Source organism: Oryzias latipes, chromosome 22 (assembly GCF_053564925.1).
Source record: "Oryzias latipes strain Hd-rR chromosome 22, Olatipes_Hd-rR_3.1".
NCBI lineage: Eukaryota > Metazoa > Chordata > Actinopteri > Beloniformes > Adrianichthyidae > Oryzias > Oryzias latipes.
The window spans coordinates 29,544,332-29,655,652 of NC_136258.1; the positions used below are offsets into that span (position 1 = coordinate 29,544,332).

General features: G+C 45.7%; 8 protein-coding genes, 1 long non-coding RNA gene and 1 other non-coding gene across 24 annotated transcripts in view; 5 read left to right on the forward strand and 5 right to left on the reverse strand.

Moving 5' to 3' along the window:
- The window catches only part of trim9 (tripartite motif containing 9), a 23,895-nt gene extending 18,789 nt beyond the window's left edge, over nucleotides 1–5,106 (reverse strand). For both annotated transcript variants that reach the window (XM_023951647.2, XM_023951645.2), the window contains exon 1: nucleotides 4,170–5,106. In XM_023951647.2, the coding sequence (XP_023807415.1) occupies nucleotides 4,170–5,000 (831 nt within the window). In that variant the 5' untranslated portion in view covers nucleotides 5,001–5,106. The remainder of the gene's footprint in view (nucleotides 1–4,169) is intronic.
- A 9,017-nt stretch (nucleotides 5,107–14,123) lies between these two features.
- Nucleotides 14,124–22,997, forward strand: tmx1 (thioredoxin-related transmembrane protein 1). 2 transcript variants are annotated; one of them, XM_023951700.2, is made up of 9 exons: nucleotides 14,124–14,188; nucleotides 15,950–16,126; nucleotides 18,631–18,746; nucleotides 19,662–19,707; nucleotides 19,922–20,050; nucleotides 20,136–20,181; nucleotides 21,777–21,878; nucleotides 21,950–22,013; nucleotides 22,083–22,997. In XM_023951700.2, exons 3-9 carry the CDS (start codon nucleotides 18,704–18,706, stop codon nucleotides 22,283–22,285), a joined length of 633 nt encoding a protein of 210 aa, XP_023807468.1. In that variant the 5' UTR covers nucleotides 14,124–14,188; nucleotides 15,950–16,126; nucleotides 18,631–18,703; the 3' UTR covers nucleotides 22,286–22,997. The 2 variants fall into 2 exon arrangements, with proteins under 2 accessions (XP_023807468.1, XP_023807467.1); XM_023951699.2 differs by lacking the exons at nucleotides 14,124–14,188; nucleotides 15,950–16,126 and adding an exon at nucleotides 18,226–18,448.
- A 16,844-nt stretch (nucleotides 22,998–39,841) lies between these two features.
- On the forward strand, nucleotides 39,842–66,911 carry frmd6 (FERM domain containing 6). 7 transcript variants are annotated; one of them, XM_078941236.1, is made up of 15 exons: nucleotides 39,906–40,354; nucleotides 40,851–41,017; nucleotides 52,670–52,952; nucleotides 53,402–53,492; nucleotides 56,563–56,642; nucleotides 57,182–57,258; nucleotides 57,331–57,517; nucleotides 58,608–58,763; nucleotides 58,836–58,901; nucleotides 59,939–60,007; nucleotides 62,623–62,797; nucleotides 63,020–63,328; nucleotides 63,394–63,528; nucleotides 63,603–63,694; nucleotides 63,762–64,242. In XM_078941236.1, exons 3-15 carry the CDS (start codon nucleotides 52,854–52,856, stop codon nucleotides 64,035–64,037), a joined length of 1,812 nt encoding a protein of 603 aa, XP_078797362.1. In that variant the 5' UTR covers nucleotides 39,906–40,354; nucleotides 40,851–41,017; nucleotides 52,670–52,853; the 3' UTR covers nucleotides 64,038–64,242. The 7 variants fall into 7 exon arrangements, with proteins under 7 accessions (XP_023807426.1, XP_023807427.1, XP_078797362.1 ...); XM_078941237.1 differs by having other exon boundaries at nucleotides 40,851–40,927; XM_078941235.1 differs by lacking the exon at nucleotides 40,851–41,017 and adding an exon at nucleotides 51,415–51,559.
- LOC144989143 (uncharacterized) lies at nucleotides 64,301–65,600 on the forward strand. Of its 2 annotated transcripts, XM_078941242.1 has the most exons (3): nucleotides 64,301–64,743; nucleotides 64,801–65,020; nucleotides 65,097–65,600. In XM_078941242.1, exons 1-3 carry the CDS (start codon nucleotides 64,301–64,303, stop codon nucleotides 65,598–65,600), a joined length of 1,167 nt encoding a protein of 388 aa, XP_078797368.1. The 2 variants fall into 2 exon arrangements, with proteins under 2 accessions (XP_078797368.1, XP_078797367.1); XM_078941241.1 differs by having other exon boundaries at nucleotides 64,301–65,020.
- A 3,631-nt stretch (nucleotides 66,912–70,542) lies between the features above and the next one.
- LOC101157742 (guanine nucleotide-binding protein G(I)/G(S)/G(O) subunit gamma-2) lies at nucleotides 70,543–84,957 on the forward strand. Of its 3 annotated transcripts, none has more exons than XM_078941243.1 (4): nucleotides 70,543–70,699; nucleotides 72,845–72,916; nucleotides 75,624–75,742; nucleotides 84,247–84,957. In XM_078941243.1, the coding sequence occupies exons 3-4, from the start codon at nucleotides 75,656–75,658 to the stop codon at nucleotides 84,373–84,375; spliced, it is 216 nt and encodes a 71-aa protein (XP_078797369.1). In that variant the 5' UTR covers nucleotides 70,543–70,699; nucleotides 72,845–72,916; nucleotides 75,624–75,655; the 3' UTR covers nucleotides 84,376–84,957. The 3 variants fall into 3 exon arrangements, with proteins under 3 accessions (XP_078797369.1, XP_023807480.1, XP_023807481.1); XM_023951712.2 differs by lacking the exon at nucleotides 70,543–70,699 and adding an exon at nucleotides 70,881–71,078; XM_023951713.2 differs by lacking the exons at nucleotides 70,543–70,699; nucleotides 72,845–72,916 and adding an exon at nucleotides 70,894–71,078.
- On the reverse strand, nucleotides 77,897–81,833 carry LOC144989144 (uncharacterized). Of its 3 annotated transcripts, none has more exons than XR_013653294.1 (5): nucleotides 81,486–81,833; nucleotides 80,107–80,183; nucleotides 79,652–79,763; nucleotides 79,284–79,543; nucleotides 77,897–78,333 (listed from the first exon to the last, which is right to left on the reverse strand). It is a non-coding gene; the product is annotated as an uncharacterized LOC144989144 (long non-coding RNA). The 3 variants fall into 3 exon arrangements; XR_013653293.1 differs by having other exon boundaries at nucleotides 80,107–80,198; XR_013653295.1 differs by having other exon boundaries at nucleotides 80,107–80,198; nucleotides 80,558–81,825.
- Nucleotides 84,958–86,176: 1,219 nt separating the features above from the next.
- dusp23b (dual specificity phosphatase 23b) lies at nucleotides 86,177–88,679 on the forward strand. Of its 2 annotated transcripts, none has more exons than XM_004082063.4 (3): nucleotides 86,177–86,921; nucleotides 87,573–87,942; nucleotides 88,092–88,679. In XM_004082063.4, the coding sequence occupies exons 2-3, from the start codon at nucleotides 87,673–87,675 to the stop codon at nucleotides 88,275–88,277; spliced, it is 456 nt and encodes a 151-aa protein (XP_004082111.1). In that variant the 5' UTR covers nucleotides 86,177–86,921; nucleotides 87,573–87,672; the 3' UTR covers nucleotides 88,278–88,679. The 2 variants fall into 2 exon arrangements, with proteins under 2 accessions (XP_004082111.1, XP_078797371.1); XM_078941245.1 differs by lacking the exon at nucleotides 86,177–86,921 and adding an exon at nucleotides 86,984–87,103.
- Nucleotides 86,541–86,623, reverse strand: trnal-cag (transfer RNA leucine (anticodon CAG)). Its single transcript has one exon. It is a non-coding gene; the product is annotated as a tRNA-Leu (tRNA).
- Nucleotides 87,108–99,070, reverse strand: afdnb (afadin, adherens junction formation factor b). Its single transcript, XM_078941372.1, has 21 exons — nucleotides 98,882–99,070; nucleotides 97,025–97,217; nucleotides 96,360–96,466; nucleotides 96,167–96,267; nucleotides 95,967–96,094; nucleotides 95,641–95,834; nucleotides 95,089–95,261; nucleotides 94,559–94,653; nucleotides 94,204–94,475; nucleotides 93,950–94,093; nucleotides 92,583–92,781; nucleotides 92,414–92,505; nucleotides 92,253–92,339; nucleotides 92,098–92,163; nucleotides 91,955–92,028; nucleotides 91,241–91,359; nucleotides 91,067–91,168; nucleotides 90,904–90,992; nucleotides 89,813–89,941; nucleotides 88,963–89,739; nucleotides 87,108–88,754 (listed from the first exon to the last, which is right to left on the reverse strand). The coding sequence occupies exons 1-21, from the start codon at nucleotides 98,975–98,977 to the stop codon at nucleotides 88,563–88,565; spliced, it is 3,429 nt and encodes a 1,142-aa protein (XP_078797498.1). The 5' UTR covers nucleotides 98,978–99,070; the 3' UTR covers nucleotides 87,108–88,562.
- Nucleotides 99,071–101,686: 2,616 nt separating this feature from the next.
- txlnbb (taxilin beta b) lies at nucleotides 101,687–109,062 on the reverse strand. Its single transcript, XM_004082062.4, has 11 exons — nucleotides 108,812–109,062; nucleotides 107,115–107,162; nucleotides 105,925–106,198; nucleotides 104,490–104,581; nucleotides 104,252–104,422; nucleotides 103,078–103,272; nucleotides 102,882–103,001; nucleotides 102,728–102,802; nucleotides 102,564–102,656; nucleotides 102,334–102,429; nucleotides 101,687–102,243 (listed from the first exon to the last, which is right to left on the reverse strand). Exons 1-11 carry the CDS (start codon nucleotides 109,007–109,009, stop codon nucleotides 101,755–101,757), a joined length of 1,851 nt encoding a protein of 616 aa, XP_004082110.2. The 5' UTR covers nucleotides 109,010–109,062; the 3' UTR covers nucleotides 101,687–101,754.
- Nucleotides 109,063–111,321: the final 2,259 nt, after the last annotated feature.

Genomic DNA, 111,321 nt, shown 5'->3' on the forward strand with positions numbered 1-111,321 from the left:
CCGTTGAGAAAGCAGCGAAGAGCTACGCGGGGTCAGATCCCCCCCCACGCTCAGCGGGATTCTGGGTAAAACCGTCAGATGGAGGCTAAAGTCTGACCTCTGAAAGTTCTCCTCACCAGAAACTCTGATTTTATAGTGTTTTCCTCCTGAACCATCCCAGAGGAACCCGCTTTCTCTGTGCGCTTTAGGTCCTGAACAGAACCGGCTGAAGCCAAAACGGCACCAAAATCGGGTCCAGATGTGATCGTTTGATCAGGATGTTTCAGTGGTTTAATCAGCGGCTCAACGGTAGGAAGTCACAAAGAAATTCAGAGAATCCTTCAGATGAAGGGAACAGCTGTTCATTTTGGCTTCTTGGAGCCACTTCCTGTTTGGATCGCCCAGGGGGCGGGGCCACTCAGTCCTGTTCTCTCATATAGTCATCGGTTCTGATGGGTTTGTTTGTTAGCTAACTTTAATCTTACAATAAGGCTGAAATGAACAGCAGATGATTTCGTTTCTAGCATTTCTGCTAACATTGTTCACCACAGCTTTGCTAACTGGTGTCTGCAGTCTCAGCAGGTCAAAGGTCACATCCTGCCGTCAGCACATGACTCCTGAGAGCTCTTCATCCCTCAGACTGATCTGCTGTGGAGGGATATTTCTGTCACCATTTTGCAAACAAAACTTTCTAAGTTGCAAATCAAAATATTAAATATTTGCTTTCAATTTCATTTTACTTTTGCTTTATAAAGATTTTTTTGCTGTCAAAAAATATTTTTGCGTTTGCAACACAAGTTTTTTTAAATGCGTTGTGTCTCTGAAAATATTGGTAAAAGTTTGATTTTCTTTTAGATCAGTTTGGAAAAGAAAAGAGAGAAAAGATTTAAAGCACAGAACTTTTTGTCCTGCAGAAATGTTTTGAATTAGCAAAAATAAAAATTAGAAAGCAAGTGGTGGCATAGATATCACTCCATAATCAGCTGTTAACAGGATCGGTCTGAGGGGGGAGACAAGCCGCAAGCCGCCCCCCAGCAGGTTCTCTGTTGAAGGGGGGAGGAATCGAACGCACGCTGGCCCTGGGAACCAAACTGCAAAACCTCTTAAGGATGATTCTTTGGATGATTTAAGGTCCAACGATACAGACGTTTAGCACTGCCCCCCCACCCCCCATGCTGGGCTATAAAGAGACCGTCACCTCAGACACAAACAGGCACTGAGGCTAAACATGAAGATTTCTGCTTTTCTGTTCCGTGCGATTTACGGAAGAGGTCGGACGCTCCACCAAAGGACATGAAGGTCAAATGCTGAAAAGGAGAAAATAGAGCAGACTGACAGGAGAGGAGGAGGAGGAGGAGGAGGAGGACAATGTGGGGTCCAGGTTCTCAAAGACCTCCACTGCACATCCACAGGGATTCGGTTGCCATGGCAGCAGGTGTTCACGGCTGTCCTCATAAACAGGGAGACTGTCATAGCGAGAGGGAGAGAACACGGACCCGAAACCCTCAGGGCGCTTTAACGGATCCGGACCTGAAGATGTTCTGCAGGATGAGGAAGAACCACAAATCCACAACCACTGAGGTTCTGACACAGATTTACCAGAAAAGGTTTTTTCTGGGGCATCAGACTCATCTCACCCCCCTCCCTCTCAATGTACCTGTAGGAAAAGGTAAAAAAGCTGTGCTGCTATTCACAAATGACCTCCTGCGTGAGCAGCTGGGCGTCAGCCTGCAGAACCTCTACAAGCCATCAGTGAAACACAATCTGCTGAGCTGCCACACTATGATTCTGGTCTAGAAAATCCTTCAGGGTCTGGCTCCTCCCCCACAAAAAGACTAAACAGAAGCACCAGAGCAGGTTCAAGAGGTGACGGCATGATTCCTTCCAGGAACTTTTCTCCTGTCCAGCCTCTCAAACCTGGAACACAATCCCAGAAAGATCTGGACAGTTTTCCACACTTCCATCCTTCTCACAACAATAAAGATCACGGCTGCTGGAAAACTAAACTTTCACTCACAACTAATACTAGAAATGCTATAAAACTGTTTCCTAAACTAAAGTCAAAGTAAAACATGGGGGGGGGGGGGTGAAAAAAGAGGTCATAGTTGTTTGTAGTATTGTTCTAAAAAAGTCCTAAAATTTGATCCGCATTTGCAGAAAATCATTTTTTCCTCATCAAAAACAGAAAAGATCCGGCATGAAGACATGACAGGTGGAACAGGTTCTTCTGGAGGAGACCTGGACTCGTAAAGAACCAAGTCTCACACAGACACTCGCAAATGTGAAGACCTGACTTTAGAACAACAATAAATGGAAAAAAAAATCAAAGCCATTGTGTTATTGGATGAATCTGGAGCATTTCTAAATTCTAGTTTAAATAGGAAAACCAGAATCTTCTGTGAGAAAATTCACCACAAAATCCAGACTTTTATTTATAAAATCAAATCTATCAAAGACTGAAATGAAAATTTCAAAAGAGATTTAATGTGAACTGATGCACCTGTGGAAACGCGTCTTTTTGTTTAAAGGGTCTATCTATGTTGTTTTTCTGACGATCATGTGTCGTCTCTTTTTTTTTTTTTTTTTTTCAAACTTTCCAAAACCCTCATGAGTTTCTTCAAGGTTGATTTTTTCCCTGAGGGACATCAACCCATTGGTGCAACTGGCACTAAAATGAGAAAAAAGGCCACAAATTCTCAGATGAAAACTCAAAAATCTTCTGTTTTTAAAGATACATATTATTTTCAAGCAAATGTTATTGTGCTTTAGTCCAGATTCAGAGTTATTCCTTTCTCTTATAAGATGAATGACAAAAACACTCGTGCATTTGCTGCTGGTCCGGCCCTTCTGTTAGAGGTTAGAACCCCCTTTGTGCCCCACGAGGCCAAACGTTGCCCCCCCTCTGGCCAAAATCATCAGAAATCAACATTTTGAGCTTTAAAGTGTTTTGTAATGTTCAATTCTCACAAAAAAAAACACAGTGGTACTTTGATCACAAATTGAGGAACCGCCCCTTCCAGGAAGAGTCTGTGCTGCCAGCTCCGCCCCCAGGCTAACAGACACACCCACCTCCTCCAGGGTGGTGATCAGCTAAACGTTTTCCTTTTTTATGAATATGAACATCCATCTTTGCTAAAGTTTGGATGTTTGTTTGCTTCTGCAGAGGCCGACTCTAGGATGATGTCATGAAATGGGCGGCACCCACAAGGAGAGAAAGGCGGAGCGGTGGTCACATTTCAGAAAAAGACTGAGCCAAAATGGCAGCTTTGGCGACGATGACGACAGCTTGAACATCAGGTCAGCTCAGACCGGCTCCTCCTTTTTTATGTGGGACCATCAGACTTCATCTCTGTGCTTGCGAGAGGAAGATGGAAACCACGGCAACCGTTACATGGTTACCAGTTTTCTATGGCTACAAAAAGCTGTCCATCCATCCATTTTCTTTAATCCCTATCAGTGTCACCATGTTACTGGAGCCTATCCCTGTCACTGTCAGGGTAAACCCCAAACTATTTTTATAGTTTTCCATGGTGACCTGTGGTTACAGGTGTCTGACTCACACGGTTACCATGGAGACTCAGAGTTTATGAGGAGCCCATTTAGAGTTTTCAGCGTCACTTTACCCGTCAGATCAGGATCCTTGTTGGAGTCGTGTGATGGTTTTTAAAGGCTCTCCTGATTATCCTGAATGTGTTTAGGATGCTGCATTTTTCACACAAGACGGCGTCCCCATCAAAGGTCAGAGGTCATGTGAGCTGTCTTCATAGCTTAATGGGACAAATGTGAGGCTGTGAGGATGCTGTGCTGTTGCTATGGCGATGCTGGTCAGAGCCAGCCAGATTATGTGTGTGTGTGTGTGTGTGTGTGGGGGGGGTGAGCAAATCCGTTGTTTTTATCTCAGAGAAATGAAGTAAATATAGACTTTCATTCTCTTTAAAGTTGAAAACATTTCTTTGGCGTTGTCTTACTCTTCTAGTTCCGTGAAAACTCGGGGGGGGGGGGCTGACGTGGTGGGGCCCCGGTCCAGGCTGCTCTGTTGTGAGGCCCTGCATCAGCGTGTTTGGGCCTCTTTAGGAGTTCTGAAACAGTGATGGATGGCGTCTCCATGGCAACGCCAGAACATCCCACAGCTTTCCTGGTCTGAAGGAAGCTGACACAATCCCCCCCCCCACACCCCCACCCCCCCTTACCTTGTGCAGCTTCCACATGGCCCCCAGAGCTTTGACCTCGTGGGGGCCGTGCTTGCCCTCCTCCAGACACTGGTAGCACACCGGCGTCTTGCACTGCACGCAGTACATGCTGAGGTTCTCCAGCTCGTGCTCCGTGCACGTGGAGATCTTGCGCGGGCTCGCGCGGCGGCTGATGCGGCCCTGCGCCGGCGGGACCAGGCGGTGCTTGGCCAGCGGCCCCCGGGGGGGGTGGCAGCGCAGGCGGCAGGGGTCGCAGTAGAAGACGTCGCACTGCTCGCACATCACCGTGGCCTCCCGCGGGCTCTTCTCGCACAGCTGGCACTTGAGCGCGGCCGCCTTGCTCTGCTGGTACCGGTCCACCACCCCCTCCAGGACCCGGTTCTTGGGGAAGCCGCGCAGCCCCCGCTCGTCCAGGATGAGGCTGCGGTGGCACTGCGGGCAGGTGATGCAGGAGTTGCGGGGGATCGGCGGGAAGGAGCCCGGCGGCTGCAGGAGGTGCTGCTGCGGGGGGGGCTGGGGGACGGCCGGGGGGAAAACCCGGACCCCGTTGGGGGACTTCTGGCAGGGGGTGGTGGGCGCGCTCACGAAGCCCCCGTACGAGCCGTAGCCGCTGTCCGCCTCGCTGTACAGACTCATCTTGTCCAGGTCCAGATAGTCGTAGTCGGCGGAACCGGAGGCTCGGCTGCTCTGCGGGGACTCCGCCTCGGGGGTCTGCACGAGGATGTTCCGCGCGCACGCCAGGCAGATGTTGTGGGAGCACGGCAGGATGATGGGCTCCCGGTAGAACGAGCCGCACACCGGACACTTCAGCTCTTCCTCCATCTCATCCATGGCTCCGGTCCGGGTGGGGAGGGGGGGTCCAGCGGCGGCGCGTCCTGCTGCGGCTCCTGCCAGCGCAACCTTGAAGACGGGAGACCGGAGCGGAGCGGAGGCATCCGCGATGAGGAGGCGGAACCCCCCCGCACCAATCAGCTCGCGCTCAGAGCGGCCTCCTATTGGCTGAGCTGCAGACTTCAGGCAGAAACGCAGTTTGAACAAATAGAGTTGATCAGATTCATCAAGAAGAGATTCATGTTTGATGGAAGAATCTGCTGCAGGAAGAAGATTTCAGAGAATTTCCTCTATGAGAGATGAAAACAGTTTCAGTTAAAGATTCTATTCAATGCACGAGTTGGATTTTTAGTCATTTTTTCTTAGTTTGATTCAACTTCTGTTCTGAGTGGTTCTTTCAGGTTCTAGTTAATTATCCACAAAGTAATGAGCAGTGGTGGGCGTGGCCTCCGCATGCCCGTATGTCTTTCTTGCTATGGAGCCCCAAATTATTCATAATAAAAAAAAGTATGACACTCATTCTGCTGGAAAAGCTCATTCTGAAATAAATAAGTATTTCTGAAAAACAGCAATGTGAAACAAAAACAAAGCTACTTTGGAAAATATTGAAATCTGAGGTTCTGAAAAAAGCTATAGAATTATAATACAATTCAACACAATTAAAAATGAATATTTTAAAAATCTGTTAGAAAAAAACAGATTTTTAAATGAAACATATTTAACGATATAATGGCTAATTTAAAATCTGTGCCAGTTTTTCACAATTTCGTAGTTATTTTTTTTAATTAGGAACAATTTGGGCTCCATACCCTGCAACACCTGGCTGTGCTTCTGATGAGGAGGCGCATGGTCTCTTGGGATCTCCTCCCACACCTGGACCAAGGCATCCAGAAACTCCTGCACCGCCTGTGGGACAACCTGACATCGGTGGATGGACCGAGACATGATGGCCCGTGCTCAAATGGACTCAGGTCTGGGGAACGGGCGGGCCGGTCCATCACACCAATACCTTTGTCCAGCTGCTGACACACTCTGATCACGTGAGGTCGACCGTTGTCTGTATTTGGAGGAACCCTGTGTGTTCTCATCTGGGTACCTAAAGGCAGTCGGGCCACCTCTGGTGAGCACATGGAGAGCTGTGCGGCCCTTCAAAGAAAGGCCACCCGAACCAATTCTGACCCACTGCCAAACTGGTCCTGCAGGGCGACGGCGCAGCAGCAAGACGTTCTCCTTAGCGTCTGCTTTCATCTATGAGGACCACAGGGCGCCAATGGGCAATTAGCCATTTTGGTGTTCTTCAGCAAACGTCTTGTTGGGCTGTAAGCACAACTCCCATGTGGACGTGGGGCCGTCACACCTCCTCGTGGAGTCTGGATCTCACAGTTTGAGCAGACACGTGCACCTTTGTGGCCTGCTGGAGGTCATTCTGCAGGGCTCTGGCAGTGCTCCTCCTTTCTTCTTGCCCCACTACGGCCTCCTCCACATCTCCTGATGTTCTGGCCTGCGTCCTGGTAGCGCCTCCGTGCTCTGGACACGCCGCTGACAGATACCCCAAACCTTCTTGCCACTGCTCTCACTGACGTGCCGTCCTGGATGAGTTGGACTGCCTGGGCCACCTGTGTGGGTCGTAGACGCCGTCTTACGGTACCGCTGGAGTGACAACACTGTCGGCGTTCAAAGGTCACCAAGACATCAGGACGGAGAAGTTGTTCGTGGTCACCACTTGCAGAACCAATTGGAGGTGTTTGCTTACTGCCGATTATTTCCACCCGTGTCAGTTCCACTTCCACAAAAAACAGGTGATTGTCAGTCAGTGCTGCTTCCCGTTTGATTCCACAGATTGACTTGGATCCACATTGACGTTATTCAGCTGTTCCCCTTCATATAGAAAGCCTGAAAACTTGGAACCTGGTTGAAGCAGATGAAGCATTCAGAGAACTGAGACGTCTGAAGTGAACCTCAGCTGCTGCTTCAGGGAAGAGGAGGAGTTCATGTTTAGAGGAAAGCTTGTTGTTGGCTCATGTGAGGCTCCTCACTGATTACATTTACATGTTTTCTTAGTGAAATCTGTATTTAATATTGTGATTCAGTCCCTGCTGAACTAAACCTAAAACATTTCTTCTAAACTTTTGGAGACTCAAATTGTTTTTCTTAAATAGTTTTTCTCGTTTTTCTTTAGGATTTAGGAAAAATCCCAACAAAAGGTGAGTTGATCCATCTGAACACATTTCTGGATTACAGCAAATTCCATGTTGACTCAAACGCCCCGCAGTTATTTTTGGACGTGAGCTGGCTGACGGCTGCAGCTTAATGTCATTGTTTGCTGTGTAATCGTCGCTGCAGCTTTCTGCTCCGCGTCGCAGAGAAAACCTGGACAGATTAAACCCCGACTCGTCTGTTCAGAGGCACGGCTGTCCTGCTGCCGGACACAAACTGCCCCTTCCGGCTGCTTTCAAGGAAAAACTGCACATTTAATTGCCCCACAGCAAAACAACAACACTCCTTTAGGGGAACGTGAACCCACCGGAGAAACCTTCATTCAAATAAGGATAATTTCTTTGGTCTGGTTTATGTCCCAAGAACAGGCAGCAGGTTCATTAGTCCACAGAGCTAAATCAGGGTCAGGCAGGCGGGGGTCAACAACAGGCATGAGAGGAGAGATGTGGGCAGTTAAGACCCAGACGAGAATCGCGGCAGGCAAAATGAGTCAGAAACAGAAGATCAGGGCCAGATCTAACGCTCGGTAAGGAAGGCAGAGTGGCACAAACATGACTTCACACTGAGTGAGGCTCAGTGCAGAGCTTAGGCAGACTGTGGTTGATGAGTGAATGAGAGTCAGGTGTGCGGCATCCAGGAAGTGCACGCTGGGGTTGCTGGGAGATGGAGTGCTTTCAGTTCTCTGGACACTGATCCCGCCGGTGACCAGAGGGGGAGACAGAGCTCTGACTTCTGACAGTTTAAAGACAGCCAATATTTATTTTCTACAAGCAGATTTTCAATCAATTTTATTAAAGGCGCATTTTCTAAAAATGTTTTATTCTATTTCAAAGAGTTGTGTTGAGTCACTGCGTCTTATGAACTGAATGTCCTCAGTTGAGGTTTGGAGTTTTGGTGATGCAGGATTGTTTATTTTTTTTATTTTGTCCTTTTTTTTCCTTTGAAGCAAAAGTCCGAAATAAAAAATGACCCTCTTCATCCTGGTTCTGCAGAACATGAGGTTTCATGGACGGATAAAGAGTCTCCTTCACAAGAAGTAGAATTTTAGTTTGCAAGAATTCCTGGTTCCATCAGTTATTATGGAGCAGCGCCACACCATCACACTACCACCACCCTGTTTAAGAGTTTCTGGTTTTCCCCCCAAAAGTCTGTTAGTTTGAGTCCAGATGTTTGGGGAGGAATTCCATCCAGAAAGTTCTTCAAAATATGCCTAAAGGTTGTGGTGCTGATCCAGACGTTTCTGTCAGAACCACGTCTTCTGATTAAAAATGTAATCATCTTAAATGACTTTTTAGTAACAGATGTGACTTCTGTGTGACGGGTTGGATCGGAGGTCCTGACATTTCACCTCCCCGTCTGCTGGGACCATCCTGAAAGGACACAGTGGGGGGCGGAGTCTGACTTCCTGACATTGCAGCAGCTTCGTGTTTATGGATGCAGAGCCATCTGCAGCTCCTCAAAGTGACCGGAAAACGCATTTTCTCATGCAATGTTTGCAAATGAGGCGTTCAGGGAGAAACAGATGAATCCATAAGCAGCTGTGCCAGGAAATCAAACCGGAGAGTTTTCCGGTTAAAATGTGGTTTCAGGTCTGAGCAGAGAGTGAGGAACATCGTAGGAGCGTCGGCACAACCCGAGATTCCTGATTTAAGCTAAAAAAGTCAAACGGTTTTGTTTGTTTGGCTCAGAGCTCATCCTCCAACTGTTCTGATGTGATAAAAGGCAAACAGCTCGCAGGCTCGTCTGCTCTCTCTTTGGCTCTCTGCAAACGTTCCTGCAGGGGAGGAAGCTGCATTTTGTCTGGTTTGGCTCGGCTCACTGCCCTGCTGTCAAATGAAGGGGCTGCAGAGACTTCAGGCTCGTCTCCAGCGGTTCTTGGGAGAAGTGATGGAGATCCAGAAGCTGTGTGGGCGGCCTGCAGAACCACGGGGGGCACTGAAAGGTGCCAAACTGAGGATTCGTTCTCCTCCTCCTGGACCTTAATGCTCTGAAAAACCCACATGTGTGCAGGAAATGAGGATGGATGGAGTTCTGCTCCATGGAATTCATCTCCACCCAGAGGGACGCCTGCATCCAACAGTGAAGGAGGAGGACTCCTCTGCGTGCCTCACGTTTGCTGATGAAGCTGCACGTCAGAGGAGCTCCTCCTCCATCTGCAGGCGAAGCTAAGGTTTTTAACAACAAGAAAACCTGACGGAGGTTGATGGAAGAATCACCTGATGAGGAACAATGTGGGCCTGGAGGCTGAGAACATCTGTGGTGTCACCATGTGGTCACGTTCTCCTGAACAACAATCCCATGAGCCTCCAGAGAGGTCAAGGAAAAATGCTCTGGATCAGAGGCCGTGCTTTCTCTCTGACATCCCATAATCTCAGGTTGGCCACACCCAGTTCATCTCTTTGTTTGATTTAGGAGGTCAGGAGGAGGTCATCTGCTCAGCACCAGAGCGCTGCAGGCCAAACAAGCAAAGGCGGAGCAGCAGAAAGAACCTCCACTCTCAACATCTGGATGATTGGGTCTGAGCTCAGGAGCTGAAGGTTCTGCTGGGAAACTCGACACCAACACGTTCAGATAAAACCCTACAGGAGGATCCTTTCATTCATTTAAAGGTAAAAACATGTTTTCGTGGGAAAAACTGGTTAAAAATGCTGCTAATTGTTCATGAATCTATAATTTAAATCAACTCAAAGGACACAGAAGTTTCTCCACATCGTTTCATTGTTCAGTCTTTCCTGCTGTTTGCCTTTTTTCATGTATTTGTTTTTTCATATCGTAATATTAGATTTTCTTTCTTATTGCCATGGTTACAGTTTTTGACTTACATTTTGAAGCCCCGCTTTGATAAAAATTGTGTTTTTAACGTGTTCTTGTGGCATTTTTCTGATGATTCATAATAAAATTAATCTTAAAATGTAACTTCTGAGGATTTCTTTATCATATCACTGTGAATCAGGTGTAAATGAAAAAATCACGTTTGAGAAACATCGTGTTTGTGACGTAGAAAATACGCTGGGTGGGGCCAAAGCCTCCCAGCTCCGCCCCTTTCTGATGCATCCACCTGCAGAAAATTACATCCATGAACGTCTTGTTTTCCTCGTCTGAGCTGGAATCTGGATCAGAACTGGATGGATTTACTGCTTCAGAATTGCTCTTTGATTTTGTTGTACCGCTAATGTTAGGTTTGGGGGTGTGGGAGGCTGTAAGCTAGCAGGAGAGAATGTAAAATGATGGATGATGGTAAGCAGGGGCGGGCTTACTCTGCACCAACAGTCCCACCCAAAAGGTGAATCTCTAATGAACTCCTGCCGCTCTGCAGAAACTATGTTCTAAAAAATGACACTGGTTTGTTGATTTTGGCTTAAAATGACATCATCACACAGTACAGACCAAAAGTTTGGACACACCTTCTCATTCAAAGAGTTTTCTTTATTTTCATGACTATGAAAATTGTAGATTCACATTGAAGGCATCAAAACTATGAATTAACACGTGAAATTATAGACATAACAAAAACGTGTGAAACAACTGAAAACATGTCATATTCTAGGTTCTTCATGGTAGCCACCTTTTGCTTTGATTACTGCTTTGTACACTCTTGACATTCTCTTGATGAGCTTCCAGAGGTAGTCACCTGAAATGGTCTTCCAACAGTCTTGAAGGAGTTCCCATAATGCTTAGCACTAGGGGCGGCTGTGGTGCAGCGGTAGGGCGGTCGACCCATGATCGTAATATTGCAGGTTCGATTCCCGCTTTGCATGCCCATGAGTCGAAGTGTCCTTGGGCAAGACACTGAACCCCATCTTGCTTCTGGTGGTAGGCAGGCGCCGGTGTTTGGCAGTGGAGCCGCCACCAGTGTGTGAATGTGTGTGTGACTGTAAAGCGCTTTGTCCTTGTAGGAAGAAAGGCGCTATATAAGTACACGCCATTTACCATTTACCAGATGTTGGCCCTTTTGCCTTCACTCTGCGGTCCAGCTCACCCCAAACCATCTTGATTGGGTTCAGGTCCGGTGACTGTGGAGGCCAGGTCATCTGGTGCAGCCCCCCATCACCCTCCTTCTAGGTCAAATAGCCCTTCCACAGCCTGGAGGTGTGTTTGGGGTCATTGTCCTGTTGAAAAAGAAATGATGGTCCAACTAAACCCAAACTGGATGGAACAGCATGACTATGATGCAAGATGCTGTGGTAGCCATGCTGGTTCAGTCTGCCTTCAATTTGGAATAAATCCCCAACAGTGTCACCAGCAAAGCCCCCCCCACACCATCACACCTCCTCCTTCATGCTTCACGGTGGGAACCAGGCATGTAGAGTCCATCCGTTCACCTTTTCTGCGTCACACAAAGACACGGTGGTTGGAACCAAAAATCTCCCATTTGGACTCATCAGACCAAAGCCCAGATTTCCATGGTCTGATCATTCCTTGTGTTCTTTAGTCCAAACAAGTCTCTTCTGCTTGTTGCCTTTCTTTAGCAGTGGTTTCCTAGCAGATATTCTAGCATGAAGGCCTGATTAAAAAAATGTGTTCTGTGAACAGTTGTTGTAGAGATGTGTCTGCTGCTAGAACTCTGTGTGCCATTGACCTGCTCTCTAATCTGAGCTGCTGTTAAGCTGCCATTTCTGAGGCTGCTGACTCGGATGAACTTATCCTCTGCAGCAGAGGTGACTCTTGGTCTTCCTTTCCTGGGGGGGTCCAGATGTGAGCCAGTTTCTTTGTAGAGCTTGATGGTTTTTGTGACTGCACTTGGGGACACTTTCAAAGTTTTCCCAATTTTTGGGACTGACTGACCTTCATTTCTTAAAGTAATGATGGCCACTTGTTTTTCTGTACTTAGCGGCTTTTTTCTTGCCATAATCTAAATTCTAACAGTGTATTCTAGTAGGACTATCAGCTGTGGATTCTCCTGACTTCTGCACAACACAACTGATGGTCCCAACCCCATTTATAAGGCAAGAGATCCCACTTATTAAACCTGACAGGACACACCTGTGAAGTGAAACACATTTCAGGTGACTGTCTGGAAGCTCATCAAGAGAATGCCAAGAGTGTCTAAAGTAGTAATCAAAAGGTGGCTACTATGAAGAACCTACAATATTAAATATTTTCAGTTGTTTCACACTTTTTGGTCATGTATAAAATTCCACATGTGTTCATTCATAGTTTTGATGCCTTCAGTGTGAATCTACAATTTTCATAGTCATGAAAATAAAGAAAACTCTTTGAATGAGAAGGTGTGTCCAAACTTTTGGTCTGTACTGTAATTAAAAGACGCTTTGAACGTAGATCAGATGATCGACGTGGGACTGTAGTGCCCTTCCCTGCAGGACCACTAGAGTCAAGCTTCTAAACCTGCTTTAGTCCCGCTTGGGGTCACGGGGTCGCTGGAAGCCACTTGTAGCTGGTCTGATAGACCCACAGTATGAAAAACATGAAGCAGGCCAGAACCAGAACTGTTCTGGATCTCAGAGGAAGTGCCGTCCTCAATGAAAACAAAGATTTGAGATACAGAGAGTTAAAATAGATTTACGTTAAAAAACAGAATATCAGTGACCAGTCCATCACAGGAGTGATTCATCTTCCATTGAAACGTTCAGAATCCATGAGTTCCACGTGAGCCAAAGTCCAATCAGGAGTCCACAAAACCAGTCTGCGGAGGGGTGGGTGGCTTTTACCGACAGGTCGATGGCTCCCAAGGAAACACTTGAGCTGTAGGTCAAGGCCCAGAACATCGTCATCTTTAGGAACCTGTCCAGATCCCTGCTGCGCTCACAGCTACTGCTCGCCCTGCGTCCAAACTCAGAGGTCACCGCACATGCTCACAGATGCCAAATCCCACGGTAGCTCCCTAACAGAGCAGTGGCCTCAGCAAAAGCAGAAATCACACACTAGACACACCAACGGACCTCTGATGCACCTGCATGGACTGTGGGAGGAAGCCAGAGAAACCTTAAGGAGTGATCTGATCTAAAGGAGTGTCAGAAGGTTCTCCATCGCTCTGCACATGTTCTCTCAGGATTCTGCTTTGCAGACCAGCTGGACTTCACGTAGAAGACATTCTCTGATCATCTGAGATTCTTTCCAACATCTGATGGAGAACTCTGCGCCTTTATGAGCTTCAGCTTCAGAGGTGGAGTTGAAAGTTCAGGAAGAAGAAGCGGCTGAACGTCTTCCAGAGGAACCCTGGAGTCCAGCTGGTTGGACAAAGACCATCACAAACGAAGGAATCGCTAGTTTGTTTAAAAAAGGTGAAGTCAGGAAGCAAACGTGGGGGTTTTGAGATGATGGAGAAAAAGAGAAAAGAAGCGAGAAGGTTCGAGGCCGGAGGAGGAAAACCTCCAGATCATCCAACGCCGACGCCAGCGTCCTCATTTAGCTTCCTGACATAACAGTACGTCACTCAGAGCGGCATCAGGATCTATTTTTGCAGCAAAACTCTGCTGCAGGCGAGAAGTTCGTGACGTAAACGGCTTTTAGCAGCTTCACTGAGCCTCTGTGGGCGTCTGTCTGTGAATGAAGGCGAAGGCCTCCCACAGCTTCCGTAGATCGTCCTCGTTCTGCCACTCCACCAGAGTCCTGCAGGAGCATCATCGCTCTCTGAGTCACCAGGACTTCACTCACATGGACTCCTGCCAACGAGGAGATCCAGGAGAACCAAGGACTGTCTCAGCTGAGGCGTGTTCTCCTCCTGCTGCTCGCCTCCTCTCAACTGGGGAAAGTTCACCCCTCATAAAGGCTTAGCCCCTCCCACAGGCCGATTAACCAAACAATTCCTTAAAACAACTTACTGGAAGAATTATTAGCAGAACTCCAAAATACAGAAATAGGTTTGAAACAAAATCAATTAGACAGAAAGGGGAACAAAGTGAAAAAAAAAAACAATTCTGACATGTGACATCACTTCCTGTTTCCTGTGGCTATAAATGCTGATGTGTCCATTGCTCTGGTTTGGCTGTTGGTGGAGGAAAACTTTGATGGTGAGTGAGATTCTGTTTAAAAGCAAGTGTGCAACCACAACAACAACATGAAATGTGAACGATTTGAGTCCCACAAAACTATCAACTGTTACTGGGCTGGGAGAAAAAGAAAAAAAAAACACTTTAGGCTCCTGTTCAGGACTTCAGGCTCTGTCCTGCAACCTGTGATGCTGCTTCATCACACAGCATCACATTTGTGCTGCAAATCCTCTCCTTTCTTTCCCTGAAGCCTGGTTTGTGTGTAACCACACAAACCTGTGTCTGATTTTCAGGATGAGTGGCTGTGAGCTCAGCGAGGATCTGTGGGCGGACGTGAGCTCATGGCGTTCTGGAAAAGGTTTTTTCATTTTCTGATCAACTGTGGTGACACTGTGGAAACTCGTCGTCGTTCTTTGATGTTTTCTTTTATTTTAAGGAATTTAAAAATGAGTTTGCTTGCTTTTTCTAATGCTCATCCATGTGAACCATGCATGCCGTCCGGAACATTCCTCATTCAACACGTCCACAAGTGGAAAATGGTTGAATCATGTTTTCTTCTGAAATCAGCGATGATGATCAGCTGCTGGTTCAGACACATCAGGCAGGAGGAGGTGACTCGTTTGACACTGTCAAAGAAAAAAACTGCGGTTTGTCACTGTGGAGCAGAGATTTGGACGCTTGACGCTCACATTTGATCTCATTTTGGCAGAGCTGCCGTGCAGAAGTCTGCGGTTTCTGGTGATCGCTGCTGATGGAGAAACTGACGAAAATCCCGAAGGACAGTTTGGAAAAGAACTAAAACTTATATTTGAGCCGTAGACGGTGACCCATGCAAAGGTCAAAGGTCGTGTTCTTAGTCAGGTTTGAGATGGAAAACACTTGCAGGGATGTTTCTGGTTTTTGTTTTCAGATGAAATGACAGATGAACATTTTCCTCCTTTTAGTCTGGTCAGACGTTCCTTCAGCTTCCTCATCCTATCAGGGAAGATGTCAGAGAGCGGTCAGCCTGTTCTCCGGTTGTCATCTGTTCGGTGGGCGAAGCACCAGGCGCCTCTCCAGAGCGCTAAGATACTTTATCATCCCCGAAAATGCCTCATCGGTTCATTTTCTCTAACTGTTGCTGCAGATCTCATAGCTTTATACGTGACAGGATCAATGTGGGTGAAGTGTGACGGACGTCTGATGTGAGCGGTGGAGGCTCCACCTGAGAGGCTGGAAGCTGCTGTTGTGAGGCTCTGCAGCCGCACCTCCCTCCCACGCTCTGCCACTTCGCTCTCATCGCTCTGGAAACCAGCAGCTGACGGAGATCTGAGCAAACACAAGCTGGTTTCCACAGAAAGGTCCTTTCCTTACCTCACTGTCCATGACGGCGCACGCCGCTGCTCCGCTCAGGTGTGAGGCTCGCTGCAGAGGGAGAGCGCCACCCACAGGGCGTGTCAGGTCCTAAAGAAACGGCCGGATCACTGTTGTTCTGAATCATTTTCATCACAATGATCAGTGAAAACGTTGAAAAGGGTTTTATATTATAAACTGCAGTGTTGTCTAAACGAAACCGCTGGTTGTTGTAGTTTGTGGAGCTGAACTGTTACCAAGAAACACATTCTATCAAAAAATGTGTTTCAAATTAAACAAATTTAAGAAACCAAGATTTTTCAGCTGAATCTTTGTTGCTTTTCTTCAAGTTCAGTTTTCGTCTTTAGCTTTTGTTCCTTGAATTTCTCTCTCAGTAGTTTTTATTTGGTAAATACATGATTTTCTCGCCTGTCTGCGGATTCTCTTCAGATCAAATGTGTCCGACCCCGGGGTTCCTTCACGGAGGCAGTTTGTCGCCTGCAGTTGCAGCTCTGTGGGATGAAAGCTGACGCTGGTTCAACCACTTCATCGCCGAACATCAGATGGTGGCGTTCTGAAACGTGCGCTTAGAGCCGCGTCGTGTTTGCAAGAAACAAAACCCTTCAGGTAGAAAAGAGGAACAAACGTGAAGGTTTGAAGGACAGAGGCAGCCTCTGCTGTCAATCAAACACACTTTTTATTTGACATTCATCTGAATCCACAAAATCCGCACAAATATTCAGACACACAAAAACATGAAAGGAATGAAACAAATAAAACCAGAAGGAGCTGCATATCCAGGAGAAAATGCAGCATTGAATGCTAAATCGCTGAATGACTGGTTGAAGGATTTATAGCATTCAACCCATAACTCTGATGAATTCATCGTAATGCAGACGCCACATTTTCACTGTTTAGGGTGTGAATGAGAGATGATGAATCCTTCAAACATCAAAGTAAAAATGTTCCTGCTGAAAAATACAGAGGTAATGTAGATGTTGCCGTGGAAACAATCATCATATGGCTGTCAATTAAAAGCATCCAAACGTAGCATCAGGGGGATTGTGTTTTTAACCACCACGACCCAAAACGTCTCCTCACAAAGAATCTTCTGGGTCCTATTACAGGAATCCGGGTCAGAACGACCCCTCCAGCCTACCGCTCATTTTCCTCTCCGTCTCACAAAGTTAAAGCAGAGACGAGCACGAATGCTGAGGCTCACGCTGTGCTGTAAGTGGAGCAAAGCGGCTGGTTGTGGAGCAGGTCGGGTGGAGGACGGCGTCCAGAGGGTATTTTCAGTGCGCCAGCTTCTGCCTGCAGGTTCCTGGACAAAAACCCGCTTCCTGGTTCTGAAGGAGGCGGGATCCCGTTCAGAACAGACGAAGGCCCGTAGGAAGTCCATGACTCACAGCTGCAGGGAGGAAGAACAGAAATATTTTCAGCTCCAAAAACGGAGGATTTTGAATTATTATTAAACTTCTTAGTATAGTAAATCCAACTTTGAGGTTTTTTAATGACTCCTCACATTATGGATTTTTATGACAAAGTCAAAAGTTAAAGTTGTTACCCTGAAAATGCATCAAAATACTTTTTCATCTGCTTTTTTAATTATTTATGATTAGAGTCTCAGAAGATTTAATCTGTTTTGGTGAAAACAAATTTAATTAATACTAATCTTAAACTCGTTTTGTGAAGATAAAAGGTTTTACGTAGAAGGCTCTAAACAACAAACAAATGACCCTGGAATTGGACTTCTGCTTGTTTTCTTTGGTTTACGAACAACAGCACCACCTGTCGGTAATACGACGAAAACAGATTCATTTATTTTCCTGTAAAAACTTTTTTAACCCGGTGAGGCCAAGAACAACTTTCCTCTGGGCTTTTAGAGAAAATTTGACAATTGGATTTTTGTCTGTTGACTTGGGTCAGCAGTGATTAATTACAATAAAGATAAAAATATTGAAAATAAAAATAATTAAATAAAATAGAAAACACAAGTAAAAATAAATTAACTGTGGCCAAATTTGACCCCATGGGGTTAAAAAAACCCTTTTACAGGAAACAAGAAGAAACCATTATTTTCTTTATTCAGGTAAATATGAAATATTTAAGTCTGTTTTAGATAAAGCCTCTGAGGACTGTCAGCAAGAGGACATTGATCCAGTGAAAGGAAGTGATTCCGTTGATCATATCAGGTGATTTCTTAAAGAAAAAAATGGGGTCAAGGTGAAAATATGTTCATCTTGTTTTCAATTAAACAGAACGTTCAGTTCAGCTAAAAACACAAAATGTAAATTTTTATTTCTGCATGTGACTTGTTTTGTGGTAAAGTGGGAGTTTTTAATCAATAAACATGTAAATGACGCCTCCTTAAACATAATAAATCCAATATATTTTAGTCTCCCTTTCAATTAAATACCGTTAAATACCGTAGCAATATTTCGTTTATTTTGTTTTTTATGACATGAAAACAGTGGTAACAACACAACGAGCCTCCTGTTTTTAAGTATTTTGAAAAACTACAAACGCCCAGTTAGAGCGCGTGCGTGTTATACGAGGCGGAAGTTCATGAATGTTTTCATGAACTTTACTCATTTCATTTTCTATTTGATGAAACTGCAAAAAGAAAAAAAATCAATATAATCCCCCCCCCTCGCTTTATTTTTTTACAATTACTCATAAAACATTTTTCATTAATGTAAAAGATAATCGGGGTAACGTCCCACCACTGACGTAAGCACGCAGACCGGAAGTGGACATGGCGCGTATGCTAGCTGCAGCTAGCAGCATGATGTCCTCCTCCTGTCAGAAGCTCGGACCCGGGCTTTGGCTCGTCGTTTTTGGGCTATTGGCGGCGGCGTCGCCTGCTTGGAGCAAACCGGACAGTTTGAAGGAGGTGACGGACGCGAACTGGGACAGAATCCTGGCGGGAGAGTGGATGATTGAATTGTGAGTGTCCCGCTAACGCTCGGTGCTAAACTCTTTCTCACAGTCTGTGTTTTCATCATAACTGTGAAAAAGCTCTGAAGCGTCCATGACGGACAGCAAATCCTCCTCTGAGCCTCCGGAGCTTTAGCCCAGCCGGTTGGCAGGTTTAATGTCAGCCCGGGTTGTTTGCTGTCGTCCCGCAGCTACGCCCCGTGGTGTCCGGCGTGCCAGCAGCTGCAGCCGGTGTGGAAGGACTTTGCGGACTGGGGGGACGACATGGGCGTCAATGTGGCCAAGGTGGACGTGACGGAGCAACCAGGTGGGTGTGAACACTCCGCGCGGCCGAGGATGCACGCAGGACAACAGGAAGTGGGCTTGATCTGATGACCCACCTTTCTTACAAAATAAAATCCTCAGTTTTCCCTTAACAAGAATCGGAACCAGACTATAAATCACAGATAATATGTTCTAAACTGAGGGTTCGTTCCCTCTCTGAGATTAAAAAAAGATCCTTTATTTGGCCACTTCACTGTCCTTCTCAATATAAAAGCTGATTCGAGCTAAAAGGTTTTTGGATCCCTCCAGAACCCGGTCTGGGTGCAGGCTAAGCCCAATCTGGTTTTACCTGAAAAGGACGGGCCGGTCCGCCCAGGGAGAGAGTTCATAAGGACGGATAAACAGGGAGGCAGTTTGTTCTGAATATCCCAACAGTATACATTTTATTTACAAATGTTTGATGACAGTTTTATGAATAAACTCCCCTCTGGAATTGGACGTGAACGTCTGGATGATACTGCAACTCTAAATCCACATCTTAAGCCCAAAAGTCTGTAAATACCGTAAAACAAATCCAGTCATTTTCCTGCAGGCTGTTGTGAGGAACAGTTGAAGCATCGTGCCGGCCGTCGGCAGACTGGAATGAGGCAAACATGTTATCCAGATTATTCACCGTTCAGAGTTAATCTTTCCTCAGAACACCTGAAGTCTCTAATTTACTGATTAAAGGCTTTGGCAGAGATGCTGCTGCTGTTTTCTTTGCCGTTTCACTCAATTGACCCCCTCTGCATCTTTTTGGGCCATTTTTTTCTTCTGTAAGGAACATGAAAAACAGGAAGCAAATAAACCTGAGAGCAGGATTTCAAAGTAAAAGTCCAAAGGTTGCTGTTTTTCAGGTTAGCGTTCTGCAGAGGAGAGTAGAAAAACTGAAGTAACAAGTCGATTTTTCTTCTGACAGGTCTGAGCGGCAGATTCATCATAACTTCACTTCCCACCATTTATCAGTAAGTCCTTCGGTGTTGACATCACTTCCTGTTTGGGGTTTTTGTTGCCAACAGAAACGGCTAAAGTGAGTCATTTCCATCTTGAGTGGTTTAGTGGGTTTGTGTGTGTGAGGGGCTAAAAGAACTGAAGACAGACACATTGAGGAATCATTCGTCCTGGTTTTGGTTGCATCTTTCCTCACATCCTGTTCAACCAAAACTGGAACCGTTTCAGTTGTAAGGACGGCGTCTTCCGGAAGTACCAGGGCCCTCGGACTAAAGAAGACTTCCTCAGCTTCGTTGATGACCAGAAATGGAAAACTGTGGAGCCGATCTCCTCGTGGTTCGGCCCGTCGTCATTTCTGTGAGTCCGTCTACGTTTTGAGGAGTGTTTTTTACTCACGCATGATGTGGAGAAACGCGTAATGGATGACTTCTTCTGTCTGCAGGATGAACTTGATGTCGGCTCTGTTCAAACTCTCCATGTTCATACGGGTGAGTGGCTCTACACCAGTGTTTTTCAACCTTTTTGAGCCACGGCACTTTTTCTCCTTGACCAAAATCCTGCGGCTCACCAGCATCCAAAAAATTAATAAAGGAAAAACTCTATAATCTGTATTGATGTTCAGCCCCTCCATGATCTCACATGCATTTGGGTGATAATTGAAGCAGAAAAAGCTGGAAGCTGCAGCTGTTTTTTCTAAAAAGAGGTAATAAAAGTGAAGTTTTGTTCTCAGTAATAATTTTCAACTAAATGATTTGACATTTTACTCTGGTAGTTGTTTTTCCCTTCAGTTTATTAACATGCAGTTTTATGTAACCTCACAAAAAAACAAAAAAATCTCTCCAAATTGTGATTTATTTATTTATTTTTTAAAGTTGGTGCAAAGGCAGCTATACTGTTTGAACAATTATATGATCACAATATGTTTGATGCATTTTACACAAAAAGACCAACACATTTATGGTTTCTGTAGCTACACAAAAAGTGAAGATGTTGAAGTTTTATTCGTTTTTATTTTGTCTTAATCAAAGATGAAGTCTTTGAAAACTTTAACAAAAATGTTTTATTTCTTTTTAGATGATTAAATTGTTTCAATTTAGTTTAATTGTCTGTTTCACCTTCATCCTGTTTCTTAAATGTTGTTCTTACTTCTTCTTAAGTTTAACATCTAAAATAATCCAGACGTTAGAAAAGTGTTTCAGTTAGAAAGATGACTTGGACCAAACTCTGGGATGTTTGGCTGATAAGAAACACAAACCTGGAAGGAGAACTAAACTGTTGACCTCTGACCTCTGATTTCATCAAGAAGATTGAAAAACTGTCTGATGTGTGTTTGTTGTGGTTTAAGACGTCAAAGGAAGACTCTTTGTGGAGCAGAGATGCAGTCACTTTAACCCGATGCATCATGGGAGATGTAGTGCAGAGTAGTACTAAGAAGGTGTTATTTACCGAGTCTTAAAAGTTTTTGAAGGTAACTAAAGATGTCTTACACTGCCCATAGAAATGTATGTAAATAAGCAAATTCATTTACGCCACAGCTCATCATGTCACATGACCTCAGGAAACGGCATTTGACCTTTTTAAATGAAACTCCATTCTTGGTTTCTCCTTTGATTGAAGGATTTCTGACATTTCACTACGTAGGTGAAACGCGGTTTGTCACTCAGGTCCTTCATCATTCAGTTACTCTGCAAGCAAATGTGAGACACAGTGAAACGTAGAACAGTTCCTATAGTTTACTGTAGGAATACTTTATTGTTGGCTTTAAAGGGCTGATTGGCATTGAATGACCTGTGACAGTTGGAGCTTCTTGAATTTCTGTCCTCACACGATTATTTTGTATTTTTTTGTAAACGTTGAATAATAGGAAAGAGATTTTTATTTTCCGTGTTTTCATGGTTATTGTTCTTCCTGCTGATTTTAGATATAAATATTATTTATTGATTTATTTCTCCTTAAATTCCCGTCTCCGTGGTCATGCAGGGAAATGGTTTGATGGTTTTTGAGCGAAGGGCGGAGTCCGAACAGGAAGTGGTGTGAGTGGAGGGAGGAGGCGTGGCTTGTGAACCTTCTGTCTGTTCTGCAGCGTTGCCATAACTACATGACGGACAGCCTGGGCATCCCGGTGTGGGGCTCCTACGTGATCTTCGGGCTGGTCACCCTGTTCCTGGGCCTGGCTCTGGGCCTGGTGAGTCACACGCCGGTTCTTGGAAACCAGATGCTCCTGAAAAAACCTCTAAAATGACTTCTTCCCAACAGTTGCTCGTCTTCATCGCAGACTTCGTCTTCCCCTCCAGACGGTTTTCTTCCGATTATCACCAGAGTGAGTTTGGAACGCGCCGAAGCGGCGGCTCGGGAACGCCGACTCATGTCCGTGTGTCTGGTTCTGCAGAGTTTCGGAGCATCCCGACCATCCCTCTGCAGGACGAAGGCCAGGAAGCAGATGGAGAGGAAGACGACGAGGACGACGAAGATGACGAGGCCTGGAGAAGAGGGAGGGGCTCCTCTGAGGTGCGGATGAAGCAGATTTTCCCTGAGGAACCTGTGAGGAAGAGGGTGGTGGGAAACCGCCAGGAGGAGGTGGAAGACACTTAGAGGGCGGAGCTCCTGACCGAGGCGCCGTTCAGTGGAAGGAGTCACCCCCTCCCTACCCTTCCCCCCGCCCGCCCCCTCTCCCGCCGGAGCGCTCAGACTCTCTCCCTTCCAGGAACAGCAGGCGCTCCGGTTTTCCCTGCGGAAGCGGCCGGACGCGGCGCCGCTCTGAGTTTGCTGTTCGGTCTATGCATCGTTTTTTAACACGTAGTGTGGATTTTATTTGTGACGTTTACTCTTCCAGTCGCTCTTATTTTGCATTTTTGACCCAGAAGTTCCTGCAGACGTCGCTTGGAGCTGCTTTCCCTGAAGAGGCGGAGCCGTTCTCCAGCCGCTGCGGTCTCGCCATCATCCTTCGTGGAGGACCGGCGCCGCAGGAACTCGCCCGTTTGTTCGTCCAGAACGAAGGCGGGTTGAACGTTTTTCTCATGAGCGCGTTGGACCTGCCGGTTCTGCCTTCATGCTGTGAGGCAGTTAAAGCTCAAATGTTCCCGCTCCAGAACCATTTCCTGACCCACTCCAGAACCGTTGCTGATCTTAGAGAACTGGACAGTATTTGCAGAGGCGCTCATCTTAGTCTTCATCTTCCTTTGAAGGTCGTTTTATTGAACTGTTTTCTTTCTAGCGTATTTATGGCTGCTAGCATCCATCCTCACTCTGCTCTGAGCCGCCTGCGTCTCTCAGCGTTCTCTAAATAAAGATTTACTTCTGGAAACCGGACCTCTGCCTGACTTTCAGCCGTCGCATCAACACAAACCTCTGCAAAAATCTAAAATATTAAAACTTCTCCTGTGGAATAAATCAGAATCAGCTTTGTTGGCCGAGAACGGCGCATGTGGGAATTGGTCTTTGGTGTCTTGTGCTCTCGTCCAAACCAGCAAGGTATAAAAAAGTGTGAGGGGGTAAGACAGAAAAAGGATAAATAAAATAAAGTAATATAAGGTAGATGCAGGAATAAATAAACAGAACTAAGTAAATTGCAGCAGGAGTTCTGGTGTGACAGTTTCTGTGGTTCTGCAGTCAGGAGGTCATCAGACTGACAGTTCGGGGGAAGAAGTTGTCTTTGTGGCGAGTGGTTTTGGTGACATTGTCCTAAAGCGCTGCCCTGACGGGAGGGGGCTGAAAAGGCAGTGTCTGGGATGAGAGGGGTCTTTAACGATTCTGCCAGCCCACCTCCTGAATCTGGACCGGTCCAGGTCCTGAATGGAGGGAAGCCTGGAGCCAATAATCCTCTCAGCAGATCTGATGATTCTCTGCAGTCTGTTCCTGTCGGGTCCGGATGCTGATCCAAACCAGACGGACAACCAGATGGATGTGGTCAGGACAGACTGGATTATTGCTGTTCCGGATGAGCCCGATGACTGTGGTGTCGTCTGCAAACTTCAAGAGTTTCACGGGGGGGGGGGGCCTGATCTGCAGTCACTGGTGTGGAGGGAGAAGAGCAGAGGGGAGAGAACACAGCCCTGGGGGGCGCCAGTGTTCAGGATGCGGGTGCTGGATGAGGAGCGTCCCAGTTTCACCTGCTGCCTCCTGTCGGTGAGGAAACTGGTGATCCACGGACGGGGGGGCACGGTGAGCTGGGACAGTTAATGGTGGAGGAGCTCTGGGACGATGGAGTTAAATGCGGAGCTAAAGTCCACAATTAGGACCCGTGCGTAGGTGTCCAGGAGGGGCAGGATGTAGTGGAGAGCCATGTTGATGCCTCATCCTCTGACCTGTTCGCTCTGTGGGAAAACCCCGGGGGTCAAGCAGAGGGTCAGTGATGACCTTCAGGTGGTAAAATGTAAAGATTTGTCATTTATCATCTTTCTCTATTATTTTATGAATCAGGCACACTTTTTCACTTATAAACGAACTTATTTCGACTTTAAAATGATCTAATGGACATAAACGTGATGAACAGTTATTTAAAAATCTTAAGTTTGTTTCAGAAATATTTTAGGATAAAAACCAATAAGCGAACTTTTCCACAACGAGCATTTTTCAAAGTAAAAGCTGAAATTTTCTGTTGCAGCGTGTCCTTGTTGCCAGCAGAGGTCACTGTTGTCCTTGTTTTGAGATGTGCGCGCGCCCAGAACGCTGCAGAAGTTTAAATCAGAACTGGACTGAGTGGTTCCGCCCCCTGGCGTTCCAAACAGGAAGTGGCTCCCAGAAGCCAAAAGCCCATAGCCATAGAAATGAACAGCAGTTACTCTGTAATTCTATTGGTCAGAATAAACATTCTGAGTCTGATACCTTTCTTAACATCTTGATATTCTGTCTGTAGTTCAAGTTATAAACTGACCAATCAGATGCCTCAATAAAATAGGAGGAGCCACCTATTTTCCACCAACGTTCAAAACATTTGATTGGCAGATTTTGTGTTGCCCGCTTTCAAGTGGTAGGGGTGTGGCCCTCCAACAAGCTCACTCCTGATTGGTCGGAGTGGTTGCCATGGAAACGATGACTCGGACCTGTCGCTGCTTATTGACTACGTCTGGCTTCAACATGGCGGCGTTTGAATCCCAAAAAAGATGGTGGGTGTGTCACCCGGGGGTGTCACACTCCCTCAGTCCAGGACTCTGATCCAGTGGATGGATCCGACCTTCACCTCGCAACATTTTCCTGCCCCCCCCTCTGCAGCTGGAAGTGCTGGGGGGGGTTGATGGGACCCCCCCTGCAGAGCAGCGGGTGGGGGCAGCAGAATCCTGATAATGATGCCGCAGATGGCTGTTCCCGCTCATTTGACGGCTTCAGTCCATTTGGTCCTCGATTGTCCTTAAATCTCACTTTTAGGAAAAGACGCTCCAAACTTCCAAACATGGAGGCAAAGGAAGAGCTTTTAAAGTTTTTATTGTAGTTCCAAAACGTAACAGATAAACGTTCCAATAACTGTTATCGAAGAGGAAAAGTCTGTTCTCTGTGCTTCAGAGCTGCTAATCACCAAGAAATAAAACATTTATCAGGAAAAATCCAAACGAGCATTTTCATTTTGAACAGATCAGGTTTTACTGGAACTTTCTTCACTTTAGAGATTTTTAATGAAACAGTGGAACAAACAGTTCAAATAACCTCATTTAAAAATAGTTTAAACCTTCAAACGTGTGGCATTTTGAAAAAAATATTGTTTGAATGTTTCTAAAAACAACGACTCAGAAATGAACTCCAGACTAAATGATTGTTATTTAATTTGTTAGACGGAGAAAATGAAAATGGTCACAAAGAAAATTCCTAAAAACCAGTGAGAGTGAAGTTCATGCCACCGAAGATGAAGATTTGAAGAAAGTCCCTCATCATCATCATCAAAGAAAAAACAATAGCAGAACAACATATAGAATGGAATCAGTTCGTTTTTGAACAGTGATCCCCCTCCAGTCAGAGACGTCAGACGGTCGCTCCTCATTGGTCTCTTCCAGTATTTTGAGGCTCCGCCTCCTGCAGTGCCTGTATTGGTCCGGCCTGACAGGTGAGTCCAGAGAAAAGCATTCAGGGACAACAAACTGAAAAATATCTGAAGAAAAACAGTTTTAAATCTGTGATTTTGTTGGAGAAGAAGTGAAACTTACAAAAACGTTTCTGCTTCTGTTTCAGAAGAAACTTTTTGGTTTTTTGTTTATTTTTGCTATTTCTTCCTTAACTGAAAGAAGAAAACAACTAAAAGTCTTCATCCTTTAATTGAAAATGTAAAAAAGCTGCAGCTGGTTTCTTCTTTTTCCTGCGTTCACAACAAACGGACGTCCACATGTTCCTCCACTGTGGTCACGCTGACCCCAGTGACTCCGCCCACTCCAGCCCAGCATGGGCTGCAGGCGCCACTTCCTCCAGACCTGATAATTACATGGAAGCTTAAGGAGAAAACAAAGCTTTTCTGTTGAGTCTCCACTTCAGTCTGGAGCAGGTATATTTTCAGAAGAATGTGGTCATGGCGCCGAGAAGCCCCGCCCCTCCTCCACCAAAACAGAATGAACAGCAGAAGACTTGAGCTTTAAAACCTCCTTACGGCGGTTTCCTTCGATTTTATGTGTGTAGATTTGACTGCAAAGTCCTAAAAACATCCAAACTGGAGAGAATGAGAACGAGGAATCTAGGAGAGGAAAAACGATCGACTTCAGTGAACAAAACCAAATCCCTGCATGAAAACATGGAACCACAAATCCATAAAGCAGGAAGAAGTCATCAACCTTTGTGTCAGGAAAAGAAGAGACGTTGCAAAAAGAGAAGATTCCTGACTGATGTCAGCATAGAAATCAGATTATCCTAATCCCAGTGATGTGAGGATTAACACGCCACGCCAACAAAAGCGCTTATTTGTTGGGATTTCTGTGGAGATCAGCTAAAAACGATTCTGCGAGAGAGAACAGACACTAACGGGTGTTTCCAGGAGGATTTGGTCCGATCAGATCACGGCAGTGGAGAACAGAGAAGGACGGGTCAGGAGGCCGTGGAAAGGCTCTGGACTCATGGAGACGGCGCTGTTTTCTGCTTCAGGGCGATGAAGATGATGAAGACGGACGGAGGAGACGACTGTCCACTAGAGGAGGGACAAATCTGTCATTGAAACAAGAGAAAGCAGGAAGACGATGATAGAAACATCACTTTGGGAGCACCAAACGGATCTATTTAAATCTACTCCTCCCAGGATTTTAGTGGACATGGACAGAAATGTCCACATTGCACTTTTATCAGCAGGAAATCTGTGAAATGTTGAGGATCTGGTGTTTTCTCCATCGCCGATCATCTTCTGATCTACTGTAAAGTGTTCCCAGTGCTCTTTTCTTGATGATGACGTAGTTTTTAGCTAAAATCATAGACGTAGTTTCTGCAGAGCGGCAGGAGTTCATCAGAAATTCACCAGTGAGTTTTGGGCGGGACTGTTGGTGCAGAGCAAGCCCGCCCCCTTTCCCTTCCCTGTTGCTGGGAGCTTGTGACCTGCCGGCATGTTTTCCATCTTAAATATCTGTTCTTTTTCAAACGGCATTTTTGTCGTCTGCTCCTGATTCACAAAGATTTGAATAAAGAAATCTTCGGAAATGCAGTTTAATCGGAATTTGTTACACATGTTCATCAGAAAAATGACCGTTAAAACCCGTTAAATCTCTGTGAATCCTCAGTAAACTCAACAGTCTTTTGTCGCTGGAGGTTTTCTCTAAACCGTCACACTGAGAGCTAATCAGAACCAGACGTTTGGACCTGGAACAAACGGCTTTAAAGCTGGAGCGGCTCTTCCCTCCCGTCGTCTGCTGGGACCCAAACGGCAGGAGAAGGAGCGTGACCTCCGTGTTTTTCTGCAGCTGCTGGGAGGAGACGCGGGCTATTTTCTGCGTCTCCCCGCCCGCCCCGCAGGGCCACGCCTCCACACTGGTGGGGTAATTACACGGTTTGGATGGTTTGGACTGAACTCTGTCAGCACAGACGGAGCTCTGCTAATTGCAGCCTCTGCTGTTTGTCAACATATATTTTCAGGAGGAGACTCAGGAATAATGGAGGGGTTCATGAAGGTCCAAAGATGTTTAGGTTGTGGTCCTTAAGGACAGAAAACTGGAGGCTTTTCCCTCGTTTGTTTATTCACTTTAATTATGAAACTCAGAACTGAGGCTCCAAGTCACATAAAAGCAAAAGTTCCCATCCGGCTTGTTAGTTCAGATTATTCTAACCAGATTCAGTCCAAAGCTTCTAACCGGGTGGAGGCTCTTCAGCTTCCTCCTCTAAAACAGAATCAGAGACTTGAAATCCTTTTTGGTCCTCCAGGCTGAAAACAGGTTCAGTAATTTACTAAGATGATTCTTCCATCCAAGCTGCACCGTGGTGTGATGTTAGTGTGGCTCCTTAACCGTGTGAAGTTCTGACCGTCTCTCATATGTGTACATGCGTGTGCATGTGTCCACGGTGCATCAGCCTTTGTCCTGGAGCAGCAGGGATAGGCTCCGCCCCTCCATGACCTTTCTTCAGGGCACAGCAGACAAATGAAACGGGTGGAGGTCATTTACACCTTCAGTTGTTTCTGCTTGTTCAGCAGTTATCTGAGGATTTGATGAAGCAGAGCAGCGTTGATCAGCTGTTGATCTGAGACTCACAAGTTTCTCCTTTATTTAGGAAAAGGGTTCTGCACCCTGAGCTGAAAGAGATGCACGTTTTACCCCTCACTTGTGGCTTTGGTCAAAGAAAACTAAACATTTTTATTTTTTAAAAGTAACTGAAGTTTAAAGTAATTATTAAAGTGAAAAAAGTAAAAAACCTAAAGCTCCATGAAGTCCGTCACAGAGGGTAGTAGAACGTTCCATGGCTCTGCGAGGTCATTAGCCATAATTCTCCAACAATCCATCATGACTAAGTCATACGAAAACGTTGTGACTGTTTTCTGAGCGCCGTGTACCAAAAGTAATTGATCTGAGGTCAGGGGTCATCAGAATTCGTACTTAAGATGAGGGTGACTTCATTATTTCTCTGCTCAGATCCCTGAGTTTCTGGCTGAGCTGCAAAACAACCTCTGCTGCCGTCACACAACCTGCTGCAGGGAGATGATCCCGGCTGTTTTTTATTTTGAAAGGACGTGACATGAAAGGAGAACAGATTCCCGTCCAGATCCGGGAATTTCACATGTGCTGGGATTCCTGAATTCCCATGAGGACCTCCGTCTGGACGCTGACATCATATATGTATATGTGTGTGTGGGTGTGTGTGTGTGTGTGTGTATAAGGCTGGTCAGGCGGCAGCTGTTCTCCTCCGTTTGAAGCTGATGTTTCTTCTCCGGGTCACGCTTCGGGCGCACAGATTACATTTCCAGGGTTTCAGACGCGTTCCTGCGTGACACCTCCCATCCAGCCTGTGAATGCAGGACAGGCCGGAACCTGTTCTGCTGCCTCCTCCCCTCAGAACCAGCTTTGTTCCACACATCAGCCTGCAGTGTGCAGAACTGTTCTTCAGGGATTCCAGCAGGTCAGCCTTGACTTAAAGACAGTCGACTCCTTTCCCGCCTGTTTGGGGCATGGATGACAGATGTTCCCCGGCTCGTTTGGGCCCTGCAGGTGCAGAAGTCTCCAGAACCTCAGCGTGAGGCGGGAATGTGTTTCCTGGTTTGTGCTGTTCTGCGGTTAGTGGAGCGATGTTCTGGGAGGATCTGGGCTGCAGCTGAACGCGGCGGGAATCCTGAGGCTAATTATTTACAATCACATTTGCATTTTGGCAAAGTGGCTCCAAGCTGCTAACAGACAATAAACCAAATGGAGGTTCCTCACAGGATGAAGATGGAGGAGGACGAGTGGAGAGACCCGCTACTGTTCATCTCAGACATTTATTATGGGGTTTTTAACTGAAAAAATCTTTTTCCTGCTTGTTTTTTCTCCTGATTGAAATTTTATTATTATTATTGTTAAAGTTTTATTGTTTTACGTTTGATCATAAACATTTATTTCCATAAAAAACAACCTTAATTCCACTGGATTTAGAGAGTTTTTAGACTTCAGGTTAGCAGCAGCAACACATCAGAACTGAATTCATTTTGTGAGCAAATGTGTCAAATTTCACAGACTTGAACTTCTTTGTCAGATTGTTCTGTATGAGGCTCTGACCAAAAGGAAATCAATGCAAAATTGTCAATTGTCAGCGGCTGCAGGTACGCAGATGCAGCGGCTGCAGAGGCCGCAGGTACGCAGCTGCAGCAGCTGCAGAGGCCGCAGGTACGCAGCTGCAGCAGCTGCAGGTACGCAGCTGCAGCAGCTGCAGAGGCTGCAGAGGCCGCAGGTACGCAGCTGCAGCGGCTGCAGAGGCCGCAGGTACGCAGCTGCAGATGTTTACGCAGAAACCACACAACAGCTTTGACTGATTATCTGAGGATCTCAACCGTTGAGTAACAGTAAACCCAGAGCCTCACAGTTTGGGGGTGAAGGACGTGTTTTAACGAAATTGGAGGGCGGATCCCGTCATTGACGCTGTTTTAAAACTTCTCTCAGTGAGAGGAAACAACTCCCCCTTGGGAGAACGCTTTGGATCACCTAATAATCGAACGCCTGGAGCCATAAATTCTTGTCGGCTGAAAACACGAAGCAGTGGAATGTGGAAATCTGCTGTGAAAACACAGGAGTGGGAGTGGGACTAATCTCCATAAGTTGTTTTTTTTTTAAACGTTCCAGTTTTAAGTTTCAACAAAACGTCTGTTCGCCAGGAAAACCATGGCGGTTCTCAGCTCAGGATTCAGCCTCCGCCGTGTTAACTGCAGGACGTGGAAGGAGGAACTTACTGGAGCCAGTAGCTTCATGATCTGTTCCTCTGACCTTTGACCCCCCCCCCCCCCCCCCCATCCTGCTGCTCTGCCGGCAGAGGACTGAATGGAGAGGATGACTGCTGTTAGGCTCTTCCTCACCTGTCTCCACAGCTCAGAACCTGCTCAGATTTTCTTCTCTGGTTTGTTGGCGAGCTGCGTTTCCAGGTTTTTCAGTTCTCAGACCGTCATCTGAGGACTCAGACTCTTGAAGAACGTCCACTCCAGTCTGTACCCATGACCTCATGACCTCAGGGTCCTGTGACCCACAGATGCTGACTTTGTGTCTGATTTTGATGTGACTGATGAAACATTGAGACTTTTTTTCACAACCAGGAGTCTGGATGGTGAACTTCTGAGAGGATCAGAGTTTCTGTCAGACCAGCTCTTCAGAAAAACACGTGCAGTGATGTGCATGTTTGCATTCATGTTTGCATGTTTGCATTCATGTATGCATGTTTACATGCATACATGAATGCATGTTTACATGCATTCATGTATGCATTCATGTTTGCATTCATGTATGCATGTTTACATGCATACATGTTTCTCCAGTGAAAGGAAAAAGGTTCTTCTGGGACTCCCAGAAAAAGATCTGGAGCTGCTTTAGCTGCCGTGGAGCAGCTCCCAGCACACACGTGTGTCTGTTTACGCCTCCCTTTCATTCCACGTGTCGTTCCGGTTCCTGAGCCCCTGAACATGCTTAGCCTCCAGACAGACCCGCCCCTGTTCCCGTCATCCTCAGCCCGAGCCTCACTTTGGTTGGGTTTAATCTTCCTTATCACATGTTTTCTGATAAGAATGTGTCACAGCACAGACTTATCCGAAGGCCAAGTGTGTCTCTGGGGGGGGTCCCACATGTGAAGAAGAGAAAAAAAACCTCAGAAAAGACGAAAATGTTGTGAAACGAGTCTGTTTTCTCCTTGAAAAGACTGAAGATGAAACACGGACTCCACTGTCATTCCCACTCCAACCCCCCAACACGCACACCCACACACACAGACGCACCTACACGCACAACAAACACACACACCCACATACACGCACACCCACACACACACACGCACAACACACACACACCCACACACACCCACACACACGCACAAACACACACACTCCCAGCCTGCTTTGCCTCCAGCTTCATTCAACACCTTCTGTCCACCGGTTTCCTGGGCGTCTCACGGCTTCCACACTGATCGGCGTGACAATCAGCAGGAAGTGGATGACCTCAGGAGGAACACAAAGACCTGTTTCTCACAGAGGAGCTTCCAACCAGCGGGCATGGAGGTCGGGACGCTCCAGACGGAGTTGAGAGCAGCCAGAAGAACAAAGTTGTGCACCACCAGCAGATGTTGAAGGTGACCTTCCCAACGGTTCCTCAGTGGAACCCTCAGAGACTGACAGGAATGAAATCAGTCGATGAATCTGAAAGAAGTTCTTCCAGATTTAGAGCTTCGTTTGCAGAAACAACAGGTTCGGGTTTTATGAAGGAGAACTTTTATTTTCTAAAAACTAAAAACTAAAAATAGATTAAAGTGGATAAATGGGACCTGGGTTCTCCAGAGTTATCCCCCCCCAAAAATAACAAAACAAAAAACAAGTTCCCATGTCACTTTGGATGTGTTCACACCTCCATCTTGACCTCTGACCTTCCCTCTGGTTTCCCCCCAAAAACAGTTTTTACAAACAAACATTACCCACAGTCCAACACAATGAAAGAACCCAGCTCACCCCCCCCACACACTTCCTGGTTCCTGATGACATCATCCCTGACATCATCTCCTTTGTAAATACAGGAAGTGAGTCCTTTGACATTACAGGCTCCGTTTCCAAACGATGAGGGAGCAGGAATGGGTTTGTACTGTTTATGTTCACATCTTCATCGTCTCACACCGGGATGATGTTCATTTGTTTGTGCTACAGATTAACAAAAAGCTCCCAAACGCCCTGAGGCTGTCCGTCCCCGCTGCTATTTCCAGCTGCCTTCTGGGTAAAGTGCAGCGTTTTCAAAAGCATGTTTGAGATTCAAACCCTGAGCCTTTGTGCAACACAACAGCACAGCCTCGCTCCTCAGTGCTGCTCGGAGGTGGGGGGTGCTTCCTCTCCTACAGTATGGTCCTTTTCCTGTCCACAGAGGACATCCCATAATAACTGAGAAAAGAAAGAAGGATGTAAACCTCATTTTAATGAGGGCACAGCTGGTAAATGCCGCAAACTTGTGTCATGCAAGGCTCTAGCCAGAGCATCAGCAGGGATGTGGGACTCCCAATGTTTTTTTGAATCATTTCTGTCAAACTTAGACGCCAAAAAGCCCATACCATGATGACACCTAGCCTGTCAACAGTGAGTGTTGCGTTTAGAATAATGACACAGAAATTACTCCACAGTTTGTTGAATCAAATCAACCGAAACCTTTATAAAATCATTTCAAAATGAAATCAATGGATGTTGAAAAAACACTATTTGGATTGAAGGTTCAATTAACTATAAAAACGATTAAGTGCGTCACAGCAGACACACATGATGCAGCAAAAACGGATCTGTAGCGACTTCAAAAACCAAAGAGTCGCTGAGAGGCTGATTGGCTGCATGCTTGAATGAGGCGCTTAAACCAGGAAGCATAACTAAGTTCCTGATTTGAACTTTTTATCAGTGAAAAAAAAAGATAATCAAATCCACTTACAGTATGATTTCGGGATCAAAAAGAGAAAATGCAAAAATCAAAAAAAGCATAAAAGCGGTCAACAAAAAATGCTGCAACCCAGCTCACCCCCCCTCCCCCCACACACACGTTTTCCACAGGGAAAAACCACAGGTGAGTTCAAATCACTTAATGTCTCTGCCTACAAACATGTGACCCACCAGCTGATTACCTATTCAATGACCAACAATAATACTAGATTCAAAAAAACAAAAAAGGAAAATGAATCCATGAATTCAGTCTAATAAAATCATCATTCTGTGTGGAGACACTTTGAATTCACCAAAGGCATTTCACAATTTGTCTCTTTTAAAACTTTCTTTTACTTTGGTACCCTAAAGGACTTGTACAGTGCTTTATAAATAAAGTTTCACTTATTGCTTGTTTCTACTGTCACAGTTTCTGTGTAAAATAAAAAGTAAAAAATTCTTCTTCTGAACGTCAGGAGGGTCCTGGTGGAACGATTGTCTCAGCTGCGGTTCTGGATGTTGACGGAAAAGTCTCCAACATAGAAATAAAATGATAAAGTTAGATAATTAAGTGTAAGGAGAGCGGGGGGGGCCTAACTATTTCCACAGGAAGTCCCGTTTGTGATACGTTGATCTGGAACCACAGGTCTGCAGATGAAATGGCTTCTATCAGGATTTCTCTGTCTAAACCCCCCACCCCACCCCCCCACCCCCCACGCCACAGGCCCCTCCTGGCTCTAATCCTGCACCCCCACCCCAGCCGCTATAGACACAACACTCTTGGGGGGGTGAGAATAACACATTTTTTGTCAGTAGAACCAACCGGATTTCAAACCCACGTTGTCCTGGAGACAAAAATAAATCCAAGGTCAAACGGCGCCCGCGGAGCCCGACCCCTGACTTCATGCTCTGGTTTCACTTTGGAGGGGTGGGGGGCTGGAGGGGGGGTTGGACTTTAAACCAGCAGCTCGAAACCCAAACAGTGCTCAGTCCGGGCAAATATTTGCTCTTTTATTTCCCTTTCCTCACTTGGCGTGAAGCTCCGCCCCTCCTTCCTTTTGTCTTCCTTCATTGGCTCTTCGTTCTTCCTAACGTCTGCTCAAACGTTCTGACTTGGTTTCTTCTGACAGGAAAACATGGAAAACATGGAAAACTCCATTTTTGACCTTTGTGACGAGGTCACTGTTGACACAAGGAGGAGGAGCAGAGTTTTCACGTCAGCCGTCGTTAAGCTTTTCGTTAAGCTACGCGGTTGTTGGAGGTTTTCTGGTGGTCAGAAGGGCCTGGAGACGTTATGCAGTTCCAACAGCTGCATGTGTGGGGCGCTGTTGCCAAAAGGAGCGAAGACTCGGAAAACGGAAAAAGCTCAAAGAAGAAAACCAGCTGCTCATCCCGTCCTGATCTCCTCGCGTCACCATGGTGACGCCGCAGCCATTTCTAAGCGTTATGTTAGTCTTTTTTTCCATATGTGCGTTGAGTCAAAATCCTCCTGGCAATCAGAAAAATGTTTTCCAGTCACATTTTTTTAAATCCACCAAAACTACAAATCCCAGAGCTCTTCACATTTAGTATCACTGAAAAGCCCCAAGTATCCTCTGTAGGAGGTCATTCAGTACTCTGCAGGGGTATTTAGGGTCAGACCGGTTCCGAACGACACGAACCGGTCAACCGTCTGACCGCTTTCCGTCGGTCGGTTCATGCTTCCACGTTGTGCTTTCATTCTGATAATGCACACTCTGAAGGCCATTATCCCTTACTTATACCCAGGTCCAGGTGAATACTCCATTCTGATTGGCTGCTGGGTGTACATTAAAAAGTGATAAACTACAGTGATAACCGCACGGTGAAAAACGAAGTTCTGGTCACCTAGCTTAAATGTTTCGAGTCACTGCGCCGGCTTCTTTAAAAAAAACTTTTGCTTCATTGTTTGGACAAAAACAAGCGGTAATGTCATGGTGCCTCTGTCAGCTCACCTCCCCCTCCCCCTCTCTGCTTGGCTCCTGATGCGACACAGCTGTTACCACTCACCTCATCACCTGCCTGCCTACTTAAGAAGATCCTGGACCAGCATTCTTTGCCAGTTCGTTGCCCCTGATGGTGCACTGTTTGGTCACTATTTATCTTGTCATAGTACTTTTGCCTTTGCCTTTTGCCTAAAGGCCCGTACACACCGGGACGAATATTCGCCAGCGTTTTTCGCCATGTTTTTTGTGTTCACACCCAGGCTATTTTCGCTGACAATGAGCCGAGCGAACATGCAATTTCATTCCCTGACATTAGATGGCGCTTAATGTAAATCAGAAATACTCCTGTACACAAGGTGGCGCTGCACAACTTTTAAATTCTTAAAGTCGCTTTTCACTCAGAAGAAGAGAGCAAGTATTTACGCGCTTGTCAGAATCAAACAAAGAAAACATGAATATTTCCAGCACCAGTAGCTCCAGCTCCAGTTTCAGCGATGAAGAAATTATTGTTCTGTTGAATGATGAAAGACGCGGAAAAGACGTCGATTTTGGGTACATCCCATAGTTACGAGAAGGGAAGAACATGGGGACTTTATCGACTGGTACAAGAGCTGAAAATGTATCATGAGCGTTTACTCTTGGCGTCTATCTTCTTCCCCGTGACGTATGTGTGCTCAGCAAGACAGTTTTGTGTTTGAGCGCCCCCAAGTTGTGTTTTACTGTAACTTCAGAAGCTCCAGACACATGTGCAAAAGCGCAATTCTCATTGGTCGTATAGTTTTTGACGCGGAGCGTCAAACCAAAAAAACAAACCCGAGGCGTTTTTTAAAAAGTGATGCTTTTACGTGTGGCGTTTTTCGCGTCGGTGTGCACACTCACATTGGTGCCCTTTGTTTAATCAAGAGGGGTTGAACGTCGGTGAATATCGCACGCGAAATTCATCCCGGTGTACGCGCCTTAAGTCTTGCTCTCTGTCTCATGCTCAGGCATTCATTCCCACGAGTGGTCACCTGTGTCCTCTATTCTCACGGATCCAAGACTCAACCTACCTCCACGGACAAACCTCCAGTCATGCCACGAGTCATCATCCGATCTCCCCCAACGCCAACTATCACTCTGGACCAAGAAAAATAAAACATTATTACTCACCCACCTACTCACCTGTGTTTTCCTTCCGGGTTCCAGGGTCTGGGTCTGTCTCGTCAAGCTAGCCACGAAAGGTAAGAGGTGAACTTTCTCTCTGAACTGATGCTTTATTCAACCCATCGGAAAGATCAGCACAGATTTATCACAGAATCTTGACTGCAGCGGTGGTGTGACACGACGCGTAACAAATAGTCCGCTTTTGTGAGAAAAGCGATCCGAATCGGGAAAAAAACAAGAATTAAGGACTAAAAACTGGTTAATATATATTTCTTTTGTAAGTGACCATGGTATAAGCGGGTTAATGGCCTTCGAAGTGTGCGTTATTACTTTTTAACGCACACCGTGGAAGCCTGAACCGTCCGCCGCGAAGCAGAAGATGGTTACTTCTGCGAAGTTGGCCATCAACCCTTACTTAATGCACACCCAGCCAATGTTTAACTGTCACTGTTATGGGTTCCAAGAAAGGCGCCAAATAAATCAAATGTATTATTATGATGATGAGAAGTGTTTCCTGCATTTGTCGATGTGTGCAGACGTCCGTCGAGGGTTTCGACCGACACGTCTTTACGTGAATTTGGTTTAGGTTGTTCTAAATTTTGGTTTGGTTGAGAATTACGCAGTTTTTGCGTATTTTACGTCGTTTATACGCAATTATCATGTAAACAATTGCGTGCGCACACAGAAAAAAAGCTGACAAAGCTTTCTTTTCATGTGGACGTGAAACGCCACAGCGAAGCTCCGCGCCGCCGCTCTGCTGGCAGGTCCCGGCTCACGTCATCTCCATGAATGGACCCAGTGTCGAGTTTCCATTGTGTCGTCGCTCTGCGCCGTACCATCTGGTGACCTCATCCTCCACTCTGCTGCCCCGGGCAGAAAGATGCAACAGAAATAGATGTTTAGGATAAAGCCGACAAACGTGAGTCCTGTAGAAGAACACGCCGATGATGTTCTCCCGTTTGTTAAGACTTTCCCCCAAAAATAATGTGGTTATTTAGGGAAACAACAGCAGAATGTGTAAAAATGTCAGTTTGTGTGAGACTCACAGACCTTTCCGGCGTGTTGTCCTCTAAAATGCTGACTCTGCATTTTCAAATTTAGAAATGCCTCAAAGCCAGCATCAGTTCTGAAATATAGCCGGCCACGTGAGCGCGCTCGTTACATCATCTCGTGTCTTCACCTGCTGACGACCAGCAATGCACACGCGTCCCCTGAGGACGGCCCCCAACCACTGCAGGCTGCTGAATGAGATGGTGTTTAAGTTTAAGGTGTTTAATGTTTCACCCGAAGGGAATTTCTGGCAGAAGTTTGGGAGCCGATCCAGTTTCTAAACAGTTTACAGAGCGTCACCTTTCAGATGAACGTGTCCTGCAGCTCACCAAGCTTTAAAAATGGAGCAGAAGATCCAGCAGGAATGACGTGACTATGACTGCCACGCAGGAGAGTCTAAACATCTGATAACACCAGAGGGACTCTCAAGGCTGTAAGCCTTTTGCTCCGCCTGAAGTTCTTCTCTGAGTTGGCTTCACTGAAGACGGAACAAAACCCTGAAGGGGGCAATTGTTTCTTTCATGATATAATCATAATAATAATAATAATAGATACTTTATTTATCCCACATTGGGGAAATTCTTCACCACATTTTGACCCATCCCATGGGGGGAGCGGTGAGCTGCAGACTAGCTGCACTCGGGGGGGCGACAGCAGGCTGGGGAGAGCGGGGATCGATCCGCCAACCCTTCGGTTCTTGGATGACCGCTCCACCGCCTGAGCTAAACTTACACCATATGAAATTAATGTTAAAACTGCATGCGTGAACATCTCTACATTGATTGGTTGAATGCTATAAATCCTTCAATCATTGTTTTCCTGTTTTCTTTCTTTATTCTAGAATCTTCCTCCATTATTGCCGCTTAGCTCCTCCTACAATTTTTCATCTATTTCAACCATTCAACTATTCAAATGTTCAGCTCTTTCAGTTTTTTCCAGCTTTGACTTCTGGTCCTTCAAATCCTTGAACTTTTCCAGGATTTCCAGGATTTTTGCCTCCATTGAAATACATGGGGGATCCTTGGTGCAGAAGATCGCGGGTTCGATACCCGGCTCTGGCCTTTTTTCACAAAAATATCTCTTTGGTTATTGTGCTGTTTTCACTTTATTTATGGTCAACTTTGATCATTTCTTTCTTTATTTTTTCGTGCCAATTATTCCCCTTTAAGTTTCCTTTTCATTCAGCAGTACAGCATCAACCCTGCAGGTTTCTTCTGGAAATGCAGCTCCTTCTAGTTTTTACTGAATGAAAAGTCATTACAACACTTAAAAAATGGTAGAAAAGTACAAGAAATGGGAAAAAAATACAGAATATAATAAGGTGAACAGTTTCCAAAAAGGGGTCCGAAAGGGCTGTAAAAGCTGCACATGTGTGTCCTTTTGAAGGTCACACAAAAAACAACAAAAGAGCCAAATGTGCTCCCAGGTCTTCATGCACATTTTGCAGGAAGGATTTTTACGACCTAGGAGCCTCTGATCTGTGCTGCTGTCCCCTCACAGAGACAGAAACACTTTCCTTCAATTAAGCAGAACCCCCACAACAAAACCCACAAACTGCCCCCCTCCAGCCTGACCAGAGACAGCTAATCAAATCCCAGCAGGGACGCAGGAAGACAAAAGGCTGGAGGAACACTGTGGTTCAGGAGGGAAGTGGGGGGAGCCTGTTAGGAATGTCAGCGTTTGGATCCAGTCATGATCCTCTGATCTGGGACACGTCTGACCCACACGGAGGGTTTCATGAAAACACACTGCAGGAAGCATTAGGTTTTCTTCTAGCGTCACTTCAAAGTTCAGCCCTGATCCATCCATCGCACTCCTGTCCCCTTCAGGGAACGAGCGCCAGTGTCCCGATCACCAATTACAGGACGCCGTGTCAACCATGGAGCCTGCAACGTATGCTTGAGTTAGAAACGTTTAGGAACCCGGCTTCAAATATAACTTCATTTGGGTAAAAACCTAAAAGACGAAAAATAATATTTATGATTCATAGCTTTTCTTTAAGCTGTAAGTCAGTTAAGAACAAATTCAAACATAACTATCAAAATGCAAAGAAAACACACAACCAGCAGGAGTGCTAGTCATTTTGTTTTTGTTTGTTTTGAAGTTTTCTCGATTAACTTGATCCCAAATGGATGTTTTATTTATGAAAATAGATAAAAGAGGAGCTGATCTGAGTAAGATTCATGTGTTTGGACTTTTGTTGACCATGTTTCCATGCACTTTCTGTTTTCTTCTCACATTGTATACACTATGTAATAGTCTTAGATGTATCTATGAAGGTGTTGAGGTATATCCAATATTTTTTATTACAATGAGTCGGCAGCAAATGTTTTTTAACCACACAGACTCGTCTGTTTGTCTTCAAGTTGTCATTTAAATCATAACATCTTGAAAATGTAAAGTTTGTTTAGCACTTTTTGCATGTGGTCGCTGAGAAACTGCATGCTAGCTACAGGAAGTTGCGTCTGGCTGACGGTCCGGGAGTAAAATTAGACTTCTCTGGCTCTTTTAGCGGCTGGCTGCCCCATAACTCACCATTTTCCCGGCTGCGGCGCAGCTCCGGTGTGCAGAGAGGAATGGAATGAGAGGCAGCCACGGGCGATACCAACTCCTGGAACTTTCAGAGGGGGAAAACTGGGATCTCTGTGAGATTTTCCGCAGGAATGATCACGAAAACCATCACAAATCAAGTTTTTAATTTTCATTATTGTTTAAAACTTTCTTCCAACGGCATAATCCAAGTATAACAGCCACTGAAATACACAGAGGCGATTGCCGGTGATCCCGGTTTTCCCCGTTTCCCGCGTCCACTCTCCGGGTCTGGATCCCTATCTGGGCTGGAGCGCAGGCGGCTGCAGAGCGGTTGTCAGCGGAGGCGGCGGGGAGTCATGTTTCCCCCCCAAAATCCTTGAAGTTTCATTTAAGTTCAGCTTTCCTTCCTCTCTTCTCGAAATAAACCAGTTGGGATTAACCACATCTGTTGGAAAACATAGTTTCATCGTGTAAAAGGTGAGTTTAATCCGCGGGTTTCAAAATCTTTTCGAGTTTTATGACTGGATTTTTTTTGGGACGCACGCGCGCCGCTAGCTAAAAAACTGCTGCATCTTTCACCAAAGACGAGGCGTAAAAATGCTGTTTTAGTGGATTTACTGTCATCCTGTTTGTTTGAGTGTTTATAATCAGTGAAAAAAAGCATTTTACTTTTAGTAAATTTGAAGTGGATCTTGGAAAATGAGCCGTGTTTGAAACGAGGGATGCTGCTGTAAACTTTTCCCCCTTAAATAAAACACGTTTAAAGTGTTTTTGACAAAAAAAAACATACTTTATATACAAAAAAAGTAATCTAGCGTAAAAGCCTTTTCGCTGCTGTGTACGGATGTGTTGTTAACCGCAGGAACGGCGTGGTTTTGCGGACTGAACCGTGTCCGGCTCGCCGGTTCGGTTGTTCGTCAACAAAGTGCTTGTTTCTCGGCTCCTGGAATGTCAACACGTCCCTCTGTTTCAGAGGACAGCAGATGTCATTGAAAGGCAAACAGAGTGGGCATCCTCAGGGTTGGCCGGGATCCGGTTCGAGTCCAGCAGGTTTGGGAAGCTGCTCTTCTAGAGAAATCAGATTGAGAGGTTGTAAACCTTTTGCCCGAGGGCACTTTGGCAGAGAGGCTGTTGCAAAAGGTTTGTCCTCTGGCTGCTTGTTTTTTTTTAAATGTTTTATTTCAATAAATCAAAGCAGGAATAATACACAAAACAATACAATCAGCAGTTTTACATTCATACAAAGACTATCAAACTTAGGAAATGTAGACATTAAATCAAAGATTGGTTAAGAGGAAGTGAATTGATAGAATTTCACCCTGTTCTACCGTAACCATTTAATTACGTGTTTATCATGATCCGGTTCATAACTTTTATCAGATATCTATGCCCTACCATCACAGTTTCAGGTCATTAAGAATCCTTAAGTATCAATAAATCACATGACAAAGATGAATTACTTAATAATAAGGAAAAAAAAGACAAAACTCTATTTTAGAAATCATCATAGCACATGCAGATCGTTATCTAAAATATGTGCAGATTAATGTAATGAGACACTATCTCTGAAATCATCACGTTTGCAGAGAAAGTATCAAAAGTCAAACATGTAAAGTAACAGCAGACGTGTTTGGCTCATATGTCAGTGGGATCTTTTTCATGGGTGCAGTCGGTCCCACATTCACTCCTGGATGTCCTCCAGCCCTCCTCAGCAGGTTGGTGGGCTGGTGAGCCAGAACTTTGGGACTCCTGTCTGATGTTCAGGGTGGAGAGGTGCTGCAGGTTCTGTCTGCACAGGAAGGACACAGGAAATCATCATCAGTCAGCTCGTGTCCTGACTCATTGAGATGCGTTTGTGCTGGAATGTGCATGGGATGGTCCGTTGTTGCACAACTGCAAACTTAATTAAGCATATTTTAGAATCAGATAAGTTGTTTGATCTCCTTTTGAATCTTCCAGTTGTCATTTAAATGAAAGCAATTAACCCAAAACCATCAGGTGACAAAACTATAACACTCAACACCAATGAGATGTTTCTCTATGGGGCAGAATTCCAGCAGGGCGTCCCTCCGGAGATGGGTGTTCCTTTAATCAGCCCTTGGCCTTGATGCTTTAAGATAAGGGGGAAATTAAACCGTGTTTTGGATGTCAGGACAAGATGACCGACCACAGATTCATGAGAAAAGATGAGATTACAGTTTCTACCAAAAAGTCTGAGAAACTCAACCCTGCTATTCCGCGTCTTATCTTTCCAGATTGTACACGGCCCGACTGTCCTACTGGAAGGTGTAGCGATGCCCTGGGCTCTGTGCTGCCGTCATTGTTGTAGTCTTCCCGTGTTCATGATTTCTTTTCTGCCTTAAGAGTTTTCGTGCATCTGCACGGATGTTACGGTCGTCTCATATCCATGTCTGAAGGACAGCGAGGAGACGAAGACAAACGGGTCAGCGTTTCCTGCATTTGTTTTTCCTCGGATGGTGTTTTCCTCTCCGCTCACTTGGCCTCTTTGGGAAAGTCTTTCTGAGGACATGGCCATGCGGTGTCTGACCTGTCGGTGTTTCTGTCCGCTTTTCGCCGTAGCTCTCATGCACAATAGTTAGTTTTTGGAGTTAACAGCAGACATTCAGGTCACTTTATGTATGTTTTTTGGAGTTTTTGGCAGACATCCACAGCAGCTCAGGGTTTCTTTCATTGTTTCCATGTTTGTTCAGGTGCTTGAGATTGTTTATAATCTTTGAATTTTATGTTTTCGGGTCATGAAGGTTTCCAGCAGCAGATGGAGAAAAAAACCACTCAGAGGTTTAGTGGCTCATTTCTTATCCTTTTTGCCATTACAAAGTCATCCTGGAGTCTTTAAATGTATGTCAAACTGTTTCACATCAGCTGACAAGGCTCACACGTAAACAGTTTCATCGGCTTTCTGAGTTTTGATATTTGACAGAAGTTTAGTCGTCCACCCGCAAGAGTAAATCCAATCTTCTTGGAGAGGATAAACTGCTGTTCAGTCACAGTTTCTGCTCTGAAATACGGAGTGAATTTAGACGTGTTGAGGTCGAAAACTCAAACTCCCATTCCCACAATCTTATCCAGGATGGGATGGTTGAGTCATTGATCAGAAATCTCACTTTGTTTCGTGTTTATATCAGTTTCTCTTCTCTTTGTTGTTTCTATCAGAATATTTAGTAAGTTTACTCTCATCCGGCCTTCTTTTCTAGGCTGTTGCAGTTTTTCTGTTTAGTCTTGGTTATCAGATATCTATCAACTATAGATCTATAGATGATAGATATCTATCTATCCCAATCATTGCAGATGCAGAATTCTGAATTCACAAAGTTCAAATCCTTAAAATGGAGCTGTGCCTCCTGTTCTCGCCGCCATCCTGACGTTTTTCTGAAAGGACCAGCTTTACTTCAGGCTAAGTAAAATAAAACTTCAAATTGTTTGTAAAAAGTTTTGCATTAATCAAGCGCTGGGACTCAAATATGCTGTAATGAGCAGGGAAGAAACTGGAAGAACATCACGTATTTCCATGGAAACCTCAATCGGATTTGCGTTACCCAAACATGTTTTCTTGAGAAAAGGTGCAGCACATTTCAGTCGTGTGACTCTGTAAACAACAGGAGGTAATCCTCCAACAAACGCGGCTCACATGAACCTGATCGGGTCACCTGGAGTTTTGTGTCGGATCAAATACGGACAATCTTCCATCAAAAGCAGCAACGTTGTCACGGCGGCGGCGGCAGACGCTAAAGCAGATGGTGATGGGAATGCTCTCATCTCAGCGGTTTGTTGAACCACCATTGGTAGTTTTGTGAAGTTGCTCATGAAGTCCAAGCCTGAATGCTGGGCGGGGACGGAGCGACTGCCAACTCTGTTCCAACATGTCTGGCAGTTTGAGATCTGAGCCCGAGTGTGAGACGGAGTGCGCTCAGAGCCACATGGATGCCAGATGCTCTGAATGTTCAAGCCATTTTCTAGAAATGACGGAGAGCTGAAGCTTTTCTTCTGCCTGTTGGAGCTCCGTCTGTCTGCACTCATGTTCACCGTCAGGTCAACACGGAGAACATTTGATGGGAAGAAGCATAAGTCTTTTGATTGGAATTGATCCACAGGAAGCTTTTATGAAGATTACTTTTCTCTGAAACAGACTTTCACTTGTGAGCTGTGTTGTTTAATTCTGTCAGTTTATCTTTACAAGGTTTCCTTATGAATGTAAACTTATACCTGCAGTGCAGAGATTCTCTCAAATTTCCCTAAGACAGCTTTTAAAGAAGAGACTTCTCGCAGTAACTGATGGAGTCAGTTTAGGAAACTTAAGGAAGATGATATTCAGGAGCTCAATGGGAAAAACTAATCCTGATATGGTTGTTCCAAGTCTGAAAAAGAAACTATTTTTGTGCAAGAAAACCCTTGGATGTCACCCTCATCACATCCAGTCTGATTTTGTTTTCCTCCTGTTTTGTAAAACATTTTAACAACACCCGGATAAATCGCATTTCCTGTGGAAATCTGATTGATCGTGCTGTGGCTGAAACAGGTTGCTCTGTTCATTTGAAACGCTGCTGAAACAAAAGGGTAAAAAACCCAGAAAAGAGCATTCATTTCCTCAATGAGGAAAGTATTTTGATATTTAGCCGTCTGAAAGCAGTTAAAGATATGAATGGTCAACACCAGTAAGTATAAAAATAAAATAAAAGGTGAATTCTACTGTCAAAAATACTATTGTGTTATTAGTGAGCTTTGCTGTTGTAGCATATTTGTATTGGTTAAATGCTTAACTGTTTTCTGAAATTGCTTGTGTTTCTTAACAGAAAAACCATATTGAGCTAAGTATACATATAAGTGTGTGCTATTTAAATGCCCACTTGGCTTAAAACCACAGGAATGACTATGGCTGTGTCAGAAATCCCACCCTACTCCCTGACTTCTAAAAAACTATCTAGTGCCATGGACACTACTCACTCACTACTTGTGTTCCAATGATCAAAACACTGATGGTTTATTTAAAAAAAATATATATATTTAAACCCCCCCCCCCCCCAAATGGTTTCAACACAATGCATTGTGGTCTACATTCCCAATGTAGTGAGCATCGATGCACACTGGTTTTTGCAGAGACTTCTGGGAAATTTCTAGGGCATGGTATTTTGTAATTGTAGATTCGGACAGCACTAGTAAATGGACAACGCACTTAAAAGTGTAAGTAATGAAGGAATTAGGACAGAGCCAATGTTAGCTTAAGAAGCTAGCTTGGTGCTATTATTAGCATAATCAGCTATTAGAATTAGCTTATTACTAATAATAAGGCTGAATGCCAAATGACCTTACATTACTGATGGGAATACCAAAAATAGCTTAAACATGGTAGCCTAAAGGCCCGTACACACCGGGACGAATTTCGCCCGCGATTTTCGCTGACGTTTAACGCCTCGTGACTAAACAAAGGGCACCATTGTGAGTGTGCACACCGACGCGAAAAAACGGCACGCGTCAAAGCGTCACTCGTTAAAAAACGCCTCGGGTTCGTTTTTTTGGTTTGACGCGTCGCGTCGAAATCTATTCGACCAATGAGAACGCCCCTTTTGCACACGTGTCTGGAGCCTCTGACGTTACAGTAAAACACAACTTGGGGGCGCTCAAACACAAAACTGCCTTGCTGAACACACATACCAGCGAAGAAAATAGACGTCAAGCAGCGTCTACACTGCCGCAAAGAAATAATGACGGACATTCTAAAATATCCCCGAACCAAGCACCAGTTGGAGCTACTGGTGCTTGAAATATTCATGTTTTCTTTGTATGATTCTGACAAGCGCGTAGATACTTGCTCTATTCTTCTGAGTGAAAAGCGACTTTAAGAAGCGTAAAGTTTCGCAGCGCCACCTTGTGTACATGAGTATTTCTGTTTTACATTAAGCGCCATCTATTGTCAGGGAATGAAATTGCATGTTCGCTCGGCTCATCGTCAGCGAAAATAGCCTGGGTGTGAACACAAAAAACGTGGCAAAAACGCTGGCAAATAACGCCTGGCGAATATTCGTCCCGGTGTGTACGGGCCGTAATGCTAACTTAGTGCCAAAATATCTTAAAACACACTAGGAATGCCAGATTAAGTGTAATTCAGGGGCAACTTATGTGGAAGGAAACTCTTTTAGTTGACTGAATGCCAACAATGAGCCTACGTACCATTTTATTTTGCAGAAATTAGCTTAACTTGCTAACTAATATAACCAAATTTAGCTTATTGACATGACTAATGGGAAAAATGAGGTAAGGTGACATGTTAGCTTAAAAAGCTCTTGTAATACTACAATTAGTATAAATGTTTTTTAAAAACCGGAATAACTATAAAAGGCACAGCAGTTATTTCTTGCAGACTAAGCGTTTACATGATTATTGCAATTCTACATTCTATGGTCAATGCTGCGGAAATACCTTTGAGTCATAACTCAAAGGAATAAGTAATATTCAACATAATTCGTAATGGACTATTCAATTTGCAATTTAGGCTTGGAATATGAAAATATATTGTGCAAATTAGAATTCAGTATTCATATTTACAATTTAATATGAGTTTTAAAAATAAAATATTAAATAAAAACAAAATCAATTGCTTTTTAAATTGTCATGGGTTCTACATGTCATAATTCAAATGGCACATTCAAATGAAACCATGTATTGATATGTCATTTTTTAAACAATGTATAGTAATTTGCAAATTAAAGTGTCAATTGAGAATTGCATATTACTTTGAACTATGACTAAAAAAATGACACAATATTTATGTTTTTGTTGTCATACAGCAATTTATTTATAACATGTGGCTTTGATGTTTACAAGAATTGAATTTTACCCGTGTTATATATATATATTTTTTTATATAAAAGACAATTTTAACGTTATGTTTTTTACAGCAGTATATATGAGTTCCTTTCTATATAAAATACCGACGATGTCAAATAAGCAGCAGATGTATTTGACTTTTCTTGCATTTTAGTTCAAGTCAGACATGGAATTTTTGTAATATTCTGACTTTGGTGTGCCGTTCTCCTTTTTCTCCTTTTACTATTGAATACAAACATGATAACATTGATGTATATCATTTTTTTAAATCAATACATGTACATGCATTTTCATACTTTAAGAAGTTTGGCTCGGAACAGCAACTAGACTCTGTTGTGCTTCAAATGTATTCTTATGATAAACCACTCTGACAACAGATTTAACCTTTAGACATCACTTTGGTCAGTTATCTGACATAACAGAAATCTAAATATAAATGTATCTAAACGACAAAGCCAATTATTGCATTATTTTTCAAGCTGAAGAGGCACAATAGAGGGATGAAAGAGCCTGATGTGGCCCCGGGGCCTCAGGTTGTAGACCCCTGGTGTAAACAGTCGAGAACAGTTAGTAATTCAAAATGGTGTTATTCTCTGTCCATACTTGAACCATTTAACGTTCTTTAAGAGCTGAGTGTTGTAACAGCTGAATCCTTTTCATATGTAAAAGTATGTCAAAATTGGAGTTTGTGCCTTAAAAAAAAGTATGTTTATTATACACATGTATATTTTATTTCTATTAACTGGGAGTAATTGTTGACCAGATGTCTGGAGGTGATAATTGAACTAACTTTTTTTCTTTGGAACTGATTAGTTTGCGATAAGTTTTGAAGTGGAATTTAGCGTTGTCTTTGTTGACCACGTCATACCTTTAATAAGAGAAATGTTGTTTTTAAATAGTGGATATCAGGGTTTTTTTGCTGTGATAAATGTGGAGTCTGAGGTGAGTCTGGCGCTGTGCAGAGCTTTGTGTTGGTAACTGAGAAAACAGGTCAGGACAGGCAGAAAAACTGCTTTGTGTTTGCTCTTCTCATGCTGCTGTTACACATTAGCTCATGTTGCTAAAGATGCTACTCTGTGGTTCTGTTTAAAGATGACTAAAGAGAATAATGGAGGGTAAATTTAAGGGTTGCTGATACCAATGGGTCCGTGAGAAAGATCGGACTATGAGAATTTTACCTGGTTATTATGATTATTTTTAACTTTTTGCTGTTTTTTTTGGCTACAAATATGGCACACTTTGAATGTTCATGTCAGAAAAAAGCATACAGACACATTAAGGGGGAAGAATGATTTAACAACTGATTCCTCATCACAGACATAAGCTAAATAAAGTTTTTATGTGTCTACCTTTCTTTGACACAGTAGTAAAAAATTACAAATCAGAATTCTATTGATTACTTGTCAGAGCAGCAATGATGAATCAAGATCCACTTTAAAAAGCTCTTTCTTTCTTTCGTGTTTGACTGTTGGGTCCTGATTGTTATTTATCATTTTTGATCTGCCAGAACATATTCTGTAATTGTGCTGCAGGCATTAACACAAGAAGAGTAGTCTTAGAGGCATTGCATCCTCATCCTGACGCTCTTTCCTGGAGTTTTAGGATTGAAATGACTAACAGACAAACTCACTGTTGGGTCTTTCTGGATTTTTGGGTTGAAAACACTTGAACTGCTGTTCAGTGTGTGTTGCTGTGTATCCAGAAGTGTTTGTGTGGTTTTTGTGAATGCATTGCTAACTCACGTTAGAGTGTCTTTGCCTCTACAAACTAAATTCTAAAAAAAAGCAGAGTTGAATGAGTTTCAGCCTTGAGTCACAGAGCAGTCTTCCAGAACTTTCCCCCTGTGGTCACAGCTGGATGTGGTCCAGACTTTAGGCAGATCGCTTTCACATCACTGATCGTTGAAATCAAAGTGACTGTCATCAGAGAGAGATCCTCGGTTCCACATTGCAGAATTCTAGTTCTCGCTGTGCTAACACTTAAAGTTCGAGCACTCAACATGGAGATCTGTTTGTGGGTGGCGATCTCGGGAAAAGGATGTCTTTTGTTGCAGTCAAGGGAAAAATGGATTTTTGGACTTTTAAAGAGTGTTTGGGCGGTGGAATGCTCTTTCATCCCTCAGCCCTGGAAAGAGCAACAGCAGGAGAGAAGGGAAGTCTCACTGAGCAGTTCATGATCACCTAAAAAGTCCTCTGGACTCGGCTGGAATGAGCACCAATGCTGGTCGGAAGGGAACCAAAGCCTGGAACTGTCTTGTAGTTCTAGCAGCTGCTCATTCTGGGGGGCAATTGTCCAAACAAGAAAAGCGGCTAGTCCTGCTCATCTGTGAAGAAGCTCCTGCAGCTTCTTACGAGCTGCGTTTCCATCACACACATGCGGAAAACTTGATCAAAATTCTAGAAACATGAAGAAAAAAAACACAGTTTAGCAATTACACTGTTTCCATTAAATCCTAATGGAAACCCAACATGAGACACTCAACTATTGAGTGTCTCATGCGTCACAGCTGTGACGCTGTGGGACCAGAGCTTACAGAGAAGCGCATTGCCATCCGGTTGTTGGTCATGTGACTCATTAAATAAATAAAATATGTTTCCCACACAGTTTTGGCAAATAATATCAATTATGATGCCCCACAAAAACCATCTCATCCAAGCGCAAAAACATTTTTTTTTTAGAAAAATGCAAGTTTTTTCTAAATTGTCGTGTTTCCGTTTGGCAAATTTATTATCGCAAATCCAAATTATGGATGATGGAAACGCAGCTCCTGCTTCTCCTTAACCATCTCCAAACGTCTCCATAGTTCCTGCTTCTTCAGATTCACACTCTTGGTTTTTCCTCCAAACACATGGAGCTCACAGCACCTCCTCCCTTTGGTCCAGTCTGTCTGTGTTCACACTGAAGTGAGCCGGACCACAGCTCACCTGCGATTCCAGGTGCTCTGCTGTGGGTGGGAATGCATCCTCAGGATCTCTCAGAAGCTGCATTAACTGTCATCCTGGCAGGAACAACAGAGCAGCTGCCAAGCAGATCCAGACGTCAGAAATGTTAAATGCAGCGTAAGTGAAACCTCTCCATACGCTTTGTGCCAGCCTCCCGTGGGGGGAGTGGGGGCGAAGCAGGCGTTTCTTCATGAATTGTTGCATAAAAATAAAGCTCAGTGGGATTATTCTGACTGGCAAGTTTCCAAAGAAGCTGTTTTTTAAACAAACCCTGTTTGTGTTCTAGAAATGAGCTTAAAGCGAGCCGACGGTGCGTCTGTCCCCTCTGCTCTGCAGACGTTGTTCAGCTTTGGATCATGAGGGGTGCTGCTCCGTGTTTCTGGGGTTCTGTTTGAGCATTTCACATGAAGGCGATGTCAGGGCGGCGTGCTGTGTGTGTCAGGATTCAAAGGCCGCCATTGTTGGAATGAGAAGCAGATGTTCAGGAGAAATTTTCCTGACTGCAGCAGTTTTCATGGCTCAGCTCAGCGCGCTGCGTCGGTCCATCTCCCGCCCTCTCTGCGGGCATCCACCTCTTTATCTTCAACTTTGATTCCTGTTTTCTCCTCAGTTCTTTCCCCTGACATAAAAGGAAGTCTTTCTCTGCTTTTACCATCTGCGAGGCTCTCCAGATGTTTGTGTGGGCACTCCTGATGTCAGCAGAGGAAGAGGAGGAGAGGCTGAGACCAGTGGGTATGACAGAAATGGGTTACGGTGTGGCGCTTCCGTCTGCACTTTGTCACGGTCCTTCAGACCAGAACGCTCAGCCCACGGCATCATGTGGATGTTGATGAGGGGCTGGAGCATTGCACCACTCTCTGCACCGCAGTAAAAGGGGCTTATTTTATTGCCCAGCGCTGTGTTCGCTCAGACAAACCAGCTTTTCATCACGCAGTGGTCGCCCTCTCTGCAGTGGTGCCTCATGTGCAGATCAGACGTGACACAGCGGTGTCTCAGCACAAACCAGACGACCAGAGAAACAGCTTCAGGATCAGCTGTTTCCACACAGAAAACACGATGGAGGAAACCTCCCAGGCGCTTCGTTAAGGTGGTCAGTCAGAGGTGCTGGAGGAGATGGATGTACAGCTTTGAAGTTTAAAACTAAAACCAGGCATGATCACTTCAGGAGAGGTTTATTTGGATTAGTCTTCATCATGAAACATAAAGCTGTGGATAAATTGATAGATGAATTGACGCATGCAAACACTCAGCCATCAAACCTTTGGTTTTCAGACCCAAAAGTTCCAAATTCAGAATGAAAAAATGGACAAATCAAGTGACTTTTTGGAACTACTGAAGGATGTAGTGGATTACTCTTTTTGTCCCTCTTTTTTACAGATTTGTAGTGCTCATAATGGTCTCAGTATCTTCTTACCAGAAAGGCTGCAGTGTTTGCAGATCACACCTTCAGGAATGCAGGTTTTCTCTGAAACTCGATCCCATCTGGTATCCATTCTGTTTGTTTTCACTGACCACACTTTGAAAGAAGAGACTCTAACAGGAAGAACTGATGTCTGAACCCACTGATCTTTAACTGTTGAGGCTCTTAACACCTGTGAGGGGGTTACAGAGGAACCGGGATGTTGTAAGGGTCATCTGAAAGGTCATATCCTCAACGTTTCAACACATTTGTTATTTAAAACGGAACGTTTTTGGGTCCTGTTCGGTACTTTAAATTATATAACTTCACTGACTTAAATTGTTTACATTTAGGTTTGAAGCAGATGAATATGAAGTAAAGAGTTTGTGAAGAGGTTGTTGGCAACAGCGTGCAGCACCAGCAGACATGAGAAAACAGAACAGCTGACACTGGTCCCAAAGCGACTAAAGACTATGAGGAACTCAACCTGTAATGCAGGTAAAACTAGGAGAGGAACAGTGAAATAGGTAATCTGTGTTGGATTACTCCGTGTACGCCTAAACTGGAATAGTAATGGTGTCAGAAAGGTGGTGTCGTATGCCAACAGGTGGAGTGATCCCTGCTTCTCTTCTAGAAAATAATGATCTGTAATCTACGTGTTAATCCAAGGTGCAACAACAGGTTATAAACTCACAGGTCCAGGTCGTAAAAAACAACATTCAGAGAGGGAAAAGAGGCAAACCGCTGTCCAAATCCAGAAGAAAGGTCGGCAACAGGAAGACGATAAAGTCAAACCCGAAAGAAAAACGCAGAAAAAGTGATGGGGGGAGGGAGTATGGCAAGTCCAGAGTGCCAAAAAGATCCTGAAAGTCTGGTTTCAAAGCAAAATCCTGACATTTTCTAGTTGATGTGAAAAGTTTTAGCAATGAAAAAAACTTAAGAACAATAAACAAAAACAGCCGAAGCTATACCCCCATCATTGACTGTAAATGAGAACGGGACTGAGTGACTCCTCCTCCCATGGCGTTCCAAACAGGAAGTGGCTCCAAGAAGCCAACTTCCAAAAGCTTCCATTGAGAAATGAACAGCTGTTAATCAGTCGTTCTATTGGTCAGAAGAGCCGTTCTTGAGCTGATGCCTTTTTTTTTAACATCTTCTTTATAATCCTCGTTATTTTCATGTTACTTTTTTATGTATTTCAAGTTATTCAAGTTATAAAATGACCAATCAGATGCATCAATAATAATAATAAAAGAAGGCGGAGCCTAATGGCCCCAGATTTCGTGTAGCCTGCTTTCAAGTGGAAAGGTGTGGCCTGATCAGTGAAAAACTCACTCCTGCTTGGTGAAAGTGGTCGCCATAGAAACGATGACTCAGACTGACTGTGTTTTATCATCGTTTCCTCCAAAGAAAAAGCTTAACATGACGTTGCATCTTTATGGACATGAAGGGTATTCGTCTTCCTTTGCTCTGTCAGAGTTTTGTGGTGGGATTTGCTGTCAAAGGCTGAGAAATGTCTGAATGAAGCGGTTGTCCACTGCACCACAGCAGCGCATCTCCACAGCCCGGTGTGTATAACGTCCGTTCTGTCCTCTGACATGTCTGCAGTGAAGGACCTGCGCCCGGGTCCTCATGCCCCATCCCGGCAGAGCCGCCCGGCCAGCTAAGCCCGCAGTCGGGTCTCCTTTGGGCTGCCGCTGAAGCGTACCGCAGGACCGGCACTGGGGGGGGCGGAAGCGGGTCGCCCGAGGGCCCAGGGCCCCCACAGCAAGCAAGGAGCTGCCACAGGAAGATGAGCAAACTGAACTTTCACAACAACAAAACCATGCAGGACCGCCGCTGCGTATGTGTCTTTCTGCCCAACGACGACACCCAGAACATCATCGTCGACGTGAGTCATTTCTGAAATGAACCCGAGAAAAAGTTCTTCCCTTTACCAACAAGACGCAGCACGTTGATCCTGCAGGTTACCACAGCGAGGACGGTTTCCTGTGGAAGTTTGAGCTCATTCCTGCCATTAGCCACAGTGTTTTCTGAGTTAAACCTGTTCATCAAACAGACAGAGAGGCTTAGATATTCTATGTTTCACAGGATTCAGTCTTTAAATTCTGCTTTTTTCACCTTTACTCTGCTATTGAGCTGAAATATCTAAACACTTGCTTTTCCAAAAGTAGGACATCAAAAATATAAACTATATTTACATGACGTGTTTGAGAATTTCCACATTCGATAAATGCTCATTTTCACAAACATGAAGGTCAAAAACACAACAACCCTTTGGTGGACTGATCTCAGATTTGACAGAAGTGGGTTTGTGTGGTTCCTCCTGTTCCTCCTCAGGTGAAAACCTTGTGCCAGGAGCTGTTGGTGCAGGTGTGTGACCTCCTCCACCTGAAGGACTGTCACCTGTTTGGGCTCAGCGTCATTCAGAGTAAGAATCCTCTCCGCTCTGTCAGTCCATCCTGTGGCTGTCGCCGTTCACGGCTCCTTCTTTCCGACTTTTCTGTGAATTCCTTTGGCTTCTCATTTAATCACCGTTATTCTCTTTAGGATGAAATCTATGTCAGCTCTACTTCTTATTTGTTGTGTGGAAAAAGCATAAAACTCTTCAGGTTTTCTTCAGGTCTTCCTGTTGAAAACCTCAAATCTGCAGCTTCCAGATGTTTCTGGGATGAAAACACTCAGATCCTTTCCTTCTGTTCCATTTTTTATATATTTTGTAGAAATATTGAGTTAACTGATGCTCATTTTAGATCATTAACACTTGAAGTAAAGGATTGAAAATCAATCAATTTAGGATTTTGTAGAACATTTTACTTCTATTATGTTGAATTCTCATGAATCCGCTCTGGACATATGGAGTGATGTTGATGCCAACACGCTGTACACACAACTTTCTAAGTTGCAAATGAAATTATTAAATATTTGCTTTGAAATACTTTTTCTTTGCTTTGAATTTTTTTGTTTTTTGCTTTCAAAAAACATTTTTGCGTTTGCAACTCAAATTTTTTCGCATGCGTTGTGTCCATCTTGCTTTTCTCCTATCTTTGATTTTCAGTTTAGCGTGACATAGAAAAAGAACTGAAAGCAAAAAAAATAAAATTGAAAAATAAAGGTTTTTGAAAGCAAAAAGAAGAAAAAAGTATTTCAAAGCATATATTTAATATTTTCATTTGCAACTTAGAAAGTTTTGTGTGCAACGTGGTGGCATCAACATCACTCCATATAAACACGCCTTCAGGGTCCCACATTGCCAGTCGCCAGTCTCGAGCATTTTTCCTTTTTAGCAAGAAAAAGTTAGAGGGCTACTCGCCACATGGCGAGGAATTGTTAAATTTGGCATGTTTATTAGCCCTCCTTTTGGTGGATTTTCACTGCTCATACCTGCATTGTGCTCATAAACCAGCCCCTGTGATGTGGGAGGGCTGGCGCCCGCGGCGTCGCGCTGCAGGACGGCAGCTGGGCTGTAGATGAGCCGACGGCGGCCATGCAGGAGCCGATTGTGAGACATTCCTGAAGTGTGTGGAGGACGTGAAGCCCTCAAAGCAAACAGAGGCCCCGCCCCCCCCTCACTGTGATAACTCCGTCAGATGTTTCTTCTGCTGGGTTAAGACCTGAAATGAGTTTCTGCTCCACGTTCACGATTGGAACTTTGCTAAAGATTTACAGGAAACAAAGATGTTCTTCATCACAGAAACAATCAGCTCACAGAACCCAGGTTGAGTTCCTGAAACACCAATCCAAATGAAACATGCATTATTATTTATTTCCATGGTTTTCTCAAAAACAGAACCATCTGAAAAATGCAGCCTAAACATCCCAACAGAAGTTCTTGTTTTCTTCAATGATTCTTATTTAATCAAAGTTATTTTTAAAAGAATAGATGAAGAAATCCATAAAAGCAGTTTTGGTATCATTTTTCTGCCTTACCTCCAATGTTTGGTTCCAAACAGAACCGCCTTCAGAAAAGAGCTGCTACGGTGAAACAGGAACGAGCCGTTGGCTGCTCAACGATTGGACAGTAGTGTGTTTGAATCAACAGCTGCGTTTACATGGTTAAAAAATAATCGGAAAGAACGCCCGATCGGAAGAAAAGTGCGTCATGTCAACTCGCCGTTCGGAATAGTCTGCCCCGATCAGACTCGTGTGGATCAAAGTTTCTTTCCGATGGAGTTGGGTGGTTATACCGATTGTTGATCCGATCGTGTTGCATGTAAACGGTTCATTCTGATCGTGTGTCACTCCTGCTCTGGTTTACGTGACGCATAGACGGTGCTTCAGAGAAAGCTTTGGACGCATACGGGACCGACCGGCTGCAGCGGCGAGTGAACCGTGTCTGTGAGCCGAGCAGCCGGATTTATAGCTTTGTGTTTGCGGACAGGGTTAGCGGCTGCCGGACTCCGGAGAACTGTGTCTCCGTGCAGAGCTCGGAGCGCCAGCTCACACAGCGGCTTTGGGGCGGTGTGTGAGCTTAAAGCAGAAATGTGTCTCAGTCCTTAGAAAACGTTCCAACAGTCACATGGATTTGTGTTTCCAGTCGTGTCCCGACAAAATAAAGGCTGATGTTATTCCACATATTTACGTGCAGCCAGGATGCAGATTTCGGAAATTCCTGCATGGATTTATGTTCATCAAAGGCTAAATGTTGTTGTTAGCGCTTGTTAGCTTTCTTCCAGCCACGTTCTTCAACAGAAAAAGCACTGACCACACGGATAAAAAATAAAATGATGAGCAAACAGGCGCTTCATAATGTTCATAACAATAATAAAAGCACGTTTAGAAGATTGTCTCGTATTTTACCGAGCTGCTGCATAAATGTATATGACAGCTCACTTTGTTTAAAGCGGGACTCATTTCCTCTTCCGGTATTTCAACACCACTGCGCATGTCCAGATGATTTATTCACACCGAATGTGTGAACATGTGAACGTTTGTTCTGATCAGAAAAAGGTTTTCTGGGTCCATGTAGACGGCTGAATTCTAATCCGACCATTGATCCCATCAAGATATTTAGCACATTTAACTATTGACTGTACATGAGAAGTGGACTGAGTGACCCCTCCCCCCCCCTGGCGATCTAAACAGGAAGTCCTGACCAGTCCCAAGAAGCCAAACCCTAGAGAAGTCTATAGAGAAATAACCAGCTGTTACTCAGTCTCTATTGGTCAATAACCAGAATAACCGAGTTATAAACTAACTGACCAATCAGATGCCTCAATAAAAGTAGGCGGCCTCACAGCGAATGTTCAAAAAAATGGTTTGACCGATTATTTCGCGTACCTGGCTTTCAAGTGGAAGGGTGTGGCCTTCTAACATGCTCACTCCTGATTGGAGGGAGAGGCCGCTATAGAAATGTAGACCCAGACCGACACGGACCAATCACAGCTTACTGAGAAAGGACGTCTGGCTCCGACATGGTGGCGTCTGTGTTGTGAAGAAATGGCGACACACACACACACACACACACACACACAGGACTCACACCTGTTTCTGTGTCACAGATAACGAACACGTCTACATGGAGCTGGATCAGAAGCTGTCCAAGTACTGCCCCAAAGAGTGGAAGAGGGAAGCCAGCAAGGTGAGCGCCGATCTGCTGGGAATGGGTTTTGCTTATGGGGGGGGGTCCACATCTGCAGAAAGGAAAAAGATAAAAATCTACAAATCACGGCGCCCCTTAACTGCTTTTTATGTGGACGTTCACTTCCTGCAGCACGTGGGCGTTCAAAGATAACACCCAAAACCAGTTTGGGGATTTCTTCTCTGAGTTGTGACTGAACACTCCTCCCTGGACCCAGAGGAGCTCAGCTCAGCACCGACCCGTTCTGTAAATAGAGCTGTTTGTTCTGCAGCCACTGATTCTGCTGCTCAGTCATTTGGTTTTTCTGTGCTTTTACTTTGAAACTTGCAGTAGAAGGTGTTGTGGAGTTCTGGTGTTTCTGATAGTGTTTCGTGGTGAAAACTCTCAGCTGTAGTTTGTGTCACTTCTATCTGCCATCTTTGAAAGCATCACAGAAAATCCAATTACCCACAATGCCGCTGTTCTGAAAGCTGAGAACTTTGGGGAACAGAAATGTTGTGATCTTTCGTCTGTCCTCTTCTCATGGCTGCTGTTTTCAGGGAATCGATCAGTTCGGACCTCCAATGATCATCCACTTCAGAGCTCAGTATTACGTGGAGAACGGGAGGCTGATCAGGTCAGTAGAGGCCTCCACTGACGGCTGCTGAGGCGGCGTTCTCCTAAAGCCCTGCTTCCTGTCCGCCTGCAGCGACCGCGTGGCCAGGTACTACTACTACTGGCACCTGAGGAAGCAGGTGCTGCTGTCCCAGTGCATCCAGAGGGAGGAGGCCTACTTCCTGCTGGCGGCCTTCGCTCTGCAGGCCGACCTCGGCAACTTTAAACGCAACAAACACTTTGGGAAATACTTTGAACCCGAGGCCTACTTCCCCCAGTGGGTGAGTATTCACCCCTCCCGCCATGGGGCGGCCTCACCTGTCCGAGGACACGCACAGGTGTATGTCTGCAGTGGGTGTGTTTCTGACTATGTATGTGTGTGTGAGAAGGGTGTGTGTTCTAAGGATGTGTGTAGGTAGGTCTGCATCTGTCTGTGTATCTTGTTTTTTTGTGTGTCTGTGAGTTTCTGTTTGTATTTATGTGTGTCAGAATATGTTTGAGTGTGTGTGTGTGCATTTGTGTGTCTCAGTCTGTGTGTGTGTTTTAGTGTGGGTGTGACAGAGGGTGTTTGTCTAGGTTTTTGTGTGCGTCTGTGAGTTTGTGTTTGTATTTATGTGTGTCAGTATATGTTTGAGGGTGTTTGTGTATGAGTATATTTTTGTTGGTGTGTGGGTACAATTGTGTGTCTCAGTGTGTTAGTGTGTCTGTGTGTGTTTCTATGTGGGTGTGTTTCTGTTTGTCTCAGTGTGGGTTTATGTGTTTGTGTGTATCTCTGTGTGTGTCTCTCAGTGTGTCCCAGTGCGTGTGTCTCAGTTTGTGTGTGTGTCTGTGTGGGTTTGTGTGTGTCTCATTGTGGGTTTATGTGTTTGTGTGTGTCTCTCAGTGTGTGTGTTTGTGTGTGTCTCAGTGTGTTCGTGTGTGGTTGTGTGTGTTTCTCTGTGTGTCTCAGTTTGTGTGTGTGTCAGTGCGTGTGTGTCAGTGTGGGTTTGTGTGTTTGTGTTACAAACCTCCATTAATCATCCTTTCATAATAAAAGCTCCTGAGCGCTTTGTGGTGAAACTGGGGCGTAAAGTTTATTTCTGTCCCTGTGTAGTTTTTACCGCCCCGGCTGGTCAAAGTGGTCCTTCAGCCCCACCCATGTGATTGTGCCCCCCCTTCCTGTTATTAACCCCTTTCCTCTTAATCATGCCTGCGATCAGACGTAACAGGAAGCTGTTGGAACGTGAACAATGTAAACCGAATTACGGTTCAGAACTTGAATAACTCGGGGGGGATTTTTGGTGCCGTCATGTTTATCGGCCCCTAAACAACCATCGCCGTCATCATCCTCATCATCGGCGTGCGTCTTCATCAAGGTCTGTTTCTGCTCAGGTGATCGCAAAGCGAGGCCGCGACTACATCCTGCGGCACATCCCCAACATGCACAGCGACCAGTTCGCCATCACCGCCTCGGAGGCGCACCTCAAGTACATAAAGGAGTGCGCTCAGCTGGACGACGTCACCGTCCACTACTACAGACTCTACAAGGTGAGGGGGGGGGACACAGCTGTTCTGTTGATGGACAGGATGTACTGACATCCTCACTTCCTGTTTCCACAGGACAAAAAAGAAGTGGAAGCGTCTCTCACTTTAGGGTTGACTCTGCGTGGAATTCAAATCTTTCAGGTCAGTTTTCTGCTTCCTGCTTTTTACATTGTTTACTTACAAGCTCTGAAGCTGTGAGGTCACGTTGGTTCCGGCGTTTAGCCCTTTACTAAATAACATGCGTTCTTTGACCTACCAGCACGCTACAACAGTTTATACGGTTAGCATGAATCAGCTGCTTCTGACAGGGAGAAAGGCGGCTTTGCACCGACACGCATCACATCGCCGTCAGGCCGCTTTTCAATCCGCAGGAATTACGATTGACTAGTCCAAAGAATTTCCACACTCTGGTGTTTAGTAGAGTTAAAGAGAAACACTTCTGTTCATTAGACATGACTGGTTCCGGTACCGAGGTATACGGTTCTACCGGTACCGTATAAAAACATGGATTTCGGTGCTCCAGGTTGGGCATGTGAATCGCTTGTCTTCTATTCAGATTTGCTGTACATCATTTAACCTTTTCAGTGATTGTGGGTTGGGTCAGATAAAAATGGGTCGGGCCGTGAGGGTGGGCGGAGCTTCGATAAAACAAGGGAAAGTTTGACTGTGCTTCAGGACTAAAGATTCGAATTCAACCATTAGAGCGGCGTGTACAACGCTCGGATGGCGATGAGCAGTGAAATCCACGCTTCCTTCAGCGCGTGTGAAAACGGAGATGCATCTGCAGACTGACAGGAAGTGAAGCATCTCAGCCGCGTTCCAGTGCTCTCTTTCGCCGCATCACGCTGCTGCGTCACGCTGCTGCGTCACGCTGCTGCGTCACGCTCGCTCCGGTTCGAGGACCGTTCAGGCGATGGAACCGTTTACCGGTTAAACACCATATCAAATCTAAGCATCCTACTCAAACAGAGCAAAGAGTCTGGTTCCACTTACCATCCATTAAAATTGTCCTGGGGTAATTAATCTCATATTTGGGATTAAAGCTGACCTTCTGTCACTAGTCACTAGTTTACAGCTGAAGTGGATTTTTTGCCGGCAAGGCGTTAGGTTAGGAGGACGATGCTGTCCGTGTTTGCAGCGTGGCGTTGGCGCTCACGTCTCTGCCCTCTCCTCTGCAGAACGTCGGCTCGGTCAGGCAGCTCCTCTACGACTTCCCCTGGACCAACGTGGGGAAGCTCATCTTTGTGGTGAGTCACTCTCATGTCGCCCAAACCTGCATCTTCTGCTTTGGCCGGTTTTCCCGGCCTATTTCTAGTTAGTCGGCAGATCTCCTGGAAATGAGCGAGGAGTCCTCGCTTCAGCCTCCACGGCCTTCCTGCTGGGTGTCATGGATGATCTCAGAGTTCTGCCCTCCTCTGAGAGGAGGCTCGAGTCCCAAAGCTTCACCTCCGCTCTGACAGACTCCAGGCTTCTGCAGGAGGAGCCGTGTTCCCGTTCTCTGAGAGTCTGAAAAAGGGCTTTGAGGTCTTCCTGACAAACAGACTTGGATCTGTGGAGCAGGCTGTGGTTTTCACGGACCGGACCGGACCCACCCGTCTTCAGAATAGCAGGCCTCTTCTGCCACCACACCCACCGGTCACGTCACCCAGCTCTGCTGACATGCAGGCCAACCAGCTCCAGATGTTTCCATGGTTTTGGGGGATTTTGGAGTCTTCACTGACCTGAGATCATAGCTGTGTCAGAATTCCCGCCCTAACTACTAAAAAACTATACATGGTGGGGCTATCTAGTGCCCCTTGATTTTAAAAGCAATTCCGAAACCACCATCACCACGTTTTTTTATGTGAAACGGCGAATATGACGTCAACAAATTCACAAAACTCTAATAATATGAGTGTTTTACAACTATTTATCAAACAACTGTGTTCTGATGATGTTGATGGTTTATTAAAAAAATAAGTTTAAATACATTTTATACACAAAAATTGTTCAAACGCAATGCATTGTGGTCTATATTCGCCACTCTAGTGAGCATCGATGCACAAGGATTTTTCGCAGAGACTTTTGGGAAATTTCTAGGGCTCTAGATTTTGGAATAGTAGATTTGGACAGAAATAGAAAATGGAGAACGCACTATAGAGTGAACTATGTAGGGAGTAGTGGAGGAATTGGGACACACCCCGTGTTTGATCTCAGGGGGTGGTTCCCTTCCATTTCCCATGTGCCTTTGTGCTGCACAGTTGGATCTGGTTGGATTGGTGGCGTTTGCAGACCAGCCTGCTGGTTCTGCTGGGGGGTTTCGGTCGTTACCACTGGTTCCTGCATCAAACCAAAACTGGCTTTCAGAACCAGGCCGGAACTCAACAGCGCAGACTTTTGGTCAAACTCTGCAGAATTTTGACCAAAGCACAGGCTGAAGCGTTTTTCTACCGAAGCTGCTGGTTTCTGTTCACTTTCCCTCTAAAGCTTCATTAATATAACAAATTCTTCGATGAACTCTGAAAAATAAAAAATACCTGAAAGCTTCAGAGGAAAGAAATCAGGAGCCGGTCCTATAAGAGGCCGTGGAAGCAGTTTAACTGAGAAATGACCTCGAAGGTTACATGAAGTGAGGGAAACCCCAGTTTTCGCCCTTTTGACCCCCCTTCTTTGGGTTAGTGGCTGCTACACGCCCCTCTGCCCATGCTAGCCTGGTCAGAGCTGGACGCTCTTTTCAAAGGGAAAACTTTTTTGATGGTTTTATCTCCATAGCAACCATTTATTGTTTTGGTCGTCTCAGGGTGGCGGACAGGTCGATGGGTTTTTTATAAAAATCTGCAAAAGTGAATTTTAGGATTTCCTTGACAACGGAAGTTTTTTGTTAGCCACGCCCACATAACTAATACGGTCATAGTGTGTCATATTGTTTCGTTCAGCTTGAGCCAGTGATTCGTGGATTACAGATTCACGATGTTCCAGTAAAAAATGAAGAGCAACAGGAAAACGCCGCTTTGGCGAGTCCGGCACGCTAACATCGTTTAAATTCTCCAAAAACTTCTAATTTCAACAGGTTTTTCCGGGTAGCTTCCCAAATCCATAGGAGTTAGGAGCTGACAGATTGAACCTCTAGGAGTTTAAATTTGTAGAATGTACTAAAGGGATTTTTTTGTGTGAAAAGTTCAAGACGGTAACCTTTTGCAAAGGTCAGAGGTCAACAAAGCTTTGATTGTAGACTTACCATCGCTGAAATATCGCTCAAACAAAAGTTTTCTTTCCCGTTTTGTGAAGAACTTGAAAATCGGCAAATTTCACACTTGACCACTAAATGGGCGCCAAGCCGTAAGTCCATTGGCCATCCCATAATAATTTCAAAACTGCCTTTGGATATCCCCGACATCCAATGTTCGGTGGAAGCTGGAATTCTTTTCAAAGCCTTGGAATTGTGCGTTTTTTTCTTCGCCGTTTCGACTCTTTGGTTTTGCCGGCGGCCTCTTTCACCCGACGGAGCTCAAAGACACTCGGGGAACATTCCCGCTCCTGCTTTTAGAAACGGGAAAAAAGGAAGGAATTCCACTGAAAAGCGTTTACGGCCCGAGCTGAAAATGGCGCCGGCGGACGCAGCGAACAGCTGTTTTTTGGACCCAGCTTGAGCCAAAGGTGCTGGGAAAAGTTTCTGAAAATGTTCAAAAGCGCTCGGCGTCTTTCTGCAGGAAAACCCGCCGCAGCCGTCGGCGCTTTGTCTCAGAAACAATTCAGCTTCTGGATTTTGGGCCCGCAGGCTTGCTGTCGCTTCGCCGTTGTGTCAGATCCACCTGCCTGAATCCCGCCTCGTCTTACGAGACGCCATAAATCTGCCGCTCACGCCGACTCTCTTCTGCTTCAGGGGAAGAAGTTCGAGATTCTTCCCGACGGCCTTCCCTCGGCGCGTAAGCTCATCTACTACACCGGCTGCCCGGCGCGCTCCCGCCACCTCCTGCAGCTGCTGAGCAACAGCCACCGCCTCTACATGAACCTGCAGCCCGTCCTCAAGCAGGTCCGCCGGCTGGAGGAGAACGAAGGTACGCGCCTGCAGCACAGCTCATGAAGCCCCGCCCACTTCTCACTCTGTCCTTTCACTTTGGTTTTTGAGCTGCTGACTGACTCAAAAGGCTTTTGTAGTTACATGTTTAGCCATGTTTGAGTCCCCCTTTTCCCATGATGCACCTGTGCTTTTACACAAACCGCTTAAACGTCCAAATAACAGAGTTTGAATGTCCAAACCGTCTCCGTGTCCGACGCAGAGAAGAAGCAGTACCGCGAGTCGTACATCAGCGACGCCCTGGAGCTGGACATGGACCACCTGGACAAGCGCTGTCGGGCCAGCGGCAGCAGCGCCGGCAGCCTCTCTCAGCACAAGCGTCTGTCCCGCCACTCCACCGCCAGCCACGGCAGCTCCCACACGTCCGGCATCGAGAGCGGCAGCTTCAGGGCCCTCAGCCAGCCCCCCCACCGGCCCCTGAGGACCTGCAGCTCCTCCACCGCCAGCCACGGCAGCTCCCACACCTCCGGCTTCGAGGGCAGCAGCAAGGAGCGCGTCCTGGACGACGACGGTGAGCGCCGCCAAGGTGGACCCGCCGGTTTGAGGGTTTGGGAAACGACCTGCGTTCTGTTGCAGCAGAGATCGAGATGCTGGTGGACGATCCCAAAGACTACGAGGAGCTTCAGGAGACGACTCTGGAGCCAGAACTCTGCATCCATATCACAGAGGACATGCTGACCATGTCTCCTGATCACGCCAACGGATACTCAGGTAGACCGCCGCATGTCTGCAGCGCCGCCCGGCAGACCTGTCCGGGTTCAGCTAATGGTGGTTTTTCTCTGAAGGTCTGATCGTCAAAGACGTCGGCTCGTCCACGTCCAGCTCCTCGGAGACCGTGGTGAAGATGAGAGGACAGAGCATCGAGTCTCTGCCGCAGGTGAGTCCTGCAGGTGCGTTCAGCCGCAAAGGCAGATCGCTCACCGTCTACCTGTCGTTTCCCGCAGACGTCTGCAAGCAGGAAGCCTCCGTCCTCCGCCGACCGCCACAGCCAGTCGCTGGACGACATCCGGCTGTACCACAAGGACTGCCAGCAGTGGGCGGAGCTCTGCCAGGACACCGCCCACAGCTACACTTTCGGTTGCGCTCAAGAGCTGAGCGACAGCGGCAGCCAGGCGGAGCAGCGCGCCGGTGTGAGCGGCGAGCAGCAGCCCATCAAGAGGACCAACAAGTACTTCTCCCTGGACCTGACGAGCGACGAGGTTCCTGAGTTCGTTGTGTGACGGACGCAGATATCAGGCACCTGATGGCGGCGGCGTGCTGGGAGGACGTTTGAGGGCTGGAAGCGTGGAGCGGACACAACTGAGTCCCAACTGGGTGAAGAACGATCCAGAATCCTTCCAAGGAAGGGATTTTTGTTTGAACCCAGATCTGAGCTTCTGGCAGCTGAAAGATGTGACTCGACTGTGAGCTTCAAACCAAAGAAAACTGAAGGGGAGGAGCCTAACTCCCCCCCACACACACACCGCCGTGCCTTCTTCACTCTATGCAGAGAACAAACGCTCGACAATCGTCAGCCGGAGGTGAAGCCATCGCTGCGTCCCAGATATCACGCAGCATCAGAGCAATTCTTCTGCTCTCAGGAACCGGTTTACTGGCAGGAAGGAGTGGCCGTACGGTCAGACCCTCGCCGTACCTTAAGACTGTCGCCGTACGGTCAGACCTTCGCCGTATGGTCAGACCGTCGCCGTACCTTAAGACTGTCGCCGTACGGTCAGACCTTCGCCGTATGGTCAGACCGTCGCCGTACCTTAAGACTGTCGCCGTACGGTCAGACCGTCGCCGTACCTTCAGACCGTCGCCGTACCTACAGACCGTCGCCGTACCTACACACCGTCGCCGTACCTTCAGACCGTCACCTTACCTTCAGACCGTCGCCGTACCTTCAGACCGTCGCCGTACCTACAGACCGTCGCCGTACGGTCAGACCTTCGCCGTACCTACAGACCGTCGCCGTACGGTCAGACCTTCGCCGTACCTACAGACCGTCGCCGTACGGTCAGACCGTCGCCGTACCTTCAGACCGTCGCCGTACCTTCAGACCGTCACCGTACCTTCAGACCGTCGCCGTACCTTCAGACCCTCGCCGTACGGTCAGACCCTCGCCGTACCTTCAGACCGTCGCCGTACGGTCAGACCGTCGCCGTACCTACAGACCGTCGCCGTACCTACAGACCGTCGCCGTACCTTCAGACCGTCGCCGTACCTACAGACCGTCGCCGTACGGTCAGACCTTCGCCGTACCTACAGACCGTCGCCGTACGGTCAGACCTTCGCCGTACCTACAGACCGTCGCCGTACGGTCAGACCGTCGCCGTACCTTCAGACCGTCGCCGTACCTTCAGACCGTCACCGTACCTTCAGACCGTCGCCGTACCTTCAGACCCTCGCCGTACCTTCAGACCCTCGCCGTACGGTCAGACCCTCGCCGTACCTTCAGACCGTCGCCGTACGGTCATACTGTCGCCGTACGGTCATACTGTCGCCGTACCTTCAGACCGTCACCGTACCTTCAGACTGTCTCCATACGGTCAGACCGTTGCCGTTCGATCAGACCGTCGCTGTCCAAACAGACCTTGGCGTGTCGATGTTCTCTGATCTCAAAGCGAACCTGTTCAGGTGGTTTCCGCCTGTTGGAGAGCTTTAAAACGTTGTGTTTACCTGAGTCCGTCTGCCAGTGTTTCAGAGAATCTGCTGTGATCCACTTCTTCACTCAGATCTCGGAGTTTGCTGGAGAACCGAAGTCTTCCTGCATCGGCGTCTACCTTATAGGGATCCACAGGTGATGGAGCGGCGATACAGGTGACTAAGATAAAAACGTCCTTGACGAACGCCAAAACAATTTTAAAAGAGCACAAGAACAAAAATAGAAACCGACAAATAAAATATTGAGCTAACAACCATCCGGCCCTTGTGTGGGCGGCTTGCTGCTGTTGCTATAGAAACGCGCAACATGTCGCTTCAGCTGAGTGACATCCTTTTCTCTTAGGGTTGACTGTAACTGTATCGAACAAACTGCACCCCCTAGTGTTTCGCTCAAGTAAAAAAGAAAAACATGATCTGATTTCACATTTTTACATTTTATTTTTAGCAAAAATACACAGAAAAAAGTATCAGAGATGAATTTGGGGTTAAAGTTGAGTTCAAGTGACTGTAGTCGATTCTGATTCTACACTGATGTGAAAACGAGGCGGAACAGGTTGGACTCCTGGTGGCCTTTTCCTGCCGAGCTATGAAGTCTTCCAGACGTGACGGTTTCTGATCTGACGGTGATCAATCATCAGAGATTCTTCTCATGAAGTTTGTGAAGATCCAAAGTGTTGGGTTTGACAGAAGGAGGTAACAGCGCCCTCTGCTGGCTCTTTTTAAGCTGCATTTTATGGAGGTGCATGTTCGCTCCGCTTTTCTCATCATTGGTTGAACTGTTGTCGTCATTATGGTCCGAATATTTGTACAATAAGCAGATTTAGGGCTGAGTTCAGTAAACATTCATGGGAAAAAAACACATTAAAAGTAAAAGTAAAAAACCATTTATGAGAACTTTTATGAGTTGGAGTCAAAAGAGAAAAAGCTGAAACATTTCTACTCATTGAACTAATAAACACAAACAGATTTAATTGACAGAAACATCTCAACTTGTTCAATTTTGTTCCAAACTTTTCCTACAAAATCTCAGCAATCCTGAAAATAAAAGTTATTTTCTGCGTCTTTGGTGGAGAGTTTCTAACTAGAATAATGTAAACAGGAGTTTAATATTTCTGCGTATTGAACTTTTGTTATATTTCTATAGTTTGTGGTGATGATGATCCGTCAGGTACTCAGTCAGTCCCCAAAGAGTTCACTTCATCTCTATGGGCTTTGTCATGCTTACACTTTGTGGGGGTCTGTGTGTGTTTTTACCCATAATCCTTTCTGTGAAAGGACCCCCCCCCCTTCTCCACAAAAAAAGGTATTTTTGTTGTTTTTTTAAAAAGATTTCTAATGATGATCTAATTTGTGCCTTTTGGGTACTAATGTTATCAATATCCAATAAAGAAAAAGGTACAAATATGAACAAACTCATTTTATTCAATAAATAACCGAACTATGAAAGAAAACCTGTGTTTTTGGTTTCTGTCGCCCCCTGCTGGACGTATGGGAGCACGAATCACTGTGACCAGCAGGGGGCAGTGTTATCTCAGCTCCTAAGACAAACTGAACATCAGATTTAAGCCTCAATTTTTGGATTTAAAATCTTTGACTTCATTTACTTTTTTAATTGGGTAACTAACAATTATATTAGTTTTTGTTTGGTGTTTAAATGAACTTTTAGAAAAAGCTGATATTTTAATCAAATTTATTTATAGAATTAGCCAAAAAAATATAAATAAAATCCAATCTAATAGAAAATGATTAACCTGCAGATGTTATAGATCTGACTGGACCGTTGAAATCACTTGAGATTTGGTTAAACTGTAGTTTTTTATGGATTTCTCAGTGCTGTCATCTGCAGTTTTTAGGTTTCTGTCCACAGATGTTTGCTGCTAATTTCATGTTCTGTTGCATCAAATGTTGGTGCTTCACCTGCTTCACCGTATCTGGGTTGTTTCTGCCTGAGACGCCGTTACAACAAACAGTAGGGCACGAGTTAGAAACAACCAGGAAGTCTGTTTGGTTTGGAGACAGTTAAATTCCAATTAGACGGACCCGGCGCTGCGGCACCTTACATCCCGGACCCTCAGATACAAATTTACCTGCAAACTAAAGTTTAAGCTCTAAGAACCTCCTCTAGACCTCAGCGTCCTTTTCCCAGCATCCTCTCTGCTGCCTCCAGCCAACATCGTCACCACACTCTGCTACACCTTTGCTTTGGTCACACCTGAAACCTTCCTCCAACCGTCCAAACCTGCTTGAACTCACTTCTGGACCGTTGACCTGAAAGTCCTTCAGCTCTCTACCCCTCATGACGCTCCTCCACCTCTCTAGATGTTACTTCACCTCAGGACGCTCCTCCACCTGCTCCCTGCTCTCTCCTCAGATCACAGTGTCATCTGCAAACATGATGGTCCACAGAGATTCCTGTTTAACCTCATCCGTCAGTCTGTCCATCACCATGGAAACAAGAAGGAGCTCCAAGCTGAGCTTTGGTGCCGCCCCTCCTCTGCCACCCCTACAGAACATCTCACCACTGTCTTCCAGCCCTCATCCATCGTTCTTCTGCACATGGAGGTTTATTGTTAATCCTGCAGACTGACTGCAGAGACTGTCCTCCTCTTTGGATGATCTTTGGACCCAGATGATCAACAGCAATGTCAGAATGAGAGTCTTTGACCCCAACATTAATATTTGCCCTGAGAGCATTTACCATAATTTAATCACTGGATTTGTTTGTTGTGTGATAATCCAGATTAGGAGCCGGAAACCGGCTCAGATGTTTGATCTTCCATTAATCCAGAAAACCAAAACCTTCAAACCCTTTCAGATCTCCGTCTGCTCTTTGGTCTCCAGGATCAGATCTGGGTTTGTTTCCTCGCTGCGTTGTCTTTGTGTTCGCACAGCAGGCAGATGTTTGGACAGTCCTGGGGGGGGCTAGCATGCAGGCAGGGGAGGGGCCTGAATTCATCTCTGATTTGTGACCATCTGCCTCCCCCCAGCAGCTTCTGGCCTGCCCGCTCTGCCCCAGTGCCCCCTGGGATTTACAGGGAGGTCAGCGCCGCCGCCTGATACTCTGAAGCCCACCGACCATCACACCAGGCGGTCAGACGCTCCACCACGCGTGTGAGGAGAAATGTCCATCAGAGAAGAGGCTGAGCTGCAGCCAGAGACGATGGATTTCCCCTCCATGTTGCCATGGTGACAGCAGTGGATGGTGGTGATTTCCTGTGCATCCTGGGGGGGGGGGGGGGGGGGGGTAGGCGTCTTTGTGACAAATCTTTTCCTTCTGGGGGGGGGGGGGGGTGACCAAACGTCACCGACGTTTAGAGAATGAATCTGATTCAAATTTTAAGAAAAGGAGACGAGAATTAATATTTAGATTTTTAGGATTTAGAAAATATTGATTTATTTGTTCATCAGCAGAAAAAACGGATCATTTGGGTTCATTTCAGTGATTTCAAACCAATGAGTGAAAATATTTCATGTGTGTGAAGCTAAAGGCTGCAGAGTTCCTTGAATCAACCTGAATAATGTTCAAAACTACAAACAGACGCTCATCTGGAAATGCAGAACGAAGCGACTTCAAAGAAAAAATGAAAAAAGATTCTAAAATAAATAAAAAAAGCTGCAACAAAAACAACAATTAACATGCAGAACAAATGTTTAAAGTTCCAGACAAAATCAGTGAATATTTCCACATTTTCTTTGTACGTTTGATAAACAAACCAAAGATCTGAACTCGATTGGATCTGGAGATTTGATGGCAGTTTTCATTTCAGACGTCAGATTTTTCTCTGGAAAGTTGCAGACGATGACACTGAAAATGATAAAGTTCTGATTAAGTTTGCAGTGATGAGGAGGAGAAACGTGAGATGGTCACAAAAAGATGAAGCTGAGAACAGAATCAGACTGAAACCAACAGAAATGACATTAATGGAGGGAAAAAAGGAATCAAACTTCCCATCAGGGACATGAAATATGACAAACAGAAGTTGATTCCTGAAACGGACTGAGGAGAACCTGAACGGATGAAGAACCTCCACAGCAGGAGAGTTCTGGGTCCAACCAGAACCTGGAGGTCTGAGCTTCATGGATGCTCCAGAACCTTCTGACATCTTCCTCACCGAATGTGAGGAAGACTTCTCTGGATTCAGCTAAACAGGAAGCTTTTGGGGGGGGGTACAACAGCTGGCTGGGAGAGCGGGGATCAAACCACCAACCCTTCGGTTGTTGGACGACCGCTCTACCGCCTGAGCTAAACTCACATCTGCTGCTCTGACAGATTAACACCAAAAGCTTCTCAGATGATCCTCGGTAATAACCGCAGTAATCAGATTACAAGTAACCAAATCTCTGCATTGATGTGCTGGAGCCGCTAATTTACAGGAAGATCATCTGAAAACGCGGAGGACCAGGAAGCTTCTCCACGCGGCTCCTCCTCCTCCTGCTGGACGCCAAACGAGGAGGAGCTCTCCTGTGATCACGAAGGAGGGAAACAGGATCACAAAGGATTTCTCCTCCAAATCAAGTTCAGTAAAGTTAGAAAGATCTTCTCAGATTCAGACTTCCTGCTTCAGTAACAGAAAGTTTGGTGACTGCAGCTTCAGGATCTGCAGAGCTATTGATCACTTTAATTAGGATTCCTATCTGTATGCAATAAAACATAATAGATGGACTTTCTCATAAAATATTGATTGTAGCATGAATATGCTTCATTACCAGTTCATGTAAATGTAGACATTTATTCACCTTTTAAAAGATTATTGATTTTATACAGAGTTTGCACTTTGTTGACGGTCCCTTAGCTGCATTCACAGCTGGAAGAGAACAATTCTGATTAAAAGGCAAAAAAAGATCTTTTTCCTTTGAAATGCGTTTGTGGTTCACTCTCTGGGTTAATACGAAAGGATTGAGATACTTTCTCACATTTGAACGTTTATCAGAAGTTCTTAAGGCCGGAAGTCTGATCTTTACTGAATTTCCAAATCAGAGATTTTCAGGGATTTCCAGAAAAGCGGCTCTTTTCATCTCTGAACCTCCTCCAGAAACCGGAAGTCTCATTTTTTCTGATTATTTTCCGCAGTTTCACATTTTAGACCTGAAACCATCGAACGTTTAGAAGACCCCCCCCCCCTCCCGTGCACGCGCACACACGCGCACATCTGCATGTTCCGCTGGATCTGGTCATGTTGGATCAGAGGAGCCTGACGCACAGCCGCGCGCCGGTTACGCAGATGGTGTGAAGATGCAGGTGAGAGATCAGAGCTTCCGCCCCCACGGGGGGGGGGGGGTCAGGCAGGATGTTGTTGAGGTTCGACCGGGAGGTCTAGCAGCTGAGGCGCTGCTGAGAGTCTGTTTACCGTTTCTGCAGCTGAAGCGTTTCCGGTGGACCAATGGCAGACGAGCAGAGAGGGGGAGGGAGGGAGAGGAGGGAGGCTTCTTGTAGTTTGAAGGGTGGAGACTCCACAGCAGTGAGGGGGAGGCGGGGAGGGTCTCGGACGGAGCGCAGCCTCCCTCACAGGCGGACAGGAAGGTGGATGCGTCGGCTGCCTTTCTGCCTGGCGGAGATCGGGGGCGCGCGGACCGTGTGGAAACCCCCCCTCAGCCCCCCCGGGCCTCCATGTGAGAAGGTAGGAGCCCGTTCGGTTTGACGTTCGGCTGCGTCGGGATCTGGGTGTGTTCGGTTCTGATGCTGCTGGCTGTTTGACATCAGCCCCCCCCCCTACTATCACTAAGATGTTCTGCAGCCTATTACCCCCCCCCCCCCATCCTGTCCATTACCTCCTTTCATCTACAGACAAAAAGAGTGGAGCCTCTTCCTCCTCCTCTTCCTCCTCCTTTTCTTCTCTTTCACTCCCATCTGACAATGTGAAGCCAGAAGGAGGGGCACGGGAGGGGGGGGGGGGGTGCTTATTCTTAAGAAAGCATGGAGGGGGGCGTCATGACAGATGATGCGGGACAACAACCAGGGATCATAAACAGACGCGCGCGCGCGCGCGCTGCTCCGCCACGTTCCACGGGCGGAATTACGCAACCGAGGCCGCGAGGCTTCAGAACCGCGATGGGACCAGAGAGCAGCTCCGGGGGTGGGGGTCAGGAACCCGAACGGAGGAAGAGTCTGAACAGAACACAGAGGAGGAGGAGGAGCATGATGAAGATGAGATGAGGGAAGAAAAACATGTTTCTGACATTTACACGGAAAGGGGGGGGGGGGGGGGGGCTGTTCTCACAGCTGACGTCAGCAGTGAATCAGTTAAGATCCTCTCAGAACCAGAACCTGCAGAACTGGACTCTGCTCTGTCTCCATTTGCCGTAAAGTTCAGAGCAGCTTTAAAGGTTTTCATCTGGATTCAGTTTTTCAAATGTTTGACCTTTAATCCCGTTTGTCAATTCGGAATTAACTGCTAAAAGAGCTGCTAACCTATGACCCCCCCCCCTTCCATTGAGGTGTTCTCCTACCATGACAAAGGTGGATAAAGGTGGAAAGATTTCATGTAATCCATGGACACCAGTGAAGATCACAAACCATTGAAGAAAAAAGGTTCAGAGCACTGTCTAGTGGGTCTAGATGACCCAACTCCAAACGGTAAAGTGCCTCGGACAGCACAAGGGTTATCTGCGCTCATGGGGGAGGAGTCAGACCTGACACTGGAGGGTGCTGTTAACTTAGCCTACCCCAGTTGTCCCAGCAGACCTTTCTCCGGTTAATCAGCGGTTCTGGCGCTCAGGCGGTTCCGTCCCACCTTTTTAATCGCCGTCCTCTCATTTCACATCCTGAACGGCAAACGGCGAGGAAACAGAAACGTGGAAAAGCCGAGCCTGAAGATCAGGAGAGTCCTCCATCCTGGAAGGACTGGAGTTTTCTTTTCCCAGCAGGACGTTTCCGGCTGCTTCATCAACCGGATTCCATCCGCAAGATGAACAAGCCCCCCCTGGAAGGAGGAGGAAGGGGCTTCAAAACAGCTCCAAAGGGCAGGGGGGGGGGTTCAGGTGGAGCAGCAGGACGGAGCACGCTGGGGGGGCGTTTAATCCCATCGCTGAACACCTGTTGGCCACAGAGGGAGGCGGGCAGCAGCGGTGAGAGCTGCAGGTTTCCATCCTCGCCACGGCGGGAAAACGGCTTTGAGGAAATCTGTTCCCACGTTTCTCCACCTCTGGATCTTTTCAGGCCTTTTTCCCCTTCAGTGAGACTTGACCTCATGGATCCTTAGGGCTGATCGATTCCCAAAAACCTTCTGGACGGAACGTCGTCACGAGTGCGTCTGTGTGTGGGGACAGAAAGACGGCGTTCCCGCCAATGACCGTCACAGTGTCGCATCCTTAAGTCAGGTCTTCTGTTAACAGAAGAAGCAAGTGGTTTGGGTTCTCATGTTCTGCCGGTTCTGTGTGGTTTCAGAGGGCGTGGCGCCGCGGACTCAGAGCGCTGACTGACTGAGAAGGTGAACCGGCCGGAAGAAGCAGAATTCAGGTGATTTCCGTTCAAATCCGCACGCCTCTCTGACCTGTCGGCACGCTGACGCACAGCCGCGCCCCGCGATAAAAGCGTGGAGTCAGATGCTCTACACGGCGCGGGTGGGTGGGACCTCAGAGTTTTCCGGTCCGCCCATCGCAGAACTTTGTGGTTCTGAACCATCAGTGACCTAAAACCCACAAATGTTTACAGTTTTTCTTCTTCTCCTGGCCTGACGACACCAACGGCCTTCAGTCATATTTACTCGCCAACCGTCTGAGCTGAAAGAGGCGTGACTTCAGCGTTGGCGACTGACGTCACGCCAGATCCTCTGGGGTGTCGTATAAAATCAATATGGCGATATATATCGCCAAATTTCATTAGACGATGGCGCCGTGGCGATGAGCGGTGAAATCCGTGTTTACGGAGCTGCAGCTGCAGAGCAGACAGTCGTGGAAATAAAGCATCTGAGCCTCATTAAAGCTCTTCATCCTGTCCTCCTCATCATCATCACTTTAAATGATGATGATGATTATTTTATATTTGGAGCTCCGTTCAGACTCCTGAACCGTTCAGAAGTTCTGGAGAATCTCCATGAATGTTGGAAACAAACAGAACATTATTTCCTCAGTCAGACTTTTGGAACATTAGTGGTTAAGAAACATTCATTCTGTTGATTCTCTTATTCTGAAAGCTAGACCATACTGGCTGGTCACTTACCAAAATAAAAGCAGCTTCTATAAAAACACAGCTGCTGTGCTAAACATTGTTATCATCAATTAAACTGAATTTTACATTTTTATTCCAAAGAAAGACGTTTTGACTTTCAGGTGGAGTTTTTTCTAAGTCATACTTAGAAAAATCAGGATACGTGTCGTATCTTCAGACTCTTATGAATACCCCCCCCCCCCCCCCCCCTGGTAAAAGTGACCTTTTCCTCCTTGAGGATCTTGGTTACAACAGGAACCTCATGGTGAACCTGGCGCTCCGTCGCCTCCTGAACCTCCGGTCACTTCCTGCCCCGTTTTTCTGGAGGTGGTTCTTCACGAACGCCTGTGACCCTATAAGGAGACCTTCTCCTCTGAGATCCACCAGGATCCTTCCAATGTTTACGCTGCTGCTCCACCTGCAGCCCATAAATCCCCCCCCCTCTGTCACTTGGTCTGGCCCGACCTCCTCCAGAGCTCCGGTCACGCGGCGTTCCTGTCCTCCTCTGGAGAGTTCTCAGCCTTTTGAAGGAGAAAACCGTCACAGACGTTTCATTTCATCCGTGGTTCTAAACAGAACCTGTCGGGTTCTTTAAATCGACTGTCAGTCTGGTTTTTCAGATTTTGTCCGTCATCCAAACGCTGTTTCAGATTTTTCCTCCAAGTCTGAAGCAGATTCACCAACAAACCTTGGATCTGGATCATAATCCAGATTAACACACTGAAGGTTTCCATCCCAACGTGTCTGTCTGAGCTGGAGATGCTCCTCTGACCGAGGAACGCCCTGCTCTCGGCCCGGTTCTGCCCTCGGCCCGGTTCTGCTCTCAGAGGGAACCGGGTTCCTCCGGCGCCCTGCTGTTCCGCCTTTCGTCGCCACAATAACTCTCTGGTCCGACCAGCAGATGTGCCCCCCTCCCCCGCCGGGCATCAATATTCAGGCCCGCTCCCCACAGAGATCAGCGCCGACCCCCCCCTGAGCGACACGGCAGCATTCACACACGGATCAGGAGGGGGGCGGAAGGAACCATGGATGGAGGACGCCGTTTTCAGCATCTCTGACATCAGCAGCTATTCAGGACGGAGGCCACGCCCACATTTATGGAAACTCCAACTTCAAAATACGCAGCATTTTTTCCATTTGGAACCTTTAAGGACGTTAAGATTTTACAGATGGAAAACTAGAACAAAGTCTAAGCAGCAGAAAAGAAAAGAAAGAATAAAACAAAATAGAGTAAAAAGTAAATAAATGAAATAGAAAAACCAAAACTATTTAAGTAGAATAAAAACAAAGGCTTTAATCCTGATAAACAGTTCAAGAGTTTTATAGTTTTCTTATTTTTAAAGGGATTTATGAAAAAGCAAATCGTTTTTAAAATACCAAAAATGTGGCTTTTCTTTCATAGAATTTATGAATAATAAATATACGTAAAATAACAAAAGTATTAAGAATAAACGGAATCTTTTGTCTGTGTTGATAAACCCAAATTAAATGTTAAAGTGTGAAAATGTAGAGATTGAGACACATTTATGAATCGTTCCAGCTGCTCTTCAGTTTCTCTATCTTTGTTCATATGGGGCATCGTTTCTCTGGTATATTAAATCTGATATGTAAACATTCCTGACGTGGATCGATGGCGATCCTCTGTCATTTTTGGAGGGAAAATAAAGAAAACATTTCTGGAAATTCGCCCGAACGTTTGTCACGACGGAGAAAAATCAACCAGCAGCCTTAAATCCATCGTTTCCTTTTCCACTTTTTTTTGGGGAATAAAAATCCAAATAATTTGTTTTATTGTGTTATATTTCTCAAAAAAAGACTTTTGTCACCAAAAAGCCTGAATCTGATTTCAATGGAGAGCTGGACCAAAGCGTCCTCCTCCTCCCACCACTTCCTCCTCGCCGGCAGCGGTTGCCTAGCAACAGACGCCATCAATAAAGTCCCAGTGTGTGTGAGGTTAAACACACACAGTCGCTCGTCCTGGACTGACGTCGTTCTGGTCTGAACCTCCTTCCTGCAGGCGGAGCAGACGAGGCCTGGGTCAGAGCCGCCATGGCGAGCAACAACACGGCGAGCATCGCGCAGGCCAGGAAGCTGGTGGAGCAGCTGAAGATGGAGGCCAACATCGACCGGATAAAGGTGCGCTCTGACATCACGCCGCCGAACCGCAACTTTTTCTCCAAACGCGTTAAAGTCCATGAAGGATTCGTGTCATCAATGCAAATGTATGAAATAAAAGTCAAAGGTCGTGTCTGAATCCCTTCACTCTTTAGCGCCGTCATGACGTTCTAGTGTGTCTGAATCTACAATTCCACAATCCAGAGCCCTAGAAATTTCCCAGAAGTCTCTGCGAAAAACCAGGGAGCATCGATGCTCACTAGATCGGAGAATATAGACCACAATGCATTGCGTCCGAGCAATTTTTACCAAAAAAAGGTTCTCTTTTAATAAACCATCAACGTTTTTATCTTCAAAAGACAGTGGACTCATAAATAATCGTCAAGAAACGCTGATATTATTAGATTTTAACTTTATTTAAATCGATGAGGTCTATAGGGAGCATGGTGTGTGAACTGATTTTAAATTCAGGGCACTATGTCATTTTTTAGAAGTTAGCGGTTACGGCGGGAATTCGGACACAACCAGAGTCTGACTTTTCACTGAGACGGAACAACATGGAGTCATGAGAAAAGGAGTGCAGAATGACCTTTGAACTTTGAACAGACTGATTGGCATCTTTGAAGAGCATCAAACCTCCTGTCCGTTCAATAAAGGTCCCATATGTGGACACTGACTGTAAAAGGGACCTGGACTGAGTAGCTCCGCCCCCTGGCGTTCCAAACAGGAAGTGGATAAACAGATGACTTTAGAGAAACAAACAGCTGTTACTCTGTTATTCTATTGGTCAGAAGAACCGTTCTGGATCTGACGCCTTTTTTAACATCTTAATTCTTCTTCCACTTTCGGCTTCTCCCATCAGGGGTCGCCACAGCGAACTAGTCGCATGGTAGATTTGGCAATGTTTTACGCCGGATGCCCTTCCTGACGCAACCTTCTCAAACCGGGCTTGGAACCGGCAGAGGTAGAGAAGGGAACAGGGAGTAGCCTGGAGTCTATGGAGTTATTTCAGTCTCAATAATCAGAAATGCACACAACCGGTTTTACAAATACACACGCTCCGATTCACAAATGTCATTTTATGCAAACGTGAAAAATAAATTCGGAAATACACACCCTGTGTTTCACAAACACACAGATTGTGTTTCACAAATGCACACTAAATGTTTTACAAATGCACAATAAGTGTTTCTCACAAATGTGCACACTGTTTTTCACAAAAAACATTTTAGAAATTCACAATAAATGTATCAGAAATACACAGTAAGTGCTTCACAAACGTGATTTTTAGTTACACATGTGATGTGAACTCACAGATCATTCGAATTGCAGACTGTGCATTCAAAATCCCGTTCTCGTTTGTGAATCTCCCCGTGTGTGTGAGAGATTTTTCTACGGTGAATATTGAGACTCATCTGACGGAGCGGGTCGACTAATCTCACCATTGGCTAGTGAATCTGTCAATCAAACTCATCGGGAAAGCAGGCGGGTTCGCTTTTAGCCAATCGTATGGCCCCTTACACTTTCTCTACGCTTTCTGCGGGTGGCAAAAGCCCCGCCCATATTTGATTCTGTACCAGTCGGTCGTTAGCGTGTTAGCCTTAGCATGGCTTGTCGGTTTATTTGCCTTGGGTTGTCAAAAATTACTGGCTTGTGCAACTTTTCAGTGGACCTGGGAACAAGGCAACAGTGGTTGAATGCAGTTGACATAGAATCCATCGAACTCTGTACTGGTCATGAGATTTAAAATGAATGTTTCACTCGGGATTGTTTGTACGTTATTCTCTTAGCTTTCATGCTAGCGTCATTTCAACACTCAGACACGGTTTTGATCATATGAAGGTGGAGGAGAAAAACCTGCAACTTCCACAGTAGGTTCTGTGGAGAAACTGGCATCACTTTGCTCCGTACCACGCAGTGGGACTACATTACCTCAAGTTCATCTCACTTGTCAATCACAGACGCCCAATATACACCTCCCCTGCTCAGCCCAAAGTCACTTTGATGGACCTTAATTTTATTTTTTTAATAACTCAAATGTCATTGATTTTATATTGTAACCATATACATATACACCTCTTGGCCAGGTCACCCTTGCAAAAAAGATCCTCATCTCTCTGGGTTTTATAACTGGTTAAATACTAAACAACAAAAGATGGTCATAGAACAACAAAGTGCAAACATTCACCCTTTATTGCAGAGTAAAATTCAGTGAAAACATGGACAGATTAAAACATCAAAATTTAAGCAAATGTGGGATCTCTACTGATTTGAATTTTATTTAAAGTGGAACTAATTTTCATAACTTCCTTACATACAATGAAGTCCCTTGAACAATACAGCAGTATTGATTTGAACTCTGTCTTGCTCCCCTCAGTCTCTCTTCTTCTGTATGTAATTATGTCGCCTAAATTAAGTTCTAAACACACTGGACAGTAAAGATGTAGGTCCACTCCCACACGGTCTGAATTAAACAATGGATTGATGTCGTCTTGCAGTTCCAACATTTGTGGACCCAAAAGGGGACTGTCCCATACCGGGACATTGATCCCAAGATGAGGTTCAGCCATGGATCCACTCTCCTCCCATTCAATCTCTGGAACCAGCATACCCTGACAAAAAAAAAAAAAAAAAAGATACTGTTTATGAACAGCACTGTTTTTTTTAATGTTTTAGATTATGTAGGAACAGAGACCCACTAATAATGACTTATATTGTTTCTAGCAGGCAGACCTCATATCTCCATAACTGTTTATAATTTGCAAATAAGTGACTCTTAACAAAGTAGTGAGATTAGTACAGCTGATGGCTCATAATGCCATGCATTGTGATGCATTTTGAACTTGCAGATGTGCTATTCTTCCTACTTGATTTAAAAAACCAAACAATTTAGGGAAATAGTTTGCACCACACAACAATAATACTTTTCATTCATTTTTGATGAAAATTCCTTGAAGTCATTGTGATTTCATTATACTGTTCTTGATACTTTCCACTTTAGTCGAACTGCACACAAATCAGTTGTCCAGTACAGTGAGATTAAATAAAGCAGGGTTTTTCAACCAGTGTGTGTGCCGCGGGAGATGGTCAAGTGTGCCGTGGGGAATTGCCCTACTTCACTGATCTGAAATCATTTTCCATCTCCAGGAAATCAGCTCTTTGTTAATCCAAACAGGCACTGATAAAACACTGAGTAGTTAGGAATATAAAAGATCTTAAAATGACTTTTTCTTTGTGTTTATTTAATTCTATAAAATACATTTTGATAAGGTTGACAGTACCGTGATTTAGCTGCAGCTATAACCTTGTAAGGAAAAGTCGCGCCCCTTTAACTGTCTCCACCAATCATTCTTGAAGGCTTAATCACATGTCATCAGTCTGACCAATGAGAAGTGGTTAAAGTTTTCACTTCCTTGTTTTTAATTCTGCTGATAAAGTCGCTCAGTTATAACAAAAATACCAGCTAAAGCTCGTCTTTAGCGGTGTAACTTTCCACAGAGTCCGGTGTCAGACCGTGGAACAAGAGAACAAAGGTTGAAAAACACTGAAATAAAGCACTTACCCGGGGATCAGAAACAGGGTTCTGGGTCAAGCCCAAATGCCACAGCTGATTTGGTGTCATGCTTTGCTCCGTCCTGATTGGCTGTCCCACGCGTCACTAAAGACATCCAAACTGGCCTGAATGCGTGGTAGTAAGATGTAATGGCAGCAGAATACGTGATGTTACTGATATTGAGCAAGTCTTGGTCCTCAGGAGAGTGCAGGATGTTGTAATATAAACCAGTAACAGTCATGAAGACATCACACCAGAGGAGCTCAATCCTGTATTTGGAAAAAAGCAAAAAGAAATATTATATTGTCAGATTTATTTTTAATACATCATTCACTTTTATGTATATATTAAAGCATCTAAAACTAGGTTCAACTCACCGTTGATTGTGTGTACACTTTTCCCACAATGAAGCCGTTTGTGTCAGTTGTACGTACTGTGAGCATTAACTCGGCTGTGCCCACGTTTTCTCCTCCGTGATCTCCTCTCACCCTGACAATAACATGAAAATCAAGTCTCAAACACATAATTACAAATGCATCGCCAATACGGTACACATCAACTTAAAATGTAATGTTCTTATGTATGATGCCAATAAGTAGAATTTCTAGGTTAGATAAATTGCAGGAGTGGGTTACATGTATCACTGGGGAAAAAAATGAGGTGAGAGAGACTGTTAAGGGGGGGTAAAATGTTATTCATGAGGGGAAAGTTTTAGAGTTGGCTTTGTTTTCAGAGGAGTCTAAAAAAAGTTATTTTATTTTTGTACAAAAAACCAAGTACTTATACTGCCTGATATGTGAATAAAAGATTTCTTTATGAAAAACATGAATACCTCAGAGGTAAGCCATAAACGTTCACAGCGTCACTGAAGAAGGCCAAGTGGGTGTCTGCACAGTTGTTCTCTGCTATCTTCAGGTACAAGATCTATGGAATACAAGTACAAATACTTTCAACTGACAGATATTTACAGGGGCAAAAATGCTAAATTCCCAATTGACAGGTAAAACAGTAATACAATAGGATGATAAAATATGAAATAGAATAGAATAGAAAGGTATTTAGGATGTCACGCTTCAGCAATTCCTAGAGAATAAATAAAAACACAACAAACATGGATGGATCATTTAGCTGTCTGAGATTAAATTACATAATTTTCAAATATTAGAAAGGGGAATTTTTTAAAACACTCTTGCTATGATAACTTGAGCTTGTAGTAAAGAACAGCTTTAAAAAAATATCAGAGACAAGACACTGATCACAGGAAGCCTGTGTGTAATACTTACAGTAACTTCTACTCAAATCACTGTTGACAGCAGATTTCTCCCATCCGCCCTTTCTGTGACTACTTATCGACTACAAAACAGCCTAAAAACATAATGTTTGGGATTCTTGTCATTTTGTCATTGGAAGTAAAGATACGGGGAATTTAGTGGCTGTCACTCTGACACAATCTCACAGGGCTGGTCATCACAATGAATACGGGTTCTAACGTTAGAAACGTTAATGAGGCTTCTTTCATTCTCAGTGGATTCATGTATGTTATGTTTAAAAAATGCCGTTTTCATGAATGTCATATGAATTAACTTTGTTGCACATATCCACCCCGTCTTAAAGTCTGGGTTGTGAAAAGACTGTCTAACTTTAACCCGGATCGCGTTTACATAAAGGCAGCACACGGGACAGCTAACTTACTAGCTAGTTAGCATAGCATCAGTGTTTAAACAAATCCCCGTCTCTAAATCAATACTTTTTATTAAACTTTCTGTGCTGCTGTAAATCCGGCATGTTTTCCCCTTGGCTCCTTATGAATCATGTTAAGAACCTACATTGGCTGTATATCTAGCTTGAACCGACGCGCTAGCTTAAACTTCCCTCACACTCACACAGGGCAGGCAGACACAATTTGAGTCGAAAGCCGGCTAGTTTCGAGGCCCCTGGTTGGTTGTAGTTACTCGTGTTGTGTGAAGAGCTGGTATGCCAAGTATAAAACTTGACAAAACCATCATAAGTCCTCCCCCGCTTTCATAAAAAATATGACCGCACAGGCTAAGCTAAGCTAATTTGCGGTGGGGGTACTCTGCAAACGACTCGGCTGCAGTGTTCATAAAGCATTCACACATGTCACTTGGCTAAGGAGAACGCTTCAACTTAGTATTCAATAACATTACAAGATGTACAACGAGGGAATGATAAAATAAGTGCATTACTTACGGGCTGAGACTGTTCCCGTTCTGAAGACCTCTCCGCCATGTTTGCCGCCCGCGTCCTCCCAACTGCTGTGCTGAACAGCTCCCTCCCTCGTCAGTTGAGAGTGAAGAGTGTAAGGGGCCATTCGATTGGCTAAAAGCGAACCCGCCTGCTTTGCCGATGAGTTTGATTGACAGATTCACTAGCCAATGGTGACATTAGTTGACCCGCTCCGTCAGATGAGTCTCAATATTCACCGTAGAAAAATCTCTCACACACACGGGGAGATTCACAAACGAGAACGGGATTTTGAATGCACAGTCTGCAGTTCGAATGATCTGTGAGTTCACATCACATGTGTACCTAAAAGTCACGTTTGTGAAGCACTTACTGTGTATTTCTGATACATTTATTGTGAATTCCTAAAATGTTTATGTGAAAAACAGTGTGCACATTTGTGAGAAACACTTATTGTGCATTTGTAAAACATTTAGTGTGCATTTGTGAAACATAATCTGTGCGTTTGTGAAACACAGGGTGTGTATTTCCGAATTTATTTTTCACGTTTGCATAAAATGACATTTGTGAATCGGAGCGTGTGTATTTGTAAAACCGGTTGTGTGCATTTCTGATTATTGAGACTGAAATAACTCCATAGGAGTCGAACCCTGGTTTCACGGACGGAAGGCGCCGCAAACCAGCACGAGCTAAACGTCTGTTTTTTTTTCAACATCTTAATAATCCTCATATTTCTCAGGATGTTTTTCCTGTAGTTCAAGTTATTGAAGGAATAAACTGACCAATCAGACGGCTCAGTGAAAGTAGGTGGAACCTGCAGCCCCCCCCCCCCCCCCCCCCACGACCAACATTCAAAACATTCAAGAAGTACGAACAAACCACGCAAAGAACACGTGTGTAGAACATGAACCGTGTGTGATTGTGCTGTTTATCTCCAACTCAGCAGAGATTCCTGCGTCATTTACATCATTTTAACGTGACATGTAAACGCAAAATAACACATCGCTGCTTCATGCATGAAAGGTCTGTTACGTATGGAGTGATATCGCACACAAACCCTTCTAAGTTCCAAATGAAAATATTACATATTTGCTTTAAAAAAATGTTTTCTTTCAAAAATGTTTGCGTTTTGCGTTTGCATAACGTGCGTCGTGCGTCATCTCTCTTTTTTCCTATCTTTGATTTTGCTGAGTTAAGTTTCAGTTTGACGTGACAAAGCTGCTAACAAACAGCTGCTGATTGGTCCAGATTCCAACCAATCAGGTGTCTTTGTCTGAAAATGACGGTTCTCTGTGGCAGACATGGACTTTGGGTCGGTTCTGTTCTAACAGGATTCTGCCGTCTTCAGCCATTCTGACCCGTTTCTCTCAGAGTAAAACCCACAAGGAGCAGCAAAGCAGCTTAAATAAAACTAAGTTTAGTATTTATTTATGTCAGTTTAGTGACCAGCGTGTTTAAAATGTCCCAGCAGAAAAAAAACATCCGAGCTCCGACTCTGTCCAGCAGGAAGGAACACTGAACTATTGTTTTATTTTAATCAATAAATGTTGAAATATTCAGAGAAAATAGCATTTTTTCATGAGTAAATTTCTTTTAATTTGGACAAACGTTCAGGTGTTCTGAAACACAAGACACTGTGAAATGAAGATACATTTAAAAATGCTTCTTCTGTTAAATACATTGAGGATCCTGTGGTGAACCATCAGTATTTAGCTTATTATTGCTGTTCATCTGATCCCAAACACGTATGCAGCATAATATAATAAATGCTTTAAATCTTTTATTGTTTTGTTTTAACAAACAGATCTCAAAGAAAATCAAACTTTTTACTAATATTTTGCTCCAGAAGATTCAGATATCTCACACAGACCTGTTGATTTAATGTCAGCAGATAAACTTTACAGTTTCAGCAGATCCTCGGCCATAAATTCACTAATCTGACCAAATAAAAATTAATCAATGCTAAAAAAAAAGAAAGTATAAATTATTGTTAAAATGATAAAAAATGAAAACGTCTTCATCCAAAGAGACTAAATTGATGGTAAAAAGAGCTGGTTTGGTTTCTGAGCCTCACACACCATGTTAGATCAATACAGCGATTTGATTGGTTGGAATCTGGACCAATCAGCAGCTGTTTGATGGCAGCTTTGTCACGTCAAACGGAAACTGAGCTCAGCAAAAACAAAGATGAGAAGAAAAGATTTGACACAACGGACACGAAAACGTGTGTTCTGCAAATGCAAAACAAGTTTTTGAAAGAAAGAAAGCAAAATAATTAAAAAGCAAATATTTAATACTTTCATTTGCAACTTAGAAATTTTTGTGTGCAACGTGGCAGAAAAATATGACTCCACAGTTCGGTCGTGGAAAGACACTAATTTGTGTCTGCATCTCGCACTATTGCATAAGACTTAGGCAGTAATTGTGTACATAAAGGTAACATACGTGTAATCTGGACAATTCTCAACCCACCAAAGGTTCTGAACATCTCAAAACCAAATTCCCGTCAACGGACGTCAGTGCACATCGACGAACGCAGGAAACACGTATGACTTACGTTTATCACGCACGAATCAGGAAAGACCGACATTTCACACGTGGAAACTGGACGTAGTGGCCGTTTGACCTTAGAGAGAAGAGGATCCTCGGGTCGAACGGGTTCATCTCCCCTCTGTTTCCTCTAACCAGTCGAACCTGAAGGTCGTCTCACGGTTTAGTTACCTAACTAGTTAACTAACTGCAGCTAACGGGTTGTCCTTGGTCTCAGGTGTCCAAAGCAGCAGCGGAGCTGATGTCCTACTGCGAAGCCCACGCCAAAGAGGACCCGCTGCTGTCGCCGGTGCCGGCCTCGGAGAACCCGTTCAGGGAGAAGAAGTTCTTCTGCTCCATCCTGTGAAGCCGGCGCCGCCCGCCGTCCGTCTGGGACGAACGCCAAAGTCCAAACCTTCCGGTGGGGGGGGGTGAAATGAAGTTCCCCGCCCTCCACTTTCGGATCAGAACGTTCCGAGAAACAGAATTAACATGTATGTATTAATGGATGGAGGGCGTTTGTGGATGACATCATGAGGAGAAACGGCGGCAGATGGACATCCATCCCGCCGTCTTCAGATTGTAGAAACTTTAGTGGAAAGTTGAGAATTTCAAAAAGTGGTTCTGTTGGGACGTTCAGGTGTGATGTTTCATGGATGGACAACAGGTAGAACTCCGCCCACCTGGTTGTAGGAATGTGGCTTCGGGTCATTTTGTGTTGCTCCAAATATCTTGTGTAACTGTGCGTCGTGACGTCTTTCTTTCTTTTTTACACCAACAGTAGTGAAAGCTTTTTTAACGAGATGTTTGAACGTTTGGACTCTGTGCTTCTCCGTGTTTCGGCGTCTCTCTGGACCGCGTGACGCAGTCCGTCTCCTTCAGACACAAACCTTCTTTCTACTCTTTGTACTAAACTACTAGCCAGTAAAGTGTGCCGTGCTGTGAGTTCTGACCGTGTCCGTGTTCCTCATTACGCCGCCATGAAGACGTCTTCTCCTGCAGAGGAACTGTGGTTCTCCAGAAAACGGATCAGGACCAGAGCGGGCCGCCCGCCGGGCCCACCGAGGCCGAGAGGCAAAGCCATCAATCAAAATGTCATTAAAAGGAGGGTGGGAGCTGCTCCGCCCACAGAGAAAAGCTCGTTAACTGGGATGGGGCTTTATAGATGGGCTTCCCACCCCCTCTTAAATCAAACCCATCAATCAATTAATCAATCAACAAACCAGACAAACAGGAAATCGTTCTGTGTACTAAATGTAAAAAGGATGCATACGACTGAGAACATGAATCAATATGAAAATAGTTACAAATGCTGCAGAAAAATGCAAATCAAATCAAACGTTATTTATAAAAAGCACTCCTCGTGCTTTAAGCAGCTTAAAGTGGGCTAAAAACAAAACCAAAACGAGTTTCTTCTGTCTAAAAATATACGTCATCAAATGTTAACATTTTAGCTTGATGACCTGAGAAAAACTTAAGAAGTCTAACGATCAAAGAGATGGAAGAAAAGTCAAGAATCTTACATTTCATGTCAAACATGTGCAACAGGAAGTTAAAAGTGGAGAAGGTTGAAGGAGAAAAAGACCTTTTGATCGTCCTTCAGAGGAAAACGGCGTCGCTGCACAGCAGGAGAAAACTTTTCTGAGGAAGGAATGTCGCTACTTTACGTTGGTGATTCTTGCTTCAACAAGCAGACATTTCCTTCTATTTTAAACATGTACAGGTTTTTTTCTTCATGTTCTTCACAGGAATCCACAGACTTTGTGTTTTAACTTTTGTCATAGATGTTTCTACACATGTTCATGAAATCAGTCTGAATATTTGGTAAAAATGCGTTTGCTGCCATCTGCTGGTCATGTCTGTTATGTATGGAGCTCTAAATTGCTCATAATAAAAATAAAATAAATATGACCTTGTTAAAAATGAATGTTTTAAAATGCTGTTTTAAAATAAGGACAAGGTTTTTAAAGCAAAATGAAATAATTTAAAAATATAATGGCTAATTCAAAATATATGTGCAGGTTTTTCACAATTTCATGACCTTTTCATGAATTTATGAGGGGTTTGTTGGTTGATTGTGTGATTGCACGAGGTCACTTTTATCTTTTAAATTATGAACAATTTGGGGCTCCATAGAAAAAGGAATTTCAATACAAAGGAAAATTCAGGAATACATTTATGACATTCTAATCATTTAAAGCCCACAAAAGCTTATTTGCAGGGATTAAAAGAAGGTAATTACAAGAGGGAATCGAACCTGTCCACTATACTTTTCAACTGTGTTAGAAATTTAAATGATTTTATTGTTTATGCTTAAAAACAAGCTTATTCAAAAGACAGAAAATGTAGAAATCTTCATAATGCAGTCAAAGAAGAATTACGTGCAGGGAATGTGCTCCTTGGTGGGTTTTCTGAGCACATATGAAACCCTCTTTAATAGTAACAGTTGAATGGTAAAAACAAATCAAATTTCAGGTCAATAATGACGGAAGTGAATTTATAAAAAGGTTTTCATATATGGAGAAAATGTAATGTCAGAAGTGGGATTCGAACCCACGCCTCCAGGGGAGACTGCGACCTGAACGCAGCGCCTTAGACCGCTCGGCCATCCTGACTTATACAGCCTTGGTGCGATCGTCTAATATGAAGCTCAAAGACTAGATGTACTGTGATGGTAAAAAGTTGTTTCCAGGCGGACTAAATCTCTAAATCTGTACTAAGTCATCGTACAACGCCTTTAAATAATAATGGTATCCATAGCAACCAACATACGGGCACTGCCCACTCTGGTTAACCTGTGTGAACCTGTCTCGACGGGAAACTTTCTTGGTAACCCTCCGCTGTTGCACTGAGGCGGAGGTTTACAGCTAGCTTCCCCAGCGGTTAGCAGCTCAACTTTTCTTCACTCCAGCTGTAAGTAACTTCATTTAAAGAACATAATTAAGGTTTGTTAAATAAATGAGGATGTTTTTCTGTCTGACTTCATGTCTGTCAGCCTCCACAAGCAGCGATTTATGCTAGCGAGTTTACAAGCTAACTGTTAGCTACATGCTATCCAGTCATTCTCATCGGGTTTCATGATTTTTATATCAAAGGTGGATTTAAAATGTTATTTATTCTTTGTATAATGCCATTTGAGAAGTTAAATTCTGCGGACACAGACAAAAATCCCATTACACTTTTAACATAACTCAGTCTGTTGACTTAAAAACGAACTAATTTTGCTTAATGAGGCAGCAGTTGACTGTTTCAACCTTCTAAAAACAGTTTTACAGTCAGTAAGATTTAAGTTTTCTTCTTAATGTATTTTCCGGTACAGTCCTATAAATGTCTTCTTTAGGTTATTCCGAATATTTTTGTTGATTCTTTTATCATATACTTCACAGCAGCAGTTCTGCAGATTTAAGATACTGTCAGTCATAAACAGACTTTTATGGCCTAAACTTTGAAAAATGGAAACATCTCCACAAAAATGTGTTCCTTTTTTCTGTAAACCTGGCAGAGCTGAGATTGTGTGCCTGGAAAGCAAAGTCCAAATGTTTATCAGCAGATTCCTCCCAACAGTTCAGGATCATTTCCCGGAAGCGCTGAAGGAAAGGCCGACCACGGACACGGACGGCTTCCTGCAGCTGCCTCTCGGTTCCTCCTCCCTCCTCTCAGCCTCATGGCCTCGTCTCCTCCTCAAAACTTCTCCTGGGTGGAAGCGGGGCGGCTGGCCGGGCTGGCCATGCCCCGGATGCCGTGCGATTACCGGTATCTCTCAGACAACGGCATCAAACACCTGGTCTGCCTCTGCGAGAGGAAACCTCCCAACCACGAGGCCTTTCCAGAGTTGCAGCTTCACCACATTAAGATCGTCGACTTCACTCCTCCATCGCCGGCCCAGATCGATCGATTTCTGTCCATCGTGGAGGAGGCCAACGCCAAGAAGGAGGTAAGGAGGTTCCTGTCTGTCTCTTCGTTCTCTGTGACCGCATAAAGGCGTTCCCTTCCTCCGTCTGGTGGAACCCGAATGTTTAATGTGTGTAAACAAAGCGTAGCTGGGCGTGTGCCGTGCTCAGTGGTTGTGTGTTTGGTCGTCAGGGCGTGGCCGTCCACTGCATGCACGGCTTTGGCAGAACCGGCACCATGCTGGCCTGCTACCTTGTGAAGAGCCGCAAGATTTCTGGGATCGACGCCATCAACGAGATCCGCAGGATGAGAGCCGGGTCCATCGAAACCACGGAGCAGGAGAAGGCGGTGGTCCAGTTCTATCAGCGCATCAAGTGACCTCCTCTACGATGAAGGACGGCCCCCTGAGAACAGGTGATCCGACCCGGAGCTCTGGTTTGGGGTTTCAGACGTCCTGTCAGAGGCGGCGAACGCCGTCCGTCTGCTGTGGTCTCTGGACTCATGCGCTGGACGGCGGGGAGAAGAGGCGCTGACGCTCCCTGAAGGGGAGCTTCTCCGGGGCCGAGCTCCTCCACAGTCTCTCCTTCCTGAAAACAAAACTTGAATTTTATTTTGAAAAAATGTTTTTTACTCAGGATCAGTGGTGCTGATGTTTCCATGGACTCACTCTGCTGGTGTCGGGTCGTTGGTTCTGTTCTGTTTCAGTCCAGTTCCTGAGAGAAACACCAGAACGTTGTTCATGTTTCTGAAGCCGGTTCCCATTAAACCGTTCTCACCTGACGTCGCTTCGTCTTCATTTGGAGGATTTTCCTCCCGGTTCCGCTCGCAGTCTTTGTTTGGATCAGAACCGTTCTGCTGTGAACCATCAGACAGAATCCATGTTGAAGCTCTTTGACATAATGATGAAGGAAACTCAAACACGTTAGAGATTTGAAAACTTTCCTTGGTTTTGTTGCATCAAACTGGAATTAGGCTCTAAATTGTTCATTTTTATTGACTTAATGATTTTTTTGGTCTGGAAGTGAAGACGACCAGAAAACCCTCAAAGGTTGACCATCTTCACCTGGACCTGTGACGTCCCGTTCTTCAGGATCTCCTCCTCTTCCTCCTCCTCCTCCTCCCCTCTCTGAGCCTCCTGCAGTCTCCTCTGGAACTGCAGCTCCAGGCTGAGCCGGCGGAGTCGGTCGTTCTCCTGGGATGTCCGCTGCTCCTTCTTCTGAAGTTCCTCCACTTCCTGCTGCAGCCGCTCCACCGCCAGGAGCCTCTGCTGCTTCCTCAGCTCCTCCCGCGCCTCCCTTCTCCAGGGGTCGCTCAGCCCCCGCGGGTCCCCGCGCCTCCCCGGGCCGGAGCTCCTGTGCTGAGGAGGAGGCTCCTGAAAGGACACGTGCTTCGTCGGGGTGATGCTCACCTGAGGTTTGTCTGATGCTTTTGGGGCAGCAGACGCGGAAAAAACGCGACCCGCTGGGCTCCAAGGACCCTGTCTGTCTGCGTGGAGCGTCCGGCCGGTCCTGGAGGAGTTCTGCTGGAAGGTGGTGAGCGGAGGACTTGCATAAACTGCTCTGGTTACTGGGATATCGATGCGGATGGGCTGGACTGTGGGCACCGCCTGCTGCGGAAACGGCGCTCTCCAGACGCCGGCGCAGCTGTCAGGGCCTCTCTGCTGCGGCTTTGAGGGAGAACTGCGGCCCGACAGGATGTCGTGGGCAGAAGCGCTGCAGCGGATGGGGAAAGAGGAAAAGACGCTCCCCGATTTTGCATTTTGCTCCCACTTGTTCTGCCTTTTGTCCAGCAGGGGGCGCTCACTGTCCACGCTCAAGTTGTCCTGAGAGAAGGATTGGCGCTACAAGAAGAGACATTTTTAGGATGTTTCATCAGTTTCTATTCTAAATACATTCAGAGGAACGTTTATATACCATGAAGGTCTTCTGTTTGGAGCCGGGGGCCTCTAAAGGTCTGAGAGACGCTGTGATGGTCGGCTGGACTCCGCTCAGAACCGCCTTGGATTTTGGGTTTGGAAGAGTCACGTATTCTCTGCAAAAAGTCTTCACGACACACAAATGGTTGATTAGTCTCATTTGGTGATTCGGGTTGAAACTTTTGAATTTTTCTCATTTTTTTCATCAACAAGGTTCCACAGTGAGACACAGAACTTCTTTTGGTTTGACGCGCCGCGTCAAAAACTATTCAACCAATGAGAACGCCCCTTTTGCACACGTGTCTGGAGCTTCTGAAGTTACAGTAAAACACAACTTGGGGGCGCTCAAACACAAAACTGCCTTTCTGAGCACACATACATCACGGCGAAGAAGATAGACGCCAAGTAGCGTCTACACTGCCGCGAAGAAATAACGACGGACATTCTAAAATATCGGACCCGAAAACGCTCATGATACATTTTCAGCTCTTGTACCAGTCGATAAAGTCCCCATGTTCTTCTCTTCTCGTAACTATGGGATGTACCCAAAATCGGCGTCTTTTCCGGCATCTTTCATCATCAACAGAACAATAATTTTCTTTATCGCTGGAACTGGAGCTACTGGTGCTTGAAATATTCATGTTTTCTTTGTTTGATTCTGACAAGCGTGTAAATACTTGCTCTCTTCTTCTAAATGAAAAGCGACTTTAAGAAGCGTAAAGTTGCGCAGCGCCACCTTGTGTACAGGAGTATTTCTGTTTTACATTAAGCGCCATCTAATGTCAGGGAATGAAATTGCATGTTCGCTCGGCTCATCGTCAGCGAAAATCGTCTGGGTGTGAACACAAAAAACGTGGCGAATAAAGCTGGCGAATATTCGTCCCGGTGTGTACGGGCCTTAAGTCTGCAGTCAAGCTGTTAAGACCGGGGGGGGGGGGGGGGGGGGGGGGTTGTGACATCACAGCTCTCAAATCTAGACCTCCACCTAATGCTGCCCCTCTCTGGTCCAAGCTGTGACTCAGAAACAGCGGTCCCACTGATGTCCAGAGGGTCCCGGTTCCACCTCACTTTCCAAAGACCAAACCTCACATCGGCTCTGATGCTGCTTCTGGAAGCCCATGGCTTCTTCTCCTTCACATGGGGGCTGGGGGGTTCATGTCCGTCCTCCAGGTGAGAGCCTGTAGGAACAAAGTCCCCTCCCCTGAGCGTCTCACAGGACCATCCACGGACTTTCACAGTGTAGAAGCCTGACCAGACAGGTTGGGGCTGGAGCGGTGCATCGTCTGCTCCCTCCTCGCTCTGCCGCCGATCACGGACGGTTGACCATTCTCTGGAGCCGCCTCTCCGCCCCCCTCTGAGACGATTCAGATTCTCAACCACAGCCTGAATGAGATGTTTCAGGATTCAGACTGTGTCTGCGTCTTACTTGAAGTGTTTTCTGGAGCCGGGGGGCCCATCAGAGCCTGCAGGCCGTGGTAACTCGCTCCCGATTTGGCCACTTGTAAGGTCACCACAGGGCCGGTCTGCATCATAACGGCCGCCGCCCTGCAGGACGAAACATTGACATTCAATGAGGAAAAGGAGGATTTACTAAAGAAAAGGAGCTCTGCAGGCCCTGTGGAGGACAGCGGCGTGTTTACGCTCCAAACCTGAGACCGTCAGTGGGCGGGGCAATACGCCCTTTGGTTTCAGGAGACAAAGGTTCATGAGTGACACAGAAAGTATTTAAGCTGTCTGCACTTTGAAGGAACTGGTTCTGCTTTTGCAATGTGCTTCCTGGAATCAGAAACAGTTTTCCTGCAGATGTTCTGCAGAAAGTTTAATGACTCAGTGTCAGAAATCCACCTCTGTCCTTCCCGGTTCTGTTCAGGTCTTCCCGCAGGAGCCGTGGACTCAAAAACAACAGATGGAAATGAAGCGTTAACCAAACGGCGTGAATCAAAAAGGGCGTCGACCAAACTTTTTCTGCTTCCATTCAACACATTCAACGTGTTTTGCTGTTTAGTACCTTCCTTGTGTTCTGTTTTCAACTGAAGTAAATCCAGAATAACCTTCAGGATTGGGGTCATTTAGGAGCACCTGTAACTTCAGACAGCACCATTTCATCGTTCAAAGGCGAAGGATTTCATGGTGAAGTTACCTTTCTTGATTCAGTCCGTGCAGACTGTGACCGTCCACACTGAGGAGCTGATCTCCAGCAGCTAACCTCCCATCCTGGACAGAGTAAGTCATGATGAACCATCACTGAAATGACCCCCCCCCGTAACCTTCGGAGGGCCGTACCATTTCAGCGGGGCCGCCCCTGACCACTGATCTGATGAAGATGCCCAGGTTTTCCTGCTCTGCTCCCTAAAACAAAGACAGTTGTGGGTCTGCGGGGACACCGTCGGGGACACCGTCGGGGACAGTTTGGACGTCTCAGCTGTTTGGTCGCTCACCTTTGCTGCAACGATGCTGACTCCCATCCCGCTGTTCACAGGTTTATGCAAAGTGATGCTTTCAACTGTTGGTTGTCTCTGCGCCGCCTGCAAACAAAGGTTACTGTTAGAACTATTTCATTCCTACTTCATGGATTTAGAGACCCTGGGTTCTGCATCACCATCAAGGTGCACTGTCCAGGGCCTGCAGGTTCCCCAAAATGCACCGTCCAGTCCTGTTTGCCATCTGCCTGAGGCGCCAGCGAGCAGAGACCTTAGAGAGCGACGATGGTGAAAAAAGAGGAACTCAATGAGGGTCAAACCCAGACGGTCGTTTTCACAGTCGCACACCTTTTTGGCTTATCGGCTCCAAAAAGTCTCGGAGGCCCTGCGGGACTCCGCTGACGCTGTGGCAGGAGAACCCTTCCTCCGGCAGCAGGAGAGGCAGCTGCAGGTCCAGCCTCTCCTTCATCTGGATGTCCCGTCCTTCACTCCGGATAAGGTTATCCGCTGAGGTCTCGGCGGCCCCCACCACAGCATCGATCAAGCCCTGCGGCGAGGATGGTAGACTGTGTGCAGTAAGTCATTTTTACATCAGGCTTCCTGACCTGCATCTGCCTCCTCACTTTGAGTGACAGTTGGGTATCGTTTATGGAAAATACTTTCAGAAAAAGCCGTATCGTCATAGGAGCGGCTCATCGTGATCAGCACGACTTTCCTTTAATGCAAGAAGTAGAAAAGGTAAAGTCTTCGTCCCAAACGTCCTTGCGGGGGACACTGCTGGTGAAAAATGGTCAAACCTGTACGGGACACACAGGTGACCCACCTGACCGCTCAGCGAACCCGTGGAGAGAAACCATTCCTGCACAAATCTTTCTACATGCATGCTGCGGGCCACAGTTAGTAGAGAACACGTATGGAGAAGTAAGGGGGGAGCGGGTGAGACGCTGGAGCGTCGTATTGATTTATCATTACTGTTAGAAGTGAGGAAATCCGTGGACATCCAAGGATCACGTGCACACCCAGTGCATGTGGCATTGGGTGTGGTTATTAAGGATCCAGTACTCACACCTTACTAACCACAAGAGTACCGACTGCAGGTTTGATTCCCGCCTTCCCATGTGTTGACCTGTCCTTGGGCGAGACCGTGAATCCCAAATTCCCTCTGGCGGCTGTAGGCCGTTCAGCAGCGGAGTCATTTACCATTTCTTTAGAGTGTGGGGTAAGCACACTGTCCCACGGCGTCACCCGTACGTCTTAAGCGTGTGAAACGTACAAATACTTTCAGGTACAGCATGCATCTTCATGCCGTCCCTTAAGGTGGCCATATGAGCCACAAGGGGACAGAAAGACACCTGTGCTCCCCTTAAGATGGATCCGCTCCCCTCTACGACCCTCAGCGGACAACCCAGAAACCAGCAGAACCCGTGCGGGTCAACCACCTGTAGGGGTGCAAGGCACCGAGGCCAACAGTGAAGAGATGGAAGTGCGTTGGGTTGAGCATGTTGCTCCTGGTCCCGGAGACTGATGCTACTCAACAATCTAAGACAAACCGATGTAGAGAAAAGAAGAATCTGAGGTTGCTGATGCTCAGTAGCTGAGCTTTAAAGGCGGGGCTTCTTTTTTCGGAGGCTCCTCCTTCAGTAATGTCAGGTGTTGCTGGTGGAAGACCTGAGGGGCGGCTCACCTGCTGAAGGCTCTAGTGTGGAAGTACTCACCGGAGGAATGCTGGGCTCATTGGCTGCGTACAGATAACCGCTCAGCAACGTCCGCAGCTGCAGGGAGTTCAGCCGGAAGCAGGTACCCGAGATGACCGTGGCGTCCTCCATTGAGTACTTATTCATGGTCAGGAGTGTTGTTGCCTAGAAGCAGAGCAGCAGGACTATTTTAGCATCCCACTCCAAAGCACACATCAGTGAAGTGAATGCTGGGAAAAGCTTCCCAGAGAGTTTGTTGTTGCCGTGGAACCCACCTGTGTGATGTGTCCCAGGTGATAGTCCGCCACCAGCTCCAGGCCCTGCCTCTCTGCCCAGACTTCGATGGCCGTGAGCCTCTGACGCACCGCAGACCCCCAGTAGTGGGAGCGCAGGCCGGGGTGGCTGGTTCCCGAGCTCACGAGTTTGTTGAAGAGCCAGGCGCTGATGAAGTGGAAGAGCTGCGAGAAGAGCTGGATGCTAAAGGCAGGGTTGACCCGACAGCGGCGGAGCAGAGACATGCTGCTCATCAGGGTGTTCAGCACCATCTCTGCAGCAGAAACGGGCCGTTAGTTTCACGCTTCAGTCTCTCTGAAGGCGTAATCTGGGATTATAATCTGAGTTTAAATAGACCTAGTCCATCTGGGAGGGCGCCGTGCCGCTCGGGATCAATCAGAAACGTCGGTAGATGTTGGCACAGCTGGTTCCGGAGGCTCTGCAGCAGGAAGCTGAAGGGAAACATCAGATCAAAGCTGAAGCGCGTTTCTGATGACGGTCCTACAGGTTCTAGGACGTTCTTTGGTGGAATCTGGTCATGAAACGCTTTGATGTTTGGCTCGTCACGGAGCACTTTGGTCATAAATAAATCAGTAAAGGATGATGTCAGTTTCTCATCTTTGCTTTAGGCCCAAAAACCTGAAGCCACCAGATAGTCCTTCTGAAAATGGAGAGGAGGCCTTCATAATGGTTGACCCCCCCCCCTCCTTTTTTAGTTCCTAATGTAATAAATAATCAAAAGTAGTTATTACTATAGAAAAAAGATTAAAATAGGAATGTCCATAGCTAAACACATCCATGTTGAATACATTTGACTTTAGATTCTTTTCATTGGATCAGATCTGTGCTTCATGTGGGGGTTGGGGGTTGGGGGTCATAGGTCATACCTGTAAGCTGTGTGCACCAGGTGGGACAGGTCCAGCTGACTATGCTGTGTGAGCGGGCCGAGGTCTTTGTCCCGCTTCAGGAAGATGAGGAGCTCAGAGGAGTTGGCCAACCAAAATGCCAGAGAGCCGACCATGAACTGCTGCCTCTGCAGGTGTGACATGTTCATCACATGTTTGTGACATGTTCATCACATGTTCTTCACATGTTCTTCACATGTTCATCACATGTTCATCGCATGTTCATCACATGTTTATCACATGTTCATCACATGTTCTTCACATGTTCATCACATGTTCATCACATGTTTGTGACATGTTCATCACATGTTCATCACATGTTCATCACATGTTTGTGACATGTTCATCACATGTTTGTGACATGTTCATCACATGTTTGTGACATGTTCATCACATGTTCATCACATGTTCATCACATGTTCATCACACGTTCATCACATGTTCATCACTTGTTCATCACACGTTCATCACATGTTTTTTTCATGTTGACCTCATTCAGCTTCTAGAAGGCGACTGGATCAGGTCTGGACTTGCCTGGATGACCGTCTCTATCATGGTCACCATCTTGTTTGCGATGGACGCCACACCGTCTCTGTAGGACGACGATGCCGGACGGCGCTGCAGAGCGAATCGTGCTGCGGTGTAGAGGACGAACGCCGGCGACAGCCTGAAATGATCTGTGGAGCTGCTGGTGTCACTTATGACGGCAGACAGGAAGGCTTCCTCTGCTGGGAGGAGGAAGAGGAGGAGGAGGAGCAGGAGGAGGAGCAGGAGGAGGAGGAAGAGGAGGAGGAAGAGGAGGAGGAGAGGCTTTCACCTTCTAGTCAAACCCATGAGAAGAACAGAGATGTTTGACACACCATCATCACAGAAGTAAATTCCCAGCGGTAACCCGGGCTGACGGAGCTCCTCCCCCTCATGTTTTTGTATGTGGGGGTTGGACCAACAGAGACTGTTGTTGTTCAGAAGATCTTCGGTTGATCTGGACCTTCAGTTTTCAGGAGACGTTAGTTTGGAGGTTCGGCACACTGGAACCTGAAGTCATTGCCTGTTCTCTTACCGGTCTGCTCCTCTGCTCCTGTTCTCCTTCCTTCCCTTTCGTGAAAGCGTCCTTCTAAAGATCTGAAGAACGCCTCCCTTTTCTCCCCCCCGGTCGGTTTCCTTCAATGACAGCATCAGTTTCAGGAGAACGTGGAAGCCGCGAGAGACACAGCTCCCAAAATGATCTGATGTTCTGAAGATGAGGATGTTACCTCCACGTGGTCATCGTCTTTCTTCAGGACGAAGCGTCCTTCTCTGTTTCCTGAGTTCCAGCTCAGCTGAACAACCAAAGGTTTCTCCTCCGGCTCCAACTTCCGCTCTACTTCCACAGGAATTCACAGAAGCAAAACCAGAAAATTCTGAAGTCGCTGTGAGCTTTGGATCCTCAGGAGGCTCCAAAAGCTGCGATTCAGGAATCATTTGAGTATTTTTACGCCCCTGGATCAGCAGCAGACATGTTTAAATGTTTAGATTTATTTAGCATCAATGAAATAATAAGAAATGGAAGCTTTAGAGGTTTTAGAAAACCCTGACAACACTCCTCTGTCCAAGAAGCTGAACTTAGATAGCAAAACGATCCGTCTGCAGCTTCAGCTTAAGTGAAAACGTGAAGGCCAAGTGCTCCTGAGGTCAAATCTGGACCACAGATCCTCAGGAACCTCCTGCTGTCTGATTCTCCTTTTGGCCTCGGACCCGTCTCCATTCAGTCTCATGAGCTGCTTTCATGAACGAGCAAATCCTTCGTTTCCATCTGCTGGGACGGAGGTTCCTCTGTGCTCTTTAGAGCCGCTGAGGATTTTGGGTTGGGGATCGAACCTGTTAGGACCCTCTGGAAAGAGGTTATCATCAGGGATCATCAGCCCAGGGCAAAGCTCACCTTCGTCTCCGTGAACCTCGTACAGCGCGTAGCGGCTCGTCAGCATCTTCATGTCCGGCCTGAACCTCTCTGAAAGGGTCTGAAGGACCTGTCGGGTCGGGGAGCTGCTGGACACCCGCAGACACTTGGTGGCGGCGCCGCCTTCAGTTTCTTCCTCGTAGAAGAAGCGGACGACGCCATGAAACTCCAGGTTCTGTCAGAGAACAAGACGCCGCTCTAGTCTCATGTCATCATGATGTTCAGTAGACCACTGTTTTTCAACCAGTGTGCCATGGGAGATTGCCCTCATTAACTGATCTAAAAACATTTACCATCTCCAGGAATCAGCTCTGAAAAGTCCCGCCCCTTTAACTGTCTCCACCAATCATCCTTGGAGGCTTAATCACATGTCATCAGTCTGACCAATCAGAAGTGGTTAAAGTCTTCACTTCCTTGTTCCAATTTAGCTCAAAAAGTCTCTCCGTTCTAAAAAGAATCCCAGCTAAAGCTCGTCTTTAGCGGTGTAGCTTTACACAGTATCCGGTGTCAGGCCGTGGAACAAGTGAACAAAACCATGAAGCTCAGAGACGCTAGTCTGTTTGCGTTCAGCTGTTGTTTTCACTACATCTCCCATGATGCATTGGGTTTCAGGGACAGCATCTCAGCTTACAATGAGTCTTCCTTTGATGTCTTGAAACCACATTGAACACACATCAAACAGTTTTTAAATCTTCTAACTTAACTTTTATTCCATCTTTCAGAAAAAACAGCTGCAGCTTCCAGCTTTTTCTGCCACAATTATCACCAAAATGCACATGAGATCATGGAGGGACTGTACATCAATACAGACTATGAGTTTCTCCTTTTTTTTATTTCTGGATGCTGGTGTGACGCAGGATTTTTGTCAAGGTTAAAGTGTGCCGTGGCTCAAAGAAGGTTGAAAAACACTGCAGCAGAGAACCAACTATTGTTTCTATGACAACCAATTAAGCTGTGTTTATAATGGAATGATGTGCTTCAGTTATTAATATTTGTGTTAAAGATTCTGTTGAAAAACAACAAATTAAAAAAATGTATCAAACGACATAATTATTGAACTAAAATCTGATTCTTTCAGGCAGACGTTAACGGTTGATTCAAGCAACGACAAACCTCCCAAATACAATTTTTATACAACTGCAAGAAATATTTCAAATATTTCTAAGCTGTGCAACGTTGTGTGATTTTAACCCCCCCCCCCCCCCCCCCCCCGTGGCCTTATTGGTCAACCACTGCACCACGGCCGCCCCACATGCTAAAATATTATTTAAAATATATAATAAAGTGATAAAATATTCAGAAATTCAAATCTGATACAAAAAAAACGTAAAAATGTCAAAAATGAAAATTCTCTTCAGGAAGTTGTTCTGTCTTCTAGCATGAAGGTCACATGTTTATCACATGTTTATCACATGTTCATCACATGCTCATCACCTGTTCATTTATCAGACATGTTTATGTCATAAAAATCTAACATTTGTAATCCAGACAAAAGTATACTCATTAAAACTGCTCTTGTTTAACTACTTTAAACCTCTTTTCTAATTGTAAATTCTTGCAGTTGCATATTCATGAGTTGTATTTCTCTGTTTTTAATGACTAAATGATGCACATTTTAAATGATTTCATTGTTTTTAATATTTGAATAAGGAACTGTTTATTATTTCTAGACTACAGTAAAGACCTTTTTTTAATGAATGAAGCAGAACTTTAAACTTCATGACATTAAAAACACATAAATATCTATTTATTAATTTATTCTGACAGAGTCAAATCACTGGTCTGAACATGTCAGTCCGGTCTGAACCCCGGGTTGGCGGCTGGTGGTTGTGGACTCACCTCATCCGGTTGGCTGATGTGGAACAGGTCCAGCCGGTTGCTGTTCCAGCGGTTGATGACTTTGGAAAACTCCAGCTGTTGGGCAGTTTCTGGCATTTTTCCGGAGGTGCAGACGTTCCTGTCAGGACTCCTGTCTCCACAGTCTGACCGTCCGCTGGACGTCCCTGAGAAACACTTTCATTTATGCCCCCCCCCCCCTCCATGCCCCCCCCCCCCCCCCGACCCCCTGTCTGAGTTAAGCAGGTCAGCAGAGCTCTGCCTCAATGAGGGGGGGGGGGACTTTCTGAACATGGATCTGAAAAACAAGAACCTTTGGAGAGCAGGATGGACAGTTGCTGCTCAGATCAGGACAGAAACCTGCAGAGCGTCTTCGTGTCCGTCCATCTTCACTCCCGCACAGACGTGTGGTCCTGAGGAAAGCCCACTTCCCAGGCATGCCGGTCATTTTCCGACACGTTTTCCCGTTCAGTCGTCCCCACGGATGTGGGGCAGCTTTTGTCCGCTGCTCCCACGCATTCGGGGTCAACTTTGAACAGAACAAAAGCCCCGACAGAAACCCCGTTTCTTTACAGTTTAGCGGGAAACTGAAGGAAATGGAAGCCATTGTTGTCTGGATTTACTGAAAAAAGCAGCAGCTTCTGCTGAAAAGAGCCTCTTAACGGGAGTTTTGCTTAATTAGGGTTCATTAAGTCAGTCTACAAACTCTGAAACTGCACTTTAATGCTGATATGAGGGGAAGTTAAAATATTTGGGTAAACCTGCGTGATTCAGAGATGAGAACAGAGTCAGACAACATTATTTTTCTTAGATGAACTTCTTTTAAAGACCCGGTCTGATTAAACCGTTTTGGTGATTCTAACATGTTTTCTGATCATGGAGGACATTTAAGACGAAAATTGAGCTCAAGATGCATTTCCGAGGATTTCTTTATTCAAATCATTGTGAATCAGGAGCAGATTTTTAAAAAAGATCATATTTATGACGTCGAAAAGGCGGGTCACAAGCTCCAAGCCCCGCCCCTTTTTGATGCATCCACCTGCAGACAAATAGATGAACCTCTTTGGTTGTGTCTGAATTCCCTCCCTCCTCACTCTACAGCGGGTTCTTCATGTTCTAGTTTGTCTGAATCTACAAATCCAAAATCCAGAGCCCTAGAAATTTCCCAGAAGTCTCTGTGAAAAACCAGTGAGCATCAACACTCACTAGATCGGCAAATATAGACCACAATGCATTGCGTTGGAACATTTTTTACCAAAAAAATGTATTTAAATGTATTTTTTCATAAACCATCAGTGTTTTTATCTTCAGAGGACAGTGGATTAATGAATAATCGTTGCAAAACGCTCATATTAATTAGATTTTAACTTTGTGAAATCGATGACGTCATATCTGCCGTTAAAAAAAAATAATTGGGAGCATGGTGTCTGAATTGCTTTGAAATCTAGGGCACTGCATAGAGCTACACTATCTAGTTTTTGAATAGTGAGGGGTTAGCGTGGGAATCCGGACACCGTCCATGATTGCAGTTATTTGAGGTTGTCTTTACCCCCCCCACCCCCACCCCCACCCAGAAAGTTGGAAACAGAGTTTTTGTCTTCTCTGTGAAAACAGCCGAGACTTTGGAACAATCCTTCCACATCCAATGAGTCTGTATTAGATACACTATGAAAAAAAACTTCTGTAATGAATTTTTAATTGAAATTCTATTCAAGTGAGTAATATGAGATGAAGAGGAAGCAGTGAAGACTCCTGGTGGGCCGCTCAGTCCTCCAGGAGGTCAGAACAGAAGAATGAAGAGTGGACTGAGGCGTCGTTCTGACGTTGGCTTCTCCCCTTCAACCAGGAACCGTAGTGATGGTAGTTGATGCCCAGCTGCATCATGGCCTATCATCGGAAGGATCTGCAGGATATTCCCAGGATCTGACGGTTTGATCCGCACAGCAGAGGTTAAAGTAAAGGACCGTACGTGCATGCGACCAGTGAGACGCCTCATCCGACTACCTGCTGACCCGCAACCAAGTGAACAGTAAACCTGCTGCAGGGCTGACTGTAGACTGAGGCGTTGTTTCTAAAGTTTGCGGCCGTTCTTTGAGTTAATAAAATCATAATTTGTAAACAGAGGAGCAAATGGCCATGTTTCCAGAGCAGCTCAGTTTGATTAGCTTGAGTGTGCGTCCATGAGAGCGCTGAGCCCATTTATTGTGTTTGTATTAGGGTGAAATCTGCTAGTTTGTTGTTGTGGACATTTGCTGCTAACTTAACAGGTTCAGCTAGTTTGGTTTAGAAGTTTATTGGATTAGAAGTTTATTGGATTTATTTAGTTCCTACAGTTAATATCATATGTTTTTTGAGTATTAATGCTGTAGAGGTTTGTGGAATGTTTGTAAGGTGCAGATATAACAGGCTAAGTTGTTATTACTAAGACTTATTATTCTGGGTTTGGAGTTTGAAGTCACTGAAAAGGTCACATAACCAAAGCTGAGTCCCTGATTGGTTGACCACTGCAGGATCTCAGATCGCGTCTGCACATTGACCTAACATCGAAACTCGACGCCCCTGACTCCTGAATCGAGTCCCGACTGTCCCTACAGGTGGATACGGTACGTTACTGAAATATTCAGACGTTCTGGTATCCGGTGATGGTTTCTGACATTTTCCATCTGTGATGTTTTTTCTTTGTTTTGTCAGCAGAAATCAGGTGGTCTGGATGTTCCTGCATTGTTGGATCTCTTCACTTATTAAAGAAAAAAAAAGAAGGATGTTTTTGTTTCAGCCATTAAGAAATATAAGGAATCACAGACGGAATTTAGTTGCATTTTTTATTTCTGTGAAGGGTCACATTCACCCGGTTTCTTCTGACTGGGGATTTCTCATTAATCCACTGACTCCAGATCTTTCTGTTCCTGGTGTTTGTCCTCCTGGAGGTCTGGACTTTCCGGGAGGCCCTCCTCCGGTAGGCCCTCTTCCGGTAGGCCCTCTTCCGGGAGGCCCTCCTCCGGGTCCTGGTTACCCACAGAGAGTTCCTGTGATTGGCCAGCGCCTTCCTCAGGAGAGGCAACATGGGAAATCTGGAAGGAGCAGGCGATCTCCTTCAGGAGGCTCTGTTCCGCCTTCAGTTGATCCAGTTTCTCTGTCAGCGCAGTCGTGAGCGCCGATGCTTTGGGACAGGGAGGGGTGGCGGCCTCCTGGACTGGGGGCTCCACTTTTGGGCCGTCCTCCTGCTCGGTGGCAGTCGTGTCTCCTTGTCCTCCCTGGACCTTCTCAAAGAGGCTCTTCCTTTCCCCCTGCAAAGCCCGGCAGAGGTTCTCCAGCTTCTGATTCTTGATGGTGAGAAGTTCAAACTCCTTTTCCTTAATCGCTTTCTGTACAGAACAGAGAAATGCGGTTTATTGTGGATCTGGTCTGGACCTCTCCAGAGACGTGTCCTGATGGGGAGGAGAGCCGTCTCTTACATCTGCCACCATGTCAACCAGGCTTTTGTTGCAACCATCGAAGCGACTTTTCCACGACTGGCATTCTTTCTCCAGCTTCTTCATTTTCTTTGCCATCTGAACAACAAAAGGTGTCGGGTTGTGAGAAGGAAAGACACAATCTGGAAAATGCAGCTGTTTTCAGGTTTCTCTGAGATGTTCAGGAAGTCCGGCAGGAGGAAACCTGTAGAAATCCGTTTCCTGCAGCTTACTCTGTCCATGTCTTGTTTGAAGCCGCTGTAGACGCTGGTGCTCTTGGACACCGTGCCCTGGAACTCGTCAAACTTCCTGGAGTACATGTCGAGCTGCGGAGGAAGGCGAAACCATCAGACACATCTCCATGAAGCCCACAGCAGATCCAAAGCGGCGCCTCTACCTGGTTCCTCATTTCGCTCTCTTGAGCTTTCAAAGCCTTCAGCTGCAGCTTGTATTCTTCTGCCTGTTTGAGCAGCTGTGGGCAGAAACATGGACAGTCAAAGTGAGGCTTTGGTCTCCTGCAGGTGAGAAGTTGCACCCGTTAAAGTCCGCACCATATGCTTCTCCAGCTTGTGCTTCTCATCGGCTTCTTTCAGGAACAGGTTCGCTTGTGACAGTTTGGTTTCCAGGAGCTTCTCCTTCAGGTCTCTGTGCTTGAAGACCTTTTCCAGGTTCTGGAAAACATTCACGGTAGTTTAGGAGAAGGTTTTTCTGATCAGACTGACGGCGACGCCGTGGCAGGCTCCTCACCGCCTCCCGCTGGTCGTACTGTGAAATGAGTCCCTTCAGCTTCTCCGCCAAAGCGCCGTTCTCCTGACACAGCTTGGTGTTGCGGCTGCTGTGCTCCTCGATTTGGGCCTGGATGTCGCTGAGCGTTCCCTGGAAATGCGTGGTGATCTCCTTCCTCTTCAGGTCGTCTTCTCGGCACCTCTGCAGGGTCTCCTCCTTCAAAAAAGAGAAAAAGAATCCTGAACCGTCTGTTTCCTTGATTTAGTTTTTAATCAACAGATGAAAGAATAGAAATAAATGAAGAATAAATACTGAAATAACTGGACGAAACATCAAACGGAATTATAGCTATTTAATTTTCACAATACAGAAACATCACATATATATTTATTATTATTTCAAAGGATTTTTCTGGAACATCTGAGTTACTTTTCTTACTAAATGAACCATAATAACTTATTTTAAAAATGTGGCTTTAAAACAGTTATTAAATATATGAACATGTGCAGCTGAATCCATTGATTCCTATTTTGACTTTAATGAAATCTGACCGACAGCTGAACCTCCCCTCTGAGTATTTTTTAATTATTATAACTGTATTCTGCTTAAGTATAGTTTATATTTTCTACAACGTCAGGATTTTTCATTATTTCTTTTATGGCATCAAATGTTTTTTATGATTATTTCTGGGACTTCTTTTGAAAGTTTTAAAGTTGTTTTTTTAAGATTGGGGAAGGATTTATACGGCTTTTCTTCTACCTGGTCCTTTTTGAGCACCTTTTTCCTTCTGATTAGTCAACGGCTTTATTCTGTCATTAGAAATCAAAGGAAATCAGATCAAATGTTTTCCTTTTGGGCCTTACAGAAGCAGAAAGTTTCCTTCTTGAACCTTAAAAACATAGAAAAACATTGTTTTAATATTTTGTTTTAGTATCTTAGAGATCACCTCATTTAACATCAGTGGATCAATCAAACACTGATTTCATAATTTGAGGATTGATTTCAATGTCTTTGTTTTAAATTCTATCTTTTCTCTTCTGTCTGTCTGGTTGTTTTTCTGGTTTAGTTGAGGATTCAGGAAGTTGAAGCTGTAAAATATCTCCTCCTACTCCCTGTTGGAGATCTCGAATGACCGTCGGCGTCTTGCTCCTCTGACGGCTCTTGAGCAGAGACTGGACCCCCCCGGCCGGTTTACCTTCAGAGTCTTGTTGTGTCTCTGCAGCTCCCTGCAGAGCCCTTCCAGTTTGCTGCGAGCCAGCACGGCCCGGCTGTGCTCGCCCTGCAGCTGGTCCTTCTCCTTCAGCACCTGGAGAAGTTTCTTCTGCAGAAGCTTCAGCTGCTTCTGGTCACTGCGGTGCTCCTCCAGCTGCAGACAGGTTAGCATGTTAGCGTGTGTGTTGGCGTCAGCCCTCACCGGGGTCAACCTTCCTCACCAGCTCAGCGTGCTTCTTTATGATGGCCTCCAGCTTCTGTTCAGGAGAATCCAGTTTGTTCAGACTCTGCATGAGCAGCATGGCTTCCTTCCCTGAACAAACACACAATGTTAGGGTTATTTGACCCAACAACACCAGGAGAATCATTCTGCAGTGGAAGAGAGGAGGACATTTGTCAACTGTCCTGGGTTTATTTGACTCAGAGGAACATCTCAAACTCCAAGTACCTCCGTTGACCTCAGCACCACCATATGAACCGCTGTTAGGTGGTCCACTTCAGTCCCGAGAGCTCTACAGACCAGAGCAGTGTTGTTCTGATAAAAAAACTTCTATTTCAACTGCTGCAAGTTGGAAATACAAACGTTGGTTTCAGTTTCTACTTAAAATCACGGGAGCTCGCTGTTGCGCCAAGGATACATAAACTCAAATGGAGTTGCGGTTCCTTAATTGCAAACGCGTGACTCTGGCGCGACACTCGCAGAACATGAGTTATGTGAGATTAACCTTTTCGTCTCTATTCCAATTCCGTTGAGGTCTCCATCCCCCTAAGAGAGGGGCAGACTTGGTTTAACCCTTGTGCTGTCCGAGGCACGTTAACGATGGGAGTTGGGTCATCTAGACCCACTAGACAGTGCACTGAACCTTTTTTCTTCAATGATTTGTGATCTTCACTGGTGTCCATGAAATCCTCTCCACCTTTGTTATGGTAGGGAGAACACGTCAATGTAAGGGTGGGGTCATCTGGACCCCATAAGATAGCACAAGGGTTAAAAGGCGGGAAAATGCAGGTAAAGTCTGGTTCGGTCTGCTCTGGTCTGTAGAGCTCTTGGGACTGAAGTGGACCACCTAACAGCGGCTCATATGGTGGTGCTGAGGTCCAAAACAATATCTGACCAGGATGTGAACCATGGAGATGTTTGGTCATAATTCACAGCTCTGTCAATGACAAAAAACTGGACTAGGAGATCGTTAAACGGAAAAACCTCCAGACAACTGTTAAGCACAGTGGTGGAAGTCTGGTTATCTGGGCCTGTTCTGGACCCGAAGCTCCCTAAAGCTTCTGTGAGGTCAACCATTAACGTTTGAACTTCAAGTTCAGCCCATTGAACGGAAATTCCTTCAGAAAACAGAATCTTTACACGGCGGGTGTTTTGGCGGCGCTGTGGTGGACCGGCGAACTGACCGGGTGAACCCGATAGCAGCTGGACAGACCAGCAACTAAACAGGAAGTAGCCAGTGTAGAAAATGAAGGTATGGATGGAAGTTTGCTCTTTGACCTGGTTCTGACCGTTAGAACCTTTTAGAACCAAATGGTGAGAATTAAAGCAGAGGATGTAGTCTTCCTTTTAGCAAATACTATTCCACCTACACACACACTGCACTAACAGCATTTCTTTAGTCAAATAGGCTGAATCCAACACGACGAAGAAAACACCTAGATTTTTCAGCATTTTCTTCTCCAGTTTCTGGTCCTTGCGGCCGTCTGCCTCTTTGGCGGCGGTGACCTCCTCTGCATCCTCTGGCTCAGCTGGAATCTGGGCTGCCTGGTAGGTGCTAATGATGTCCTCCAGCTGTTGGCCGAGGTCCTCTGTCAGGTCAATGTGGTGATCCTGGGCCGGCGTGGCATTGGGACCCACGGGGGCGGAGCAGCTCTCCTGACAAGCCTCCATTACGACAAGCTGGTACCGAAACAAGGACGACAGCTGGCTCTGCGGAGGAGCGCAAGGCCGCCATTAGAACTGTCCTTAGCAACAGCTGGAGCACAGCGAACACCGGTCTTCTGTTTTTAACGGGTAAACAAACGGTGATTCTCATTTTAAGCAGCCGTGAGGCGGCAGAAACAAAAACGTGGGTCAGAATTTCACTACGTGGTCAGAATCTACAAAAATCTAGTATCTGAAATTTCCCCAAAGTCTGCAAAAAACCAGTGTGCATCGATGATTGCCAACCATAGACCATAATGCATTGCGTTTGAACAATTTTTGTACAAAAAAAGGATTTAAAAACGCTTTTATAAACCATCCAAGTTTTCATCATCATTGATTCGTAAAATGTCTTTGCCAAATATTTGCATTGATTAGGTTTTTACTTAGTGAAATCGGTGACGTCATATTTGCGTTTAGAAAAAGAAGTAAGGAGCGTGAAAACCGGGTGTCCACTTAAGCTAATGGGGGCAAACATGGAGGGCCCACCTATGTTCTGCGTCCTGATTGGCTGTTGTCCATCAATCTCTTCGACAAATGCATTTGTTCTACCGGATCTACATAAATCTTTACCCGCATTCTCATTTTATAAATCTTGGATGTTGTTTTTTATCAAGGTTGGAACTTTTAGGGGTTTAGACAAAAAAGAGAAAAGTGTGAAGATGTTCCTGCCTGTCTGAGACACGGGGATAACGTGAAGTGAGGAGTTCTACAGCCTTAAACGTCTGTCATCCTACAGGGGGTTATTTTGACACCGTACACTAAGGAGCAGCGCACACAATAATACTACAATGAATGTAAGAACTCTTGAAGAGCAGCAGGGAAGTCTGTTTTGTTCATTGTTTTCAGTGCAGCGGATGGCGGAGCTCCAACAGAGAGGGAGAAGCTTCTCCAGAACCGTTCCCGGTAGTTTCCAGCCTACCTTGGTGGACTTGAAGGAGAAGTGGAGAAAAAGACTGAAGATGTTTCTCTGGACAAAAACAAACAGAGATCAAGGATTATTCAGAGGTTTCCAAACAGAATCTTGAAGTGGACGATCAATCTAAGGATCAGGCACTGGAGAAGACCGATCAGCTGCGTTTGTGCGCTTCATGATGCGTTTGGTGAGAACAGCAGACAGACTGAGACCACAGTCAAAAGATAACTGGGTTTTATTCAGAAACTGGTTTAGGGTGAAAGCTGCTGATGTTATGGTGATGTAACGGCGTCTTTCTCGTTTCACTAGAAAGCTTCCTCATTCTGTTTCCGTATTTATTACCAACCAGGACGAGATCCTCTTAACAGCAATGGAGGCAGCTTTCAGAGGTTTTGACCATAAAAAGGTAAGAAAACTAACTTCTGCTCAGCTGGTAGCTTATCTATTATGTCTACAGTTTTTTATGTTCGTTGCAGAGGATGGTGGTGTATTTATTAGCTGTTTAACTTTTGCTTTAGTTTAAAGTTTCATAAAGTGTGTGTGGGGGGGTTGATTGGCAGGTGGGTATCCTTGTGTCCCGCTCAGTTCGTCCATCTTTGGGGTAGGTCTCCATGTTTAGGTCTGTTTCTAAAAGTGGTCTTTTAACGAGGATGATGCAGTTTTTAGCCAAAATCCAAAAATCCCCTCGAAGCTGTTGGTGGTACAATTGGCACAGAGTAATCCTACCCCCTTCTCCCATCATCCATCTGTTTACAAACACTCCCTCTAGCTTACAGCCCCTCACAACCCCCAACCTAACGTCAGAGCAGCATCAGATCCATCCATCCGTCCGGTTCTGATCCAGATTCCAGCTCAGACCAGGAAAACAGAGACGTTCATAGATCTGTTGGTCTGCAGGTGGATGATCAGAAAGGGGAGGAGCTAGGAGGTCGTGGCCCACCGGGCGTATTTTCTACATCACAGACACGATAACAGCTTTTTTTCAGCTGCTCCTGATCTGCATTGATTTGGATAAAGAAATGCGGCTTTAAGATCTTTTTTCATTTAATTTTTTATAAACGTCCTCCACTATGACATGAATGCTACTGAACGTGTTAAAAACCCCAGAAAGAGCGCCTTGATGGGAGTTTTCACAGCACAGCCGTGCGTTCTGCCGTCGCCGGCTGTGATTTTGTCAGCTTGTGTCAGTCTTGTACAGATCCTGTTTGTGAGCATAAAATTAGTGCAGCCTTGGCGCTGCCTGTGCTTTCACAAGCGCAGCACATGGCACCTGTTCCACAGCCACTAGCTATTTTAGGAACTTCTTAATATGGGAGCATTATTTATTTATTTACTCTCTAATCTCCTCGTAGTGAAGCCAGAATCGGCGGTTGTGACACCAACAGCTCTCTGGTCTCTATCTAGCTCAAATAACAGAGAGGTCCAGCAGCAGCAGCTCAGTTCTGTGAAGGATCTGCTGTAAATTCAGCATTTTGACTGAGGAACGCGTTCAAACAGAGACTTGACAAAGACTCGACGGAGCAGGGATGGATTTCTCACTGCGGTTAACAGCCTCTCAAACAGCTGCTAGGTTGCGTGCAACACTTGTTAGTATGTTAATGAGCGGATTATTTCCAGCAGAGGCTTTTTCGTGGTTATTTTTCATGGTTATTTCAGTGCAAAGGCCTGCTGAGAAGCAGGACAGTGAGAAGACACGGTCTTACCAGGACCAAAGGCCGGAGGGGAATAGGCAGCGTGTCGAGGGGCTCGGACGACCTGCCACCACAGACCCAACAGCTGTGATAAGACCTCCTCAAAATAAACCAGGGAGGGGGCTCAGTCTGACAGGGAGAGGCAGGACGCTCTGCTGCAGGGTCAGAGCTCCCCCACGGCTCAGAAGGTTTTCCTCTAAACTGGTTCATGCAAAGCCTGGTCTGCTCTGCGCCGCCGCTGCCACAGCGTTGCTGCTCCTCGCCGTATAAACGCAGGAGCTGATGCTGACAAATAAACCCAGAATGCAGTTTCACAAGGTGAGCGCTATTCTTAGAAGCGTTCATTTATTCTTCCTGCTGCTGTGATGACGGCAGAGATAAATTCACACGTGAAGTCGTCCCTGGAAGGACTTCGCCCCACTTTTCACGCCTTCTTTTTTTAACCTTCAATTAAATGGAGGTGATTTCCAAATAAAATCATGTCATATCGCTGAATATATATATATGATTTAGAATCATCACGCATAGATGGAAACATTTCAGATCAGGATGTGTTCAGCTAAAGGTCAGTCCTCTGAAAACGGATCCTTTCCATGTCCTCAACGTTTGGTTTGAGTTTCTGCATCAATGCTCTGTGGTTTGGAGACCACCGTCAGCGTGTGGAGCTGCTGAGCTGGAGCAGTCCAGGTTCCTCCATAAGTTTTTACATTGTCTGTCTTCAGGTCGTCTGCGTTGTCTGTCTTCAGGTCGTCTGCGTTGTTTGTCTTCAGGTCGTCTGCGTTGTCTGTCTTCAGGTCGTCTGCGTTGTCTGTCTTCTGGTCGTCTGCGTTGTCTGTCTTCAGGTCGTCTGCGTTGTCTGTCTTCAGGTCGTCTGCGTTGTCTGTCTTCAGGTCGTCTGCGTTGTCTGTCTTCAGGTCGTCTGCGTTGTCTGTCTTCAGGTCGTCTGCGTTGTCTGTCTTCAGGTCGTCTGCGTTGTCTGTCTTCAGGTCGTCTGCGTTGTCTGTCTTCTGGTCGTCTGCGTTGTCTGTCTTCAGGTCGTCTGCGTTGTCTGTCTTCAGGTCGTCTGCGTTGTCTGTCTTCAGGTCGTCTGCGTTGTCTGTCTTCAGGTCGTCTGCGTTGTCTGTCTTCAGGTCGTCTGCGTTGTCTGTCTTCAGGTCGTCTGCGTTGTCTGTCTTCAGGTCGTCTGCGTTGTCTGTCTTCAGGTCGTCTGCGTTGTCTGTCTTCAGGTCGTCTGCGTTGTCTGTCTTCAGGTCGTCTGCGTTGTCTGTCTTCAGGTCGTCTGCGTTGTCTGTCTTCTGGTCGTCTGCGTTGTCTGTCTTCAGGTCGTCTGCGTTGTCTGTCTTCAGGTCGTCTGCGTTGTCTGTCTTCAGGTCGTCTGCGTTGTCTGTCTTCAGGTCGTCTGCGTTGTCTGTCTTCAGGTCGTCTGCGTTGTCTGTCTTCTGGTCGTCTGCGTTGTCTGTCTTCAGGTCGTCTGCGTTGTCTGTCTTCAGGTCGTCTGCGTTGTCTGTCTTCAGGTCGTCTGCGTTGTCTGTCTTCAGGTCGTCTGCGTTGTCTGTCTTCAGGTCGTCTGCGTTGTCTGTCTTCAGGTCGTCTGCGTTGTCTGTCTTCAGGTCGTCTGCGTTGTCTGTCTTCAGGTCGTCTGCGTTGTCTGTCTTCAGGTCGTCTGCGTTGTCTGTCTTCTGGTCGTCTGCGTTGTCTGTCTTCAGGTCGTCTGCGTTGTCTGTCTTCAGGTCGTCTGCGTTGTCTGTCTTCAGGTCGTCTGCGTTGTCTGTCTTCAGGTCGTCTGCGTTGTCTGTCTTCAGGTCGTCTGCGTTGTCTGTCTTCTGGTCGTCTGCGTTGTCTGTCTTCAGGTCGTCTGCGTTGTCTGTCTTCAGGTCGTCTGCGTTGTCTGTCTTCAGGTCGCCTGCGTTGTCTGTCTTCAGGTCGTTCATCTTCTTTGCAGATTTTCTATCAGGTTCCGGTCAGATGAGTTTTCTGGTCAGTGACGCTCAGGAACTTCGTGTTGGTCACCGACGGACGCCGCTTTTGGCACATGGTAGGGACCGAGTCCTGCTGGAAAATAAAACTACCATCACCTTGCAGCTTATCGGCACAGAGAAGCGGGAAGTTCTGTGGAATCTCTGTGGACTACGGAGACCCCGGTGGACCAACAGCAGCAGATGACATGGCACCAAACCATCAGACCTGCTAAAACGTTGACTCATATGCATCGTCCTAATCTAAATCACGTAAATGAAATATTCTTGGACGCAGCTCTCTGTGATCATCTGGGCTTCGTCCTTTCAGTGAAGAATGAACGTCTGTCAACGATCTTCAACGAGAATTTACAGCTCAGATCGAGGATCGTTAGATTAAGGTGCAACACCAAGACTTTGCAGCATTCAAGTTCCTCACAATATCATAAAGTAAAAAAACAAAACAAAAAACGAACGGATGCGCATAGTTAGTCTTTTTTTTCACCAGTTACTAACAGCCATTTATCCAAATACCAAATATAATTTGGACCCTTTGGAAGCCCATTT

Coding starts and splice junctions, on each gene's coding strand:
- LOC144989143 (XM_078941241.1), top strand. CDS start 64,301: ATGCAGAGAACAAACGCTCGACAATCGTCAGCCGGAGGTGAAGCCATC. Junction 65,021..65,096: donor CCTTCAGACCGTCGCCGTAC/CTACAGACCGTC, acceptor CCTTCGCCGTAC/CTACAGACCGTCGCCGTACG.
- txlnbb (XM_004082062.4), bottom strand. CDS start 109,009: ATGAACCAGTTTAGAGGAAAACCTTCTGAGCCGTGGGGGAGCTCTGAC. Junction 102,803..102,881: donor ACAAGCTGGAGAAGCATATG/GTGCGGACTTTA, acceptor TTCTGCCCACAG/CTGCTCAAACAGGCAGAAGA. Junction 102,657..102,727: donor AGAGCGAAATGAGGAACCAG/GTAGAGGCGCCG, acceptor CTTCCTCCGCAG/CTCGACATGTACTCCAGGAA.
- LOC101157742 (XM_078941243.1), top strand. CDS start 75,656: ATGGCGAGCAACAACACGGCGAGCATCGCGCAGGCCAGGAAGCTGGTG. Junction 75,743..84,246: donor CCAACATCGACCGGATAAAG/GTGCGCTCTGAC, acceptor CCTTGGTCTCAG/GTGTCCAAAGCAGCAGCGGA.
- frmd6 (XM_023951658.2), top strand. CDS start 52,854: ATGAGCAAACTGAACTTTCACAACAACAAAACCATGCAGGACCGCCGC. Junction 63,329..63,393: donor GCGCGTCCTGGACGACGACG/GTGAGCGCCGCC, acceptor GTTCTGTTGCAG/CAGAGATCGAGATGCTGGTG. Junction 63,695..63,761: donor GCATCGAGTCTCTGCCGCAG/GTGAGTCCTGCA, acceptor CGTTTCCCGCAG/ACGTCTGCAAGCAGGAAGCC.
- tmx1 (XM_023951699.2), top strand. CDS start 18,258: ATGGCGCGTATGCTAGCTGCAGCTAGCAGCATGATGTCCTCCTCCTGT. Junction 20,182..21,776: donor AACTCTCCATGTTCATACGG/GTGAGTGGCTCT, acceptor TCTGTTCTGCAG/CGTTGCCATAACTACATGAC. Junction 22,014..22,082: donor TTCTTCCGATTATCACCAGA/GTGAGTTTGGAA, acceptor CTGGTTCTGCAG/AGTTTCGGAGCATCCCGACC.
- dusp23b (XM_004082063.4), top strand. CDS start 87,673: ATGGCCTCGTCTCCTCCTCAAAACTTCTCCTGGGTGGAAGCGGGGCGG. Junction 87,943..88,091: donor AGGCCAACGCCAAGAAGGAG/GTAAGGAGGTTC, acceptor TTTGGTCGTCAG/GGCGTGGCCGTCCACTGCAT.
- afdnb (XM_078941372.1), bottom strand. CDS start 98,977: ATGCCAGAAACTGCCCAACAGCTGGAGTTTTCCAAAGTCATCAACCGC. Junction 92,029..92,097: donor GGGGCGGCCCCGCTGAAATG/GTACGGCCCTCC, acceptor TACTCTGTCCAG/GATGGGAGGTTAGCTGCTGG. Junction 89,740..89,812: donor CCAAACAGAAGACCTTCATG/GTATATAAACGT, acceptor CTCTTCTTGTAG/CGCCAATCCTTCTCTCAGGA.